The sequence below is a fragment of the Erpetoichthys calabaricus genome, chromosome 17 (assembly GCF_900747795.2).
Source record: "Erpetoichthys calabaricus chromosome 17, fErpCal1.3, whole genome shotgun sequence".
Classification (NCBI taxonomy): domain Eukaryota; kingdom Metazoa; phylum Chordata; class Cladistia; order Polypteriformes; family Polypteridae; genus Erpetoichthys; species Erpetoichthys calabaricus.
The window spans coordinates 49,551,267-49,695,445 of NC_041410.2; the positions used below are offsets into that span (position 1 = coordinate 49,551,267).

The 144,179-nt window shown below is 40.6% G+C and overlaps 3 protein-coding genes across 10 annotated transcripts in view; all 3 read left to right on the forward strand.

Moving 5' to 3' along the window:
• Positions 1-12,704: 12,704 nt before the first annotated feature.
• map2k5 (mitogen-activated protein kinase kinase 5) lies at positions 12,705-87,597 on the forward strand. 3 transcript variants are annotated; one of them, XM_028823245.2, is made up of 22 exons: positions 12,705-13,028; positions 13,891-13,939; positions 14,559-14,626; positions 39,706-39,775; positions 47,405-47,445; positions 48,054-48,121; positions 48,803-48,851; positions 52,347-52,411; positions 54,772-54,811; positions 55,476-55,544; positions 56,806-56,887; positions 57,141-57,202; positions 58,406-58,454; positions 58,776-58,849; positions 59,530-59,580; positions 60,085-60,156; positions 62,538-62,567; positions 72,027-72,053; positions 72,377-72,409; positions 78,088-78,149; positions 78,447-78,492; positions 87,074-87,597. In XM_028823245.2, exons 1-22 carry the CDS (start codon positions 12,720-12,722, stop codon positions 87,176-87,178), a joined length of 1,521 nt encoding a protein of 506 aa, XP_028679078.2. In that variant the 5' UTR covers positions 12,705-12,719; the 3' UTR covers positions 87,179-87,597. The 3 variants fall into 3 exon arrangements, 2 of the variants coding, with proteins under 2 accessions (XP_028679078.2, XP_028679077.2); XM_028823244.2 differs by lacking the exon at positions 72,027-72,053; XR_003718784.2 differs by lacking the exons at positions 78,447-78,492; positions 87,074-87,597 and having other exon boundaries at positions 72,329-72,409; positions 78,088-78,139.
• A 26,610-nt stretch (positions 87,598-114,207) lies between these two features.
• On the forward strand, positions 114,208-125,490 carry skor1b (SKI family transcriptional corepressor 1b). 5 transcript variants are annotated; one of them, XM_028822973.2, is made up of 9 exons: positions 114,209-115,089; positions 116,499-118,149; positions 118,807-118,906; positions 119,342-119,434; positions 119,886-119,960; positions 121,761-121,835; positions 122,058-122,132; positions 124,050-124,115; positions 124,884-125,490. In XM_028822973.2, exons 2-9 carry the CDS (start codon positions 116,509-116,511, stop codon positions 124,976-124,978), a joined length of 2,220 nt encoding a protein of 739 aa, XP_028678806.1. In that variant the 5' UTR covers positions 114,209-115,089; positions 116,499-116,508; the 3' UTR covers positions 124,979-125,490. The 5 variants fall into 5 exon arrangements, with proteins under 5 accessions (XP_028678808.1, XP_028678806.1, XP_028678807.1 ...); XM_028822972.2 differs by having other exon boundaries at positions 114,718-115,089; positions 124,881-125,490; XM_051920315.1 differs by lacking the exon at positions 114,209-115,089 and adding an exon at positions 115,855-116,042 and having other exon boundaries at positions 124,881-125,490.
• A 15,147-nt stretch (positions 125,491-140,637) lies between these two features.
• Positions 140,638-144,179, forward strand: part of pias1b (protein inhibitor of activated STAT, 1b) — a 127,337-nt gene continuing 123,795 nt past the window's right edge. The window contains exon 1 of one of the 2 annotated variants that reach the window (XM_051920319.1): positions 140,638-140,707. Coding sequence is in view for 1 of the 2 variants with exons in the window: in XM_051920320.1 (XP_051776280.1) it covers positions 140,684-140,707 (24 nt within the window). In the remaining variant the exon portion in view is untranslated. The remainder of the gene's footprint in view (positions 140,708-144,179) is intronic. The other variant, XM_051920320.1, reaches the window with a different exon arrangement.

Below are 144,179 nucleotides of genomic sequence, written 5' to 3' on the forward strand. Positions count from 1 at the left end.
AGAAGAAGGCAGGCCACAATTACATCTACACCAGAGGGGATGCTGTTGGGAGGGTGGGCACCTTTAAATTTCTTGGTGTGACTATCACTGATGAACTACAGTGAGCACAACACATTTTGACATTTCTGGTCAAAACGGCACACCAGCACATCTGCTTCCTCAAACATCTGAGGACAGATAGCATTTTTCCATTTGTTCTCACAAACTTCTACTGGTGCACAGTGTTCATCCTCACTGGCAGCATAACATTGTGGCGTGGCCCCTACTCAGCTCAGGATTGTAAAGCACTACGGATGTTGGTGAAGGTGGTACAGAATATTACTAACACCCAACGTCCTTCTCTTCAGGACACAAACAACATTCACTGCCTTAGATAGAAAAACAGGACAAGTAAAGACCTTGGCCATCCTGCACAGCTACTTTCTCACTACTGCCCTTTGTCATTTTGTGCATCGTATCATCGTCTTTGGTGGTCATTTTTGGTCAAAAAAAAAAGTTTGTTATACTGAAGTTTACATGTCGTTAACACGAAATACGTTTAACATGATGTTGTTGTGACGATGCAGGTTCGACTCCATGCTCCCATCTGCTTTTCGGGAGCCCTTGAACCCGTCACCGTCGGTAATGCTACCGATGAGCTAAGCAGTGAGGCAACAACATAGCAAGGGGATGGTGAAAAAGTGTCAAGTGCTTTTATTAAAAAGAACAACAAAACAGTGTTCAAATAAATAAAGTGCAGTGTCTCCAAAATAGTCTTCAATAAATAAATAATCCATTAAAAGCGAGTGAAATACGTGGAGATTAAAAACAATAGAAAAAACAATCCTTTAAAAACGAGGTTAAAACAACGCAGGAAGCAGTACTTTAAAACAATTACAGAGCCCAGTGTCTTCTATCCTAGCGTCTCTCCTGCATCTCCCACTTGGGCCCTGCAGTAGGCTGGTCTGGAGGCCTCCCTATCCTGGCTTCGGTCACACACTCATCCCAGGCCCAAGACTTAGTTTCCTTGATGACCAGGACGCTCACATCAAGGACTTCACACCAAGACTCCCGCTGCCTTCCTGGCCTTACGCGGCCAGTTGTCCTACTTCACTGGTCACTCCTGCTACATGATCACTCAGCGGGTGCGACCACTACTACTACTCCCGGGTGTTGGCCCAACCCCCAGGCTTCCCGTACAGCTGCAATGTGAGCCTGCACTCGCTCGCTCTCCCGCACCGGCTCGCTCGCTCTCTCCCCTGCTTCGTGCTCTCCAGCAACCTCCGTCTTTCTTTCTCTATTTCCTTTCTTCTTCTTCTCCCCTTCCTAGCCGACTCGTGCTTCTATATATCGAGAGGTCATAGCAGCTGCGGCAAATTAGCAGCCCCAGGAACAATCACGGATGCGGGCAGTCTCTCACCTGTGCACTTAGGTGAGAAACGCCCACACCGCAAATCGCCCTGAGAACTGCTTCAGCCACACAACCACCACACCCCCTCGCTAAGCCACAAGCGCGGTGATTATTTATTTTAAAAACTGGCCTTTGCTGAGAGCTGTGGACCCACTATACCACAGTTGTATGAACATTTGTCCGGATCAACAAAAAGTATTTGCTATTCTGAAAATTTTATTACTTCAGTATTTGCTATAACAGGATTTAACCTGTACAAGGTATGACAATTAAATCCCCGGAATGGCCGCGTAGTGTATCGAAATCACATGAGTATTCGTGTTTGAACATTGTCACGCACAAGCGCAAGGGGAGCATCTTAAGGACCCAACGGGCACTGCAACAAACCGTGCTGGAGGACAATGGCGGGGTACTAACCTCTCTTTTCTTGTTCCTTCAGAAAGACCGAAGCACCGCTGCCATAAACAACCCCGGAAGTCTCCTGGTACCACCCACTTCCAGGGTCCTTTCTAACCTCCAGTACCCCAATGATGACTTTCCCCTTCATCATTTCATCACTTCCTGTTCCCCGTTATAAATTGTCCAACCTGATTTAATTTGATTGTCTGTTGTACTTAGTAGAAAACACTGACGTGCATCTTTTGCTTCACAGTATATGTGGCCTAAAAACCCCAAACCTTTATACGTGTGTGTGCTTTTTTATTACAGTGGCGTAGCCGGCAGGATACAACGCCCGACATGTTGGAAGGGCAGGAGCTGAACGCGGTCCTGACCACCATGGCTAACGAACTGCAGGCTCTGAAAGTGGATCAGGCTGCCAGCAAAGCAGAGTTGGCGGAGACCAAGAGACGGCTGGCTGCAGCAGAAGCCATGAAACTTGAGCCTGCCCGGCCTCCACCACCTCCCATCATACCGCTCTCAGAGGCGGATGACATCGAGTCATACATGTTGGTGTTTGAGAGGACTGCCTCTCAAAATCAATGGTCACGGGCCTCGTATTTCAAACATTTTATTGAGGAGGAGTATTACAAAGAGGGGGCAAGTCGAATTTCATATAATTTTGAATGCATATTACTGTTGATACCACTTAATATCTAGATGATAATGTCTTTCAAAAGTTCCCTTGAGAAATTAGTTTTTGTTTTGCACAAAATCACAACCGAGTTATTACACCAAAACTGTAATGAATTTGGCATATTGTTCAGGTTTGGCCCTATTTACAGTGAAGGTTGGTGGGACCAAAAAAAAAATCTCACATCACTCAAAATCGAAGGTGTTTTCTTTCGGGAAATTTTGTATTTATGTTCACTGCTTATGCAGATTAAAATATCGGATTCATGAAGTTTGAAGAATTTCATTGTGATGTAATAACTGGGTGGCCAACGCCACAAAAACCATGTGGAGTGAATGTACATAAAATTAACAAGTGGAGCTTGGTTCATCATGAAAAAGGGTTCAGTAGATGGAACAACACAAAAACCGGTAGTTTTGCCCAGTTGACATGCTGTATCAACGACAAAATAATTCAGCAAGCCATCTGATTTATTAATGTGGGATTAAACATCTATTCATGAAGCCTCAGTAAACCAGGAGATGCAGAGACGTAGTGTTCATGATTCCAACCCAGCAAAGAGGTACTGAAACTCTGGAATGCAATCATATACAAAAAAAAACTAATTCTCAACCCTTGAGAGCACACAAATTGATAGAGAGGTAGTGTAGATGATGGGGGGGGACAGCCAGCCAGATTTTGGTTTACTATGAAACTAATAAAGCTTAGGCTTCAGGGCCTGTAATCCCGGAGAGGTCCCAGACATGACTTTAGTCCACATTTCTTGTACATTTTGGGTGTCTAGTGTATGAGAAGGGGTTTTTAAAAAATTATAATTTTTATAATATATACTGCTCAAAAAAATTAAAGGAACACCTTTTAATCTTTTTAATAGCATGAAGTCAATGAAACTTCTGGGCTATTGATCTGGTAGCAGAGGGAGTTGTTAATCAGTTTCATTTGCTTTGATGTTAATGGAATTAACAACAGGTGCACTAGAGGGGCAACAATGAGATGACCCCCAAAATAGGAATAGTTTAACAGGTGGAGGCCACTGACATTTTTCCCTCCTCATCTTTTCTGACTGTTTTTTTCACTAGTTTTGCATTTGGCTATGGTCAGTGTCACTACTGGTAACATGAGGCGATACCTGGACCCTACAGAGGTTACACAGGTAGTCCAACTTCTCCAGGATGGCACATCAATACGTGCCATTGCCAGAAGGTTTGCTGTGTCTCCCAACACAGTCTCAAGGGCATGGAGGAGATTCCAGGAGACAGGCAGTTACTCAAGGAGAACTGGACAGGGCCATAAAAGATCCTTAATCCATCAGCAGGACCAGTATCTGCTCCTTTGGACAAGGAGAAACAGGATGAGCACTGCCAGAGCCCTACAAAATGACCTCCAGCAGGCCACTGGTGTGAATGTCTGACCAAACAATCAGAAAGAAACTTCATGAGGTTGGCCCGAGGGCCTGACATCCTCCAGTGGGCCCTGTGCTCACTGCCCGGCACCGTGGAGCTCAATTGGCATGTTCCATAGAATACCAGAATTGGCAGGTTCACCACTGGCGCCCTGTGCTTTTCACAGATGAGAGCAGGTTCACCCTGAGCAGATGTGACAGGCGTGAAAGGGTCTGAAGAAGCCGTTGTGAACGTTATGCTGCCTGTAACACCGTTCAGCATGACCGGTTTGGTGGTGGGTCAGTGATGGTCTAGGGAGGCATATCCAAGGAGGGACAAACAGACCTCTACAGGCTAGACAATGGCACCTTGACTGCCATTAGGTATCGAGATGAAATCCTTGGACCCATTGTCAGACCCTATACTGGTGCAGTGGGTCCTGGGATCCTCCTGGTGCACGACAATGTCCGGCCTCATGTGGCGAGAGTATGCACGCAGTTCCTGGAGGATGAGGGAATTAATACCATTGACTGGCCCCCACACTCGCATGACCTAAATCTAACAGAACACCTCTGGGACATTATGTGTTGGTCCATGTGTTGGTGTTTAAGCAGTTTAGTATAATTCAATACAAAATAATAGTTACAATAAAAATGAAAAGGTTATTAAAGTATACAATAGCTGTAAATGAAAAAAGTTCAAATTATTATTATTTTTGTTTGTTTTTGTAAAATCTGCATCATGTAGTATGGATTCTAGGTGTCTAAAATAAAAGATTACATTGACTGTGGTTTTTTCTATGTTTTACTTTATCATTCTATGATGCATCATGCCTGTATTTAACATTTCCCTAATTTTCATTCCTCCAGTAACTCCAAAATGATAAGGCATAGGAAAGTTGTATTCACACCAGTGACTTTGACATACTGTGTAAGATAATTGAGTACAGCAATTTTAATTGAACTCTTGAGATATCATGAATACATTTTTAAAAAATTTGTGGTGGTCTGTCTTAGAACAAACCCATTGAAAATGATAACAGTGGTTACCCAGAGCTCACTGCTGGATGCAAAGGGACCCCCATAACAGTTCAAACTTCAGGGCCCCAAAAATGTAGATCTGCCACTGCAGTCAGATTACAAAAGGATCAACATTTTTAAAACACATTAAATTTTAACACATTAATACTTCCTTCCTTACCTTAACCTGTTATACCAATATACCTGGGCAATGCTAGTACTTTGGCTGGTCTTACCATACATTACCTCAAATAAACGTGTAGGTGTAGGGTGCACCTGAGGATCAATGGGATAGACTTGAAGGAATAACAGATCTCCTTATTAGAAAGGTAAGGCAAAAATAAAAGTTAAAACAACTGAAAAAAACACAGAGCACAAAAAGAAATCCCAAAGAGTAAAAGTGTCATCTATTAGTGAGTGGCAAAGATTGTAAAGGTCTTTCTACAAGGGTGCAAAGGAACATTAAAGATACAGAAGTGGTTTTTCACATGTCAAAAAAATACTGAAATTCAAACACAGAAACAGACTCTAGAACCCGATATTATCTTATTAAACTATTATTCTTTTGTCTGATCTCCTCTCCCTCTTTGTAGCCAGAATTCACGCAACTTATTGTCCTTCTAACTTTGCTTTATAGTTGAGCTGAGCCACCAGCTCATTATGTTACCAAGCACCAAACACGTCTTACTCCATAAAATGAAAGTATCCACAAGGAAACGGTGAAAAATCAAAACAGCAAGAAATACAAATTAAAAACACACCAGAATGAAACATCAGCGTTTAAATACTAGGGCGTTCCTGACCCTGATGCAGTAACAAATAACAACCACAAAAAAAATTAATAAAACCACTCAACCACGCATTCCTGACACGCTGCTGTGTAACCATTGAGTTAACCGCAAGGGCTGTGAACACCTCAAAGCACCAGAAATGCAATAACACAGCTAGAGGGCAAAAATGGCAATAATGGAAGTCTAATGGATTGTTTTAGTGCATCTAAGTTAAGAGAATGGTCACATAGGATATGAAGTGTATTATGAATAAGAAGAGGGGAGTAAAATACAGCACTTTGGGAGAGTCGGTATGGTCTTATCTGATCTGGAAGATCAAATGATCATGAAGTCCTGGAAGATACACCAAGAAAGCTCATGGAGCAGGTGCAACAACTATTGGTGAATAGACCAATGGCTTTCACTGAAGCACACAAGCCTTGGCAGCAGTCATCACCAGGGTTTTTCTGCAGCATATTATGAGGAAGGACTTCCATAATTTTTGTGAAAGTTAAGTTAAATTTTAATGTAATCTTAAAAACATTATTTCACTTGAAAGCTAAGCATGCCACAAACTATAACATGATGAAAGTCATGTACACGTCACGGGGTCACTCTCTGGGCTCATCTAAGGTACAAAATACCATCCCGGGCTGAGAGGGGCACTGGCACTAATCATGTTCTCTTCCCTTCCCTCCACAGTGCTGAGAAGATGTCCAGTGAAGGCAGCTGACTTCACACCTTCTGGTCTGCTGCCTGTAAATTTTGAGGCCAAACTTCTTCTATAAATAAGTCCCTCACACTGGGGCGCACTTGTAAATTGAAGACTGGCCTTTCCCCTAATTCACTGGTCTTGTTTTCAATTATTGACTCCTGTATCAATCTCAATGCAGCAGGTAAAAAATGGAGGGATTTTTTGGATAGACATCCTCAGACATGTATATAACATTTAGAAGATGAAGGCAAAGTCTTCATTCTATTACTGGGGCTATGTATGCTATGTATAAAAGCTATTAATGTTGGTATCATTTCTAACTTCTTTAACACATTAAAATTCAACTGTGTGACATTATAAGTTAAAATGATTGCAGCTCACGGCTGACTGGTCACATCATCATGCTCTCAAAACATGCATATGTTTGTAAGTCTGAGGTCACACCATAAGGACATGAAATTTGTAGTAATGAGAGCTTTATTTGCCTTGAAAGAGCAGCAGCATTTTCTCTTTAAGTTAAACCATGCCGGATTTTTAAACTAGAGGTTCGATTCCCACAATCCAGTCCTGAAATTCGGAGTGGTGGCTCTGAGACTAGGGATCTGCACTGGCAATCGGAAGATTGCCGGTTCGAATCCCATAAAATGCCAAAAGGGACTCTGCTCTGTTGGGCCCTTGAGCAAGGCCCTTAACCTTCAATTGCTAAGTGCTTTGAGTAGTGAGAAAAGCACTATATAAATGCAAAGAATTATTATTAAGGTCTTTTCTGACAAACACACATAATAATAATAATAATTTTAATAATAATTTTTTGCATTTATATAGCGCTTTTCTCACTACTCAAAGTGCTCAGCAATTGCAGGTTAAGGGCCTTGCTTAAGGGCCCAACAGAGCAGAGTCCCTATTGGCATTGACGGGATTCGAACCGGCAACCTTCCGATTGCCAGTGCAGATCTCTAGCCTCAGAGCCACCACTCCGCCCTTAACAGGTTAAATAGCAATTACCTAGGCTGCCAAACTCTTACTGTGCTGAAGGTTTTGAATCACACTATATCATTTAAAGCAGTGGTCCCCAACCTTTTTGACAGCAAGGACCACTTTATTAGATGCAAATTTTTCCACGGACCGGTTAGGTGGGCGGGGGGTAGTTTTATACACAATTTACATAACATTTCTATTATTATCAAGTTATTAAGTAGTTTGCATACGTTTACAACCCGAGATTTTTCTTCTTTTTTTGCATATAACAAAGACATATGCTTTGCATTTGCCATTCCAACAGATTGCACATCACAAACATTAACACTGTTATCGTTTTTTTCGTGTCTGCCGTTTCTATAGGAGGGTGACAATGAGTTAAATTCCAATGGATGTTTTTCAAATGTTGACAAGCAATAAGCAAAAGGTATCACTGAAAACCACAGAAAACAAAAACATCAAAAAAAAAAAAAAAACAGTACGAGGAAAGTTCGAAGAAAGAATTTTTTTTTACATTGTTTCTGTTTGGGGATCGTTGTGCAAATGTGTACAACTGAGCTGCGACCACAGATCTAATTGCTCTGTGGATGATTCATTCAAGCATTTCAAGGTCACTTCGTTGTAATGAAAGCATCTGCTGAATGTTCTTTGTAGTAACGAGATTTCTATAGTCTCGTGTCATATGGGGAAACTGTCGGGACTGTAAAAATACTTTGTTGTAATACTCTCTCACCTCGGTCTCTCTCCTCTCTCTGTGCCGCTGCAAAGCCCCGCCCGCCAAGCGTTCTGAAAAGTCTGAGTGATTCGCCATTGCCGGCAGTTCTCTCGCGGCCCGGCTGTCAGACGGCTGCGGCCCGGTAGTGGGTCGCGGACCGGGGGTTGGAGACCCCTGATTTACAGAACAATATATCTTTTAAAAACATGTATTTCAAATGTTGGTAAAATGCAAAACCATTGTATGAGGGTAAATCAAAAAGTAAAGGCAATTTGAAAATGATGTGGTAACCACAACAGATAGAAGCTGACGCAATACTTACCTTTGCAGTGGCTTATGGGTAGTTTAAACACATACATCGCTGTGCTCTTCCATTAGTCTAGCTGAAGCCAAGACCAAATGAACAAGGACAGTCCACTGCAGGATTGCACCCTTGTTGAACAGTGCACCATAGTGAGATGTCTTTTTGACAGAGGAAGTGAAACCTGCTGAACTTCGAAAATTCTCAACAAAAGAAAAGGAATACTGCATATGAAAACTTCCAGAAATTCCTATACAGAAAGTAATAAGTTTGAGAGGTATAAGTTAGTAGAATCGTATCTAAAGCAGAAGTGTCTCTCTGTAACTCAAGGGTGAATCTGACAACAGGGAGACCTGGGTGATATGCACACTGGGGCCCACATCACCAAGGGACCTTGACATATGCAAGACAAAAGCAATTCTGGTGCTTTTCTGTTTTTACCACGCACTTGTCCACACAACACAAGTATGTGGTTACTTAAATTTGATTTGTCATACTATATTTCAGTCTAAATACAGTATAAATATAAAATAAGTGCTTTTACAGGTCTGTAACAGTTTGTCGGATGGATGCAGAATTCATTTTTTAATATTACTCACCATACTAAGTCCTTTAAACTTGCTCACAAGGTGATCTATATAGTACACAACTCTGTTCCCCCCTCCTTCCCCGACTCCAAAAAACACACTGCAAGTGCACTTAGTCTTTGTCTTAGTACACTATTACTCTGCAGCTCTGGGGCACACTGTAACAGTGTTGAACCTGAAAGTTAGTCTTTTTACCATCAACAAGTACTGAGACCTGAGGTCTCAGTTATAAAGCTTTATGTGGATTTGAGCGTGAAACTACATGAGTTCCTAAAAACAGGAGCATGTGTACACCACAAAATATCAAATTTATAAAATCTAGTGCATGCACATCTCTATGCAATTTACCTTTGTGACTCACAATTATCTTGTACATGTGATTATGTGAACGCACCTCGAACCCTTCTAGGTTACCACCCTGAAGCAACCAAATATGGACCTTGTTAATCAACCTCATACATATGATGCAGCAAGACACCGCCACCTTCATCTATGGTGCTCTAAGAACAGCATTGGAGCATGGCATCAGTGAAAGACAAGGGTGCCAGCGTCTGAGTGGGTAGCCAGGATCACCTGAAAGATGAAATGACATGATTGCTATTGCACCTTACCAATGAGCCAGCCATCACATATGGCAGCATTGTCAGCAAATCATCTACAAAAGCTACTTTGCCTCAAAATGAATGAATCATGGGCTTACCCTCAACCACCGAGCCACAAAGTTTTTCAGTCTCATCCTGGCATTGCAGATGATTTGTGTGTTAATGGAATATCACTGCTTGTGTTAACAAAAGCAGCATCATTCTCACTAGGTGCCCCTTTTGCAATAAGTGCTGTTAATTGCCCTAATTAATTTAGGAAAATAGAATGGCTCTTTGGTATCAAAATCAACTCATAAGCCACCCATCATCATGGGAAAAAAAGTCCTGCCAGACTCTGAAAGTTCATTCCTTTTGTATGTGGCCATTTGCATAGATTTCTAGGAACACCAAACAAGCCTTGTTTTCTCAAACCCTTAGGCTATGAATAGGCTGTGGGACATGAGATTTAGACCTTTGTGTGTTTTTACTGCACTTTCGATAACCTGTATAAACTGACAAAAACAATTAAGCTCTTCAATGCCAGTACATAATATTGGCTCTCTTAAAACAAAACTAAAATAAGAGTCTGTACATCATTTTCATCACTTCTGAGGTTTAATATTTTTGTCACATCAACCCACATCATAATAATGGCTCAGTGATATGAATTACACAAGTCAATCGCAGTTTAGCTGATTGAGCTGCATTTCACTGGCCTACTTTTTCAACTGTGTCCTCACTTCATCATCTCCCCGAAATGTTGTGTACGAATGGGTCAAAGCTGCTATAAAAATACACAAATTCTTCTTCTTCTATTCTGAGTTGTGGCAGATGGCAGACCAGTTTTAATGTGCTTTACTACCACCTACTGAAGTACAGTTTGAAGAGGAGATAGTGAAAGTACCCTATCCTCTGTACTTCTAATCCTACATTATATAATATAAACCTTTTAATTTTAAATATCCACAGACAATCTTATGATATTCCGTATACTCTTGTCCACATCCTAATAAAGTACTCATTGTTTTTCACACGCTCCACATTTCAGCAATATGTGTTCTACTGTTCCCCAATAATAACAATGTCTGCGCATCCCAGTATTATGTTTTCCAATTTTAAGTAAAGTATAATTGAATCCAGTATGACCAATCCTTAGCCTTGACATTATAACCTCTTCCTTACGCCCAATTAGATGTAACTTTCTTTTGAATGCCATAGACATGTCTTTCAATTCTTTATCTTTTTCTTGCCAGATTGCAAATATGGCCTGTTTGATAAATGTTTGCCTACCCTTACTTACTGGTATATTTAAATCAATATTTTGCCTTTTCAATGATTGTCTGGTGAGTTTGTCTACAATTTCATTTCCTTCAACACTGATATGTGCTGAAATCCACAAGAACTGCATCACAATTCCCAAGTTTTTCAGTTGTTACAAACTCTGTCTGATTACTAGCATAATATTTTGCCAGCATGCAGATACTCCAACCTTTAAGCTGATCAATACAGACAATAAATCTAAACAGATCTCAACATTTCAAGGTTGTACCTACCATAGTGCTAGTAAAATTGCAAAATTGCCACCATTTCTAGAGTGTATACTTATAACTTGTCAGATAATCTGACCAAAAATTGAAATTATGGGTTGAAGTACAGTATACTACCTCTGCACAGACAGTATTAGGGTTTTTTGATCCATCCATGAATATTTTAGTCATGCCATAACTTTGACATTGTACATGTTTCATTGATGTTCTCCACTGATTGTTATGTCCCATGTTCTGATATTCTCCTCTGTGGAGTGATATCTACCTTTGGTAGAGGTATTAACCATGGAGGGGTTACTGATAATGCCACACTTGCAGCATACATGGCTTTAGTAAGATTCATGTCTTCAACTTGTTTATTACTAATCCATCCAAAACTATTAATCCTGCTGTTAAGATGTTCCCAGCAATCTGTAAATATATTCTTTGTTGGATGTTCATCTTCATGACGATAAAGATGAACCCAATATGTCATTGCTAACTGAAGCCTGTTTAAATGTAAAGGCATCTGGTCCCCTTCCACCTATACTGCGGAGACAGGAGAACATGTAAATGCTCCACAAAAAAGTAAAGCACCTGCTTATATTCCAACTAACGTTTCCAATACAGATGGAGCAATAGACCTGTAAGCAATACACACCCCCATAATAATAATTCCTTATATTTATATAGCGCTTTTCTCACCACTCAAAGCGCTCAGCAATTGCAGGTTAAGGGCCCAACAGAGCAGAGTCCCTTTTGGCATTTACGGGATTCGAACCGTCAACCTCCCGATTGCCAGTGCAGATCCCTAGCCTCAGAGCCACCACTCCGATTGCTTTTCTTATTAATGCACAGTATAGTGTATTGGAAGGCTTTCTATCTGCCCCACAATCATAACCCACTACACATCTAAGGACACCAAGTAAAACCTTTCACTTTCCTATTATTTTGTAAGTGTGATGTTTCCGAGTAACTCTCATATCCATCCACATTCCCAAGAATTTCACCACTGACACCTGTTCCATAGATTGTCCATATAATGTAAGATCAACTGTCGGCTTAGATGTTATTTTACTAAAACAAACAACCAGAGACTTTGGCACAGAGAATCTAAATCTCCATTATGCTCCCCACTCCTCCACCAACTGTGAAGTTAAGATTTCTGTCTCTTTTCTACGCAGCCCCCATCATCAGCATATAATGACTTACATACCCCAATATCAAGAGTATTGAAAATATCGTTATATTTAATAATATCACATATTCACGTTCTCCCGTTAAGTTTTCTCTTATAAATCCCGACTTTTGCGAGGAAAGGTACGCACATTTCAAGCCTGTTTTTTTAAGTTTTTTAAGCTGACGATAACGCACTGCAACTGACCACTGAATCCCTGCTTTGAACAAGATGGTGGGAGTATGAGAGAGCGCCCCAGCTGTCAACTGCTTTAAAAAGTAGGTATATCTGTATGAGCCCTAGCTGCATTTAGGGTTGTTTAAAAATAATTCTGACAGCACGTTAAGGCCTAAAGTTTTAAATGAAGTATCTCGCTCGATCGCACTAAACGTTCGAGATCAAAAAAGTACACCATTTCGTTTTTCTTACTTTTTATGCGTTTAAAACACGGGCAATTGTTTTTGGGATACCTTTGATCCAAAAAATAAGGAACTCGACTCTCTGCCATGAATCCGTACGCCCCTCATAAAGATGGCGGACTCAACGTCTCCGAAAGGTCACAGCATAGTTTTGCTTCCGGTTGTCTCAAGCCTGTTCTTCTCGGAGAAGCAGGCCGTGCTCGGTGCGCAGTTCCGGAGTGGCGCGGTGCGGCGCTGCTGGGACCATGTCAGCGGGTTGGTATGCTTCTGCTGTTTTGTAATTCTGTCGGCGATATGGACAACCAGGTATTAGTCATTCGTATTAAAGTTCCCGACGGGGTGGACGTTGACTGGACTGTGCATTCGGCTTCACCTCTTCACTTCAGAGATGTGCTGGTAAGTGGGGCTGGGCTACCGAGATTTAATGGGGGGTGTTGACTCGTTTACACCACTTAGAGTCCTACCCAAAGTGAAAGATGAATTTTATTGGGTGGTATGTATATCGGGAACCGTCGCCCCACTGTTATATTTTAGTGATGCTAGAAAATTTAGTTGTGCGCTGAACCGTGACAGTGGCAAAGCTGGAACAAGAACTTCAAAATATGTGGAGAGTTCAACATTTTACTAGATTATGGGGGCTCATAGGAACCATTGGCAATAGGGGAGAATCCAAGTGTACCGGAGGTGCACAAGTATGTTGCCTCAAAGAGATGCAGCAAGTTTGAATTTGGTGTCCTCAGTCGACAGAGCCATCAATACCTGGTTCATGCAGTCTTCTCTTATGCAGTTATATTGTAACAGGTGCGTGGCCTGGGAACAACGTGCACAAGTCTTCAAATTGGTGGCCTTCTGATATGAAAACATTTTCAGATGTTCACTAGTCCTCTTGGGTTTTGGGGCACAGTGACTGCTCAATTGCACCACGCCGTCTGCCTTCTTGTGCCACTCTTGGGTGCAATGAATGTTGGTTGTAAAAGTAGTGGAAGATTTGGGAGAAGTGACAAACCCACGATGCACACTTAACTCTTTGCTTTCCAGTGGATTTAAAGGGGTGAGGCAAACTGACCAAGATTAATGGTGATTGAGATGGAATAGATAAAGGCATTATGTTTTCAGTCCATTCTGGCAATTTAAAAAAAAAAAAAAAAGTTAATGATGGAGTTCTGGTAACTTCAACAAGTTCATGGTTGAACAGTGAACTCAAATTAAGTATCCATTGTGTGATTTTTGTGTATTTTTTTTTTTTTTTTACTTTTAGGATGTGATTAGTCAAGTCCTGCCTGATGCAACAACTACAGCTTTTGAATGTAAGTTCCCCCTCCTCGGTTTTTGTTTGTTGCTAATTAACTGAGCCTCTAATGTTCACACACCTCTATACACTGAAGTACAAGACAAAATCAAAAATCAAATGGGCTTCACTTGCAAGTTGGCATTCAGCTATATATAAGTATGAACAGTTGGTTGACTTGCAATGTTCAGATCATAACTGTGGAATCCAGCCAGTGGGCTGGTGTTCTTCTGATTTGCATGAATAGTAACCCTGAATCCTAGAAGACAGAGTTAGTGTGGTATAGTGGATATAACTTTGGACTTCAGAACCCGGGGCAATGGGTTCAAATCCCGCTGCTGATACTTTGAGACCATGAGTGAGTCATGTCATTTGCCTGTGCTCCAGTTGGAATAACAAGGGAGACGTAACCAATTATATCTCAAAGTAGTGTAAGTAGCCATGGTGATAGGTAATACTTTTGTCACAGTGATTGTTGAAACCCTCCTTACCCCTTCCTCCTCATGCAGTCTGTGACATAAACAACTTCTTGTATCCTGTATTTTACGGCAGGGTAGCAGTGTTTTTCTGTTCCTGATACTAAAACTTAAAATTGTATTTTGTAAAGGGTAAGTCCTTGCTTTACCTCTCTCTTGCAGATGAAGATGAGGATGGTGACCGGATAACCGTCAGAAGTGATGAGGAAATGAAGGCTATGTTATCATATGTAAGTAACGGCGTCTGTTTTTTTTCTTTATTATTCTCTCCCCAAAGCACCCCAAACACACCGTCATAGGCAACCTAAGGGCAGTGCACCTGGCATATTCCTTGTTTATTTTGCTTTTTAGAGGTTAGTACCAGCCCCCCCACCCCCAAATTGCTTATGCTTGCCTGCAGGTGGACATGGGCAGCTAAGCGAGACGCTTCCTGCAGCAGCATCTGCCTTCTTTGACACTCTCTTTGGTCTGTGTGTTTGGACCAATGTTTGGGATGGGGCTGGCCCGCTGAGTGCTGCCTAAGGCAGCAGTTTGCACAGCTGCTGTAGCTGTTTATTGATGTGCCCCAACGGCTTGGGTGCGCGTGGGCTCTAATTTCCAGCACCACTGAGGAGCAGGTCACATACCCCTTATTTTTATTTTATTTTTTAAACATAACTACTCTCATACTTAATGCTCACATCAGAGACATTAAGAGTAATAGATTTTAATGGTTTTTCCATTAGGTGCAGTGTAGGCTAAATGAACTATCAATTTTTATTATTTATTATGCAGTACTTAAAGTTACGGCTCATTAAAAATTTACCCCTGGGCTCAAAAATTTTTCAAAATCTACTTTCAGCTGTAGATGTCTTTAACCCCCTATCTGACTTGAATGGTATCTTAGCCACAGGCTTAGTCTGAACTGATTTGGAGATGCACACTTTCTTTCATCTTATTTATTTCTTGAAACTTGCTTGTCCTTTTTTTAAATATATGACGGGTGCAGCACTTTTGGTATATCCACAAGTGATATTATACAGGTATCTGCTGTCTTAAGATGACACATTTACTCTGACCAGGTTGCAGTACATCAGCTTGTCTCTAAAGATTGCCTGAGGTAGCTTCTGACTAGATCAAATTCTAGGTATGGTCATCTAAATCTCTTTCAGTTGTCGCCTTGTGCAGCACCTTTTCAAAGCAGTTGTTTTGCCACTGTCACCGCTGGCAGGACTGTCATTTGGTGAAGGGTGCAGTGAGCTGTCACTGTGGGCTCCAGATTATCCACTGGTGCTGCTGTGTCAAGATGCTGCCTGTGTGAGTTTCCAAGGTGCACATTTATACCCTAGTCTACAATAACCTGCTGTGAAAGTCTGCAGGCTGTCTTTCGTGTTGCTGGGTATAATAACATGTCACTCCAGCTCTAATGCTAATATGTGTATTTGTCAATCAAGTCTCCTGATGTCCTTTAATGTTTGGCATAATACTCTGTTAAAGGGAGGTTGCAGGGCACAGTAACCTGTCAGTGTGGGGTGCTTCAGTAAAATAAGCAGGCATTGTGAGTCTCCCAGGCTGCCCTCTTATATTGCTAGGGATATAATCTCAGTTTAGATTTTTTAGAATGTCTCGTGTTATCAGTGAAGTCTTAATGTGCTCTCAGTTGCTGGGTGTGCTGTATTTTGATGTTGCTGAACTCTTTGTGGCAATTAATATTTCTTTTTGGGCCAGACAAGTTCTGACTTCAATATAGAGGGTTTCCAGAATCGTGTTAGTTGTTGTCTGGTAGTAAGCAAGTCCTCAGACTTCCTCGATTTGCATGGTGATACAGTGCACACTGATAAGGATTAGCTGTCCCAAGGGACATTTGTGCTTGCAGGAAGGGGGCTCATTAAGGAAACTGCATTAGCAATATAGGGTCCTGCTTCTCCGCCCACATCTGAGATGCCTAATCTCCAGTCTTTCAGTAAATGAGCTGCCGTTCTTTTTAATAGTTTTTTTACTCCTTGAGGGATAACTGTGCAAAACATGCTGATTAAAGAAAAAAAGCCTAATACAGGTGCAAAGTGGAAGCAGTGGGGTCTTATGCAAGGGTTATGCATTTAGCAATTATTATATTCATATTCAAAGCATGGCGATTTCGCTCATGTGGCTGTTTACGTTCCACTGAGACGGAAGATTGTGCTGCGGCACGGCTAATTCCAGATGACTGGATACCTATTATGTGAAATGAATAGAAATTTAAGGGGCTGATATGAAAAAGTTAAGCAAGCAATTCATTCTACACTTGACCTTTGCCATTAGAATTCAATTTATTGAAAATGTGTGACTGGAGACAGAAGTCTGGTGACAGTGCAGGCCTATCTATGATTAAATTGCTACCGCCCCTTCTCTGACCTATTGGTTACTTTCACACAAAGTGAAACATACAATCATTAGCTTATTTGTTTGTTGTCATCACAAGCTTATTTTAGAAACTTGGGGTTTCCAAAATAATACCTTGTTTGACCAGGGTGCTTCTGCAGTGGCCCGTTGCATCCAGTGCCTTGCTTGTTTTACCCTTTACACCCAACCCCCTCCCAAAGTTTAGCTCTTTATCTGTGCAGGTGACGTTTTTAATGCACTGCAGTCGATTAGATGTTAATTGCTGCCTTAATCAATGAAATGGGCAATTGTTAAGTGAATTGATTGGGTAAGCCCCGTAGTAAGTGCTAGGCCACAGGAGCTTACCTAAGTTAAAGTGGGAAGGGCACACTTTGTCAGAGGTACAAACCTAAAGTTATTCTCTTTTTAAGAAGGAGTTCTGATGAGGAGGGTTGAATGCAATGCCAGATTAGTAGCAGGCATAGTTGGGAAAGGCCTCAATGAACTAATGATACACTCTCTAAAAATTCTAATGCTACTTCTGAAAGCTTTTTTTTTTTTTTTTTCTTTTTGTAAATTCCAGCAAATAGTAAACTACAGCAATGTACAAAGTTGAACTAAATGTTTTATATAAATAATGGTTTAGATATTTAAAAATGAGTAAGTGTGAACTAAATTTAAAACTATTCAACATATATATATAAACAGAAAGGCTAAGTATAACCTTTAATCGTTAGCGTGAAAGTAAATAGTAGACTTACACAAACAAGTAACTTTCATATCCTCCAGATTAATATAAATAGTTGTGAAGTAGAACATAACCTGTTAAACGAGCCTTTCACTTTAAATTTAGTGCAGGAAAATGAGAGTGTACACTTAGTGCAGATCAATTTTTTGTCCAGCACTGATTTTGAAAACAGTCACTTTTTCTTGTCTAATGTAATGTGGCAAATGAAGCCAGCTGATGTATGACATTGTTTTATGTTCATATCCACCAATGTGATCTGCTGTTACAGACTTTGAATATATTGGTTAGAGTACCTTTCTAGAGAAATTTGCATTGCTTCCGATTTACACTAGCATTCAAATGTTTAGAACTGCACAGAAATGTTCATGTTTTCAACAGAAATTGATACTTTTTATCAAGGTGCTATTACATTGATTTACAACCATAGCAATACTAATGTTTCAAATGATTATTACTTCTTGAAATGACTGATTTATAATTATTCACATATGACTGCAAAGCTCCATGTTCAGCAGCCATTAAATCAGTGTCCTAATGGTAAACTCTCTTAGATTACTCATAATTAGTTATATTTAAATGCTAATTGGTTATTAGAGAAGCCTTTGTAATTGTTTACGCACACTTCAAACCCATTATTATGGTTAATAAAGCAAGTTCATTTGCTTTTGTTGGGTTGCAAGGAATTTAAATTCCTGAAGTTTCTCAAGAAAGGTGTCTGTGTATTTTTGTTTTGCGAAATGATCTTTATTCCATGCGATTGCCAAGAAACCAAACATTTCATAAAGATGTCTTTGGTACAGCCTTGAGAAAAGAAGACAAACTGGATCTAACCAGGATAATAGTAATAATTCTTTACATTTATATAGTGCTTTTCTTACTACTGAAAGCACTCACACAGGGAGGACCCAGGATGTGAACCCATGATCTCTTTACTGTGAGGCAGCAGTGCTACCAGTGGATAGAAAAAGAAGGGAAAAGCCCAGATGCACAGCTGCACAAGATAACTAAATCAGAGTCTAAAGTTTGAGAAACGGGCGCTTTACAGATCCTTGGTTGGCTACTTAAATACACACCAAATATCCGTTATCTGCAACAGTGCAAAGGCAGCCTTTTTAGAGTTACAAAAATAAAGCTATATATGAAACTGACAAATTAGTTTGGAATCGCCTAAAAATTCACCTCCCAATATCTCTCATCCTTTACACATTTTTACCTTTTCACTGTTGCAGATGACACTGGCATTTTGTTTAATGGGATGTTGATGACATACCAAATTCCTTGAACACATTGTGTTTTCAAAACATTCGCTGCACAAGTGAAAGAATAAACAGTTAATTTGCTTTTTTGATATCACTTACATGGTGTTGAAAATTATTGTTTTTCATTAACTGTCCTCACTAGTTCTTCACTCGTGGTTATGTTCCAAGATCCCCAACAACAAAGTAAAATCTGTGCATATTGGACGCTACTTAAAAGTCCAAAAGCCACTCCATAAAGTGCAACCAACATATTACTTAATACTTTATTATGCATTCTGGCACAGTGGTTAACATACTTAATAAAATTTGTAAGACTCCAAAAAAAAAATTATTCCCCCATTTTACACGTAATCTACCCAAGGCATCATGGTTTCAATGCCAGGCCATTTTTCTCTGTTGAATTTGAATGTTCTCATTGTGTCTATGTATGTTTCCTCTGGGAACTCCAGTTTCCTCCACATCCTAAACAAGTGCACTTTAGCTGAACTTGCAATTCCAAACTAGCTCTTAGTGCGCATTCCCTTTGATGGAGGGCTGTTTTTAGTTTTTTGTCTTAATGTTATTGGGACAGGCTCAGGCTCCTAGTAACAGAATTCAGTATTAAGCAGGTTTTAGAAAAGGAGCTGTGAAATTGGATTCATGTTAGTTTGCAGCTGATTCGTTTTCTTGTCAAATCTTTAGTCTAAATGTTGAAAAATGTCTAAAACTTGAAGCTTGAACTTACAACTGACAAAATAATAATGTTTAAATGAACAATGTAAAAAAATGAAAAACATTTACATAATAATAAATAATAATAATAATAATAGTAGTAATCTATCCATTTATCCATTTTTTAAATCTGCTTTATCCTGAGCAGGGTTACAGAGAAGCTAGAACCTGACCCACCAAGCATAGGGTGCAAGGCAGGTGGACATAAATATTTAAAATTCCCATTATTTAATACTGATAACCTGTTTCAATTCAAAATAATAGTTTCCTGGAAATATGTATTTTTCAAATTGATCGTCAACAAAAGCCAAAGTCAGTCACGAGGAAAAACGGGAATGGGTACTTTTCTATTATCGTGACACAGACTGGCCTACACAAACTACAAATAGAGCATAGTTCTCTATTGGTCCCTAATGTTAATGTCCCCTTTGGGTGCCTAATCATAAGTTGTCCGTCTTGCGTCACGATAATACAATTTTCGTCACGATAATAGAAAAGTACCAGGGAATGTTTCACTTATGGGCAATTGTATGTAGCATTTTCAAAAGTATGGTGCTCCAGTGAACTAAAGTAATATTAGCTCCTTTTTTTTTTTTTTTAAATCTGCAAATATTGTACACAAAAAGTATCTATTGTATGCAAAAAATAGTTTATAGTATATAGACACTTAACTGAGGTTGTTTATTTATTTAGTTAGTTATTAATGTATGTATTTTTGTCCTTTAGTGTGTCAGTTGAAAAGATCAAATGACATGTTAAAGAAATTTTTGTAATTTGTTAAAAAATTAAAATGAAGTAATTGGCCTCTTTTCAAATAATAATTACTTTGTAGTGCAATTTAAACAAGTATAACAAACAGGTGCTAATGGTCAACGATATAATGAGCTGATTGAAACAAACTGAGTACAGGCAGTCCCCTGCTTACGTACAAGATAGGGACTGTAGGTTTGTTCTTAAGTTGAATTTCTATGTAAGTCGGAACAGGTACATTATTTTAATAAATGCTATTTTTGACCGACTGTAACCAAGTGCTCTGCCAATGAATGATGGAGTTTCACCTCTCTCTGACCTTTTTATTATTTCTACTTTATTTTCAATGGTGATGGTTTTTCTTTTCTTTACTGTATCACCACCACTTGCATCAGATTTGTGTTTCAGAGACATTGTTGAAGGGTGAAGACAAAAGGTTAAGATGAGTCTGGTGTACTGACGAGAGACAACTTCCTGCTATGTACGTAACAGTACAAGCAGGCTTGCAGTCACCTCCACTTGCATACTGTATGCTGCCTGCAGCGTCAGCCCACCGAGAGCGAACAAGGTATGGCCAAAGGCAGGTAGTGAATCGCCCACCTCCGCCCCCATTCAACAGACAGCCACTCGAGGCACACTACAATGCTGCCCCCGCCGCCCCATTCACCTTCAATGACCTCCGTTCAGCCACAACCGGGTCACTGCTTGTGGCATCATCAGCCGCCCACTGAGAACGAACGGTGGCGGTTGTTCGAGGGACACTGCAAGGCTGTGTGCTGGGCGGGCAGTGAAATGCCCCCCCCTGCCCCATCCAGCCTCTGTCCAGTCAGGAGCAGTAGCTGCGGCGGCGTGGTGGGCGTGCAGTGAACCGCCCCATCAAGCCTCCGTCCTGCACACGAGCGCTTTCTGTGCATGCAGCTCCCCAGTGAGAATGAATCAACCGGAGCCACCTGAGGGACACTATACTGTGTGAGCAGCGAAACCACTCCCCTCCAGCCTCCGTCAAGCCACCGCTTGCAGCGTCCCCAGGCTGGAGATGACGGAGCGCAGTTACTGAGGAGCCTGTGTCGCATCCCCAAGACAGATAAAGGAGCAGTCGCGGCCCCCGTTCGTAAGTCGTATGTCAGATGTCCATAACTCGGGGACTACCTGTACCTGAAAAAGAAACTTGGCGAATGAAACAAACTGGGAGAAGGACAACCAAAAGAAAAGGCAGATTTGACAGTTTATCGTTCCAATCATTAATTCTTACAAAGGGGGCATAGCATGAAGAACATTGTCGATTTCAATAGATGGTATGGTCTACACAGGCCCCTGATCTCAACATCGTTAATGGTGTCTGGGATTACCTGGAGAGACAGAAGCAGTCAGTCTGCAGAAGAACTGAGGCAAATTCTCCAAAATGCTTGGAATAAACTACCAGTTGACATATTCAGGGTTAAAGATAATGGTCATTTCAAATATTGATTTGATTTTGTGTTTTACTGCTTACTGCATTTTTATAATAAACTCTTTAGGTGCTTTATTTTTAAACGTTTCTTTTCAACATTTATTTTGAAAGTGCTTTAGTTTGCACAGTGCTCTGTATGTATATAAATGATTGTTACACACCCTTTCACAATGCAGTCCAAAAAAGATTAAAAAAAAAACAACCAACCCAGGAAGTTGTTGACTTTTTCAACATATTTAAACAGAGAAACATTAGGCCTTCATCCAGATAAAGGTGATATATGTAAACAAATGACACATAAAATTGACATGATGTAGTCCTTTTCCTAATCTAAATTAACAAAAATTCAGGTTTGTCATATGGAATAACAGAGGCATCTGATTAGAATCAGGTGTTCAAGATTCGGTCCCAATGATTAGAACCTCCTTAGGGAGTCTTCAGGTGGACCCTGTTTTATTTAAACCACAGATAATGAGGTTCTGCTTTTTTCTTTGCTATTTACAAGTATGGTGCCATTATACCATTATTAAAAGAGCTCACTAAGGCCCTCAGAAAGAAGGTTGTAGATGCCTGTGAGTCTGGAAATGGATTTTAAATGATAACCAAAATTATTCAAAATCAGTCATTCCACGGTAAGGAAAACCATTTACAAGTGGCATAGATTTGAAATGACTGCTTATTTGTCCAGGCTGGGCTGGCTCAGGAAATTCAGCCCAAAAGATGGCCATTTGGTACTTGCAGAATTCATTGTGGGGTCTGCAGGTAACTCTGGCAACAGTTGATGTTAATGTGCATGTATCTACAATCAGAAAGAGATTGCACACATTTGGTCTGATAATGGTGTTTCCTAGGAAAAAGCATTTGTCCAAAAAGAACATTAGTGCAAGACTACAATTTGCCGTTAAACATCTAGGCAGAGACTAGCCCTCCTGGAACAATGTGCTCTGAATAGATGGATCAAAGATAGTGTTGTTTGGTGCAAACTGAAGACATCATTTCACAAGAAGAACCTCATGCCAACTTTGAAACAGGCGGTGGGAATATTCTGGTTTGGGGTTGCTTTGCTGCCTCAGGGCCTGGGCAGCTTGCAGTCATTGAATCCGCTATGAATTCAGCACCATATCAAAGTGTGCTTGAGGAGCATGTGAGGCCATCTGTCTGAAAGCTGAACCAGAAATTGACTTTTTCAACATGATAGTGATCTAAAGCATGCTAGTAAATTTACCAAGGGATGGCTCAAAAAGAAGAAATGGAGGGTTATCAACTGGCTTAGTCAATGCCTTGATTTGAATCCCACTGACATATTGTGGGGGGATTTGAAACTGCCTGTACTTGCAAGAAAACCCACATGTATCTTGCATGTGAAGGAATTTTGCATTGAGGAGCAGTCAAAAATTTCGAAGAGTCAATGTCCTACAAAGTTTGCATAATTTCCCTTCGGTCTCTAAGAAGCAATTTCTGCTAAAGGTGACCATACCAACTTCTGAGTCCAAGGGAGTGCTTGCTTTTTTCCCCCCAGTAGATCATTACATCTGTTGATATTTTGTTGAAGAAATGATTGAAACCGCACATTTTCCTTGTTTTTATTCAGTTATATTAACTTTATCTGTAGGCACTGTTTACATGAAGATCTACTGTTTGCCTGTTCAGATATGTTGAAAACCTGCAACAGTCTTCATTGGGTATACTTACTTTTTCACATAACCATATAAGCCATTGAAACATTAGATTCTTAAATGACAACCATTTCCAAGTATTTGTCCTCTCCCTACTTGGTCAAACACCCTCTCGCAACAATTAGTTTTTGGTCAAGTCTTTTTGTTTTTCACAAAGTGAATGAGCAATGCTCATACTTTTCTCCCTTCAAACTTGATGAAGCTGTATAAGGTTAGATGGAGAGGCCAGTGAACAACAATTTTTAGGTCTGCCGCAGTTGTTCGATGGCCTTTAGGTCAGGAATCAGACTAGGCCATTTAAGATCATTATTTTTCTTCTTTTTGTTTTCACTCCATTATTGTTCTTGACATGTGCTTTAAGTCATTGTCCTGTTGAATGCCTTCTGGCAGTGGTCAGTAGGTATTCCTCCAGCTTCTGCTTGCACTGTGCAACATTCATCTTCCCATTATTCCTCACCAGATTTGCAGTATCTGCCAGGTGATTCCAGCAAGGGCTTCATCCTTCCACAAACATCCTTTATGTGCAATGCCTTGGTGTTGAGCTGTGATCTTTCTCTCCAGTGACAATTTGTGTCAAGAGTAGTCTTTCTGAAAAGTGCCAAGTGCAGTGGCCTAACTCAAGACAGTATGGCTGTAGAGTCCAATTTTTGTCCACTTTGAACTCCAAGGTATGTTCAGTTCCTTTTGAGGTGGTCTTCAACCTTGTCGCATATCTCTGCTTTTGTACCATTAAGATATGAATACATGGACATTTCATTTCATTTTGTTTGCACAGATTTGTTTACATGTGTTAGCATGTTATTTACCAGTGTTTAGCAGACCGATTAATTTTTTTTGTGTCCTTTGAGACCCCTACCACCAAAACAATTTCATCTGACATAGCAAACCAACTAGTTTATTGCTCATTCGTATTTGGACACCTCTAGCCCTAAAGGAAAAGTAGCCATAAGTTCTTTGAAAGCAGCCTATTAATTTCATCATAAAGCACCGAACTTAAAAACATTTTAATGTGTAGGAGATTCTGTTTGCTGTTTTTTGTTACGTGTCCACTAAATTAATTTCCTGTACACTTCTCCACAGTAACTGGCTGAGATACAGTAGTAAGCGAAGCCCACTAGCTGCACACATTGGTATTGCATGCTTTTGTCAGTGCAACATAGGTAGATATATTTATTCATCTGTATCTATGTGTTAGTCTATCAATTTACATAGTCTGTCATTGCTTATGTCATAATATCGTAATATTGCAAAATCTCATTATGTTTGAAATTACACCAGTGTTATCATGAACATATTGTCCCCAACTACTCCTAAGTGCACATAACTGTAAGTGTGTGTGCTGAGCCTTGTGATAATTCAGGCACAGAAAGCAAATGTTATGGTGAGAACACTTTATGACGGATGCCCAGGGATATTTTATGACCATAGAGAGCCAGGACCTCGATTTTACGTCTAATATGAAAGATGACACCATTTTTACAGCACAGTGTCCCATATCACTGCCCTGGGGCATTGGAATCCACATTCAGACCACTGGTGAATAGCCCCCTGCTGGTCTCTCCAATATGTCTTCCAGCAACAACCTAAGATTTTCTTAGATGGTCTCCCATCCAAGTGCTAGCTGGGCCAGAACATGCTTAGCTTCAGGTGGGTGACCTGTTCTGAAGAGCATGTAGTTTTTGAAAAACAAATCTTAAGAGGAGATGATAGAGAAGTATTCAAAATAGTGAATGGACTTAGTACATTGGATTTTGCCTGTTACCTTACAAATGAGTTCATGAACAAAAACACAGGAGTACAGATAGAAACTGATTAAGGCAAATGTTAGCACAAATGTTAGAAATGTTCATTCTCAGGTGATGGAACTATAACTTCTTGCTTGAGCAGTCATTCCACAGTCAGTGTTGCTCAGACCACACATCTTGTTGATTCTTGTCAGTTCACCTAAACCTCTTGGCAATGTCTGCATGTTTTGAGTTATTGCAGCCGCGACTGGCTGTTGGCAAAGTGGGATTTTTGCTTTAAAGAGAAGGTGGACTTAATGCTGTGTGTCTTAGATATACAGTATATGTGTGTGTATATAATATATAAATATGTTTAGATGCACGGTCATCTAATATTGTGGTACAATCGCCCAAGTATTAGGACCGTTTCCTTGTGGATCCAGCATCCTTTGGGTCCAAATCTTGTGCCCTGTTGCAGTCTGTGTGCATCTTGCATGGTCTCCATGTGTCTGATTTTTCACCAGCTGGTGCTACGTGCAAGGCTGATTATTTCCTTTTGTTTGCTTTTTTAATGGGATAGACTGTGGCTTACCATATTCTTGAATTGAATTGCACATGTTTGAATAATGTGGCTATGTCATACATGTGCACACAGACATGCACATCTTGTAACAACTTAATACATACCGTAGACATGCACATGTGGAGAGGCCACCATATGGTTTTGTTTCTCCGTTTACATTCAGACAACCAGACGTTCATCTTGTCATGTGCTCAACCATCTATCAAAAGTTTAACAAAGCAGTGCTCTCTGACCAGTGCCATCTTTGGTATGTTCTGAAGGTTTTAACAGATAAGCTTGTTACATCTTGTCCCACAGATGTTCAATTCAAATGATGTCGAATGATTGTCTGACCACTGACAACTGCGTTAAGCTCGCTTATTTGCCATACAGCATGGAGCAACATCCTTCTGATAATGACAATTTGCCATTAAATGACATGCCTGTATTATTGAAACCAGACTAGATGAGTCCCTGGGCTTGCTACATTATTTTTTAAGAAGTAACTGCAATTTCTAAGGACAGAAAATAATTTTCCCTATTTCAGCTTTCATAAAGTTAATGCAAACATACCTTCTTGTTTTATTTCTGACATGTAAAACTTGTTTGGGTCAGCTGTTGTCATAGCCTATAACGAGTTATGCATTTTAGTATGCTTTTCTCTTGGTACCACCACTGTAATTGTATGTTAACTGCACAACATATATTCTTCTCCATCTGCGCTTTCAACAGATACCCGTTCTGAACCACTCTGCATATCTCTGGGGCTTGTTCACGAGTTGTACTGGTTGGTGATGGCAAGGAGAGAGCCAAGCCAAAAGGCAAAGTTCTCAGTTTACCAGTCCATCTACGTTCCTACCCTCATCTATGGCCGTGAGCTTGGAGTAGTGACCAAAAGAACTAAACTGTTGTATACAAAAGGCAGAAATTAGCTTCCTTCACAGTGTCTGGGCTCAGCCTTAGAGATAAGGTAAGGAGTGCAGACATTTACGAGGAGCTCAAAGTTGAGCTGCTGCTTCTCTGCATTGAAAGGGGCGAGTTGAGGTGGTTCGAGCATCTGATTAAGGTGATTCCTGGATGCCTTCTTGTGGAGATGTTTCAGCACATCCAACCTGGAGAAGACTTTGAGGCAGACATAGGACACACTGGGGAGAATACTTCTTGCAGCTGACCTGGAAACACCTCTGTAATCCCCAAATACCAACCTCCATACCCAAAAGATGTTGGAGAAGATGGCAGGGTAAGGGGACATCTGTGCGTGTTTCCTTGCACTGTTGCCCCTTGACCCGGAAAAGATAAGCAGTAGAAAAAATAATGGATGGACCACGGGACCATCTTTGAATGTATGTTTTTGTATGGAAATGCATTATCAATAATCCATGACTCTAATTTTCAGTTCAGTAGTAGGGATGCTGTTCTTGATACATTGGTGGATATGTTGTGTTGAGTTTAAAAACATTTATACTTAGTCTTTCTTGTTGTCCATTTGAACTGCACTCACCTGTTTACTTGCTTTACTCACTGGTTACTTCTGATTGGCAGCTGTATCTAATATGGTGTCTGCTTAATGTACATTTGATGCACAGATACATGGAGGTGGTCTTGGAACCAAAACCAGCCAGTATGAACTATAAAGAGGCCAAAGTATACAATAATGTGTTTTTGGGGCATAGTGTAGTAAAGAACATAGGAGAGGGAACAATAAAAGTAGTGGCACAAGTACAAAAGAAATAAGTGGTGGGATGTCAACACAACAGACACCAGGCACAAGTTCAATCACAACACTTTTTTATTTTCACCGGGGAAACCCTTTTCCTTCATTCCCCCTATAGCAAGCACAGTATCAAAGCACCAGTACAATCTAGCATACACCAGTTTATCTCTTCTCTATCTTCAGTCTTTTCCGTCTCAACTCCTCCTCAGGCAAGTTTCATCCTCTTCCTCCCGACTCTGGCTCTCTGAAGTGAAGCGGCTCCAATTGTAGAACACCCAGATGTTCTCCAGGTGTCCCGTGATCGACTTCCACCAACACTTCCGGGTGTGTTGGCATTCAGCCCAACAGGGCTGAGCTTCCCAGCTTCAAACACGGGGCACTGTCCTAAGCCAGGGTGACTGCCCTCTGCTTCCAGTGGAGGTCATGCCCCACGCAAGCTCTCTCCCCCGGTTTTTCCTTAGAAGCCCCGGATGTCTGTTACAGCCTGAAATGACAAAACTATGCAAAGCTGTCATTTTTTTTAACTTATGCATCTCCTTCACTGATTCTGTCTTCTATTCCTACTTCCATTTGAGTTTTTGCAGTGACCTAAGGAGTTTTTAAGGTACACTCCAAAATAACTTCTGGGTAACCTTTTTATAATCCCTTCTAGTTTTATGAATGCTTACTAGAACAGCTTTTTGGGATTCTCCTTCTTTTAGCTATAGTTATTCCTGCGGCCACCTTTTTCTAGGTCTGTGCCTAGGAATAAATAATTGGGCTGCTCATTCAGCACATGGTTTACCACCATCTTGTGGCCCTCCTTTCACCTGTCTGGGTAAACAGCATGCATTGTTAGTATCAGACCTTCACTTAATGTTCAGCTGTGACCCATTTTACCTGCATATGTACTGTAAATCCATCCATTTTCCTATTCTGACTTTATCATTACAGTGGCACAGGTTAGCAGCATTGTACTTAGCACTACACAACCAAGCTACTCTTTTGTATATTTATGTATTCATACATACATATATACACGTGTATATATATATATATATATGTATGTGTGTGTGTGTGTATATATATATATTATATGTGTGTATATATATTATGTGTATATATATATATATATATATATATATATATATAATATGTGTGTATATATATTGTGTGTATATATATATATATATATATATATATATATATATATATATATAATATATATGTGTGTATATATATATTATATGTGTATATATATATTATATGTGTATATATATATATACAGTGGTGTGAAAAACTATTTGCCCCCTTCCTGATTTCTTATTCTTTTGCATGTTTGTCACACAAAATGTTTCTGATCATCAAACACATTTAACCATTAGTCAAATATAACACAAGTAAACACAAAATGCAGTTTGTAAATGGTGGTTTTTATTATTTAGGGAGAAAAAAAAATCCAAACCTACATGGCCCTGTGTGAAAAAGTAATTGCCCCCTGAACCTAATAACTGGTTGGGCCACCCTTAGCAGCAATAACTGCAATCAAGCGTTTGCGATAACTTGCAATGAGTCTTTTACAGCGCTCTGGAGGAATTTTGGCCCACTCATCTTTGCAAAATTGTTGTAATTCAGCTTTATTTGAGGGTTTTCTAGCATGAACCGCCTTTTTAAGGTCATGCCATAGCATCTCGGTTGGATTCAGGTCAGGACTTTGACTAGGCCACTCCAAAGTCTTCATTTTGTTTTTCTTCAGCCATTCAGAGGTGGATTTGCTGGTGTGTTTTGGGTCATTGTCCTGTTGCAGCACCCAAGATAGCTTCAGCTTGAGTTGACGAACAGATGGCCGGACATTCTCCTTCAGGATTTTTTGGTAGACAGTAGAATTCATGGTTCCATCTATCACAGCAAGCCTTCCAGGTCCTGAAGCAGCAAAACAACCCCAGACCATCACACTACCACCACCATATTTTACTGTTGGTATGATGTTCTTTTTCTGAAATGCTGTGTTCCTTTTACGCCAGATGTAACGGGACATTTGCCTTCCAAAAAGTTCAACTTTTGTCTCATCAGTCCACAAGGTATTTTCCCAAAAGTCTTGGCAATCATTGAGATGTTTCTTAGCAAAATTGAGACGAGCCCTAATGTTCTTTTTGCTTAACAGTGGTTTGCGTCTTGGAAATCTGCCATGCAGGCCGTTTTTGCCAAGTCTCTTTCTTATGGTGGAGTCGTGAACACTGACCTTAATTGAGGCAAGTGAGGCCTGCAGTTCTTTAGACGTTGTCCTGGGTCTTTTGTGACCTCTCGGATGAGTCGTCTCTGCGCTCTTGGGGTAATTTTGGTCGGCCGGCCACTCCTGGGAAGGTTCACCACTGTTCCATGTTTTTGCCATTTGTGGATAATGGCTCTCACGGTGGTTCGCTGGAGTCCCAAAGCTTTAGAAATGGCTTTATAACCTTTACCAGACTGATAGATCTCAATTACTTCTGTTCTCATTTGTTCCTGAATTTCTTTGGATCTTGGCATGATGTCTAGCTTTTGAGGTGCTTTTGGTCTACTTCTCTGTGTCAGGCAGCTCCTATTTAAGTGATTTCTTGATTGAAACAGGTGTGGCAGTAATCAGGCCTGGGGGTGGCTACGGAAATTGAACTCAGGTGTGATATACCACAGTTAGGTTATTTTTTAACAAGGGGGCAATTACTTTTTCACACAGGGCCATGTATGTTTGGATTTTTTTTCTCCCTAAATAATAAAAACCATCATTTAAAAACTGCATTTTGTGTTTACTTGTGTTATATTTGACTAATGGTTAAATGTGTTTGATGATCAGAAACATTTTGTGTGACAAACATGCAAAAGAATAAGAAATCAGGAAGGGGGCAAATAGTTTTTCACACCACTGTATATGTGTGTGTATATATATATTATATGTATATATATATATACATATAATATGTGTATATATATATATATGTGTGTATATATATATTATGTGTATATATATATATGTGTGTGTGTATATATATATATATATATATATATATATATATATATATATATATATATATAATATAGCAAAATACCCGCGCTTCGCAGCGGAGAAGTAGTGTGTTAAAGAGGTTATGAAAAAGTAAAGGAAACATTTTAAAAATAACGTAACATGATTGTCAATGTAATTGTGTTGTCATTGTTATGAGTGTTGCTGTCATATATATATACACATATACACATATATTATATATATATATATATATATATATATATATATATATATATATATATATATATATACACATACACACATATATTTTTTATATATATATATATATATATATATATACACACACATATACACATATATTATATATATACACACACATATATTATATATACACACACACATATACAGATATATCATATATACACATATACAGATATATCATATATATACATATACACATATATTTTTTATATATATATATATATACAGTATATATATATATATATATATATATATATATACACACACACACACATATACACACATACATGCACTTACAATAACATAGAAATCAATATAAACAACATTAACATCATTATCATATGAGAATATGAAGTAATATATAAGAAGCACATTTCATATAAATATAAATTATTAAACAGTAAAATCTTCTTCTATAATTTGCTACCGTGGCTATTCGTTTGTCTGTCCAGGATTTTAAATCACCTGTAGCTCGCAAACCGTTTCACCTATTGACTTGAAATCTGGTACACATATAGTACGTCACGTCTGCTATCCGCTTTATGGGTGATGCTTGTATTACTCTTTTTATCTTTATTTTATTTTATTGTAGAATCAACTCCTATCTGCGCACACCAGGGCGGCCGTGGGCAGATGCGTATGGTGTATTCACTCTATGTTATCGTGCATTGCGCTGTCACTGGTATTTTGATAAAAGAATTTGAACAACATATAAGAAGCGTATAAATTATTAAACAGTAAAACATTAACATTTAAGAAGTAAAGTTACATTGAGTACTACTGCAGTGCCTTCGGGTATACCTCATTTTTTCTTTGCCCATTACATGCTTAAATGTATACATTTTTTTGGTGTACCTACCCGAGAACACGCGACATATAACCGACCGTGGGAGAAGCATGGATTTTAAACACGCGTTGAGTTCATCTGCTGGTCTCCCTCGTGGAATAACTGGTAATGTTTGACTAAAATCTACAGCGAGTAAAACGACATTACCTCCTTTTTTTTTTTTTTTTACGATCTCTGAGATCTTGCTTTTTTCGGTTCAAGGCTTCATAAGCTCTTTTATGTTCCATGGTGTACTTATCCCAAACCATCATCTTTGAATGTTTAAAGACTTTCGCCTTGTATGTAGATCGGGGTAATTACATTCATTGCATTCCTAGTCTGAATCACAATCTGATTGTATGGGTGGTTACCTGGCAGGTAACGCTTATGCATGGTCATCAAGTCGTCTAACATCCGCTACGTGCCCTCTTTTAATTGCGAGAAGCAGATATATATAGCCAAATTCTCGCGCTTCGTTGCGGCGAAGTACTGCTTTTAATTTTTTATTAGGAAGAAAAGAAAACCTTTTTAAACGGATCGAAAATATACCAATAACAATTTGTTAAGGATCTGTTTTTTTGTGAAGCTCCCTTTTCACAGCTGTCGCGCTACGGCGTGTGTTTCGTTTATTTGACAGTATGTAGATCGTGGTAATTACATTCATGGCATTCGTTTTCTGAATCACAATCTGATTGTATGGGTGGTTACCTGCCAGGTCACGCTTATGGTTTGTCAGCAAGTCGCCTTACGTCCGCCACGTGCCCTCTTTCTATTCCCAGAAGCAGATCATAGAATGGTTTTAATAGTTTACTTTCAAATAATGCAAAGAGTATGCAACATGTGTTTCTCCCTAATTCTGGGCTCATCAGGCGTACACACTCACTGCATCCCCTCTCCGGAATCGAATCTCTATCGTCCCCGCCAGAGGTGAAGCCCCTAACGTTGCGCTACGGCGTGTGGTTCGTTTATACCTCGTGTCTTCTCATTAAACTTTTATCTCGCGAATATGTTATTGCAGTCCGCAGCAGGAGCGTTTCTATAAACTTAATTTAAACTTACGTTTTACACCGTGCTTTTTTCCCTTATGAAGATGCTTATATGCTTCATTCTCTCGCTTCTTATTGTTTCGCTCCCTTCTGAATTGTTTAATGAATTTTTTGTTCTTCGCTGTTTGCGGCGCCAGAGTTGAAGCCCCTAACGTTGCGGTCAGCAAGTTGGCTAACATCCGCCATGTGCCGTCTTTCAGTTGCAAGAAGCAGATCATAGAATGGTTTTAATAGTTTACATTGAAATAATGCAAAGAGTATGCGACACGTGTTTCTCCCTAATTCTGGACTCATCAGGCGTACACACTCACTGCATCCGCTCTCGGGATTCGAATCTCGAACGTCAGCGCCAGAGGTGAAGCCCCTAACGTTGCGCTACGGCGTGTGGTTCGTTTATACCTCGTGTCTTCTCATTAAACTTTTATCTCGCGAATATGTTATTGCAATCCGCAGCGGGAGCGTTTCTATAAACTTAATTTAAACTTACGTTTTACACCGTGCTTTGTTTCCCTTATGAAGATGCTTCTATGCTTTACTCGCTCGCTTCTTATTGTTTCGCTCCCTTCTCAATTGTTTAATGAATTTTTTGTTCTTCGCTGTTTGCGGCTCCTCCTTCATTTCTCCCTACTGCGTTCACAGTCTTTTCACGTGATTACGTGGGAGGCGTGATGACGTGACACTCAACTCCTCTTCTCACGGCCATCGAGCTGCCGTCCATTACAGTATATTGTGAAAAAAGAGGTTCCAGTTATGACCATTACGCGTTGAATTTCGAAATGAAACCTGCCTAACTTTTGTAAGTAAGCTGTAAGGAATCAGCCTGCCAAATTTCAGCCTTCCACCTACACGGGAAGTTGCAGAATTAGTGATGAATCAGTCAGTCAGTCAGTGAGTCAGTGAGGGCTTTGCCTTTTATTAATTAGTATAGATGTATATATATATATATATGTGTGTATATATATATAATGTGTGTGTGTGTATATATATATATATATATATATATATATATATATATATATATATATATATATATATATATATATATATATATATATAAATAATATAAATAATATATGTGTGTGTGTGTGTGTAAATATATGTGTATATATACAGTGGGGCAAAAAAGTATTTAGTCAGCCACCAATTGTGCAAGTTCTCCTACTTAAAAAGATGAATTTATTTGCAAATTATGGTGGAAAATAAGTATTTGGTCAACTACAAACAAGCAAGATTTCTGGCTCTCACAGACCTGTAACTTCTTCTGTAAGAGGCTCCTCTGTCCTCCACTCGTTACCTGTATTAATGGCGCCTGTTTGAACTCGTTATCAATATAAAAGACACCTGTCCACAACCTCAAACAGTCACACTCCAAACTCCACTATGGCCAAGACCAAAGAGCTGTCAAAGGACACCAGAAACAAAATTATAGACCTGCACCAGGCTGGGAAGACTGAATCTGCAATAGGTAAGCAGCTTGGTGTGAAGAAATCAACTGTGGAAGCAATTATTAGAAAATGGAAGACATACAAGACCACTGATAATCTCCCTCGATCTGGGGCTCAAAGCAAGATCTCGCCCCGTGGGGTCAAAATGATCACAAGAACGGTGAGCAAAAATCCCAGAACCACACGGGGGGACCTAGTGAATGACCTGCAGAGAGCTGGGACCAAAGTAACAAAGGCTACCATCAGTAACACACTACGCCACCAGGGACTCAAATCCTGCAGTGCCAGACGTGTCCCCATGCTTAAGCCAGTACATGTGCAGGCCCGTCTGAAGTTTGCTAGAGAGCATTTGGATGATCCAGAAGAGGATTGGGAGAATGTCATATGGTCAGATGAAACCAAAATAGAACTTTTTGGTAAAAACTCTACTCGTCGTGTTTGGAGGAGAAAGAATGCTGAGTTGCATCCAAAAAATACCATACCTACTGTAAAACATGGGGGTGGAAACATCATGCTTTGGGGCTGTTTTTCTGCAAAGGGACCAGGACAACTGATCCATGTAAAGGAAAGAATGAATGGGGCCATGCATCGTCAGATTTTGAGTGAAAACCTCCTTCCATCAGCAAGGGCATTGAAGATGAAACGTGGCTGGGTCTTTCAGTATGACAATGATCCCAAACACGCTGCCCGGGTAACAAAGGAGTGACTTCGTAAGAAGCATTTCAAGGTCCTGGAATGGCCTAGCCAGTCTCCAGATCTCAACCCCATAGAAAACGTTTGGAGGGAGTTGAAAGTCCTTGTTGCCCAGCGACAGCCCCAAAACATCACTGCTGTAGAGGAAATCTGCATGGAAGAATGGGCCAAAATACCAGCAACAGTGTGTGAAAACCTTGTGAAGACTTACAGAAAACGTTTGACCTCTGTCATTGCCAACAAAGGGTATATAACAAAGTATTGAGATGAACTTTTGTTATTGACCAAATACTTTTTTTCCCACCATAATTTGCAAATAAATTCTTCAAAAATCAGACAATGTGATTTTTCTGGATTTTTTTTTCTCATTTTGTCTCATAGTTGAGGTATACCTATGATGAACAGGCCTCTCTCATCTTTTTCAGTGGGAGAACTTGCACAATTGGTGGCTGACTAAATAACTTTTTTGCCCCACTGTGTATATAGATATAGATATATATATATAGATGTGTGTGTGTGTGTGTGTGTGTGTGTAAATATATTTGTGTGTATATGTATATGTATATATATGTGTGTGTGTATATGTATATATATGTGTATGTATGTGTATGACACAGACTTCGAATGCCGTGAATGTAATTACCCCGATCTACATGCTGTCAAATAAACGAACCACACGCCGTGGCGCAACGTTAGGGGCATCGCCTCTGGCGCTGACGTCCGAGGTTCGATTCCCGAGAGGGAGTGCAGTGGAGTGTGTACACCTGATGAGCCCAGAATGAGGGCGAAACACGTGTCGTGTACTCTTTGCATTTATTTGACAGTAAACTATTTCAACCATATATATATATAATATACACACATACAGTTAGGTCTATAAATATGTGGACAGAGACAACTTTTTTCTAATTTTGGTTCTCTACATTACCACAATGAATTTTAAATGAAACAACTCAAATGCAGTTGAAGTGCAGACTTTCAGCTTTAATTCAGTGGGGTGAACAAAACGATTGCATAAAAATGTGAGGCAACTAAAGCATTTTTTTAACACAATCCCTTCATTTCAGGGGCCCAAAAGTAATTGCACAATTGACTCAAAGGCTATTTCATGGGCAGGTGTGGGCAAGTCCGTCGTTATGTCATTATCAATTAAGCAGATAAAAGGCCTGGAGTTGATTTGAGGCTGTTTGCATGTGGAAGATTTTCCTGTGAACAGACACCATGCGGTCAAAGGAGCTCTCCGTGCAGGTGAAAGAAGCCATCCTTAAGCTGCGAAAACAGAAAAAACCTATCTGAGAAATTGCTACAATATTACGAGTGGCAAAATCTACAGTTTAGTACTTCCTGAGAAAGAAAGCAAGCACTGGTGAACTCAGCAATGCAAAAAGACCTGGGGCCTCATGTATAACGCCGTGCGTAGAACTCACACTATAACATGGCGTAAGCACAAAAGCGTGATTGTGCGTATGCACAGAAAAATCCAGATGCAGGAATCTGTACGCACGCATACTTTCACGTTCTTCCACTACATAAATCCCGATCAGCGTGAAAAGTAACGCACGTGCACGCGCCTTCTTTCCCGCCCCAACTCCTCCCAGAATTACGCCTCTTTGAATATGCAAATCAATATAAATAGCCTTCTGTGAAAAGACAATGGGAAAAGCACAGGGGAAAATATAAGAATTTCAGCGAATACCAAGTGGAGGCAAAGGAAAAACGTACTATTTGTTGGTTTAAACAGTGGTATAATCAACAAAAGAAAGTTGATCGAGTGACAGAGTGTTGGAAAAACTCGAACGATCAAATTCACAAAGTCGCACAGTGCCCGAAATAAAAAAGAAATCATATATCAAAGTCGCCGTGAAAAGGCAAGTCGTAGCCCACCGTCTGAGTGTCATATGAAAGCGTATTAGGGTACAAACAAAAAACATAGGCACACAGTGGGGAAAAAAGCACGAAATGTCAACTTTAATCTCGAAATTTCCACTTTAATCACATAGTTTATTTTGCCATTAAAGTAGAACATCATAAACTTCATCTTAAAATCGTTTATTTTACTAGTTTCTCAAGTAGCATGTTAAATGCTTTGTTTGGTGTTTGATCTTCTATGTGTGTGAATCACTACGTGCTTCCGTTCTTTCTCTTTCTCCGACAGGACACAGAATGCATTACATTCGAGATATTACAGCTCTCTGAATAATTAAAATACTGAGATGTATACGTGATATCATTTTCATGATGATAGGAATGAAAGCATGTTATTAAACATGGGAACACGGTGGCGCAGTGCTTGTTCATATCTCACGCAAGAGGCTTGCTGCACCATGTGTGACCTTCGATGAAATAATTTTTTTACAGAAGTACTGTCTCTTTCAAACGTACTAACCTCCAATTCCTGTCCATACTTTTCTTTCTCCAATCGCCACACAATCAGCTCTGTAATAGACGTTAAGCCATTTGTAAGCTTAGAACGCCGATTCTTCAAAACTTTTAAGGAACATTGAAATATCTTCGTAGTACATGTTTCATTATTCTATTCGTCTATCCTTCCAGTGTCGCATCAGCACCAGCAAGAATACAGCGCAAGGCAGGAGCTATCCTTGAACTAGCTATACGCTGCGGCACCGTGTCCTCACATGTTTAATTATTAACAATACAGATTATTTTAAATGAAGTTAAAGTTTTATCTGTATACTATAAGCAACATATTTTGCTGCATTTCATCTTAAAAATGATTTTGTCATCATACGCGCTTTATAAAGTAGCGCAGGTTGTGCAATATTATAACTGTAGTGTAAGTTTACAGTGAGGTGATTGTACTTATAAGTACAAACAGTTCTACAAGGAGCACTTGATGGACTGATTGAGTGCGTTTATAGTTCTTGGGATGAAACTGTTTCTGAAACGCGAGGTCCGTACAGGAAAGGCTTTGACGCTTTTTGCTGTGGTTGTGTACTTGAAACTGTATACCGATAATTCTCTTTCCGATCATCTGCTGCTGTGATTCACACTCAGATACAGTGATATAAATACTCCGAGTGGTGCAGTGAGAGTAATATGGAAAAAGATGATCCGCAGTGGCAACCCTTAACGGGAGCAGCAAAAAGAAGAACAAGATGCAGTGAGAGTAACAACGCTAAAGCAGTTATGGTATTTGGAATACTATGGCTATTCCCTGGCCCATTACATTGCTACAGGTTAATTACGCTCAGATGCATTACACTAATAAACAATATGCAGTTAATTTCAGTGTATTTATTAAGCCGCGTCAGGAATGTGGGTCTAATAAAGAAAGGGTGATCACACAAGAACAGTAGCACTGCTTTGACGCTGGGTGCCGCCAGTCTGCAAAACCGAGCAGAGAAATTGCGTACGCCAAGGTATGAGTTACCGTGGAAATGTGCGTGGCTTTACGCCAAGTTTAGGTTTTATACATCGCGATTTGAGCGTGGAAACATTCGTACGCAACATTTCTGTGCCCCTGGACATCCACGGAATTCAACAGTGGTGGATGATCGCAGAATCATTTCCATGGTGAAGAGAAACCCCTTCACAACAGCCAACCAAGTGAACATGTATGTATGTATGTATGTATGTATGTATGTATGTATGTATGTATGTATGTATGTATGTATATATATATATATATATATATATATATATATATATATATATATATATATATATATATATATATACAGTATATGAATATGTATGTATGTATATATAAGTATGTATATGTATGTATATATATATATATATATATATATATATATATATATGTGTATATATTCCTTTACACAGTGCAGCTCACACATCACTGTTTCTTATGTATATTATTAAAGTCTTGTGAGCCTAAAAGCTAGTTCACATTAGATGGTTTTTCCAGCTATTTATCAGTTGTAGCCTTCATTTATATAATTTTAGCGAGACAGAAGCAATACATAGTCTTATGTTTTACATACCATTTTAGTATGGGAAAAAGAAAAAAAAGGAGAAATTGTGACAGAACTTGCCATACCTGTTAACCATTCATACAGCGCCGGCAGCTTCAGGCAGCACGCTGTTGGCTGTCACAAAAAGGAGCGCATACAACTTTGGTAGAAGGTCAACACGCAGTCGCAAAATTTGACATGCCTAGCAATTTTCAGTCATGTAAATTGCCATAGTCCAGCAAGTGTGACATATACAACGACTAGAAGTTGTGTACTGTGACATTGGCATAAGATATTAACATTTGTTCTATTTTAAAGTGCTCATGTGATCACACTCTTAATAACATGCATTACATGCATATTTGTGTGTATGTATGATGTATACTGTGTATGTGCATATATGTATTTTTAATTATATATGTGTCGGTTTGTATATGTGTATACATGCTTATCCTTTCAAGAGGTTCTGTCTTTCTCCATTGCCAATGTGTCTATAAAACCAAGCATTTCACATTTGTGCTTGCTTATACTCACTCTAGACACACACTTGCAGTCCAGGTTCTTCTGTGGTGCCTAAGGAGTGCTCATGCTATGACTGCAGAGTGTAATTAAGAGCAGCAGGATGGCTAGAGCAACTTGCTTGCCCACTCTGTATGTCACATCAGTACAAAGAGCGCTCTTGTGTTTTTGACAGCCGGTGATTGGAAAGCTGCTGGCAGGCGTTACAAGTGGCAGATCAATAGCTGGCAAATTTTCCATTAAAGAAAGATTAGCTGGACTCTGCTCCAAATAGCCGGTGGCATCTTAATTTGCTGTGGAGTCTCCAAGCCCCATGTAGCTCTGTTTAGGAACAGTTTCTTTTCCAGGCTGCTTGTTAACAATTACTATTTCTCAAAATTGCTGAGGTAGTACAGTAAAGGGACAGAACAGGTGGTTTCATTATTGTTGGAGTCCCTATCCTGGACACAATGGCCTCCAAGCTGATCATTACCTCTGATGTATGGTGGATTTTCTACAGCAAAGCAAGAGTGTCAAGTCCTATAGGTCGCATGTGTTGTCGTTTTATGTTTGTTACATGTGGATGAGAAAAAACATTTCTGGTGCCACGTGACCTAAATGTTATGCAATATGTCAGTCTCTTTGGTTTTTGTAAACGTGTTCCATGTTTGAATTTTTTTTTTTTTTGCAGTACACCAATGCTGTGGTGGAGCAGCAGATGAATGGCCAGCTCACAGAACCACTTCAGATATTTCCAAGAGGTAATTGGCATGCCAAACACTAAGCATGAATATAGCGGTTTCCAGGAGGACAACCCCTTGTGTGTGTGTGTGTGTGTGTGTGTGTTTGTTTATTTTTTTAATTCAATATTTTGTTTGCTTGATACGTTACCTTTTTTTGAAAATTTATACATTTGAGTCTGGGCATAGTATTCCCAGATTGTTTTTTTTTTTCAGGTTGTCCCCACAATTAAGGCAGCTTTGTTCCAGGTCAGCTGATAACTGTGATCACTGCTGCATAGACATTTTCATGTGACAATTGCAAATGTGTGTTTGAGTCCCTTGTACTTTCTCTCCATGTACAGTATCATATGGGGATGCAAATACTTACTATGTGTATCTGTGTATATGTTTACATGTGGGAAGTATTGAGACCATTTTTGCTTCATTTTCTCAATATGTTTACATGATTTAGTCATAATTTAACCACTTTTGGGTTGGTATGTGTATGTCCATATAATCCCTTGGACACAACAACTAAACAATTAATCTCTGAATCTGAAAGAAACCTGGCACTGTTGTAAGCATTTTAAAATGCTTGAAGCCTCTTGATTTTTGCATGAAATTGGTCCAGTAGATTTTGCAATACAGATGTAATGATTTTGCATTTTTGTGCACATTTCTGTAGCATATCTGGAGAAGGAGAAATATAGATATAGATATAGATATATATATAGATATATAGATATATATATAGATATATAGATATATATATAGATATAGATATATATATATATATATACACGTGTATATATATATATATATATATATATATATATATATATATATATATATATATATATAGATATATATATATATATATATATAGATATATATACACTAACATTCAAAAGTTTGGAATCATCCGGAAATGTTCATGTTTTTTGGTACTTTTTTATGAAGGTACTTTGGAATATATTTCACACTAGCAAAATACCCGCGCTTCGCAGCAGAGAAGTAGTGTGTTAAAGAGGTTATGAAAAAGTAAAGGAAACATTTTAAAAATAACGTAACATGATTGTCAATGTAATTGTGTTGTCATTGTTATGAGTGTTGCTGTCATATATATATACATATACACACACATATACACACATATACAGATATATTATATATACATATACAGTAATCCCTCCTCCATCGCGGGGGTTGCGTTCCAGAGCCACCCGCGAAATAGGAAAATCCGCGAAGTAGAAACCATATGTTTATATGGTTATTTTTAGAATGTCATGCTTGGGTCACAGATTTGCGCAGAAACACAGGAGGTTGTAGAGAGGCAGGAACGTTATTCAAACACTGCAAACAAACATTTGTCTCTTTTTCAAAAGTTTAAACTGTGCTCCATGACAAGACAGAGATGACAGTTCTGTCTCACAATTAAAAGAATGCAAACATATCTTCCTTTTCAAAGGAGTGCAAAGCAAGCAGTCAAAAAAAAAATCAATAGGGCTTTTTGGCTTTTAAGTATGCGAAGCACCGCCGGTACAAAGCTGTTGAAGGCGGCAGCTCACACCCCCTCTGTCAGGAGCAGAGAGAGAGAGAGAGAGAGATAGAGAGAGAGATAAAAAATCAATACGTGCCCTTTGAGCTTTTAAGTATGCGAAGCTCCGTGCAGCATGTCCTTCAGGAAGCAGCTGCACACAGCCCCCCTGCTCACACCCCCCTACGTCAGCGCGAGAGAGAGAGAGAGAGAGAGAGAGAAAGTAAGTTGGGTAGCTTCTCAGCCATCTGCCAATAGCGTCCCTTGTATGAAATCAACTGGGCAAACCAACTGAGGAAGCATGTACCAGAAATTAAAAGACCCATTGTCCGCAGAAACCCGCGAAGCAGCGAAAAATCCGCGATATATATTTAAATATGCTTACATATAAAATCCGCGATGGAGTGAAGCCGCGAAAGGCGAAGCGCGATATAGCGAGGGATCACTGTACACATATATTTTTTATATATATATATATATATATATATATACACATACATACATACATACATACATACATATACACACATAGATGCACTTACAATAACATAGAAATCAATATAAACATTAACATCATTATCATATGAGAATATGAAGTAATATATAAGAAGCACATTTCATATAAATAGAAATTATTAAACAGTAAAATCTTCTTCAATAATTTGCTACCGTGGCTTTTCGTTGGTCTGTCCAGGATTTTAAATCACATGTAGCTTGCAAACCGTTTCACGTATTGACTTGAAATGTGGTACACATATAATACGTCACGTCTGCTATCCGCTTTATGGGTGATGAATGTATTACTCTTTTTATGTTTATTTTATTTTAGAATCAACTCCTATCTGCGCACACCAGGCGGCCGTGGGCAGATGCGTATGGTGTATTCACTCCATGTTATCGTGCATTGCGCTGTCACTGGTATTTTCATAAAAGAATTTGAACAATATATAAGAAGCGTATAAATTATTAAACAGTAAAACATTAACATTTAAGAAGTAAAGTTACATTGAGTACTACTGCAGTGCCTTCGGGTATACCTCATTTTTCTTTGCCCATTACATGCTTAAATGTATACATTTTTTGGTGTACCTACCCGAGAACACGCGACATATAACCGACCGTGGGAGAAGCATGGATTTTAAAACACGCGTTGAGTTCATGTGCTGGTCTCCCTCGTGGAATAACTGGTAATGTTTGAGTAAAATCTACAGCGAGTAAAACGACATTACCTCCTTTTTTTTTTTACGATCTCTGAGATCTTGCTTTTTTCTGTTCAAGGCTTCATAAGCTCTTTTATGTTCAATGTTGTACTTAATAAGTACTAATTATCCCAACCCATCATCTTTGAATGTTGCAAGACTTTCGCCTTGTATGTAGATCGGGGTAATTACATTCATTGCATTCCTAGTCTGAATCACAATCTGATTGTATGGGTGGTTACCTGGCACTGTAGGGTTGCCACCAGTCCTTTAAAATACGGAATCGTGCCGCGTTTGAGAATGAAATTGCGCGTCCCGTTTTGAATCAATACTGGACGGGATTTATCCCGTATTTTTTTTATCATTTTTTTTTTAAAGCAGCGTCTCATGCAAATCATCCCACACGCATTTTATGAAGATGCCTCCTTTCCTACTTTTGATTGGGTAATACTTGATGTCATCGTTAGTTTGATTGGTGTTTTTAACTGTCCAGTGAGGAGGGCGTGTCTTTTAAGTACAGTCTGCAAAGTGTTGGCACTGAGATATGGCGAAGCCCCTAACGTTGCGGTCAGCAAGTCGGCTAACATCCGCCATGTGCCGTCTTTCAGTTGCGAGAAGCAGATCATAGAATGGTTGAAACTGTTGCCCCTAACGTTGCGCCACGGCGTGTGCTTCGTTTATACCTCGTGTCTTCTCATTAAACTTTTATCTCGCGAATATGTTATTGCAATCCGCAGCGGGAGCGTTTCTATTACCTTAATTTAAACTTACGTTTTACACCGTGCTTTGTTTCCCTTATGAACCTGCTTGTATGCTTAACTCGCTCCGTTCTCAATTGTTTAATTAATTTTTTGCTCTTCGCTGTTTGCGGCTGTTCCTCCATTTCCCCCTACTTCGTTCTTTTATCTCGCGAATATGTTATTGCAATCCTTAACGGGAGCGTTTCAATAAACTGATTGAAAATAGTTTTGCATTTACCTTTTTAGTAAAAGGCGAGCTTTTAAGCCTGAGAAATCACCCCGTAAATGCACACGTTTAATTGGACATGTGTTAATATGTATGGTTACACAGTATTAAAAGACAGTGAACAACGTCAGTTACCTTTCTTCCCGCGTTTGATAAAAGGTGAGCTTTTAAGCCTGAGAAATCACCCCGTAAATGCACACGTTTAATTGCACATGTGTTAATATGTATGCTCACACAGTATTAAAAGACAGTCAAAACTTAACGTAATTTACCTTCGTTCCCGCGTGTGACTCGTGCTGTAAATGTCTTCCTTGTTTTTAGTTCACGTGATTACGTAGGAGGCGTGATGACGCGATACGTGACTCCGCCTCCTCCATTACAGTGTATGGACAAAAAATATGTTCCAGTTATGACCATTACGCTTTGAATTTCGAAATGAAACCTGCCTAACTTTTGTAAGTAAGCTGTAAGGAATGAGCCTGCCAAATTTCAGCCTTCCACCTACACGGGAAGTTGGAGAATTAGTGATGAGTCAGTCAGTGAGTGAGTGAGTGAGTGAGTCAGTCAGTGAGGACTTTGCCTTTTATTATTATAGATACAGCAAAAACTTTACTAATATTGCAAGTGGCTATTACTGCTTGAAATGACTGAATTATAATTATAATGGCAAAGTCCCATTTTCTGTAGCCATTAACCCAGTGACCTAATGGTAAACTCTTTTAGTATTTTCTATCAAAAACAGCCATTTCTGTTTTACTGAATTACTTTGTCATTTTGCAAAAGTATTGCCTTTCTTCATAAACACATTGCCTTCTGCTGTCGGTCTAACATTGTGCACATGTTGTGTTACGACTGTCTGGTAGCAGCTGGTGATGGAGAGATTAAGCATGTGAATAGCATGCAATCAAGTGAAAGGAGCTGAACAGACATCATAGGTATACATTTAATCCTGAATGTGCTGAGAGGTAAATTTAATTGGCCCAGTTAAGGATCACATATTGCCAGTGCACCACTGGGTGTAAGACAAAAAGCAAATATGGTGGACAGTATGCTGGTCCTCTGCCAACTTGGTAATCAAAACCTATCAATAAAGTACTTGTTTAGTATTAATCCAGTTATTTGCAATAGATATTTTGTAATTGTTTCTTCGGGTGGCACTGTGGTCAGTGTTCATACCACAAATTTTTAGGGGCTTGGGTTGGTGAAGGAGAAAATTGGATGAATTTTATTTACTTTACAGCACATGAAGGACTAAATATATTTATTAAACACAAGAAAAATATCAAATTTGACTGTTTCTCTGATCAGTTTCATGAAGATTCTTATATGCACTTAGGGTTTAATAACTAATAAGAAATTTTGGTCAGTGAAATGTGCAGTTTTTCATACAAAAAAGGAAAATGCAAAAGTAACATGCTATTTGTACATATAACTAATTAATTGCATAAATGTAAGTAATCATATCTAAAATATTAAAACATGTAATTATAAAATTAATACATAAATCATAAAGTAAATACACACTGAATCACAAACTTAATGTAGAATCAATTAACACAAAGGAATAAAAAAAAATAATAATAATGGCATAGTTTCAACTTAACAACCTGCATTTGAATGCCTTCCTAAAAGGCAAGTTGAAAAGAAGGCAGTAAGAGAACAAGGCCAATGTATGGGCATACATAAAACTTTTGTGAACTATCGCCAATTGTTCATCACCATCAACGATTGAAAATTATCCTGTACACAAGTGCTATGTCTGCAAACATCAATCTCCAAGCTGCTTTTTTCATTACTGCCTGTCTCACCCCTTTAGACAGTTTCACGTCTAAGAGATTTAATATTTTTGTGGTTGGTAGAATTGTGGTGTACCTTTTGAATTTTTGGGTTACAAAAAGTGTGCTCCTCAGAAAAATGGTTGGAAAGCACTGCTGTACCTACACCTTTACTCCTGACGTGCTTAAAATAGGTCTCTGTTGCTACTCCCTCGCTTAAAAACTGACACCATGCATTACTTGGATGGTTATATTGCATTCTTTGCATAAATTATCAAAGATACTGCAAACTGGAATGATAGGTAGGGATAATCATTATAGTTCTGTTTCTTAGAATTTTGTGATTATATTAGGGCAGTCAGCACTGTACTCTGGCTGGAAGATCAGAGAGTTAAATATAGTGGTACTGGAGACTTATTTTGATTTTAGTGCCACACAAATATAACTTATTTCACACTTCTGTGATATGACATTGAATCAGTCTTCTTATAGAAACATGAAATGAAATAAAGAGCATAATTTTTACCTTTGCAATTTTTTTTTTTATCTGTTTTAAATTATTAAAAAAAAAAAAAAATACATGAAAATGCTGCCCTGACCAAAGCACTACCTGAGGCGTTAACCTTGTGGCCAGCCCTGGAAGCGACAATATTTTTTAAAGCATTAAACAGGCCACATTAATCACAAAAAGTAATGTGTTAACTTTCCCAGGCCTAATGAATATGTATGTATGTATGTATGTATGTATGTATGTATAATATAAAATAATGTGTGTAAATATATGTGTATAATATTTATTATGTGTGTGTGTATTTATATATGTTTATCCAAAACATATAATTCTTCTGTTTTGTTCTAAATTGTTAAATAATGATCAGTAATATACTACTGCAAATGTGACAGCTTTATGTATAGAAAGTCATGCAATGGGTACATCAGATTTTTTTTTTTCTTCCACTCCGACACCCCATGTATCTCTGACCTGTTTCTATAGAAAAGCCTCTATGGATTGCTGTTATAGCTTTACCCACATTTATTGTTGCCCTTGATTTCTCTTAAGTGCAATCCTGACCAAAAGCGGTGTCCCATCAGTAGCTGTCTTCTGCTCAGAGAGGTGTTCCGCTGTATCTCTGAATTTTGTCTTGACCAGTGAAACCCTGCAGCTGTGTACTTGCCAGAAAACGATTAAGTTTTTGAGGGAGTCATGTCCTTTCTAGAGAGTTTTTTTTTTCTCAAAAATCATTGGATTTTAAGATTTTTGGAAGTATTATAGCAGAGTGGTGTTTTTGAATCTGTCAAGTTGTTGTCTATCCAAGAAAAGTGATTTCCAAGTTCCCATTCAATTTGTTTTATACAGCGAGGCTCCCCAGAGAGATTTTTCTGGGTCCCAGTCAGAACAGACTTTATGTTGCTTTTTTTCTGTTGGAATGTGACCGCGCTGGGCCAGAATAAAACTTCACAAGCTGTCCAGACTGCTGTCTTGTAGATGTTGTGCCATCCAGCGTCAAGGTGAAGGTGAAGGTGGAGTAGTGGGGGGAATATACACGTGCATCAAGAAAGGAAATCACATTCTTTACTCCAAGACAATCAATCAAAATTGACGGCTCCTTTAACATACAATTTGCTGGATGTTGTACTTTGGAAATGAGTACAGACTGTAACATGCATTTGCCATCTTTTTATTTGTGGCACGTCTCGCACTGCGGCGTTCTGGAGCAGAAGGCCGCCTGATCATGAGCTTTCCCACTTGCAGCCACTTGTGAGCTCATAATGATTGCTCATCCTGAAGGGAAAAAAGTAAATTAAAAGAATCACCATTAAAAGTGAGGATTGAGTTCTTTGGTATGAGTCAGTTTCGTTTGTGGGTCAGTGCCTGCCATTAACCCTCATATTCCCACCTTCTGACAGAAGACAGTTTACTTGATTAACAAGTGTCGGTGCTGATGCTGTCCACTCCACAGAATGCAGGACACTGCTGGGTTTAATGAAGAAGAGTGCTCCTTTGCATCTGTAGTTTCTGCATGTAGAAATCCTCATCTCGTCATTCCAGGCAGAGGTCTCTGGAGTCAGATCTCAATCATTTCTGCTGCTAATTTCAATGTCGCCCTCATTTCTTTTTAAACGATTCATTTTGTTACAAATTTCTAAACGGCCCTGATGTGTTCTACAATTTAGTCAATTACCGTTTCAGCCTGCAAGCCTCCCGGGAAGAGGAACATTCACGGCCTGAAGGTACGGAGCTTAATAATTGTTTCAGGAATGTTGGGAGTGGCATGGAAACACTATTCTAGCATTGTTAGACTCCAGAATACACCTCTCTCACTCAGTACACTGGTCGTACCAAATTTAACAGTTCATGGTGTTGTAGTAGGCAGGATTAACAGTATGTTAGACTCTGATCTTCTGGTCAGCGTGCAGGTCATATATTATCCGAGTCTCTTATTTGACGTTCATTGGGCAGGGTTAATGCCTTTTGTGCTAAGGTCAGGTAATCAGCCTGCAATATAAACTCCTCCTATGCCTCTGATCACTTTGTGATTAACAGTCAGGGTTAATGTACATTAAAATTCAGTTTTTAGCTGATACATTAATACAGAGCAACTGACAAGTGTTAAGTGCAATAAATAATTGTTTCTTTATCATTGGATTTGGTGCTAGGCCAGATTTAAGTGACTTGGTCAGGGTTACATAGTGAGTTGATGGTAGAAGCTGAGATGGTAGCCTTATAGTTTAAACAAATCCCTTTAGCCATTTGACTATACTTAATCAAAAATTTTATTTTGTTTTGCTGTTTGTTTACTGAAGTTCTGATCCAGTTAATAATGTCATTGTTCCTATAGGTGAACACACGTGCTGGCACCACTCATAACAGCAGCTCCATTGCATCCGATACTTTGCCTAACAATAGGTAAGAAAGTCCACCATGCCAAAAATCAATTGTTTTGTAGGGAAGTGGATCAAAAATGAAAAACATTGTAGACTAAGGGGCAGCTCTGAAATATTCTGAGTTTATATCCAGATATTTGTCTGCTTGGGTTGCCATAATTTATGGTGTTAAATAAACCTGGGTGTGGTCAACAGAGTATTGCTGAAAAGTTAAGAGTCCTAATGTGCTGCTGTTATTGTCCATTGAAGCAAAATGCATTTTAAGGGGCATCCCTATACGTCAACAACTTGGAGCTTTTCTCCCAGACTAATGTATGTCGGACCCAAGTTGGAAAACATAGAGGCGTGTTTCCAGTTAGAGACACGTGCTACTTGTAATTAATTAGCATCCCTTGGCTGCCAGTGTTGACGGCGCATTGCTCATTCTCAGCAATTTGTACTTTAATTACAAAGAGCAGTTAGAAGGCCATTTTTGGAATAGCTGAATTAATTGTACAATTAATTAGTGTAATGACAGAGCAGTTGAATGGTTCTTTTTTACATTTCTTTCTTATTTGTTCCACGGGGTATCATCATTGTCCCAGCAATTGATTTTTTTTTGCTTCTGACATAGTCAACCTTGTGCTGGGACATTTGCAGATCTTGCATAGTTCATTGGCCTTGGGGGGGGCCCATTCATTATTCCTTGTTGTTCCTTTCTTAGTTTGAAGAAGTCATCAGCAGAGCTCAAGAAGATCTTGGCCAATGGACAGGTACACAGTTATGGCTTACTCTGCCTACCGCTTAAAGCCCCTCAATATCTGCCATCCCTTAATTCCAATTTTCTACCCAGGCGTATATCCTTTTTCATCCAACGGTGTTGCCCTGCTTAGACTTAAGTTTCTCTGCTTGTTTGCTTTTTCAGTACTGTTGGCTTTCTTTCTTTATCACACCTTTTACACTTGGTCCCACATAAAATGTCTGTTTCTACATTTGTCCATCCATTACCAAGCTCCCCTTATACAGTTCACTAATACCGAGAGCTGGGGCCCATCTTGGCAACATAAGGTGATATGGCACCAGACAATCACAGGGTGCACATACACTCACCGGCTACTTTATTAAGTACACCTGTTCAACTGCTTGTTAATGCAAATATCTAATCAGCCAATCACATGGCAACAACTCAATGTATTTATGCATATAGGCATTGTCAAGACGGCCTGCTAAAGTTCAAACCGAGCATCAGAATGGGGAAGAAAGGTGATTTAAGTGACTTTGAATGTAGCATGGTTTTTGCTGCCGGATGGGCTGCTCTCCATATTTCAAAAACAGCTGATCTACTGGATTTTCATGCACAACCATCTCTAGGGTTTAATGATGGTCCAGAAAGGGAAAATATCCGGTAAGTGGCAGTTTTCTGAGTGAAAATGCCTTGTTGATGCCAGAGGTGAGAGAAGAATGGCCAGACTGGTCGGAGCTGATAGAAAGACAACAGTAACTCAAATAATCACTCATTACAACAGAGGTATGCAGAAGAGCAACTCTGAACACACAACATGTCGAGCCTTGAAGCAAATGGGCCATAGCAGCAGGAGACCACACTGGGTGCTAATTGTGTTCGCTAAGAGCAACCGATTGAGGCTACAATTCACACAGGCTCACCAAAATTGGACAATAGAAGAATGGAAAAATGTTGCCTGGTCTTTTCAGTCTCGATTTCTGGTGTGACATTCGGAAAGTAGTGTCAGAATTTGGCGTCAACAACATGAAATCATGCATCCATCCTGCCCTGCATCAATGATTCAGGCTGGTGGTGGTGTAATGCTGTGGGGGATATTTTATTTGCACACTTTGGGCCCCTTAGTACCAACTGAGCATCATTTACACACTACAGCCTACCTGAGTATTGTTACTGACCATGTCCATCCCTTTATGACTGAAATGTGCCCATCTTATGATGGCTACTTCCAGCAGGATAACACACCATATCATCAAGCGCAAATCATTTCAAATTGGTTTCTTACACCTGGCAATGAGTTCACTGTACTCAAATGGCCTCCACAGTCGCCAGATCTCAGTCCAATAGAGTACTTGTTTGATGTGGTGGAACTGGAGATTCTCATCATGGATATGCAGCCAACAAATCTGCAGCAACTGCGTGATGCTATCATGTCAATATGGACCAAAATCCCTGAGGAATGTTTCCAACATCTTGTTGAAACTGTGACATGAAGAATTATGGCAGTTCTGAAGGCAAAAGGGTGTCTAACTCGGTACTAGCAAGGTGTTCCTAATAAAGTTGCTGGTGAGTGTACACCTACACACACTGATATGGGGTCAGTTTAGCATTGCTAGTCAAATAACATACATACAGTATATTTGTGATTTTGGGAGATGGTGACCTGGCTGGGATTTGTACCTAGGACCCTCTGAGGCAGCAGAATACCTTTTTGTTTTCAATGCCACTGCATATATTAAATGTTTTATTTTATTGCCGTTTTCATGAATGTAGCTCAATCACTGCTTCTCCATTTCACTCCCATTTCCTGCCTGTTTTACCTGCTATTTCCTAATTGATCTTTCACATGTTTTACCCAGACTCTCCTTTGCTCAGATATTCCCAAACTGACCTTTGTTTGGTGTTTTACAAAAATTACTTGACGCCATCTCCTTGGTGTTTCCCCCATATCAGTTCTCTGATTTATCTATCTTGCAATCTGCCTTCCAGTTTTCATTGTTTTCTCTTGTGCTGTCCACATTGACATTTGTACACTTGACCAGTTCTGTGTTTTGCTTCATCAAACTAACCAGTTTTACAACCACACTCCTCTACATATATCCCTTCATTGCAGTCCTTGTCATCTTCCTTCCTATTCCCTTGCACTTACACCTCATAACATGGTGTAGACCCTTGCACCCTTACCCCTCTTCTGGTGTCTTGCATCATCTGCCCATCCCAGCTGCTTTCACTATTTTGTTCATTCTTGTGTGTGTTAGTCCTGTACCCTCTGTTGCCCCTTCAGGTATTTTTAAACTCTTCTTCTAACAAGTCTTTAACTAATTGCTCTCATCGTACCCCTTACAGTCTATCATATTTTCATTCCATTGTACCTACTGCCCACTCTTCCCCTTACCTGCCCTCTTGTCCCAAATACTTTTATACTGACCACCATGAAAAGAAGGGATAGTTGGACTTCTCCTTCCCGCTGGCTGTCTGCAGCACCCATGTGTTTGGGTAGCTCCAATTGTCCGTGACGTGTGTGTCTTTCCGAATGAGAGGCTCTTATTGATTTTATTAAGCACCACTCACTTTCCCTTCACGCTTCTCAGGGTGAGATCTTTATTGTCCGCCACGTATATTCATTGTGTGTCTGTCGGCACTTCTCTGAGCCTCATTGGTGTTTCATGAATCAAGTGGCTGGAGTAGAGAAGACAATTAACGCCCCCCACCCCCTCTACACACCCCTGCAGCAGCCTAATGGAGCTGCGTCCCATGACACTTCAGACTCTTGCTGTGACCCAATCAATCGGGTACAGTGTGCTAACATGCCCAGCCCGCCACTAATTTAGTGAGAATTATCCCTGACAGTGGAGTATTGACTTCATATTAGTCTTCTGAGAAAACTTCAGATTTATGATCGTTTGAGAAAATCAGATATTGACAGCTCCAAAATAGCTTTCTGCTAGGCTTTATTGATACAGGTTATGTAACATAAATATTTATTTAATATCTGTCACTCACACTAAACGGAAACAGCTGGCTGTCAGGGATGCTGCGTACATGGCCGGCATCCTGCTGCTATTGATGTGCCCGTCACAAAATTTCCTTCCTTGCATTAGTGAAATCAGGCCACTACAAGGGTCTGAGAATTTACCATGTATGCAAGTGAGGAAGAATTCCTGCCCTGCAGACAAAGAAAAAAAAATGATTTGGGTCCTGCCTGGTTACCACCGTCCTGACCAGTCCTCTAAGACTAGAGGTTTCTGTGATGTCACTTTTGCCTCTTCATTATGTCATTTCATTTCTGGCACCTTTTATCAAATTTTAATGAAACGAGCTGGGCAAGCAAATTGTCATTAAACTTTCCATCACTGTGTCCCCTGGTATTGTCTCTTATAAATTGGACAGCAAATGTTGTATTGATCTTTCCTGACTCGCGGCTGAACTTGGGATGACCTGGGTGGCTCGTTGTTTACTGCCCCCGTTCCTTTTCCTTGACAGTTCTATCCGACTCTTGACATCTCTTTTCTTTTTATTTCTGCAGATGAATGAGCAAGACATTCGAAATCGGGATATCCTGGGTCATGGGAATGGTGGCACAGTATACAAGTGAGGGGGTTTTGCTGAAGAAGTTTGCTCTTTGGGAACCTGGGACATAAGTGTACTGGTGGGGCAAATTGCATTTACTGTATGTGTAAATAAGTAGTATGTGTGCTTGTATGACAAAGGTATGTACAGCTCTTTACACAAGCATTTAGTGTAAAAAGATTTGTTTGGTTGCTTCTGTTTAAATATGAATATGCATGTATGTGCTAATATGTCATTTAGGCTTTATATAGCAAATTACTCTCACAAAACAAGTACAATTCTAGTGCTGATGCCTCACTTGGTGTATGAGAATGTATATTTATGGTTACTTCGTGGTTCTTAACTCTAATTGTGTGGCCGAGCTGCATTGCGCTACTGATATATTGTAGCGCGTATGCCAGCATGACAGGATGTCACAGGTCGCAGAGTCGCTGCCACTGCTTTATTGAAATGGAAGTATTGATCACTCCTAAGGCAGCCTTGGCCAAGCGTCTCGGGGCGATGCTAAATTCATTCAAAAATGACCTGCTTTTATTTAGTTTTTTTTACTGCTCTGCTGACCGACTGCCACATGCCCGCTTTTTTATGACGGAATAATTCGAGAAGGGCACCTGTCAGCTCCATGCCGATAGTGCTGCACAGACAACTTTGCAGTCAATTGAGTTCAGAAAAATCAATGCACTTCTCTCCCCCAAGCTGCCTGCATGCCGGGATGAGCAGTGTGGTGTGGGATGCATTATAGGCTTTCATAAGTACAGATATTTCTGTCCTTTTGTATGTGGTTAATATTTTGGGGTCACTGCTGTTTCTCTCCTGATTTTATGATGTGGGTTTGTCATAGAACAGGATAAATGTCCCCTACATTGACATGATTGGATCTCTAGATGTTTCCACTGCCACATTGTTTAAGGCACAGGTTTGTTGCAGTGCCAGCTAGTGCATCAGGTATTCTGAAAGGACCTTCTTGCACGTGAAGGTGAGTGGTTCACTCCCAGTCAGCGTGGCCAGCTCTTGGGAATGTGATATGCTCTGCGTTACCTGAAGAGCGTAACTTTATCTTTTAAACTTTGTAACCATGATTATCAATTTTAAAAGATGGGCATCAATAATGCAAACGGAGCTTTTATTTCCCAGCTGCAGTGTAAATAAGATACAGGTGATGAAGTGGGTGTGTGGGAGGTTGCTGGGGGGTAGACTGCTGACCTTCCAGCTGAACTGCTTTTCCTTTTAGAGCCTGGGGGAACTGTAACTTCTGCTGTTGGTAGTCTGTGTCTTGGCGCATCAGATGGCTTATTACAGCACGGATGCTGGATGGAGCCATGCAATGATGATGATAATAAAATGTAATAATCAATGTGAAAATAATTGTGATGCTGAGAGCTGCACGGCAATAATAATAAAGTGCTAAATGCTAAGGTGATGGCCCCTGAAGATGAGTGGCGCCACTCCAGGTTGTAAAGTCCTGTCTGAATTGTTGCTGAAATGTAATTATCAGAGCAGTAAGCAAAATATTCGCTTGCTCTGTGTCAAATGGGCAATTAGCGGGCCGGGCGCTGGAAGGTGTTAGCTGTTAATTAAAGCTTCTCAGAGGTTTAGGATTGTCTTCATCTGTAATGGTATCCCCTCTCCAAACCTTATTATTCACCTTGCTGGGATCTGTGGTTGGGTCAGGACAGCTGAGAGGCAAGCGATCGTCCGTGCTGGGGGAGGCCCTGTTGCACTTCACAGATGTCTTTCGTAATTAAATGTTACTTTTGTCTTGTCTCCATTCCTTAAATGCACCCACCCTGACAAGAAACCTAATCTCCGCAGACTAATTAACGTTCATCATTGCTTAATTATTAAATGTGCATTCATTTTTTTTTATTTGACTGCAATTTGAAACTGGTTCTTGTGAAAACTGACTGGACTACTTAAGTGACAAAAATAACCCATAAGTTACAGGCTGGATCTGGGACTTAAGTTCCGCAATTCACGTGTGCTCAGCTTCCTTGGATCTGATCTCCACTCGGGTTGCTGCCCCTTTTATTCCTGGGGGTTTGTACTGGAAACTGTGTTTTTAACAGTTTTTCCCTGTTGCTTTAACATGCATCTTGACCTACCTAGTACTGTACATGCTACCATACCCTGCTTTTTCTTGGCCCTTTTATATTTCTTTACTTCAAGGGATGATCCTTCTCTTCTGAAGAGTTTTTTAAAAAACTTTAACATTCTCTTTCTTACTGCTAACTTATCTATCTTCTTTTCTTTCGCATTGTGTAAAATTCCCAAAATCCAGCAGTCCACATAGAGTTACCAATTGGGGTTATCTAAGAGTAAATATATGTGCTATAGTTCCCCAAACGCGTACTAATGGGAATTTTCTACTTTTGTCCTCACAGAGCACATCATGTCCCAAGCGGGAAAATTCTAGCTGTTAAGGTCTGTTGATTTATTTTTTATCTATTTTATTTATTCCTGTTTTAGAATTCCTGCATCCACTTAATTTTTTAAAAAAAAAAAGAAAACTTTTTAATACATGTTTCATGCAAGCCCACTGGTAGCACATTCTTCTTGGTTTCACTACAGAAAATAGCCAATTTGCAGTGTTTTTAACCTCTTAAGTTCAGGCCTTCCTTTCATTGTGGCTCTCAGTAGTCTTAGTACTTCTAGTCCTAGCACAATGCCATTTGTACTAACTCTCCATTTACCTGCTGCTGCTCTTAAAGACGAGTCAGAGCAGACTATCAAATTAACACAGGCCTCTTTGGGAAACGGATGGCTGGGGACTTTCCTAATGGTGATAGAAGAGTTTACCCAGCAAAAATGCACAATCATTCTGCTCCTGTTTGTCAATATGTAGCCCATCCTCTTGCATGTCAAGCTAGCATATTAGACAGCACTGGCCAAAAAAAAAATTCTTGATATTGACAGAAGTAAATAAGAGGAAATATGGCTCTTTCCTGGACATCAGAAGGGGTGCCCCCTCTTGGTTTTAGTTCTTCATCAGCATTAAGCTGTCTCTTTGAGATTCTTTAGAAAAGGGGAATAAAACCTTTGTCTGTGATGTTGGGTACAATGTGCAATTTCACTTTATATTTCTCAGGTTATTCCCTTGGACATCACTGCTGAATTACAGAAGCAAATCATGTCAGAGTTAGAAATTCTTTATAAGGTACTTTTATCTAATTTTGTCTGTGCATGCCATGAATTATATGTAGAGAGAGAGTTTTATAGCTATCTACCTATCTATCGTGTGTAATAAAAGTTGAATTATTTGTAATTTTATTTCTGCAATAATTACTCATAAAATGTAGATGTCAGCTTGCTACAACAGTAGACAAACGATCTACATAACCTGATAACTGTACAAAAAGTAATTGGACTCCGCTGTCCCAATGAATGAGATGTTATTGAAGTTATGGGTTGGAGGTGCCTTCCTCATTGGATAGGACATACTGAGTTTGGATCTAGACACAGATTTATTTGTGTGAACTGTGCCCCGATCTAAATAAATTTCAGAACACATTTGAAGAAGAATTATAGAGATATATAAAGGCTACAAAACCATTTCTAAAGAACTAGTTGTTCATTATTCCACAGTAAGACAAATAATCTGTAAATGGAAAAAAATCAGTTGCTACTCTCAACGTAAGTTGGCATCCATTGAAGATCATAACTAGAATAGTGTGTAATGCTTAATGAGGTGGAAAAAAAACTTTGGGTAACAGCAAATAACCTGCGGAAATCTCTTCAGCTTACGTGTCTCTCTGTTCATGTGCCTGCTGTAAGAAAAATGCTAAATATGAACAGCGTTCCTGGAAAAAACACGGGAGGAAACTGATTCTTTCCAAAAGAAACATTGTTGCATGTCTCATTTTGCAAATGACCACTGGGGCAGTCTTCTGTGAACATATGCGATAAAAGGTCTTGAAGTCTTAAAGAAAAGTGCAAAGCTTTGTTTGGAGAGGGAAAAAGGCACTGCACACAGACATCAAAACCTGTACCCAACTGTGAAGGTTGGTGGAAGAACATCATGGTCTGGGCCTGCTTTGCTGCGTGAGGACCTCAACAGTTTGCTGCCGTAGTGAGGGATCACGGATTCTAAGTTGTATAAAGAAATGTTACAGGATAACATTTGGGTATTGTCTGCCACCTAAAGCTTAATTGAGGTTGAGTGATGATAGACGATAATGACCTGAAACACAGGAGTAAATCAAAAACAGAATGGCTTGAACAGAAGAAGATGCATGTTCTGGAATCTTAAATTATGTAATTAACTGATGAGGTAGGTATTTAATTAAATGCTTGATTAATATATTTGTTTGTTTCTACTTTTACCAATTTTTTTCTTTCCATCTGTCGTTGTATTGTAAACCCTTGGAAACACCTTACTACAAGCACAGCTATGTTCCTTGTCTCTCCTCATTTTTCAGTGTGACTCATCCTACATCATTGGCTTTTATGGGGCTTTTTTTGTGGAAAACCGAATCTCCATCTGCACAGAGTTTATGGATGGTAAGATTCACATTGCAATATGAATTTCCAAAGTTTTTAACAGGTTAGCTTAATTTACTGTAACATAAACCCATATCCCCAATGAAGTTCTCTTTAATTATATGTGTGTATAACTATCAGGTAAGGCGGGAATGTCTAGGAGTGACAGATGTTACTTGGGAAGCAGGTACTAAAAAAATTGGCACTCACCCCTAATAGTGGAGACATGGCGTTTGTTCAACTTTATGTGACAGAACATCATTTTTGTCCTCAGGGGGCTCTTTGGATGTATACCGGCGGATCCCAGAACATGTCCTCGGGAGGATAGCAGTGGCTGTAAGTTTACCAGATTACATTGGGCTTAGTGGTGCAAGTGCGGGACCTCTCTTGGTGGACTGGGAAGGAAGAATTATTGTTATGTATAAACACCTGACAGGTTCTTAGCCACAACCTTTCTTCCTTGGTTGTGTTTTTTAGCTTAACTCTGTTAGTCCACCCTCTTGAATTCCTCCTAACAAAGCCAATGCTGTGTATTTGTGTTTTTGTTTTGTTTTGTCCAGTTTAAGATAGCCATTATGATTTTCAGGATAGAAAGAAGGAATATCAGAAGCATGAAAGTGCACATCTTGGACCTCCGAGCAATTGGGTTTGATTAGCCCTAGTTGTGCCATCAGTGAAAGTAGAATGGATGTCGAACTTCTTATTTTAAGGGAATAGTCAGGGTTTTATTAGTGTATCTTATTTTACCCATTCATTGTCAAAACTGCCTTTTTCAATGTGTGGTAGCAGGGAGATGAAGTATGTCTTGACTTTTAGCCCAATGCAGGAAAACTATTGCCTTACAGCTGCAGAAGTCTGGGTTGATATTCTGGTCTAGTCACTGTCTTTGTACAATCTGCATATTTCCGAATCTCTATGAGGATTTTTCTGTGGTTACTATGATTTTCTTCCCACACCCCAAAGATGTGTGTATGTCTGCTAGATTATTTTGCAACTTCAGATACTTAGTGTGGGTTGTGTTTGAGTGTGCCTTGCAGTGGTCATTATACAGAGTGATACTAAATATATTTGTGTTTCCATTGCAGCAAAGTGATGAAGTCATTTTTGTCTTTATAAATGTTTCAAACTCACTGAAAGATTTTTGCAACTAACTTACAATTTGTGTTGCATGACAGGTCAATTTGCTATCTTTCCACCATTGCATACCATCACTTCTTAGCTTATCTAGTAAAGTACTGGCAACTCCCGGATGTTGTTTGCTGCCAGAGTTAATGTTTTTATTGTGTCTTGATTGGCAGTGTCATGTTGCCCATCTTCCTTCATGAAAACGTAACCTTGGTCAGTAGTTTGTAATGCCGTGGATTCAAAGGTACTGCATAGTTTCTGTAGATTAATTTCTCTTCTGACATGAGGAAATGCATCTGTGACACGGTATTGGGGCAGGTAACTGTTGCTGCACTTTGTCTACGACAGTTGGAATCCTCACTCTTGGTGATCATTTGGCGTTCATTCCATGTACTGTACCTCTTTGTCTTTTAGGTGGTTAAAGGACTCACCTATCTGTGGAGCCTGAAGATTTTACACAGAGGTGAGTGCTCTAGTCTCTTATTTCTAGTCAAAGCTAATGGTCCAGAACCTGTCCTTTGCACAAGCTGCCCAGTCGGTAAATCAAGTGGTCCACCTCTTGATTTCCTAGCAACAGTGAATCACAGTTAATGTAATGACTTCATTAACAGGTGTATGCCTTCCTTGTTCTGTGAGTTCTTGCAGTATGCCTGATGAAAATGCATGACCATCATATACACTTAATGTGTGCAGCTTCCCCAAAATTGTACTATTTGTCATTTAACAACACTCTGAAACCACTGCCCGAAGCTCTCCCTACCCTCCATGTTTCTCTGTTTTTTAGATGTCAAGCCATCTAACATGCTGGTGAACACGCGGGGTCAGGTGAAGCTGTGTGACTTTGGAGTCAGCACTCAGGTAAGCTGGGGCTCCTCTGGCTTTGCTACCCTCCCCCCACTTTTGTTGGTTCCTGGCAGCAAGTCAAAATCTCTCCGATTGCTTGTAATGCTCAGGGAGGCCCTCTATTCAGAGTTCTTTTTTCTTGTGCGAATATGATTGTTGATTGTTTAATGACAGGAGAAATTGCTGATATTGTAATTACTCGTCCCCGATAGTGCAGCTCATTGACATGCAGCTGCAGCACAGAGCAGTTTTTGGGTAGACAATAGATGGGGCAGAGTGGGAGCTGTGCTGAGGGAGCTAAACAGGCCTGCAAGAAAAAATTAAAGTGGAGTGTGACAATAGCAGCGGGCATTGACGGCGTGCAGCACAAATTTTAATTAATTTCCATTTTGCGGCCCCTCGAGAGTCCTGCCAGTGGTGACCTGCGCATTTGCAGCGGTGTTCATTTGAATTGCCATCACCTCTCTTCCCTGCCAAGCAGTGAGAAGAAACGGGAGGTCAGACGCCTATTAGATGTTGTCAAACTCTCTTGTTGTGTTTCAACCACCTGCCTTGTGTTTTGGGCATTCCACTTATTTAAAACTGCAGGATTTTTCCCTTACTCTTTTGCATATAACAGGCTGCTTCATTCCTTTACTGGGACGGGGTGCTGATCACACAAACTCATGGCTTTTTTTTTTTTTTTATTCTTTCAGCTGGTCAACTCCATTGCCAAAACCTATGTGGGAACCAATGCATATATGGCAGTAAGTAAGGCAGCCAAACAGGAGAGGAGGGCAGTTGGGGGTCTTACTCGATCTACATCTCATTTAATTCAGTTGAATTCTGTAGAGATGAAATGGACTGCTGCACTTCAAACAGTCTGCGCTTCAGCTTGTCAGAAAGCACTGGGATTAAATTAAATTTTTTTCCTTTTGAAAATGTTTTAGCTGCGATTACCTAGAACCCTCCCCTGTGTGCATTAAACAGATTACCCTTTGGAAGCCCCTACACCCCCCACCCACCCCAGTCTGCATGAGATCTCCTCTCCTGTTAACAGAGAGCCTCCGGATTAATTTCGACTCTTACTCTACCTACCTTGCCTGCACCTGCTATTTTTTTTTACTTGCATTAGTTTAATATGCCAAAACCCTCTCTTTTCCTGCATTTGCCCAAAAGATGGTCTTGTTACCTCAGCTCTTTAATTTTTCTACCCTCTCTTGCTCCCCTTCTGGATCGATCCCTGACTTGGTGCGTTTCTTATGTTTCAGCCAGAGAGGATATCAGGGGAGCAGTATGGCATCCATTCAGACATGTGGAGTTTGGGAATTTCTTTCATGGAGGTAACTGTCTGCTCATTGTACTGTGATTGAACTCTGATATATTTGAAAAAGTTTTGTCAAGACTTTTGTTTTAATTAAAGTGTTTCCCTTTTGGAGATAAAGTCTTTTCTTGGAGCAAAAATACAACATTTTCTGAAATGAGAAAAATATGTTTTGTTTTGTTTTTTTGTGGAATTGATGCAAACCATTTCCATTTTGTTTTAGACCCTTTGTCCAACAATAGTAGTGAGGGATTGCAGTTTGCCAAACACACAAAGTATCGTTAGGACAATGCCTGATCAGAGTACCTTTGAAATACATTAATTCAAAGCTTAGGTCACAGCTACACAAAGGCCACATTAATCAGTTTTATGTGCTGTGTTCCATAATGCCTTGCATTTTACTAGAAGCAAGGGGGGTGTGCTATTGGTGTGCAGCAAGCAGGCATATATTGTGGCAGTGTTGCCAGACACTATGGATTAGGCAGCTCCACTGTGTGTTGATTACATGCTAGGTTTCAACAGAGTGGAAGAATAGATGATTTCCAATGCTTGGTCACCATTAAGAGACCACAGTAGATGAGGATTGACACTTCAAACTGGTCTGTCAGAGTGACCATTTCAGATTCATTCTAGTGCTAAAACTGCTATCAGATGCAATGCCCGTATCAGTGATACTAGAGTGAGGGTCAGAGTCGATGCTGCTGGCCATAGAGCAAGGAGTCAAGTCAGTGGCCCTGTGCTCACTACTACTACACGACCTGAGCTACAGTAGGACATTGCCAGGTTATACACAGATGCTATATTCACAGCCTCCTGAAGAATTATTGCTGATATTCAGGTGCTGCATTGACCTTTATTCTGACCATAAAGCAACTTTGGGAAGTAATGGATCATAGAATCTGGAGAAGTGGCCTTCTGCCTACCAATGGGCAGTAATTTCGTCAGTCCCTTGGACTTAACATCCCAAAACTGTATATTCAGACTCATTTTTGCTCAGTGTCACATAGGTGACAAGAGTGGTGGTTGCAAGAGGTGATCACACAAGATACAAAAGGACTGTATGCCAACTGTTATTGTTTCCTGGGTGTTTTTCCTCCTGTTCTCATTTTCTTGTTATTTTAGCACTGATCTTTGAAATTTCAGTTTCATTTTCCATCATTATAATGTGTGCACAGAAAGCCACTTCCTGTCTAATAGATTACCTTGCAGTGGCATATTCTTTCCACTACACCAGTGGCTGAATGGAAATCCGAGGCATAACTTTCTCACAGGCACATTTACAAAGTAAAACTTCTCTGTATCACCATAATTTACTGTAGTTCTCAACTGGATGTTGGAGCTCTGTGTCTTGCTCTGAATTTGATAAAACAGTATTGGCTATTTGATAAGACGTACTCTGATTTTTTTAATACTTGTTTTTTTAAATAAAAATGTTGGTTGTGAGCTGTGGTCCTTTAAATAGAAGACACACATTTTGAGTGAGTAGGTGATGCCTTTGGATTCAGGAAAGATGCGCCATATCCAAATATGTCCTCCCAGCAATTCACAACAGTTATATTCTTTCCTGTTATGTGTTGGTTTGGTCATTAACTGAAGGTGTTTGGTTTTGACTTGGTGCAGATGTCAGGCCTCATGTGAAGCTCTTATCCAGTAACCTTTCTCCACCTGATGTTTTGGTTTTGCTGGTCATTGTGCTTATCTTTGCAAAATACAAGGTAAAGTCAACAGTTATAGTGCTAAGGTAAAGTGTACATCAGAAAGACAGATGTAGCCAACTATGATGGGTTGGCTATATCAGACTTCCACAGTTCCATGATTCAGGCGCTCCTCTGAACAGCTAATTGGATTGCACGTTTATGTTGCGTGGTTTTACACAAATCAGTCATACTACATAACACCAACTGCAATACACATCTACTCAACAGTCATCTTTATTCAGGAATCAGGTAACCTTCTCACAACCCTAATCTTAGCCATTATTTAAAGATGCTCAATTTCAATGAAGTGATGGTACCCTCTTAAAATGTGTGTGCGTGTGTGTGCATAGAAAGATTCAAGTGACCATTCATATTGTATCACATCACTAACTTACATTGCCAAGAACAGTAAACGTCATCATTCTGCAACAGAGCCCAGGTCTGGAGCTAAACTCTATTGGCTGAGGTCTTACCAATCCTTCCTTGTTAACTGACTAAGACTCGAGTTGTTCAAAAAACGTGAAAAGGTTTCTTTAAATGTAAGACACTCATCTCATCCCTATCCTCGCTCAATGTCTTTGATGTATACAGGAAGTCCCTTCTACTGCCACAGCATGTTGTGTATCCTATTAGTTATCTCCTCTCTCTATATGCATGAATGTCTAATATACAATCCTAAAGATATACTGGTTTACTTTTGCAGCTTGCCCTGGGGAGATTTCCTTACCCTCAGGTAAGTTTGCTGCCATTCTTTTATATGCATGAAGGTGGAGGGTGCAACAAAGCTGTGAAGGTCTAGCAATTGGCAGGGCTAAGTCGAGGAATTGGGGATGTGGGTAGTCTGGAAAGTTATGGAATTGTATTTGTTTCTGTGAGGTACAGGAGATGGGAGTTTGTTATAAAAATGTAAAAAAAAAAAAAATCAAGAGCTGTTGTTTGGTTTTACACTAATGCACTTTTCTAAATCTGTTTACATTTGTTTGTTAAGACATAAAGTAAACCTTCAAAACATTGTGTTTGTTTTCAAATTGCATCTGTTTTGGAGCTTGGAATCAGGAATGAAACAAAAAGTAAGGATCAGTAGGCCTTCCCAGCAAGTATAGGAGTATAAATATGTGCACGTTACGTGTCTGTCTTTCTGTCTGTTTCTAGCTGTCATGTTTTCTGCTCCTGTGTGATTGGTCTGTGATACTCTTCTGGCCTATTTTACCCTGCGGTCCTTTGCTTGTTTTCCTTAGGCTGCCCTGCCCAGCGCCTAGCCATATGTCATAGGCCTATCCACAATTCAGGTGTCTTACTAGCAGGCTCCTTGTACTTTGTCTGATTGGCATCCCCACTGCCTGCGGGCATCACTAGCTGGCCTCCCTGCCACACATTTTGTTAATGATCTCTCCTCTGCCTGCAGGTATCTCCACCTGGCCTCCCTTCTGCACCATTTGCAGCTAACCTCTCCATTTATAATTAACCTCCTTTCTGTGTGTGTGCCTGTTTGGCTCCCTTTCCTACCTGACATTAGTTGCTAGACTGGCCAGTGCTTGGGCTTTTCCCTGACTCTCTTCTCCACCATCCATTCCTCTCATGTTGGCCTGCCTGTTATCCTCACCTTGCATATGTCTGCTGCCTGCATGTCTCTCTTTCTTGCCTGTACATAGTTCTCTGCTGTCTGTCTTTGTGTCCCTGATTGGACACTCTACTTGCATCCTTCTATCTTTCCCACAACCTAATGTATTTCCCATGCTTTTATCCTTGCTTCCCACTTCTGTCACTTGCTTCCTAACCTCCTGTGTGGTTTGGATGCCTCCTGGCTTTGCCCAGCGCTAACAGAGGCTTTTAATGCAGTTTTCCCACTGAGGAAGAGTCCTGAGGCCAAGCACTGTGAATGACTCGGCCTTGGCAGTTTTGAGACACAATTAGAAGTATTTCTCTGGGGCTTTCCTCTGATTGTGTGAGTGTGTAAAGCAACAGAACAAGAGGAATAATCGGAGAGTCTTTATTGCAGCTCTTCCCAGCTGCACGCGTCGACCTGCCCGGGGGCTGCTGGATTTCAAAAGTGCTCTGGCCTGCGCTCTTTAGGCGGCTATTAACTTGCCATTCTCATGCAAATCTGGTTTGTGTGCATGACCTAATATATGCACGCTTGTGATTGTGCGCTGGAGACTCGCGCAGCCTTTGAATAAACGAAGGGGTTTCTTCAGCGTATCACTGTTCAGTTCCCCTGACAGTGAGCCTGGCCTCCATTTCTTTTGGTGTGCACTGGAACCCAGGTGGGTCAGCACCTCCATCTTTACTCCAGCTGGTGACTGATGATGCCTAAAGGTGTGAAATGGTGAATAAGTGAATGCTCTGAAACAGGAAGTTTGTATTATCATAAATGGAAGGAGATGATTAAAGATGGGGCCTGTTGAAGTCTTAAGGCTTTCTGTTTCAACACAAGTAATTATGTGTACGTACTTTGCCTACTTTTAAAGGCTTTTCCTTGTATTTGCCACATATTGCCATAATGAACCCTTCTAATAACTTAAGCCCAAATTTTTCTTAGCTTGTAAAACATTAACAGCAAGACTCTATACAAGAATCGAACAGCACAGCGTATTAAATGATGAAAATTGGTAATATTAGGAGAGAGAAATGAAACATGGTGGCCCCATTCAAGCTAGTAATTTGGTTGTACATGGGGGACATTAAAAATTTGTTTCGTGAAGTTACCCTTAATAGAGTACTCCACCCAAAAATTATACATTTTTTATGTTACTTGTATAAACCATGTAGTTTGTAGTGATGACTGAGAAAAATTGTTGCTCCGATGTTTTTGTGTAATCCACATATCCATTGTCTAAGTGTTTGCCCAAAATGCATAATAAATTTTTTTGCTAAAATGGTATTTCTGGAAAAATCTGCGTACATCATAATCAGGTGATTACATTACCATAATACTGTGTTTTTGAATTAAGATCTGCCTGTTCCCTCTCATTCAAGAGTCCTGCCTTCAATTGAAAACTGCAGTATTATGGGAATACATTTTTGTTACAATATATACACTGATTTTTCTGGAAGTAACTAATAATAAAACTCTAGCAAAAAATGCATGCGTTTTGCACATTTTGAGCATACAGGTGGATAGCAAACACATGGATTAAACGACACAAATAATGTGAGAAGTTTTCTTTTCCGTGAACGTTTTTGACATATGCAGTACAGTACTGATACCACTGGTTTTTATTATCATAAACTTTTTTTTTCTGGCATTCTGCTTGAAAACATGAGATTAAATTTATTTTCAGCCATCACTACAAACTACATGTGGTAAGTTACATATATTAAAAAACAGATATATAAAGTTTTTGGGTGGAATATTACTTAAAGTGCCAAAAAAGTCTTGGTTTTAACCCGGATACATTTCCATTCTTGTAAATTTCCTAATGTCTGTGATTGTCAGTCTTTTGAGTCTTGAAAAATGAAAAGATTTCTAAAAAGAAAAAAAATAACATATTTTATGTATATAGCACAATTCCCATGCTCAAGGTTAAAATATGTAAGGAGTAAATTCTTTTGTGAACAGACTGATTCATATTTAGTCTGATGCGACTCTAAAATGGTCGCATTTCCACATTGATGATAATTTGAAATGATAAAACAGGATTCCCAGTCCTGAGGGGCACTGGGTGTAACTGAGAAAGATGAGGTCATTTATATGACCAGAATCAGAGAAGATCACACTGTAATTTGACTGTGATGTTACAGGATTTCTGATCTCATGCGAGTGATGAGATTCTTAGTCAGTGTAGCACTTTATGGTGGAACAGTAGTCTGGAAGAAGGGGCTTAAAGCCTAGGTGGTTTACAGTCTTGATTATAATTTAATTCTGAATATAGTGCATGCCATATCTGTTATGACTCTTTACGTGTGTCTTTTGCAATTTGAACATTAAGGAAAGATGAGATTGTAAACAGATTTCTGTTTAGACGATACAAAGGACTATGCACTGTAAAGATCAGATTATTCTGAGATTGAAACCAGGGATTAAACAAACAAACTTTTTTAAGCAATTAGACAAGAAGAACTAATGTCAAAACAGTTAATTTCAACCTGACAAGACTGAAGAAATTTTTATATGGAATAATGAATACATTGTTTTTCAAACAGGACAGAAAGCTAATATGAGTAAAGATCCTAAACTTGACATTTTTAAATGTCTCATAGATAGATACTATATTCTTTCCCTCGTGGAAATTCATGTGTCCAGTAGCTCAAGCACATCAGTAAAAATTGTTACAAATTATTTAAAAAGGTAAAGAGTACAAAACATTAATAAATAGTAAAAAAGTACAACTGGTCAGTTGTTACAGTATCGGAAGGTAGAGCAGTGACCAGGTCATGAATCACTTGTATTGACGACAGAGTTATAAAATCTCACAGCAGTAGAAACAAGTGATCTTCTAAAGCATTCTGTTCTACAGTGCAGTGAGAGAAGACGACTGCTACATTTACTTTTCTGACCCGCCAAGTTGTTGTGGAGAAGGGTGACTGCTATTGTCAAGGATGGCCTGTACCTTTTCCCCCATACACCTTTCCACCACTGTTCCCACGGAGTCCACAGTTCTACTTAGCACTAAGCCAGCCTTCTTCACTAGCTTGTCCAGCCTCTTCGTGTTTTTATGTGTCATACTGCCTCCCCAACACATGGCATCAAAGAGGTCACTGGCAAAAACTGTCTGATAGAACATAGACATTCCATGATTTCTAGTCTTACACAACTGAAATAATTAAATTCTGGAAAGCAAACGTTTCTGCGTTCACTTCTGGAATGCACTTAATCTAATTAAGGGATGGTGTGTTCTAAAGCCTATTCTGGGAGCATTGGATGTAAGGCAGAAACAGATTGTAGACGGGTTTTTGGTCTGTTACAGAGAATACATCTAATTCAGTCTATGGGTGAGTTTTGTTTTTTTTTTCTTCCTCAGTTTCCCAACTTTAGGATTTTGGTGGGAAAACTGTAGTAAACACCACATGGACACTGGGACATTGTACAGACCCCACAAAGATATTCATCTGGCAAAGATTCAAAGTAAGGTTCTTAGAGCTGTGAGACAGTATCACTAACAACAGGGCCACCATGTCACCCAAGAGAACATTCCCTCCAGCTAAATTCTGAAAGGATCAAATACCAAATCTGATGAGACACTTAAGAATGTCATTTGTAATTTGATACAAAAAAGTCAAGTCTGTGAAAAGATGAGATATCCCTGTAGGACAAAATGCAAAGGAGCATACACTAAGAAGATCAGTTTTCCAATTAAATGAGAGTCATAAGACATAAGACGTTAAGATCTTGAAAGGATAGGCTATAATCTCGCTGAACTTTCGTCATACTTCAGATCTGGACAAACAAATTCCTAATGTGACACAATTCTGAAATGTGATTTCCATTCTGATGAGACACACCAATGGCACAGGATTTCCAATCCTGTTCAGATCTTTACTTAGTGTTTTGTTAATTATATTGGTGGGTCAGAGGCTATTCTAGCAGCACTGAACCCAAAGCAGGAAACAGCCCTGGACAGTGCAATCTCCCGTATTTCAATTCTGATTGTTTCTGAATTTACCTCTTTCAGTCCTATCATATTTATAATCTGGCTAAACTCTGAATGGATAACAAGCAAATAATTTACAATAGTATGAGGAATAAAGAAATTTTACATGCAGTGACTCAGAAAGATGAGGTGTACAAAATAGAATTTTTTTTGAATGGATCAAATTTACAGTCCTCAATTTTGGTTAACATTTCTATATTGCCAGCACACTAAGAAGGTAAGTACATTTTCTTAAGACAGTCGTCTCATCCCAGCATAACTTGTCTTGCTCTGTTCATCTTCCACTTCCAAAAATATTCAGACAAGATCTGGAGTTTCTTAAGGTGTTAATTTCTGCCTGAGTGGGCAAGGATTTGCTGAGGACATAATTAGTAAAGCAGCACTGTAGACAGGACTAAATGTTCAATACACCGGTCCACCATTTATCAGCCCTACAAAAAAGTTCATATGCTCTATTTGATCCGTTTCGGATAGCACAAAAGTTCTACTCTGCCAAGACTTGATATTGTGACCATTCAGATATCCACATTTCCATTAGTGGCTAAAAGTGGGGGCCCCAGTTGTCTTTGTTTTCACATGGCATCCGCTTCTTTTCCTATCCATTTTGGCACTGCTGGTATGGAATGGGCTCTCAGTACCATATTTAAATAATAACAAATCAAACCGTAGCAGAATAGAAGCTTGTGACTGAGCCATGTGGGACAGCGTGGTCCAGAATAAACTCGAGCGTCACCAATGTTTCACTGTGTAGCCTATGTAAGCTGAGCTTTGGTTAATAAATTATACCAAAATGACCTGAAGTAAAAAATAACTTTCTGTGCAAATAGTGCCCCTGGTATTGTAAAGCTTTGAATGTTTTCACACCCCATTAATTTATTACTTCTCTGGCTTCATCTTTAAATTTCATTTTTAAGAAGAAATTCAGACTCCCCGCTGCCGCCGTGATTTTCATCTTCTTGTTAATTTTCCGCGCTCCATATGGAGCTCCAGACATTTCACCTGGAGGCTGTACTAGATTTTGCTGTAGTGATCGTACTTCCGGAGGCCAAAACTGTCATTTAAGGTTCTCAGTGCATCTGTCTGCGACAGGCTTTTCGCTGGCACGAGCACGGGCGAATAACAAATTGGATGCACCTGAGATTCGGATGATTAGTGTGTTTTGTGAGTCTGTCGGCTTGTAAGCAGATCGTTTTGGGTGGGGGGGGGGGGATAGTTGAGGGGCTGGGGGGGGTGTGGAAGAAGGAGCTGAGTCCGTGCACTCACCTTTTCCGTATGTGTGTGTTTATGTCCGCATGAGATCCACTGGCGGCATGTTTGCCGACAAGCGAGTCAAGAATGGGATGGGAAGGAAGCTGGGCGCTTTCATCCTGCCTTGTCATTGATTAGAAGCGAGGCTTTAATTTCATCTCACCCCATGTTGTGATTAATTTGCATTCTTTGTCAGGAGTTAATGGACTTTTTTACGGTTCGCTCTAAAAATCCTTGAAGACACCAGGCTTGATCTGATGTTTATACAGCCGCCAGCCGAATGTCTCTTGATTGATTGTTGGGTTTTTTGTGGGTTTCTTCCCTTTCTTTCTTTTCTTTCTAAAGGCACACAAGTGCCATGGATTAAAGGGAACTCTGAGCTGTTATCGAACCTTTTATTGGTTTAAGCAGGAAGCCTGAATTAAAAAGATTGTAATTGCTTTATGACAGGTCTCTAGACTGCCCATCCCCATCTCCCTGCTAAAACAAACTACTGAGCTCCTGTGTTGGAGACAATGTAGAAGTTGTCTGTCCAGTGCATGCGGCCTGGGTGTGGGCATTACAGGCGAGCAACTCAAGATGTGAACCCAGCAAGACATGGGAGATTTGGATGAGGAAGGTGGAGAATTGATAGAAAAAAGGGTGAGATATAGGTGAAATACTTTATTAAATAGGTCAAGTCGGAGGTATGGAATAATATAGTATGAGGAGACATGAAAAGGGATAGGTACTTCTGTACTGTGGATGGGTCCTTCTCATGTACTGGTGCAGAGGCTGGACATATGGGGAAGAGGGGAACTCCTTTGGAGAAGATTATTATGGTTAAAGGCTAGCATATAGTTGCATGGGCGCTTGTTGTGCTGCAGGCTTGTACAGATTTGTTGCTGGGTGTAGTCTCACATGGCTCATCTCGGCATGGTTAGTGGGTTGTCGGTATGGAATACTGAAGATGGTACAAGTTGGAAGCTGATACACAGTAGCAAGAGTATGGCTGGTGAGACCAGTGCAGAATTGGTTGGCTGTAATAATAAAGAGCAGAACGGCAGGGTAAGAGATGGGCGGGAGGGGGGTCTAGTGCAGAGCAGCAGGGGGGCACATGTTCTTGGTGAATCTCATTACCTTTCATTGCTGCTGCGTCATTGCTGAACTTAATGAGATTTCCTGTAGCTGCTGAATGCTAATAGGATGGGGTGGGGTGGGGGGGTCCTTATTGCTTGGGTCATAAGTGCATGGTTATTCAATGTAGCGATTTGTACTGACCGTAGGATGGGTGTTAAAAAATAATAATAATAATAATATTAATAATGTGAAGGGCATTCTAAGCAGTCTGAGGAATTGGGCAAAAAGTTTAGGTGAATGGGTAGCTGCCTCCTCTAACTCAATCTGTGTCTGGTCTGTGGTATGTTTGCTAACTACATTAGCGCAGTTGCCATTTTTTATTGTTTCATGAATAGCCAAGGAATTTATAAGGGCCCTCACCCGATTCAGGCAAATGTGGACTGTTTAGCAGTGTCATTGTGTGTTGGTTGGGCAAGGTGTCTGACAGGTACTCCATTTGTTTCACGCACTTTTTGCTCTGGGATGTTTATGCAGTTGTGGGTTTAAGGTCACACGTTAGAATTCAGTAACCACAACACAGTATTTATTTCTTTGGCACATTGAGCTACATTCCTTGTATGGAAAAAGTGCTTTACAAGATGTCAAAGAAAACGATGCAAGAAAAGAAAAACAAATTAGAAATAAATAAGGATATAAATTAACAAATGAGATACCAAAATTAGTAAATAAGAATAAAAATTAAAAAGAAATTCAGCATTGAGGAACGGCCCCAATTCTTCTTCAGTAACTTTATTAATCGCTTATTAGTGGTACATGTGTTATGAACGCACCTGTGACATATGTTTGTAGGTAGCAAGATTTTATCTATCAGGAGACAAAAATTTTTGAAAATAAATGAGTCACTGGAATATTCTGTCAAATCCAACAATACATTATCTGTGTGTGTGGTACATTATCCTTATGCATGGCACCTTGTTATGTTTTTCTGCCATATCTTCAGAGTGTGTGTGTCTGTGTTCATCTTCTTGTAAATGTCTTGTCTGTGTTGTATGTGGTGTGCCTGGACAATTGGCTTGGTGGTGCACCAGATAGTGCTAGCCCTTGTTTAAGGATTTCCATCTCTAGAGGTAAATATACCACAATTTCCATATCTGCCAATTGCTTATGGCCTGAAGGGAATTGGAGCACTCTGGCCTGCTTCTCTGCAGAATCACTTTTGTTTTTCTGTTGTAATCTGTGCTCTTGCTTTAATCCAAGGGGTCTTGAGGTAAGATTGTTCACTGAGTTAATATACTGACACTGCACTGTGCTGCTTGTGGTTTGCTTCTGCTGCCAGTATTTAGTGTGGCTTCCACTCTTCTTTGTCCTGGTGAGTGTGTCACTGCCCTCTCTATGCTCATTTGACTGGCTGGTATGGCTCTGCCCCTCTGTATAATGTCTAGTCAGTCAATAAGCATTTATTAGTGGGCAGTGTGACTCTTCCCTTCTTGTTAACAGTCTTGACTGGTATGGGCTCCCCTCCAGTCTGTGTAAAACACTGAAAGCCTCTGTGTATCCACACCTGTGGATTAGTTGCTGTGCTGCAAGAAAAATTGTGTGGTGTGGTCCTGCCCCATCTGCACAGGTTTTCTGTGGGTGATGTGGTCTAGAGATCACAAAATTGTGAAATTCCTTGCCCTTCTATACAAATATGCATTGAATGGGGTGAACCAACCCCATTAAGCCCAAATGGCCACAAAACAAAGCAGGTCTTCCTCTAGTTTCCCGCTTGTGGATTTGAACAGAATGATGACACGGAAAGAAATGAGACATTGGAAGTTCATAATTAAGAATGTTGGACAAAATAAGAGGCAGTAAGCAGACTCTGGCAGCTCTCCAAAAATGCTAATTTGTGCCTATTGTTTAATTCAGAATTCAAATCAATGGGCTTTTAATTTGAACAAGAGCAACGTGGCAGTACGCCGATTGCAGCCTTCGACCTGCCAGCTCCAGTGCAGCCGCCCAAAAGCCATATTTACACGGCAGTCCGTAAGCAGCACTTGGAGATGGATTTTATATTTCTCAACACAACCTGGAGGGGAGTTGAGAGGCTTCTGTGAAATTAGCATTCTGCTGACTTCCGCCTATAAATGAGACGCAAGCTATTAACATTTGTGTATTTTCATTATGGAAATGCTGTTAACACATGCCCACAAATTGCCACCAGCAATGCAATAATTTTCTCTCAGTGATCATAATGTGTCCAAGTGAGGCGTTTTGATTATGACATGCTAATTACATATTGCCTTTTTCAGATTCAGAAAAACCAGGGATCTTTAATGGTAAGCTTTATGAGTTTGAGCAAAAAAAAAAAAAAAAAAATCACTTTCCGCGTTCCTGACGGCTGCCCGCTCCGCACGCTCCGATGCTCCACTTTAAACTTAGCAAATTGCATTTTGCAGAAAAAACAAGCCTTTAAGTGCCACTATTAGATTAGGTACCATTAGAAATAATAGAACATGGGGAGCGTCGATGTTTTCCTAAGAGTTTGATGCTTTTGATTAATCTCGCTGCATTTTATTGCATTAATGATTTTTCTTTCCACTCTACTGTACAGATATTGCATACAGGCTAATGCTCTTTCTGTCTCTCCCTGCTCCTCAAGCCTCTTCAGCTGCTGCAGTGCATTGTTGATGAGGTGAGTCCCGTCTTATGTGCTTTCGCTCCCAAACTCGTTCCTAATGGCCTGGAAAGTGTCCTAATGACGCTCGCTGCCACAGCCGAGAGCCATGGGGGACAGAGCAGGGGCCGCATGCAAGAGCGCCCGGGGGCGAGGACAAGAGAGTGCAAGAGAGAAAGAGAGCGCAAACATACAAGTAGCCATGTGCCCAGGGGTGAAAGCAAAGTCTAATAGCCACAAGACTAACCAAAGGAGAGGGCAAAGTGAGAGAGAAAAAGAAGAGACAGTCCAACAGATCACCTAGGGGATGACACCAAAGACTGATAGCCATAAGACCATCAAGGGACGATGGTATACAGTAAAGAGCAAATGAACAAATGCACATTGCACTAACTGGCAGTCATTAGCACAAGTATCTTTGGTGAGGGCAAAGTCTGGCAGCTACAGCACGTTGAGTTGAGGGCCATAAGGAGAAAGAGAAGGCAAAGTAACACAGAAGGAGTGGTGCCTCAAGACACTCTTTAGATGGCAAAGGAGAACCTGGGTTGAGTGCTAAGACCCTTGTGTTCAGGGCAAATGCTTAGTGCAATGTAATCAAGCAAGTAGTCAGTGGTTATGGGTATATACAGACTGAGAGCTATTAGTCTACCTAGTGTGAGGACTAAAAGGTGTTGGCAGCAAAGACTGCCTAAAAATGAAATGAACTTACGATTATAGGTAGTGGGCAAGTAGAGAGTGAGTGAGCCAGAAGGTGAGTGCATGTTAGTGACAGGAGGAACATGATATCATGTAACTAGTTGTATGGAGGTACATGGAATAGCAGCCATGACCAATGCCTGGCTTAAAGGCAGTAAACAAATCTGTTTTCTGGAGCTGACAGCAAAGACTGGTAATCATAAGACCAGTTTTGTGTAACAACAAAGAAAATGGTAATACCTCTTGTGTTTGCAGACAACAAGGAGCAAAGGCAGTTGTCTTCAGCTGGGAAATAAATGGGCAGGCTGTTGTGACAAAAAAAAAGAGTTGGCTGTTGCCTAGAGGTAACAAGAAAGATGGAAAGACTTCCAGATTATAGTGGCTGAGACTTGCAGCCATATGAACCCAACTGTGTGATAAGGGGACACAGCAAAGCTTTTCAGTCCAGGCCTAAGAGTTACAGACATGAGGTTAAAGACAAAGAGAGCAAGGATAGTATTATCTATGATGGTCATGGGATTTTCTGCCCTCATCTTTAGGAACTGTCAAGAATAAGATCTTTAAATGAGAAAAAGTGATAGCCATTGGGATTCTTGGGGCAGAAAGCATGGAGAGTGTGCTTAGAAAATACAAGGGGACATCCTCCAATTTATATGTCTCCTCTCCATCATTTTCTTTGCAGCCCCCCCCGCCCTAATATATTTCAGTATAACAGAGCAGTTCAACCCCCTCCGAAACTTAAATGATACCCCCTGAAAAGTACATGCATCATGCATCATTTGTTGATGCATCATCAACAACACCCCTAACCCCCAACCCCCCCCCCCCACACACACACACACACACACACACACTCTTTCCAACAAAGCACTCTATAGGTGCTTGTGGTGACCTCCTCACATGGAAACACCACAGACCTCTGGCCCACAGCTGCTGAGTAATTGCCTTAGACCACCCTGGGCAGTGGCCTTCCCATGAGGCCGATGCCTTTATTGGCTTCTGTAGCTCAATCTGGACCCAGTCAATGTTTTCTTACCGGGAAAGCAGGGGGCTCACTGTACATTGCGTCTAGTCTTTTTTCCCCCCAATAACCCCCCCGATCCCCTGATGCTGTGCCTTTGACTAGGGACTTCACTGGTTTTTAGGTAACCATGTACTTTTCAGGGAGCTATAATTTGGTACTTTCCAGATATTAACATGAGTCAAACTGCAGCATGGCTGGTCTGGGCTCTCAGACATTAAGCATACTGGACGTGTCCCTTCACCATGGATTGTGCGCAATTAATAATTAAGGAGCTGCACTTGTAATGGGTTGACCTCCTTGAACCACTCATTATTCACAAGGCAGAGGCATCACTCACAGCGCTTTTTCTCTTCGTCCTTGTCGTAGCCTCCACTGCTTGCCCGCTCTGCGGCCGCCGCTGCACACATTTAAGCTGACCAAGTAGTTAATAAAAGTGCAGTAAATTAAAGCTGCTAAGCAGACGGCCATGACATACAAGTCTGCAGAGGTGTGTGGGGGGGGGGGGGGGGGTGTTTTGGCTGTTTGGGGTACTTTAGCAGCGCAATGGATGTTGCGAAATAGTGTAGCAGGCAATGCTCTATTAGAGACAACTGAAACAAAGAGCATGCACCCTAATCGGAGCTTTGCTATAGGTTCACTTGCTAGGCAGTGTAGCATAGTGGTTAAGGCTTTGGACATCAGTCCCATAGGTTGTGCATTTAATTCCCACCAGTGGCACAGTGTGACCAGGACCAAGTTACTTCATCTGCCTAGGTTCCTGTAACAAACTGTGTCTTTTTAAATGTTGTAAAATACCTTGGAAGAGTAAATAATATAATAGATAATTGCACTTGCTCACGTTCTTTGGACCATTTTGACCTTCTCTAAAAGGTACCACCAACAGGCCTTGAACTAACCTGGCAGGCAGTGTACCCACTTATCCTTCCAAAAAGTGAAGTCCGGTCTATCTGGTTCATGTACTTCTGTGAGGGGATGATTACTTTGTATGTTCACTTCCCCGAAATACAAACACACAAACCTTTTCTTGGTGGTGACGGGGGCAAAAACATACCTGCCTCAGGCCTTGCTATGTATATACTGGAAACTTTGTAGTTTACTAATCCTGACTTTGCCAAGCTGGCGAGAGGTACTTGTGTGATCTTTGCACGCCAACCTCTATAACCTCCATGTCATGCCTTGTAAGTACTGAAGGCTCAGTTGTCCAAAGATCTTAAATGATCGTCCAAGGCCCGGCCTTGCAGGTTCCAAAAAGTAATTACTAGTCTAATTTTTCTGATAATTGGCCTTGCCAATTACATGTATATTTACTAATCAGTGAAGGCAGCGACGGGCAGGCGGGTGGAGGCACGCTGCAGAGGTGCTTTCATCACTGTCTGTCTCTCTCGGGCACATCAAGCACTTGCATGTATTTGACACAGTCGTGTGCCGGGAAATTGTTTGGCTCCTCGGAACGCGGCCCGCTGAGCCCGTAGCCCGCAGCGCTTGAGGCTTGTGTGTAATGATATATTGCTCATCCAAGCGGCCGCGGCGGCGAGATTAAAATAAGTCATTCCTTTGTTAATTTAAATAGGTGCATGCATCATACTTTGCGAGCCACTTTGAGCGGGAATGTCAGCGAGGAAAAGCTGCCGAAAGGTATTTTTAATAGCAAATGAGAATAGATTGAGGATTGAGTCATTTGCGGTGCGCTGCCTTATTTTCCACGGCTTGTGGCCGCTTCCCTTGTAAATGTAATGAGATGTCTGTTAACGCGCCTCTTTAATTTCATTATCTCTCTTGGCCTTTTTTTTTTTTTTTTTTTTTTTTTGGTGGGTTTAAACGCACACTTATTTGGGAAGTGTAGTGCCTGTGCCTTAACTGGATTAAATTAATACCTCCCAGCCCAAACGAAGTCTCCCCCCCCCCCCCCCCCCACCCCAAAAAAAAAAAGCAGCGGGCCATACATCTGAAAGGCACTACATGAATCTCTTCCGCTGACTTGGGGGTCAGGCCAACAGCTGCTGTTGCAGTTGGACTCGTTTCCAGTGAAATGGCAAGTGCTTTATCCAAAATGGAGAATTAGAGGGAGAGCAGGGGTCATGTCTGGACCAAATTGAGGTCTCGCTCTGCTGCGTCTGCCTACCTGCAGCGCAGTGGCTGCCTCGGGTCGTTTGTTTTCTTTTCCCAGTCTATTATTTACACTCCTGCCTTGGTTGTCGTTCCCTTGAAATTCTATAGCAGGCAGCTCCAGTGCTTGAATGAGTATGCCTAGCTGTGTGGTGTTAGCTGTGCCTGCATACTGGTGTATATGTAGACTTGTTTCTAATTGTCTTGAGGCACCTAAGTATATACATATTGTAAGGAGTGAGACAGCACATACATGTTTTGTTATCTGTATTAGGTGTACTTTTGCCTGCATTGGCTGCATGCTTGTGATGAAAGGAGTATTGTCAGCAGTGGGTTTGCCTAGAGTGTGAATGTCTTTGAATAGGGGTAGTAAATGTGTGTGTGTAAGGCTGCAGATGTGTGTTCCAATATTAAGAGAAGTGTAGTTTGCTAGTATGTGTGTGTAAACATGTATGCCAGGATGGTAGCTAACGTTTGAATTTGTGTATGTGCAAGGCTATGTACAGATTTTGTTCCATTGTGATGGATGAAGGATGTTTGCAATCCTTGTGTACTTGTGTGTCACTGCATTTTCAGTGGAATATGTGAATGCCAGTGTAGTGCAGTGGTTAAGGCTTTAAACTTCAAATCCTGTTACTGACGTGACCAAACACATCACTTCACCTGCCTAAGCTCCAACTGGAAAACAAAAGAAATGTAACCATATACATCTCTCAAAGTCATCTTGGATAAACGCATCAGCCAAATAATAAGTAATAATGTGATGTGCAAATAGTAAAACAAACAGTAACAACATAAAGTGTTAACAAAATGAAATTTAGACAGTGTGGTGTAGTGGCTTAGACATCAAATCCCGAAGTTGTGGGTTCAGATTCCACTGCTGACACCGTGTGACCATCAGCAAATCACTTCAACTGCCTGTGCTCCAGTTGGCAAAACAAAAGAAATATAACCAATTGTGTCTCAAATGTTAGAAGTCGCCTTGGATAAAGGTGTCAGCCAAATAATATTGGCAAGGCCAGCAGGGGGAGCTTACCCTGAGGTCTGAATGTGAATCCCAATACTACAGTGCAGTGATGAGAATACTACTGTAAAAGTGGTGCCATCAAGGTCCTGACTGTATGTGGTCATTAAAGATTCCTGGGCTTTCTTCGTAAAGGGTAGGGTGTATCCCAAGTTCCTGGCTAAATTGCCCACCACGGCCTAGTCATTCTGGCCCCTACATTCCCTGTCACTAATTGGCTAACTATCTCTCACCCTTTACCACCTAACAGTTATTGTGTGGTTTACATTCACTGTGTAAAGCAAATTGAGTAACTATTAAAGAGCTGTGTAAATGCAAAGAATTATTATTACATTTAAGAGTATGCCATGTGATATATAGCCACGCCAATTAGGACTGGTTTCAGTCTTAAGGTCTGCTGCTTTGATAGGCGCTGCACCAGTGTGACCATAAAATTGGGTTAATCAGTAAATAAAGACAAAATGGACGGATGGTTTATATTCCTGTATTGGTAGGTGATGAGTTTGCGTGATTGCAAATGAGTGTGTAAGGCTAGTGGTTATAGGTAAAAGTTGTTTGTGTACATACCATAAAGTGTTGTGTTTTTATGTGGTGGTGTGCCTTTGTGAAGAGGTGTCTCTGTTCATTTTGTGTTTGTGTGTGTGTGTTTTTTTTTTTTCTTTCCGATGGTGTATGTGTGCACGCAAGTGTTAGTAGGGTATGTGTATGTATGGATGTTTGTGCCTGAGGTTGTGTGCCAGTAAATATAAGAATGTGTATGAGAGTTGGTCAGGTACCTGTGCTTGAGTTTCTCTCAAGACCTGACCTTCTCTTCTGTAAATGCTTCTCTGTTCCTCTCATTTCCAGGACCCTCCAGTCCTTCCAGCTGGGGATTTCTCAGAGTCGTTTGTACACCTCATCACTCAATGGTAAGCCAGTCTGCAAACATGCCGCGCCTCTGTGTAAATGATACATCCCATTAACTCCAGCAGACCTCACGGCCGCTGCCGCTACTCCCATGCGGTGGGGGGATGAAATTCCAGCAGTCTTGTTTACACAAACAGGAGGAAGCAGAGGGTCGAGGAGCGTACACCATGGGGGCTTTGGACAGATTCTCTCACTTATTGTTTTTTAAGGCAGGTGGGGGTGGCAGTTTTCAACATCATGTAAGCTTCTGCCCCCCGTCCCTGCAACTAAGACTGACTGTCCCCACTGTGTTGTTGCAGCATGAGGAAGTCACCCAAGGAGAGGCCAGCTCCTGAGGACCTGATGGTATGTAGAGTATCCACTGCCTTTCACAATTTTCAGCTGATTTTGCTGTACAAGATGGTATCAGAAAGATAGTGCTTGTTCTGTTGGCACTTCTCCTTGCAGAGGTGGAATGATATGGATATCGGTAATAAATCTCACTGCTCTGAGAAGAGCAGATAAGCCCCCCTTAGCTTCCAGTTAGGGACTGATGGGACCCTTTGGACTATCCAGGATGGATATGAGGACCTGTGTTGTATGCATCGACACAAAAAGACTGAGGAAAAGCTAGGTGCTGGGTGGGCATATCATTGTTAAGTTGCTACTGCCCATGTGTTAACTGATGGTAAGTCAAAATGGCTGCAACAATCTGAGTTGATCCACCTACAGATTTCTTTGTATTCCAAATGGGGGTCTGGGGGGGGAATGCATGCCGTTACTGAGTTCATATTTGGGAGACACCTGTTTTTTTTTCACTCACCTAAATTGAGACAATGTATCAAATATATATTTTTGTATTTACTGAACAAGATGCTAGTGAAAATGTAAGAAAAAAAATAACAAATCCAAGAGCCAGCCTTCCAATCCTTTGACCACCAGTAACTTTTTAGGCTAAATGTTTTTTTTGTTTGTTTGATTGTCACAATGAAACTCATAACCCATTCTCGTTTTTCTCCCACCTCCCCATTATCCTTGAATGTGAGAAAGTACTATGGGCATACTGTACTAGGCTCCCTGGGATAGACATTGTTTTAGAGTCTGCTGTGAGCGGTTGTGAAGAGCCCAGGCGTCCAAGCATGTGAGCCTCCTGCAATTTGCACTTTCCCTGCCTTTGAAAGCTGTCATGTGAGCCACAGGTCCGCAGAGTACCCGCCTCACTGGCTGGAGTGTAAATGGTTGTGACAGAGTGCTGCTTGTTCTCACTTTCTCACTCCTGTGATCCAAGGAGCTGCTTTCCATTATTTAGGTTGACCATTTACTTGGTTTTAATAGGCCCGAGGGAGAGCTGCTAGGAGGTGGGACACTGTATCCTTCAGGAAACTCCCACTCCCCCTTTTGCCCTGACTTTTTCCATGTAGTATGTCTAAGGCAGTGCTTGAACATAACCTTTTGCCCCAGTTACCAGCTTAAGTTTGCCATTATATTTATATATAAATCATTTTTGTCCCAATGTACAGTTCCAGGTGCCTGGGAGTGGACAACTAGTAGTGCAGGTGCCTTTTTGGGAGGTATTAAGACGACGAGTCAGACAGGATACTTTTAGGTTCGGTGTCCGTTGATATCATATGGCAAAGCCTCCTGCTGCTCACCTCCATTAAATGAAATGTATGCGGGTCAAAGGCGATCTGCGCCCCCTGCTTAGGGCGCGTGTGGCCGCTAATACCTCATCTGGGCCTGTTGATTACGTACCGTGGATCCTATTGCTGCTTGGCGCCGTGCTGCCCTCACATACATATTAAAAACATATACCCATCCTATCTGTATGTAAATGCGCCAGGCACAGCTGGATATTGCCAAGGAGTATGATTTACTAATAGTTATTATCTGTTCTACTTGTTCAGCGGCGCGCCGGTGCACAAATTGCATCTTTATGATAATGGTGGCGCGCCAACCTGCACTTGTATTTTCTTTGTACAGGGCTTGTTTCTGCCAAATCCTTGTGGGCGTTTAATCGCTAAGAACAAACGTGGCTGGATCTCTGGGAGCAGTGAGGTGTGTCACTGTCCGTAGTGAACAGTAGGCATTGCTGCCTACTCCGTTGTCTCCAGCAAGGAATCTGTATATAAATACTATGGTGCCACTTTGTGAAGTATAACTGGGTGCTGCTCTATAGTCAGATGCCAGTGTCCCAATGATGAGTAGGCATAGAAGTGTCGCTGTAGCACAATACTTAATAATGTCTGACCTGTTGCCAGTGTTGTGCTGCTTTCCCTAGAGAGAATGGGGTACCAGTTTATAGTTTCTGTTCTCTCCAGCAAATTGCACACCATACTTCATACCTTAGTGCCAGTGTTGGGAGTGATAACTGGGTATTACTGTAATCGGATGGCATCCTCTCCAGTGATGAGTGGACACTTGTGTCTAGTCAGGGCACAGTATCTGCATTAATAAATAGGCACTCCTACCTTACCCCACAGAATGCCATGATGCTACTTAATCTAGTGGTAGTGTCTATTATGGTGAATAACTGCTTCTGTCTAATTGGTGTCCGTACACATTCAGTGCAAATGTGTATTTATGTTATATTTATGTTTTTTATGAATAATGGTGGCTCCTGCCTATTTGGGTGCTAGTATCACAGACTTGAGTACCTTTCCAGTTGCACAAGCAAATACTTAATAGTGTTGACTGTGTGATGGGTCAATGTCTACAGTGATTTATTGGCTGTGCACCTTAGACAGGTGCCATTGTCTCTAGTGAATTATATCATGCCCACATTGTTTTGGTGTTTTTATAAAGTGCCACTGCTGCTTCTTGCTTTGATTCCAATAAGTGGTGCTGCTGACCATTTGGATGGTACCTGAAAATAATAGTTCAAGCAGCCTGTGAGAGATTGTTATTAAGTAACTGGTACTGCTGCCTAGTGAAGAGCTGGCACCATTGTCTAAATCATAAGCATTGCAGCTCTTGTGTGAATTGGAGACCAGTTGTGGGCATTGGCAGTGAGCTCTTCACAGACACATGGGGGTGCCACACTACTGCTGCGTTTCTTTCCGTAAGCACAAGGATCCTAGCATTTGTGGCCATGCTTGATTGACATATTTTACCCCATCCCACCCCCATTCAGACCCCCTGTGCAGTTTTCCAATTAAGTGAAGGACTAGAAAGAGTGAAACCATTGAAATGCAAAGCAGAGGCCATGAGGCTCTGGGGGCTACGCTGCCGTGGACGTTTGTGGTGGGGTCTTTTGGCGCGTGGCAGGCCCCCCTATCCCCCCCCCCCCTTCAGCCCATAGGCATTGTGCAAGAGCCTCTTAGCACCTTTGTTGTGCTGGGGCCCCAGCTGCTCGCACAAAGAGGCCTGCAATCATTTTAAGAGCCCCTGAAACCTGTTGAGGATTCCAAGTAACTGGAGATGTGAAATGAGTGCTAAGTGTTGGCAGCCGGGGGCCAGACCCCTGGGATGTAAGATATAAACAACTGCAATTAAGGCAAATCTGCCCAAGTAAACAGAATCCCACGCAGGCACAAGCCGACATCATTTTGGGGGAGAGATTATTGGGCACAGATAAGTCTGAATTTTGTCTTGATTACATGTGGCAGATTTTCTCACCACGGTTTCTGCCAGGAGACATATCTCCTTCTTGAGGGGGAGCTTCAGCCTGACCAAAGTGCCTGGCTGCCAATCTCCTACTTTCTAGCCACTACCACCACCCTCACCCCCATTTAAAAAAAAAAAAAAAAAAAAAAAGCATCCTTTTTGACGGTCAGCTTGTGGAGAGCTGGGTGGGGGGGGCGGTGTTGCTGCCTGCCGGCTTCAGATCTGGACAGCCTAATGAGGTGCTGACCAGACACACATTTTAATTGCTTTAGACTTCTTTCAATTTTCAAGCTTATTAATCATAAGTAGAGTTATTTAAAATTGCATAAATGAAGCTCAGATTAAAAGCCTATCAAAACAATTAAGAATAAGGTAGAATTTCCCAAGGGGAGGCGCTATTCTTTTAATATTGTGTTCAGGTGATTATTCCCACTTTGATGCAACACAGTAATTAACATATTCAGGACTTCATTTTTTTTTGCCTTTTAAAGGTAAATTAAAAATTGACCTGATATGTTTTATTCTGTGCAGCCTCCTTCAGTGACAGCCTGATTTTAATAAGAAATTATAATTAACCTCTTTGTTTAGCACAAGTATTGTGTTGGCTCTACTGGTCATACTGGTCAACAGAATGATGTGCCACACCCTCCTTCCCCTATTCTGCTCCCATTGTACCGTGTCATTCTTTGTAACTGTGCTTTCCTGTATGGCGCTGGCCATTGACAGTCTGTTTTTTAAAAGTGTGTTATGTCTCGAAAGTTTTATGCTACAGTCTCCTCTGGTCATGAAGTGCCAGTTTGATGTGCTTGAATGGTACAGTTCTGTTCTTTTCAAGCAATGCTACTTTCTCCCTAGCCATAGCTATGTGGGGCGACTTTCCTTCACCCTGCTGTTCTACGTAGTGGAACAACAGCATGTTGGCATTGCTAGAGAACACCATGTCTTGCTTCTCTTCTGCCTAAATAATGCCTGGCAGTGCAGCTTGTCAACATACACTCATGTGAAAAAGTAAGTACAACCAATGGAAATTGTTGAGTTTTCCATCATTTTCAAACAAGCAAAAAGTGCTTACAGATGAAGGTACTTAAATATAAACATGAGCCTTTTCAATCACTTATTCAACAAAAATGTCAATAGACTGGACAACAAGTTAAGTCCTCTCTTGGCCTCAGAAGCTGATATTGCCACCTTTTATCAGAAATGAGCAGACTTCTTGTAGTAAAATGCCCACTAGTTTCTCTGATCAACTTGGTGTAATTTTTGACCCACTCCTCCAAGCAAAATTCCTTCAGCTGCAAGATGCTTTTTTTGTTTTCTTGTATGTACTGCCTGTTTCAAATCCCCCCAACATCATTTTAAAGGGAAATCAAATCAGGGCTTTGACTAGGCCAGTCTGTAACCTTCCATTTCTTTTATTTGAGCCATACCTTGGTGGATTTGCTAGTGTGCTTCAGATCATTATCATGTTGAAAGGTCCACTGCTGGTTCAACTTCATCTTTCAGGCAGATGGCCTCGCATTCTCCTCAAGCACACTTTGATGTGGTGTGAATTCATAGCTAACTTGATGACTGTGAGCTGCCCAGGCCCTGAGGCAGCAAAGCAGCCGCAAACTGTAACACTTTCACCACCATGCTTCACAGTTAGTATGAGGTTCTTCTCCTGAAATGCTGACTTTGGTTTGTGTCAAACATGTCCACTCTGTCTATGGCCAATCAGCTCTACCTTTGACTCATCTGTCCAGAGTGCATTGCTCCAGGAGAGCTGGTCTTTGCCTAGATGTTCAATGTCAAATTCTAGTCTTGCTCTAATGTCCTTTTTTGTCGCATGCAGGTCACGTTTGTGCAATCTCTTTTTTGATTGTAGATGACACTTACACCAACTTTTACAAGAGTGGCAGATTCTAAAATGAAATTTTTGGGGACTTGGAGACTTCTTTTAGTATCAAACAGTCCGCTCTTGGTCTGAATTTGCTGGGCCGGCCAGTTCTGGACAAATTAGAAGTCGTCTGAAATAGTCGATTTCAAATTTGGCAGTCTTTTTGAAGCCATTGACAAACTCTTTTCTGAGGGCCTCAGAGAGCAGATTTGATTTTGGCATGATGGCATCATTCATGTCAGTAGCAAAGAGGACACCAAAGACCCTTAATATCTGCAGTTTAAATAAGACATGGTCTACCTGCACACTCCCTAAGGAGGTTCTAATCATTTGCACCATATCTAGAACACATGATTCTGTTTTTAGGGATCTGAAGTGGTGACAAATGTAGGAGTTTACTTAGAAATCTGCATATTTGCTCATTTAGATTATGAGAATGAATACACCATGTCAATTTTATGTGACATTTGTTCAAGTTTGTCACCTTTATTTTAAGCACTGTTTGCATGAAGTCTAATGTTTACCTGTTTAAATATGTTGAAAAGTTTCCATGGGGTGTACTTACTTTACAGCACATTGCCACTCTTTGCAATCCTTTACTTTTCAACACCATTCAGTGGTTTATCGTACATTTATGCCACACCCTTACCCTCCCACTTTGCTATTTCTGCTCTGGGCATGCAGTGCCACACTATTCTTCATCCTTTTTTTTTTTTTTTTGCTACACTTTCATTTGCCCAGGTAATGCTGCAATCTTTTACAAGTTTGTTTGTGTGATGTAATATTGTTGTGCCACATTTCTTCCCCCATTGGCCATTATGCTGTAAAACAGCACTCACAGATTTGTTAAATCCAGTTCGGGGTCCTGTGGGACTGGAACCTGTCAATGCTTATCATTGGGTACAAATCAAGAAGCATCCCTGGACTAGAGTTGTGCAGTATAGTAGTATATGTTTTTAACGGTACCATACCAACATTATGCTAAACTTGGTACAGGCATTTGATGGTTGTGTACCAGCACCTTGTGTTCCTATTCCCAAAACCTCCTTCTCTTCAAAGCAATTTTTGTATATTAACAAACTCAAAACTCCAAGGGGGACTCGCCCATCCCTGTGTTATAAAATGCATTTATCAGCGTGCTCCAAACTCCAAGGGGGACCTGCTCCCTGTTATAATATGCATATATCAGCACATTCAAAACTCCGAGAGGGAAAGCTCAATTAAGATATTGAGTCTCGGAAGGACCCTGGCAGAGCAACTCGGGGATAGGGTCGCAGTTGGGTTGCTGCTGACCCCGGGTGGCACAAGTGTGTGCTGGCTGGGGAGTTGATGCAGCTGGGAGCCAGAGGAATGGGGGTTATCTGTTATTTGTTTTGGTACCAGTACCGAAATCAAAATTTTAGCTTCGATGTAACAATGCACTAGTCAACTGCAGGGTCCATTTTCAAACACACAACACGGCCAGCTCTGAATTCCCACTTAACCAGGCACAGATTTCTTTGGGATGTGGCACAAAGATGGGAGTACCCAGAGAAAAATTCAGACCCCACACAAAATGCAACTGGGCCAAGGGGTTTGAATACAGGAAGCTGAACTTTTAGGACAACAGTGCTAACTGGTTCACCATTGTGTTGGCCCCCTCCACATTACACCCATGCTTACATATTGCTGCTTTTCTTTTTTTGTGCTATAAGTGAAAATCTTTCACTTCTTGTATGGTACCAATTAGCTGCCTGAGCACAATCGCTCTTTATTGTCTGGCACCGTTTCGAAATGACTCTGCACATTGCCCACTTCATTTACTTCACCTCCTATTCTATACCTCTTAGTCCTGCCCTTGATATCTGAGCCATGATGTACCGTGTCTTTTACACCTGCGTAGAACCATATTGCCATTTCCTCTACCCTGTGTAGTCCCCCCACCCCCCCTTGGCCTCCCTACCACATTTATTGCTGTGAGCTTGAGCCTTGGGCAGGACAAAGCCACAGGGTCAGGGTTGTGTCGGGACAGTTTAAGGTGGATATTAAAGTAATTAATCTCAGCCTTTCCCTTCTGGCCAATGATTGATGTGGTTTGTGCCCTTGTGAGTGCCTGTCACAGTGTGGGCCTATGGAGGGCCGCTTTACTCTGCTCAGTCTACTGCAGTAATTAACCTGGTCTGCCAAGCTCCCTTGGCCCTACTGACTCTATTGAATGGTGTAGTGGCAGAGGCTTTAGGTGGAAAGGAGGCATGGGAAGGGCTCGGCTCACAGTTGAGAAAACTCAAGCCGGGGGTTACCTTTTGGAATGATGTTGGGTGGCGACTGTGATCTCGGCCACACTGTTTTAGTGCTCCGATATGTATTTCTACAGAGGTAACTGTACATGGCAGCAGTGTGTATAGAACCGGTACTGTATTGATGAATCGTCTGCTGTAATATGTGATATGGCATGTAAGTATGTAGAGGAATTCACTCAAATGGTTTCATAAACATGTTTACAAGAGACACCTTTATAGTGTTAAATGTGTGCACGCAGATATCGTGGGCCCCTCTCCAGGGTTGGTTTCAGTATTGCACACAGCAATGCCCGTGACCATAAAATTTTTGGAATAGCTAGAGTTTTGTAGCATTTAGGATTGGCTGGTTGTTGAGGGAAAGGTTGGGTAGGATTAGATCAATAGTACCACATGAAGTGAGTGAGACGGTGACTGCAGTGAAATGGTTGCAGTACAGTGGGGAACCCCCTCCCCATCCCGATTTTCACACGCTAGCCACTTCTCTTGACCGGCCCTCATTAAAAATGCATTCAATGGTTAGCACTAAGCTTGTCACAGAAACCAGGAGTGACAAGTTGATTTAGGAAGCCTGGTTTGTCATTGTTTATCTTATTTTAGAGCTTGACACACTGCATTAGTGTAACTGACAGTCTTTGGACACCTGTCCCAACCCTGACCTTTACCCCTTGCCCTGTCCCTGTTCTGTCTCTGCTGCAATTTTGAACTATTATTATTAATATTAATTTCGTACATTTACCTGACGTTTTGCTTAGGTTCACACTGTGAGGTTAGAGGCAGTAATTCATCCAGCAGCAATGGAGTTTAAAGTCCAGTGCCTTAGCCACTACACCACACTGGCCCAACCTGCTGTGGCACCTTTCAGAAATGGCCTATGCACAGGCAGACGTTTTATCTACTTAAATTCTGTAACTGCTTTGGATATCTAGCTCTTTTTTGCCTTTGCAGAGCTGGTGTTTTCAGAAGTATACAGCTCTGGAGAGTGTTTTCAAATGTCTCTGTTTTAGGGGGTTAAAAACCTTAGGGTAGTGTGGATGAAAGGTGAAAATGGAGACTAATGGAACTAAGCCTGAGAGCCCCTGTCTTATCTCCATTACTTGTGTGCATACATAGCGCTTATCATCATGGATTGGCTGACCCTCCAAAGCCTAATGGCAGTACCTCATTTCTCTCTCTGTTTCATCTTCCCTAGGGTCACCCCTTCATTTTGTTATACAATGATGGCAATACTGAGGTGGTCTCCATGTGGGTCTGCCGAACCCTTGAAGAGCGGCGGTCACAACAGAACTGCCAGTGATTACTTACACAGCATGGCGAGAGGACTGTGCCTTTGTTCCTGCACCACAAGACGACTCCTTCAAGCCTTTCAGACAGTTCTTAAATGGCACTGGGGAAATCCAGTGGCTTTCATGCTACTATCCTTTGCCCTCTTCTCTTCTGGTGTCTTAGTGGAGTTGCCAAACTGAGACCTAGGCTTGGACCAGAAAGGAATGGAGTCTTGTGATTTTACATCAGGTGGTTTGCGCTGGTGTGCAGAACATGTGTTGTGGTGAGCTGAAGTGGTGCCCAGTTTGGGATAGGGGAACAACCTGGATTATTAAATTATGAGCAAATTCATTACATCCCATGGCTTGGGAAAACTCAGAACTATGACTATATTTTGCAATATTTTGTTGTAAAAAGCTGCATTTGTGCAATAAATCTTTCTTTCCGAAACTGTGTACACCCAACACTTAGTACTTCTGGGAATCCAGCTGTAGCACTCTAAAATTGAGTCAAAATTTAAACCAAATTCATTATATAATGCCATATCCCTGAGTTTCTTGCAATGTGAGCGTGGCTGCCACCCATAAGATGATTGAACTTCCCACTGCCTCCCACTTGGAGTGCCTAAATGTGCTTCTGCTTAATCGGAAGTGAACAAATGCAGATGGTAGTTTTGATGAGGCTTGAACCAGGAAACACAGGTTGTGCTCAAAGTGTTAAGCAGGGCCCCTTGTGGCCCAATAAAGTGCCTGATGCTAAGGTGGGTAAATGTTAATACTTGGGTTTGGGGGTTCTCTGTTGTTCTTCATGAATGTCCTATTTGGAGGGTGCTGCTGTCTCTGCTGGCAGTGGGTTTGGACAGGACACTCTTCTGGATTTCTTAGGAACAACACAGCAGTTAAGAGAGTGTGGCTGCCAGTAACGCATCCCATTGATGGGGAAAGAGTTGGTAGAATCAAAATCCATATTGGCCCAGGATTGGTGAGTCAATCATAATATGGTGCCTTTGTGTCCCAGGTGCAATATACATGTCCGCTGGTGCTAGGAAGCATCTACCAGGTGGTAGTACTGGTGATTAAAAAAAAAATATTTCTTTAGTTAAAATTGGTAGGTTGGTTAGTGCTGCTACAGCGTAGTTCAACTGTCAGGAGTTTGCTCATTTTTCCAGCATCCAAACCCATGCATATTGAATTGACTGACAACTCCAAATTAGCTGTGTGTTTAGTGAGTGTACATGCCCTGCAGTGAGCTGGGGTCTCCTGAATCTTGGAGTTTCAGATCAATGTGGCCGACGCAGGCTCCTAGCAACATCCAAGTGAAAATTAATGAAATAACACATTCTTGCTTATTAAAGTCTAACAACATGGGCACCAGAAGAACATCTGGAGCAATTACTACTTTGTTCTTTGTTGTGTATTGTACACAGTAGATGGCATTCCTGTAGCCCCAGGAGACTGGCTTTACGTGTCGGTGTATAATTTGCATGTTCTCTCCGTGTCTTGTGGACTTTACTCCAACATGCTAAAGACATGCACTTTAGGTTAACTGGAGACTATAAGATCAGTGTGAGCAAATGTGGTGGACTTGTACCTTGACCAGGAATGGCAGGTACCAGCCACCTGGGCTGAACCCCGTAGTCACCAAAGGGATGTGGCTTGATATCCACAGAGGAGTCTTACAAGGAATTAGGCCATTTTTCCCAAGTTCCAAGGTAAAATTTCACATTTCCCCTTGGTGCCATAAGCAGCTGTTGTTTTTTGTAGACTGAAGGTTTCCCTTTTTCTGAACTGGGATGTTTGGATCAATTAACGCCCCCTAACTTTGCTTTATGATGAGCTTGCAGAATTCTGAGTGAAGAGAAATGATGGGTTGGTTGCCAAGGAAGATGCCAGGCAACAGTCTTGCCATTTCTCAGGTAACTGGCAACCAACTGAGAGGCTGGATTTTGTGCTGGTTTTAGTGGATGTGTTATCTTGTTTCTTTCAAATTGTGCCATTCTAATCAATAGAAGCCCCCCTCGCCACATCCACCCATCCATTGATCGGCTCGTCTCATTTAGCAGGCCCACTTACTGACAAGCTGCAGCACTAGTGGACACAAATTAGGCAGATTTAGTGGTCAGCAGGAGCAGATTAAATGACATAATTAGAGGGAGACGCCAGTGTGGCGGACGCTGTGGTTCTTAATTTGTCCGCACTGGCGTAGTCTGCCTGTAGATATTTGTGCTGGTTTTACATTCTAAATTAAGGAATCTCATAATATGATCAAACAACATCGGAACACTTGCATTCTGGGGTCCAGGCTCTGGTGCGTTAAAGTTAAGATAGCTGAGGCCCTCTTTAAACAGCAATAAAGATTGACGTCAGTAGAATCCACAGTGGGGGTCTTCCCATGTACAGGCTGACTTGATTAGCCAAGGATAAAGGTATAGAAAGTAATCAAAGGCTGCATTGGGTGATCTCTGCTCTCCAAATCATTGTGTGTGTGACTTTTTGGTGTCCTACCTTGGTGTGTATCCATAATTGAATTAACGTGTCACCATGGGTGTATTTGATTGTGTACCACTCTTCACGCCTCTGTCGCACAGTTTCAATTATTTAAATGTTTGTGTTAATATTTGAATGTGCCCTTTTTAATGGGGGGTCCCCTCCACAGGGCTGTGTACAAAGTGCACAAAATACAATTCAAGACAAAAGAGGTTTGGTGTTGTCTGAGGATGTTAGTTTTTAAAAGAGGCCACTCGTTGTTCGCGTGCTACACACTCCTATGGACTGAGCTCCCATCCAGGCCTGAATGAAGCCTGTTGTGGCTGTTTTGACTCCCCAAGTAAGACAAAGTAAAAGATACAGTTAGGTCCATAAATATTTGAACAGAGACAACTTTTTTCTCATTTTGGTTCTGTACATTACCACAATGAATTTTAAATGAAACAACTCAGATGCAGTTGAAGTGCAGACTTTCAGCTTTAATTCAGTGGGGTGAACAAAACGATTGCATAAAAATGTGAGGCAACTAAAGCATTTTTTTAACACAATCCCTTCATTTCTGGGGCTCAAAAGCAATTGGACAAATTAAATAACTGGAAATGTTCATTTCTAATACTTGGTTGAAAACCCTTTGCTGGCAATGACAGCCTGAAGTCTTGAACTCCTGGACATCACCAGATGCTGGGTTTCCTCCTTTTTAATGCTCTGCCAGGCCTTTACTGCAGTGGCTTTCAGTTGCTGTTTGTTTGTGGGCCTTTCTGTCTGAAGTTTAGTCTTCAACAAGTGAAATGCATGCTCAATTGGGTTAAGATCAGGTGACTGACTTGGCCATTCCAGAATTTTCCACTTCTTTGCGTTAATAAACTCCTGGGTTGCTTTGGCTGTTTGTTTTGGGTCATTGTCCATCTGTATCATGAATCAATTTGACTGCATTTAGCTGGATCTGAGCAGACAGTATGTCTCTGAACACCTCAGAATTAATTCGGCTGCTGCTGTCCTGTGTCACATCATCAATAAACACTAGTGTCCCAGTGCCACTGGCAGCCATGCACGCCCAAGCCATCACACTGCCTCCACCGTGTTTTACAGATGATGTGGTATGCTTTGGATAATGAGCTGTTCCACGCCTTCTCCATATTTTTTCTTGCCATCATTCTGGTAGAGGTTGATCTTGGTTTCATCTGTCCAAAGAATGTTTTTTCCAGAACTGTACTGGCTTTTTTAGATGTTCTTTAGCAAAGTCCAATCTAGCCTTTCTATTCTTGAGGCTTATGTGGCTTGCACCCTCTGTATTTACTTTCATGCAGTCTTCTCTTTATGGTAGACTTGGATATCGATACGCCTTTCCCCCTGGAGAGTGTTGTTCACTTGGTTGGCTGTTGTGAAGGGGTTTCTCTTCATCACGGAAATGATTCTGCGATCATCCACCACCGTTGTCTTCGGTGGACGTCCAGGTCTTTTTGCGTTGCTGAGTTCACCAGTGCTTGCTTTCTTTCTCAGGATGTACCAAACTGTAGATTTTGCCACTCGTAATATTGTAGCAATTTCTCGGATGGGTTTTTTCTCTTTTCACAGCTTAAGGATGGCTTCTTTCACCTGCATGGAGAGCTCCTTTGACCACATGTTGTCTGTTCACAGCAAAATCTTCCACATACAAGCACCACACCTCAAATCAACTCCAGAGCCTTTTATCTGCTTAATTGATAATGACGTAACGACGGACTTGCCCACACCTGCCCATGAAATAGCCTTTGAGTCAATTGTCCAATTACTTTTGAGCCCCAGAAATGTAGGGATTGTGTTAAAAAAATGCTTTAGTTGCATCACATATTTATGCAATTGTTTTGTTCACCCCACTGAATTAAAGCTGAAAGTCTGCACTTCAACTGCATCTGAGTTGTTTCATTTAAAATTCATTGTGGTAACGTACAGAACCAAAATTAGAAAAAAGTTGTGTCTGTTCAAATATTTATGGACCTAATTGTATGTTTGGCTTCTCAGATTGTGTAGAAATTCTGGGTGCTCATGTTGCACCTACAAGAATACAGGAGTAAATAAAAAACAATTCTGAAAGGGCATCGACAGAGTTGATCCAGCTTAAATTCTTGCAACTAAATGGCAAATCACATATGGAAGGACACCAGTGGAAAGGAAATCAGGAGAGACTTCTTTACTCAAATACCTGTGGGATTCTGAGCCATCATATTGTTGAAGAAGAAACCTGGACAACCTTTAAGAAGTAGCTGGGTGAGATACAGTAAATAAACAAGCTGATGGACTGAATGGTCTCCTCTGGTTTGTCACATTTTTTATGTTCTTAATAACTGCCATCTATATCTTTTGATCAAGTTGGAGCCCTTGCTCTGTTTATATCTGCATCCGTGTGCCTTTTTGACTTCTTAATGTTCCTGTATATTCTTTTGTGTCCTTCTGCGCGTTTCCACTTGTGTTCCTCTGTTTGTATCTTTCTTGTGTGTCTACGGGGCCTTGACTAGACAAGCTGACGTTTAATTCTGCAACTTGTTCCTGCCTGCCACACTCTTAATGTTTCTGCACTTGCATGGCTGTGTATGTTCAGTGTGATAACACAAGCCTGTATGTCTTCATGAAAGCTTGCATGTTCCTCTATTTGAACCTTTGTCTGCCAAACTCTTCTGTGTCTGTCTGATTTGGCATGTGATTGTGAAAGTGCTTTCATGTTCTTATTTGTTTGAGTGCATGTTACTCTGTGCGTGTGTGTGCTTAGCTTCATATCTGATCGTGTGTCTGTATTTTTGAATGTGTGCACACGTCTGTCTGTGATACTCTATGGATGTGAAGCCAAAGGAGACCAATGTACTGTTTATAATAAAAAAGGTGGGCTTATTGTAGCAACTAAAGTGTAGAAGAGTGTGCACAATTGGAAACTTCAGTTTAATAAAAGTGGAAGAATACGACGCATGCACTTGGCTGGACCGTCCCATATGGAGTTTTCAACGCTGTCTCACTTCCTCTTTCCAGGCACAGGGCTTACTTACACCAATCCTCCCTATGCCAGGCTCGCCTGTCTTGTGATTACAAGTGGCTTATACAGTGCATCCGGAAAGTATTCACAGCACATCACTTTTTCCACATTTTCTTATGTTACAGCCTTATTCCAAAATGGATTAAATTCATTTTTTTCCTCAGAATTCTACACACAACACCCCATAATGACAACGTGAAAAAAGTTTACTTGAGATTTTTGCAAATTTATTAAAAATAAAAAATGGAGAAAGCACATGTACATAAGTATTCACAGCCTTTGCCATGAAGCTCAAAATTGAGCTCAGGTGCATCCTGTTTCCCCTGATCATCCTTGAGATGTTTCTGCAGCTTAATTGGAGTCCACCTGTGGTAAATTCAGTTGATTGGACATGATTTAGAAAGGCACACAGCTGTCTATATAAGGTCCCACAGTTGACAGTTCATGTCAGAGCACAAACCAAGCATGAAGTCACAGGAATTGTCTGTAGAACTCTGAGACAGGATTGTCTCGAGGCACAAATCTGGGGAAGCCAACAGAAAAATTCTTGCTGCTTTGAAGGTCCCAATGGGCACAGTGGCCTCCATCATCCATAAGTGGAAGAAGTTCAAAACCACCAGGACTCTTCCTAGAGCTGGCCGGCCATCTAAACTGAGCGATCGGGGGAGAAGGGCCTTAGTCAGGGAGGTGACCAAGAACCCGATGGTCACTCTGTCAGAGCTCCAGAGATCCTCTGTGGAGAGAGGAGAACCTTCCAGAAGGACAACCATCTCTGCAGCAATCCACCAATCAGGCCTGTATGGTAGAGTGGCCAGACGGAAGCCACTCCTTAGTAAAAGGCACATGGCAGCCCGCCTGGAGTTTGCCAAAAGGCACCTGAAGAACACTCAGACCGTGAGAGAGAAAATCCTCTGGGCTGATGAGACAAAGATTGAACTCTTTGGTATGAATGCCAGGCGTCACGTTTGGAGGAAACCAGGCACCGCTCATCACCAGGCCAATACCATCCCTACAGTGAAGTATGGTGGTGGCAGCATCATGCTGTGGGGATGTTTTTCAGCGGCAGGGACAGGGAGACTAGTCAGGATAAAGGGAAAGATGACTGCAGCAATGTACAGAGACATCCTGGATGAAAACCTGCTCCAGAGCGCTCTTGACCTCAGATTGGGGTGACGGTTCATCTTTCAGCAGGACAACGACCCTAAGCACACAGCCAAGATATCAAAGGAGTGGCTTCAGGACAACTCTGTGAATGTCCTTGAGTGGCCCAGCCAGAGCCCAGACTTGAATCCGATTGAACATCTCCGGAGAGATCTTAAAATGGCTGTGCACCGACGCTTCCCATCCAACCTGATGGAGCTTGAGAGGTGCTGCAAAGAGGAATGGGCGAAACTAGCCAAGGGTAGGTGTGCCAAGTTTGTGGCATCATATTCAAAAAGACTTGAGGCTGTAATTGCTGCCAAAGGTGCATCGACAAAGTATTGAGCAAAGGCTGTGAATACTTATGTACATGGGATTTTTATTTTTAATAAATTTGCAAAAACCTCAAGTAAACTTTTTTCACGTTGTCATTATGGGGTGTTGTGTGTAGAATTCTGAGGAAAAAAATGAATTTAATCCATTTTGGAATAAGGCTGTAACATAACAAAATGTGGAAAAAGTGATGTGCTGTGAATACTTTCTGGATGCACTGTATGTATGTATGTACCGTTATATTTTGTTAAAGTCTGCGTGTTATCTTGCAAAGCTTTAGCTGAATACTGTAATGAGAAAATCCGGTGTATGTTAACATTATTTTTATTAAATTCACGCGCAGGTTTATACAGTCTACACATACCGGTAACAGCGTCTGATGTGGGGTTGCTCAGCCATGAGCCCCGCACACCCCTAAGGCCGCCTCTGAATATAACGGTCCAATGCTATATTCAGATGTCCAGGGAGGGCAGAAGAACAAAAAGTTCAGCAGACAAGATGCTCAAGAATATACAGTAAATCAAGAGGGGTTCCAAGGCCAAGAGACCACCCAGCCTCGACTGGGCAACTGCAGTGCATGCCTGTCCGTGTCTCTAATGTTCTGAAGTGTATTTAAGTGCATTTGAGCAAATGTTCTTGTTCGGTTGACACAGAGTTTGTCTATGGATGGTGGTGCAGGGGGCAGTGCCACTCTCTCACCATTCTAGTTTTAAATCCTGGCACTATATGCCCCCCCCCCCCCCCCCCCCCATAGTCTGCATTGATTATTCCGTGTGTGATTCCGTTCTCTTCTAACATCCTGCAGGAAATGTGCTGTTACTAAAGGCACTGGACTTGAAACCCGTAGGCTGCCAGTTCCTTTCCTACCTCAGACATACTGTGTGACTTCAGGAAAATCACATAACCCAGCTATGCTCCAACTGTAAAATAAATCGACGTAAACCATTCTTATGGATCCTGAATTTGTAGGTGGCCTTGAATAAAGGCATCAACCAAATGTAAAGACATGGTGGTTGGTTTAAATAGTGACACTTAATTTGCACTGAGTAAGTTTGTAAGCCCTGTGATGGACTGGCACCCCTGTCTGTCATGTGTTGGTGCCAGGATAGACCACAGACCACCTGACCTGTGCACCTCTGTATAAGTGAGCATCATTGTCTATAAATGTTCCTGTATGTGTCTGAAATATAATAATAATCTGCACATGTATATGAAAAAGGTGCAAGCACAATCATTTCTGTACTTTATTGAATTCATATGGTCCTATTTGTGACTGTTGTGTGTGTGTGTGAATGCCTGTGCGTTTCTGCACCTCTGTGTTAGCTGGTGGGACTGGCATTTGTAAGTAGATTGGCATGTCCTTTTATGTATGGTGCCATGCCTAACTGTACGTGTGCCTGTGTGTTTCTGTACGCACGTGTGTTCCTGTGTGGGTATTTTAAACGGCATGCCTGTTTATTTAGCTAGCTAGACAGAAAGAATGTCATTGTTCACAAGGAGAATAATGAGCTTTTTACAGAACAAACAACAACCCTCCTCAAACTTGTGCCTTGGCTAAAGCTAAGAGAGCAGTCAGAGTGAGGCGTTGTAAAGGTGACCTCTTTTCAGGGCGCTATGTTGGCTCCCTGTAGCGGCCAAATCCATGATGCTGCCTACAGGGCACTCGGAATGTCAGCCCCCATGTATTCAGGTGGGGGGCATTTGGGAGGCCCTAGGCTCCTTCACATCCACTCAGGTCTGCCAGTGAATGGCGTCTGATGATACCACTTGGGCGTGCCATCGACTCTCTGTCCAGCCTTTTGTCACATGTAGCTCCAAACTGGTGGAACGAGCTGCCCACCTCCGTGTGAAGTGCGGACTCCCTCGCCGTGTGTACAAAGCGTTTGAGGACTTTCTTCTTTGTTGAATTTCTGTCTGACTGATAGTAGCTGTTAGAGGTTTTGTAACCTAGGAATTGTAACGAGCTTGTGTTTCGTTCTGAGCTCCTCACTTCCCTTGTGATGATCAATGTTGTAACCAAAGACGGTGAGAATCTGAGCGTCTTTTCAGCTGCTACGTTGAAGCACTTGTTTCAAAACAAACTGATGCTGACTCAGTGATGCTGAACTCTTTCGCAAGTTGCTTTGGATCAAAACAAGTAAGTGTAAATATATTTCCGTAGGTATGAAGGAGCCCCAGTAGCAAGTCCTGACATAATCTCGCCAACTATGGATAAACCTCGTATGTCACAGCTTTCAAGTTTTCTGCAAATTGAGACAATGATGTCGCCCCTATAATTAACAATCTCTAGATTTCATTTTTCCTGAGCTTCACATACACAAAATTGTTTTTTTTTTTTCACAAATTAACACCACCTGCCATTTAAATCATGTGATCGTAATCTGATGTTTTCATTGGTAGGCGGCCTTTCCTCGTTGGTCAGTGGAGTTGCTAGGTTTTTGTCTTGCAGTTTGTGAAATTCTGTGTTCATATGAGCTTCTTCCATCGTGCTATGACCGGAATGAAGACATTTTTGGCCATCACCACTACCTTATAACATCAGGAAAGATCTAGTAACTCCAAAAACTCAATTGTTATAGGTTTTTTCATTGCATGTGAGCACTTCTGTTGAGTAATTTGTATGTCAGAGCAAGGATGTGGCGCATGGGTCATCGTCTCCTTCAGTTCTTTCTTCATTATTCATGAGGTTCACTATATTTCCAGGAGTACGTGGGCATCCCTCCAAATGGTTATTTTGAGGTGTTTGAGCTGCGTCTATTGTTAACAGGTGGAAAAAAAAATCCACCTCATGCTCCATTGTCATTAGACTGAAGAGTACGGTGACTACAATGTGACACTGCCATAGAATGACACCTTTGCTACAAATCATACTGCTCATTCTGCCCAGGTCAACAGTAAGTGTTAGTATCGTGAAGTGGAAGCAGTGAGGAGCAACAGCAGCTCAGCCGTGAAGTGGTAGACCACCCAAACCCACAGAGCGGGGCTGCTGTAGGCTGAAGCACATAGCATGTAAATAGTTGCCTATCCTCTGGTGTATCCACTCAAACTGGCTCTAGAAGCAATGAACTGTGTGTCAGAAACTTCATGAAACAGGTGTCCATGGTCAAGCATCTGCTCACAAGCCTAAGCTCACTACAGTATGTGCAATACCAAGCAGCAGCAGGCGTGGTGTAAGCACACTGCCATTGAACGCTGTAGCTGCAGATACAGTCATATGAAAAAGTTTGGGAACCCCTCTCAGCCTGCATAATAATGTACTCTCCTTTCAACAAAAAAGATAACAGTGGTATGTCTTTCATTTCCTAGGAACATCTGAGTTACTGGGGTGTTTTCCGAACAAAGATTTTTAGTGAAGCAGTATTTAGTTGTATGAAATTAAATCAAATGTGAAAAACTGGCTGTGTAAAAATTTGGGTCCCCTTGTAATTTTGCCGATTTGAATGCATGTAACTGCTCAATACTGATTACTTGAAACACCATATTGGTTGGATTAGCTCGTTAAGCCTTGAACTTCATAGACAGGTGTGTCCAATCATGAGAAAAGGTATTTAAGGTGGTCAATTGCAAGTTGTGCTTCCCTTTGACTCTCCGCTGAAGAGTGACAGCATGGGATCCTCAAAGCAACTCTCAAAAGATCTGAAACACATATTATTCAGTCTCATGGTTTAGGGGAAGGCTACAAGAAGCTATCTCAAAGGTTTAAACTGTCAGTTTCAACTGTAAGGAATGTAATCAGGAAATGGAAGGCCACAGGCACAGTTGCGGTTAAACCCAGCAGGTCTGGCAGGCCAAGAAAAATATAGGAGCGGCATATGTGCAGGATTGTGAGAATGGTTACAGACAACCCACAGATCACCTCCAAAGACCTGCAAGAACATCTTGCTGCAGATGGTGTATCTGTACATCGTTCTACAATTCAGTGCAATTTGCACAAAGAACATCTGTATGGCTGGGTGATGAGAAAGAAGCCCTTTCTGCACTCATGCCACTAACAGAGTCACTTGTTGTATGCAAATGCTCATTTAGACAAGCCAGATTCATTTTGGAACAAAGTGCTTTGGACTGATGAGACAAAACTTGAGTTATTTGGTCATTACAAAAAGCGCTTTGCATGGCGGAAGAAGAACACCGCATTCCAAGAAAAACACCTGCTACCTACTGTCAAATTTGGCAGAGGTTCCATCATGCTGTGGGGCCGTGTGGCTAGTTCAGGGACTGGGGCCCTTGTTAAAGTCGAGGGTCAGATGAATTCAACCCGATATCAACAAATTCTTCAGGATAATGTTGAAGCATCAGTCACAAAGTTGAAGTTATGCAAGGGTTGGATATTCCAATAAGACAATGACCCAAAACACAGTTGGAAATCTACAAAGACATTCATGCAGAGGGAGAAGACCAATGTTCTGGAATGGCCGTCACAGTCCCCTGACTTGAATATCATCGAAAATCTTTTGAATGATTTGAAGCAGGCTGTCCATGCTCGGCAGCCATTAAATTTAAGTGAACTGGAGAGATTTTGTATGGAAGAATGGTCAAAAATACCTCCATCCAGAATCCAGACACTCCTCAAAGGCTATAAGAGGCGTCTAGAAGCTGTTATATTTACAAAAGGAGGCTCAACTAAGTATTAATGTAATATCTCTGTTGGGGTGCCCAAATTTATGCACCTGTCTGGTTTTGTTATGATGCATATTGCATATTTTCTGTTAATCCAATAAACTTAATGTCACTGCTGAAATACTACTGTTTCCATAAGTCATGTCATATATTAAAAGGAAGTTGCTACTTTGAAAGCTCAGCCAATGATAAACAAAAATCCAAAGAATTAAGAGGGGTTCCCAAACTTTTTCATATGACTATATGTGTTTTCATTGGAGTGGTGATGCACACTTCAATAGCTGGCGGTCTGAAGGACTAATCTGGGTTTAGGGGCCAGGACAAGGCCACCTTCAGGACTGCAGAGCACCGAGTGTAGAGTCTGGTAGGGGAGAGATAATGAGCTGGAGCTGTTTTTCCTGGTTTGGGCTCGGCCCATTAGTTCTAGTGAAGGCTCTTGTTCATGCTACAGCATGCAAAGCTATTTTAGACAATTGTGGACATCCAACTGTGTGCGGAAGACTCCTCTCAGTTCCAGTATGACTGTGACCCTGTGTACAAAGCCAGGTCCCTAAAGACAGGGAGGAACTTGAGTGGTCTACACAGTGGTTCCTACACTGAGCTCAACCTTATCAAACATCTTTGGATAGCATTGGAATGCCAAGTGTGAGCTGGGACTTCTCACCTCACGTCAACACTTGACCTCACAAATGCTTTTTTGGCTGAATGGGCACAAATTCCCGCAGCCACCCTCCAAAAAAGCCATCCCAGAAGAAGGAATGCTGTTATAGCTGCAAAGCGGGGGACAGCTCCATATTAACGCTCATGGATTTGAAAGAGGATATCTAAACCAGCTCATGTCAGTGTGACTGGCCATATTGTGTAGGAGTCTGTTTACATATTCTACTATGTGATGAATAGGGGGCTCTGTGGAAGTGAGACATAGCTATCAAATGAAGCACATTTGGAACAAACAGAGGGGAAAATGATCAGCTGGATGTGTGGCTGGTGACATAGTGACCACAAGATGAATGCCAAGTTTAGAGGAAAATTTGGTCTGGAAACAAACTAAAGTGGAGAGAAAGGCGGAGGATGGCTAAGTGAAGGGGTACACCAAGATGGAGGTGTAGGGGACGAGACCTAAGAAGAAGTGATTGGACATGGCGTCAAGATGACATGAAAACCAAAGGGTCTTCACTCAAAGGATGCCCAGACCAGCAGGGAGTGATGGGAAAAGGATTTGGGAGCAAATGGCTAACCTGAGTAAACCTGTTAGACCAGGATACCAATGATGACCACGAGGATTGCCCTGTCAATGTATGCCTCCATCTCTGTGGTTGTGAGCATGTAACATACAGTATGTGGCCGTCTCTATGTGTTTGTTTTCTAATAATAATAATTGTGTCGCTGCCCGTGTAAGTCTGCACTTTTCCATGTCAAGCTCTGTTAGGGTGCATGAGCCTCTGTGGGGGGTCTGGGCAATATGGCTGTACACTCTTAAATCAAAAACCCGGTTCTTTAATGGCACTTTACTAGATGGCTTGACGAAGAATCACTTTATTCTGAGGAGAGCTCCTTGCATATACATTTGGTTCTTTGGGCTTTGAAAAGGTTTCTGATAGAAGGACAAACCAGACGTCCTTAACGTGCACACTCCTAAAAATGCTGGTTCTTTAATGGTTGTGTGGTTTCTAACAGAACCGTTTAATTCTTGGAATTTTTTTTTCCCTTATGTAACTTTTTTTTTGGGGGTGGGGGGGCTTTGAAAATAATAATATGTGGACAAAACCGAAATCTTTGAAGTATAGGGGGCTGCCAACAGGATATGACAGATCAAGAAAAACTGAACTTGACCAGAGTTGGCATAGGCAGCATGTGTCCTTTAAGAATCTGGAGCCCCTTGGTATATAATATTATCACAAATCTGTTTTCATGTATTTATGGCTATTCATGGAATCTTTTACAAATTTAAATAAAGGGTTCTTTCTGGAATCTTCATGTGGATGGTCTCTTTGGGGACAAAAATGGTTACCCTGTGGCAGTGCTCTGGCACCTTTAAACTACTCGATGGGAGACTGACAGGCCTCAGCAAGAGATCTTCAGCAATCACAAACCCTACGCAATTCATAAATCTGTTATTCCCTAACCCTAACCCTAATTCATGGTTATTTTTGGAACCTGCTCTGGATCTAAATAAAGGTTCATGTTGATAGGTAGCACTTTTGGGAACGAGTAATGATTCCCTAATTTGATTGCTCTTAAGAGCCACCTTTATTTTGAAGAGTTTATGTTATTATTATTACTACTATGTACTGTTTGACTGATGCCTTTCTCCAGTTATAATTGCTTCCCTTTCTTTTGTTTATCCAATTGCACCAGAGACAGGTGAAGTAACACGCCGTGTCAACTGCAGGGTTTGAGGTCCAAAGCCTTCACCACTACGCCACACTGCCTGTCTGGGTAGAGCCCTGTGTGATTTTTGCATGTAAAAGAGTAACTCTCTGCATGTGAGTCCACTTCTGTCTCTTTGGATTTGTTTCTGTGACTTTTTGCATATCATTGTCTAGATGTGTTCTTGATTCTCTAGACTTCTATGATCATGTTCGTCATTTCCACGGTGTTCTCTTTGGTTTGTGCGTGAATCGCTGTTCGTTCTTCAATTTGTCTCCTTGGTGTCTTCTTGTGACTTTTCTGTCTCTGTGATCAGCTACGTGTGTCTCTGTGCTCTTGTAAGGGCGACGCACTTGAGTCTCTCTGAATTTCGGAGCGTGTGGATCAGCTTATTAAGACCTCTTTGTTCAAGTGCGTGGGACTCTGCCAATGCTGTATTCGGCTTTGTGTTGCTTTGTATGTTCCCGTGCCTTTTCGTGTATATGCAGGTGAGTACGTGTGCAGGCGAGCCTTATTGTTCTCTGTTGTAGCAAAGTACCCCCCCCCCCCCCCCCCCCCTTGTCTTACACCCCCCTTATAGGGTCTCGCTGACCTCTGCCAACACGTCCAACTCGATTAGTCCATCAGGTCAGTCAGAGCGGGTCAGCCCCGTACACGGGATTCTTTTATCAATGTCCGGTAATTAAAATGTCACCATTTAATTTTCTGGCCACGCTGATCCTCTCGGCGCAATCTTTTCCCAATAAAGCGTCTAATCGAAAGGCTATTTCATCCGCAGAATGGCTCGGCAAAGCGCTACGAATGCGTGGCGCGGCGTGGATCAATAGGAGGGGAGGGGATTGATCTGCCTCTAAAATTAAATTTATTGGGGTCATGCTTTTATATGGTGCTGATACAACTGTTAAATGGAGAACATTCATTTTCAATAGGAGCGTTTATTAAACTTCCACGGAATTAGACTCGTGTGATTTATGGAGCAATCTGCGCGCGCCCTGCAGGGGGGACGCTCCGCGTAGCGCGACACGGCGCCGTGACTTTTAACCGAAAAAATGATCCGGCCGCCCGATGCCAACTAATCGACCTGACAAAGAGACACTGGACCTTTGTCGGGCTGTCCGTCTCTGAAATGTGCCCACATTCCTTAAGGAAGCCCATAAATCCCGAAATCCGGGCTTTCGGTTTTCTAGCGAGTCTTTAACCTAAAGAATCCATCCATTTTCAATACCACTTTTGGGTAATGGATGCAAGTGTTTATTTTAACAGGGTCCAGAAAGCAGCCCTGCACGGGACTCCGCGGCATCACTGGACCCACGTGTCCGCCAAACCCAAAGGACTTACTTTAAGGATGTGGGCGGAGCACTGGAGTACCCGGATAGAAACCCGTGCTGCCAATGGGAAAAAAAGCGCTCGACATTTCAGCGTCGTGCTGCCCAAATTCTTAATACTCTTATTGTGAACAGACTATTATAATTATTACTTGGATGACGCTTTTACCCAAGGCCACTTACAACATTTAAGAAAGCTTAAATTTCTTTTTTGTTTTTTCCAATTGGAGTACAGGCTTATTGTCACACCGTGTCAGTAGTGGAATTTGAACGCTTTGTTTGAAGTCCGAAGCCTTAACCATTATGCCGCACTGCCTGCCTAAAAATTGTTATTTGTCTGACATCTTTATCCAGGGCGATTTGTACCATTTGAGAGATACAATTGGTTGAGATTCTTTACTTGCTTATAGTCGCACACTGTCAGTAGAGGGACTTGAACCCAGAGTCTCAGGGTTTGCAGTCCAGAGTCTTCAAGCTAGACTAGCTAAACATGAGAAGTGATTAACCTTTCGTTTATTTCGACGCCTTGTTTTGATTTTAAAACACACGATAACTCCTGTCGCCGTTTTCCAGTCCGCATCACTTGCTCAGTTTCCGAAATTATAAAAAGGTGATTTTGCGCCATGGAAATAGCGGTTACTGAATCCAGGATTTGTTTTCAAAATTACTTGGAAGTGTTGGGAAAATCCTGTTTAACTTTTTGTCCCTTTTTATAACTGATCACATATTAAGAATTATGAACAGAAGCCAAGCCTCCGGCTATTTCATCTTGAGATGGGAGATAAGCTGACGGAACCCTTGTTGGCCAGCTGAGGTGCCCGGATCTCAGTTGGTCTCCAGTTCTCATTCTCGAGGAAGTCCAAAGCTGACCAGGATACCTCTACACGGCGCGCGTTGCTTCTGTTCATCCTGCTTCCTTAACGTTTTATTTTATTGGGAGAGGGTCTTCTTTTAAAAATAACGGTTCTGAAATGGCACTTTACTAGGTTGTGTGGTTCCTTGTATAACCATTGCTTGACAAAGAACTATTTCATTCTAAGATGGGTTCTTTACATTTCACGTTTTCATTGTGCTGTGAAAACGTTCCTAATATGTGGATGAACCAAAAATTAATTGGCTGACGCCTTTACCAAAGGCGACTTGCACTTGAGAGATTCAATTCTTTACGTTTCTTTGTTTTTCCAGTTGGAGCACAGGCAGGTCAAGTGACGTGCTGAGGGTCACACAGGAGATGAACCTGCAACCTTGGGATCTGCGGTCCAAAGTCTTAGCCACTGCACCACTAATCGGCAGGACTCGACTAGGTGTAGCAAACACGGGCTGAGCCGGTGTTACTCGATGCAACAAGAGTTCTTTAAAAATCGCAGGCACTTTGGAATTTCGCAAATCGGTTAACAGCTATTTATGGAGAATGTTACAGATCTACATAAATTAATGTTGTTAATGTTATTACTTTTGGAAACCAAAAATGAGTCCCCCATGTCGTTGCTCCGAGAACCCTTTTGGCTAATTCTGGGCCGAGCTATACTACAAAGTTCCCAGTCCTTTTGGATTGACTGAATGTCAAAAACGATCTAGGAAATTTGGTTTAGTAACTGCATGCGGCAAACAATTCTTATCATGATGATGGGGAAGACGTTGCTGTCCAGCAAATACGCCGACAGAAGTTCTGAAACGTCCCTCCAATTTCTCCACTTCTGACTTTGCTTTGAGTGTAGCTGTGTGTGAGCGAGCAGTAGAAGACATTTAATGGAGTTCACTTATATTTACCACTGACCTCTTTGTTTGGCTCTTCCAGCCATTTTGGTAAGAATTTTCTCAGTAGCTTACCAGCTTGCTTTTCATGACACAGAATATGAATTAGGACACGTTTGTGACATTGCAATGAAAAGTGCTATAAAAAGTCACTTAATGCTCGTCACGCAGCGATGAAGACGAGTTCAAGTAACTGAGTGCTTCCTGCGTGCAGTTTGCATGTTCTCCTCCTGCTTGTTCTCAGTTTCTCAGAGACATTCTGGTGAGGTACATGGGCAATGCTACACTCCTATAAGTAAGGGTGCCAGAGCAGTTCTTCAGAGTAGTGCCACAGGGGAACCGTTTTGGGGTCCCCAAATAGCCATCCACACGAAGGTTCCAGAAAGAACTTTTTATTTAGATGAATAAAGGGCTCCATGAATAGACGGTAACAGATTTGTGAAATAAGGTGACTGGTGGTTCTTGTCCCGTGTGTTCCCTCTGTGGAGTTCGAATGTTCTCCCCGTTTTTGTGTTGGTGCACTCCAGGGGCTCCGGTTTCCTCCTACAGTATAAAGAGTTAGACGGACAGGAATTGGCAAATTGTCCCCCGGTGTGTGTGTCTGTGTGTGTTCGCCCTGTCCATGTGTCGCTCATGCCCAATGATTGCTGGGATATTCTCCAGCTGGCCTGTCCTGGATAAGCAGATGGATAAATGGACCAAGAGGTTCATGAGACCGAAAGGTTACGTTTGTGTTTTGTTGATCTATTTGTATCCTGCTAGGCAGCCTAATATACATTAAAGATTTCTGTTTTGTCCACATGTCCGGAATGCTTTCAAAGCCTAAAGAACCCATTTCATATAAAAGAACCATTCCCAGAATGCAACAGTTCCATCCATCCATCCATTATCTAACCCGCTGAATCCGAACACAGGGTCACGGGGGTCTGCTGTAGCCAATCCCAGCCAACACAGGGCACAAGGCAGGAACCAATCCCGGGCAGGGCGCCAACCCACCGCAGATGCAACAGTTCTTTGTCAAGAAATGGTTCTACAAGGACCACCCAAACCAGTAAAGTTCAATTAAGGAACCATTAATGTTATGGAGTGTAAACTGGCCCTCGCTTTAAGGAGACCATGGGGTTCATATCCCGGGTCTCTTCTCCCCATGCAGTTTGCATGTTCTCCCCGTGTGCGAGTGGGGTTTTGTATAGGTGCTCTGGTTTCCTCCCACTGTCCAAAGACATGCAGGTTATGTGAACTGGCAAAGCTAAACTGGCCCTAGAGTGTGGTGTGTGTGTGTATGTGTGTGTGTGTGTGTGTGTGTGTGTTCGTCATCATTCGCATTGGGTTTGTTCCTGCCACGTTCCCTGTTCTAGCTGATAGGCCCTGGCACCCCCTAAAAAAAACGACCTTGGTCTGAATTAACAGGGCTAGACAATGACATGACAAAGTGGCCCTTGATATGTGTGTGTGTTTATTCCAGCCTTGTTCCCGATGACTGCAAGAACTGGCTCCAGCTGCCTTCCGACCCTGTTCTGGATACGCGGGATTAGAAAACGGATGTGTGTTTTACTTCACCTTGTTAATTACGCGCAAGATCCTAAACCATCCTTCTATACTGAAAGGTCGAACAGCAGCACAGGGCGCAGCGTCGCGCCTTCATGAAAATAAAATAAAAATGGCGAGTTGGGTTTGAACCCCGAGCTCGGTCGTTGTGCGTGTGTGTGAAGTCTGCGCGTTCTCCTGACTTTTTCTCCAGCTACGCGCTTTTCAAAATAAAGGTGCCAAAGTGGATCTTCAAAACGGTGACGTGGAGGAATCATTTTCGATTCCCAAAAGAACCATTCTCATGAAGGTTCCAGAAAGAACTTTTATTTATTAAGATGCGTAACAGGTCCAATAAATAACGGCGAAGAGATTTGTGAAATCCCACCGGGTTCCTAATTTTAACAGTAGGCCTATACTCTCGCTGTACACAGGCTCAGTTCAGGTTCTCTTGACCTGTAGTATCCTGCGGTCGCCACTTAGACATTAAACACTTCTGCTTTGTCCACATATTGGGAAGCTTATCAACACCCAAGAAACCAAATTCATGTACAAAGAACCCTTCCTAAGAATGCTTTTTTTTGTGTCAAGTACCATTGAAGCCAGCAAAGCGCCATTGAAGAAGCGTCATTGTTAACATTGCGTGTTTTCCGCTAACATTGTCAAAGACATGCAGGTCCTTGTGGGTGAGTGGGCTCTGCGATGGACTGCGGCACCCCGCGATCCTGCTGCTCTGAGAATGTCTGTATGTACTAAAAAAAAGCTTGCAGTAATAATTTGCACTATTGACGACCACTATTTGAATGGAGGTTCACGATGACGAAATTCAATAACTTGTATGTTTGTCGGAGTTGACCTGATCCCCCCCTACACCCATGTTTTTGCACAGTAGGCGCGATATGTTTATCCATTTATCTATTGACAAACAAATTAATTAGTTATTAAAAGTCTCGATTTAAAATAAAGATTACTTGCAGCGCTTTAAAGTATTGATCGCCGGTTGTTTCACAGGATACACAGGAGTTATTTTATAAATCATTTTTCAGTGGTTTTGCTGCCGAATACTACGGATCCTATCTGCACAATGCAAGTCCCTCTTCCCTCCGTATCTGTTTTTAAATTCCGTTCTTGGTTTCTTCTTATTATTATTATTTATTTATTTATTTACTTACTTCTTTTTTTAGCTTTTCATATACTCTTTGGACATTAAAACCTGAGGTTGTTTGCTCAAATGCCAATGCTGGCACATGTGTGACCTTGAGCAAGTCACTTCACCTGTCCGTGGTCCAGTTGGAAACAACACAAGAACTGTAACCGATTGTATCTCAAATGATACAAGTCGCCTTGGATAACGGCGTCAGTCGAATATTAAGTAATCTATGCAATGGGACCCTTTTACAGGTATTGTGCCAATACGAAAATCACATTATAGTGTCCAACAGAGTTTTATTGACATTGCATCTCGAAATGTAATTATAAAGTGAACTCTGTCCCGTCAAGACTGCACCCAGTTTGTGCGCCATTTGTGTGTGTGCGTTTACATGAAGCGCGCGTGTGTTTCTTATGTGTGTAATTGCTTTCTGCTGCGGACCAGATTGCGAGAGACTCGCATTCCTTCATCGGAGATTATTAATTAAACGTGTAATTGTAATAATAAAAACACGGTTAAAGAGCCAGCGTGTCCTAATTGCGTTTGCTTTGTTAACAGAGAGTGTTGTGATTCGCATCATGTAGGTGGTGATAATGAAAATACCCCCTCTGTGGTTATCTTGCCCCTTATTCGTCATTCTGACCCTACTGCTTTCGAGCACATCCTCCATGAAGATAAGGATTCGAATTATTATTATTATTATTATTATTGAGCCTACGATAGACGGGCGCCCAATTCACAATCATTTCCTACCTTGTGCCCAATGCTGCCAAGATAGTCTCCGACCTCCCGGCGACATTCAGCGGCTTAAAATGTGTGTTTTGTTATAATAAAAAATGCGAACTACATGTTGCTTATTCCATCCATCCATTCATTATCCAACCCGCTATATCCTAACTACAGGGTCACGGGGTCTGCTGGAGCCAATCCCAGCCAACACAGGGCGCAAGGCAGGAAACAAATCCCGGGCAAGGTGTCAGCCCACCGCAGGGCACGCACACACACACACCCACACACCAAGCACACACTAGGGACAATTTAGAATCGCCAATGCACCTAACCTGCGTGTCTTTGGACCCGGGGAGAACATGCAAACTCCACGCAGGGAGGACCCGGGTCACCTAACTGCGAGGCAGCAGCGCTATCCACTGTGTCACCGTGCCTCCCTTGCTCATTCCAAATACAAAAAAGTACCTACTCCTTCAAAGCGAGTTCCTTGTGGTATCAAAACGCCCGCAACAAGTTTGGATATTAGACCAAAGCTCCCGAAGTAAAGTTTGCAAGCTCTTTAAATGACTTGAGGTAATTACAGAACTAAATAACTCGGCCTGACATCAGGTTCCACTCAGTCTGCGCATTTTAAATTCAGTTTTAGGCGGGCCAGCCTTTACCGGTAAGCTTGCATTTATTAACTTATTTCAGTACAAGGTGACGCGCCAATAAAAAAAACAGTAACAACTGTCTAAGCTTCTCTTTGAGCGACATCAGCGCCGATCACCTGCCACTGTCAACCGAAAGGGAAGGTCACCGGGAAAAAAAAGTCGGCTGTCATTCTACAACTGCATTTTTCGAAGATTATAATAAATTATAGTCTTCTTCATCATTAATGTTATTATAGTACTGATCGCAATGTTAGAAACTTATTTGTTGTTTCGGGGATTGAGCTGTCACATGCATCCGTGGAGAAATTCAGCAATATTGCAGGTGTAGGCAAGAATGGTTATTAAAATCTTTTGCATGAAATTGAAATGACCTGTTTAGAAATTTCCGATACAGTAAGCACGTTTGGGGTGTTGGCAGGTGAAACTGTAATTTATCCATATGAACATCTGACAGGTTCTGATCGTGTGGAGTAGCAGAGCACATGAACAAACAGCCGCGTCTGCTGCAGCCTGTGTCGGAGAACTGCACGGAGTCGGCGGTGCGCTCTTCTCACTCCTGCCTGCCGCGGCTCTTTCCAGTTGTCCGGAATTCTTGGACTGGGCGGGAGACGTCGGCGGCCTCACTTTCTGCACTCTTAGATATGTTGGTTCTTTAATGGGCTGCGTGGTTCCTTGAAGACCCATTGCTCGACAAAGGGTTCTTGGAATATAATAGATTGGGTATTTGGGCTTTAGAAAGGGTCCTAATATGTGGATTAAATAGAAATCTTTAAAGTATAGTGGGATACCTATAGTAGCGTACTGACAGATCAAGAATAACTGAACTTACAAAGTGTCATTGCAGGCTGCAGGCGTCCTTTTAAAATCAGGAACTTGTTGGTATTGTATATATCTCTTACCACCATCTGTTCATTGCTATTTATGGGGCTTGCTATGGATCTAAATAAAAGTTCTTTCCGGATTCTTCATGTGGATGGGAGTTTTGGAAATCGAGAATGGTTGCCCTACGACATCGTTCTGCCACTTTGCCACCTTTATTTTTAAGAGTATGGCTCACAAGCTTGGCAGGTCGGTAGTTCTTTGAAGGTTTTACAATAAACTAAACCAAAATATGAAGAATCTTCCTATATACATAATTACATTTCTACATTATGTGCAATAATTCCAGAACCAAAAAGTTCATTTTCAAATGTAAAAAATAAGAAGCAGAATTCTCAGTTCTGGAGGAGTCTATCCTGACAGCACCAGAACGGACCCTGAACGAGGCGCTAATCCATCTCGACATCCACTCTGGGCCAATTTAGAATCGCCAGAGGACCGAACTCAAGCACACACTTGGAGAACGTGCACACTTTATACACACACACAGCAGCCTGACGTGGAAGGCGAACCCGGAATGCTGAATCCGCCCATTAAAGGTGGGTTGAATTTCTACAGCGCACCTGAAGTGCAGATCCCAGACAGTGACGTCTCTTAAAACTAACAGTACTTTAATAACACTTTACTGGGTTGTGTGTTTCCTTATAAAAATGATTATTAGACAAAAACATTAATATGAAACTGGTTCTTTGGAATTTGAAAAGGTTCCTAATATGTTGAGAAAACAGAAATCGTTGACAGGCCATACCTAGGAAAGGACAGAAAAACCTGAACTTACCCGCATGTTATTCAGCAAGAGTCCTTTTAAATTTAGGAACGCACTGGTGTTTCACACGTCGGTTATCATCTATTCGTGGTTATTTTTCGAACCTTTCACGGATCAAATAAAAGGTTATTTCTAGAATATTCGTGTGGATGGTTCATTAGGAAACCAATAAATGTTCCCATCACCGAAGAACCACTGGAACCTTTATTTTTAAAGGGAAACGTTGTGTATATATAAGCTCTATTTGGTAACAAAAAATCCACCCACCCATTTGCAATCCAGTTCAATCCAATCGCTTATCTGGGTAATATCTGGAACCAGGAGGGGTGGCGGTTCATCACAGGACATACTTATCCCTAAACCCACGCTCGTTCATTGAACTCTATAAAGATGTGTTAACAAACGTATTCGGGTTTGAGAATGCCTTAGGTGAATAAGACATCTTTAAAATGAACCCTACAATCTTAATTGACTTGCACCTATTTATTTCCATGTTATTGAGTGGTTAGCGAAAAGCTTGTAAGATCAGGCAAATTATAGTAGGAATAGAGAAAAGACACTGCACGACGGCGCAGCGGTTAACTGTGCCTTGAGTTCGGGCTGTAGTCGTTTTTCCCCCAATTCCTCTCTCTCTTCTTTCGGATCAGATTTTCTCCAAAACTATTCTGGCTAAGTGTGTGAATATACCAGGCCGTGGACAGGACTGGGATGCAAGATGATCCCGGCTTCTCAATGCGCATGAAATGAAATGCGCTTAGACGAATAGATGAATGCATACACAGACACCTTTGCAGCAAGCGCGTTACAATTTAGATGTGACGGGCGAGTTTGCCCAGCATCGCAGCCTGGACGTTCTTACCGTCTTTGGCAGTGGATGAAAAAAATTATTTTAGTGACATCTGGAATATAACAATACCCGTAATCGTCTACAGAAGTTTGCTCATCTGCTAGTATAGCCTGTATAAATGCTGTGCATCGCTCGTCTGTGCGTATAGAGGAAAAGCGAGTCGGGGGAATGAGTAATTTGTATTGATTTCCTAACTTGTGTGTGTTACGTTTTCTCATTTCTGTCTAATCAATACTCTGCCCCTCTGCGCCGAGTGTCGAGTGAGTTTTCATCCGTTGTAAGCACCAGGGCGTGTAACAAATGTGTAACGCTTTGCTTTATTTTGTACTTAATCTGAGCCCCAAACGAAAGTTTCCGGTGAACGCGAGTTGTTGCAGGAGACTGCGAGTGGAGGCGCGCTCCCGATGCCCGCTCCATTCTCCGCGGCGCGGTGGTCATACAGGAGCTCTGGGGACCCCGGGGGAGACTTGACAAAGCAGGACTCTGTCACTGACTTTCACAATAAATGTAGATTTTGTTCTGTTCAGGGCAGGTAGGCAAATGCCACTTTAGCCTCTTGCGGCCCAGGGTTCAGGCGAACTCCTGGAGCTTTGTGCAGCTTCTGTGCTTTTCAGTAAGTGCAAGAGGGCCCTCAAACAAGGCTCATAGGGTGTGTAGGTATCACGCAATTTGTTATTATGTATTTAAACAGAAGCTGTGCTGTGGGTCGTACTTGAAATGAAACATTTAAATCGTGAGGTAGACTAAAGATTACCCTTGTTCGCGTGATAACGTTTATTTTGCCTGGCTATTCCTATTAAAATGTGAAATTACGTCAGCAATGTATACAAATTAGTAATAATGATGCATTTGTGGTGTGAACATTTGGTACGAATTGCATATTAATAGGTAACACACACTACATCGAAACAATATTTCAGATTATTTATATTTTAAACATTTTTCGACCATTTGAAAAAAAAAAGTTCAAATTAAATAATGGTAATTATTCGAGAATGTGACTATGGGGAAAATCTGATCATGTAATCTTGTAAATCATAAGTCAGTGAAAATGCAAACTATGCAACATTAACTGTATTATTATTGTTATTACTATTATTAATTGCGCTTCCTTCGTGCAGAAATGGATCGCGGCATTAAGTATACAGTGACACGCACAGAATGGGAACAAAGTTCTTCATCAAATGGGCTTTCAGTGGTGGCGACGATGTAAACTGCAAAGACATGATTACAGCATTAATTAAAATAATTTACCATGTTTATGAAGTTTCCAAATGCTTTATAAATATTTAAACACGCATTCGTTTAAATAATTCTCCATGCGCAGTGCAGCACTAAGCGACGCTCCTCGGCACCGGCCGACCGTCCAGTTGCCAGTCCGTCTTGGGCTCGCCCGTCCGCTGCGTATTCGGGATACTAAATGCACCATTCCATTCTGCCTCTTCGCTAAATAATTAACAAGAAGAGAATAATTACAGTATAAAATTGTAATTATTGGAGGGGGGAGGATCTTGAAAGGTGAAGCGGAATGCCGGGTCGGGTTTCATCCATTCTTTGACCTAATAAATTTTGCATTTGCTCTCAGCTCTTTGGGTGACACTTAATACGAGCAAGAGCTTTGGGGAGTGCGGACACGAAAAGACAAATATTGCCCCCCATCTTTTAAACAGTAGATTATATATGACTTCAATTACGCTGCCCACACATTTACAGCGTGTATTATATGTGAATATACTGTACATTTGTTTTTTATATACTCTGTGTTTAATTATTATGCGTGTAATTAAGCTGGCGTAATTGTGCATAAGAAGAATAAGAGCACAGTACATAATCAGAGCATTTAGCTAATAATATTTTGCGTGTTGTACATTCCATCTTAAAATTGAATTTAATTTAGTATCTATATACAGAAAACACCCATACGCAATCATCAAGCGCTAAAATAGTACTCAGCTGTGTTTAATATGTAATTATTTCTAAAATAGACAGCGGGCGCTGAAGGTTTTATGAGAACAAATATATCTAAAGGCACATTAAATCCCAAACAGACATTATCATTTTAATAACAATGCTTGTTTTATTTTGTAACACATGTGCAGGTTGAGGGCGAAAGCTGTTCTCGTTCAATAGAGGTCTGCTTAGCAAAAGTGATCGCTCGGGGCGTTTTGCGGACGCTATTAACTGCTGTTTGATTAGTGTAATTGTTCAAATTTGGACCGAGACAGTATGATTAATTACAGTTTAATTAACGTTTCCATTAAGGACAGTTAATGCTGCGGTTTTCTGTAAAGAGACCCAAATATATGCTGAAGCATTTTCAGATCCACAAGAAATGTTTTAATATACTGTATTGCTGATTCTATTTCTATTTAATTTTTAATTCAACAGCATGTCTCGTGTCTGTCTGTATATGGCACGTAAGGCCGATATGTTAGGTGGCGGTTTATCAAATAATTCTCTTATTTTAGTAAGGGATATTACTTATCATCCACGCGGTATAGTTTTTTTTCTTACAAAAACGTTACTTTGTTTAAACTACGCAATTTATTCTCCTCTATTCTGTGATCCTGGATACGCTCCCATAAAGTACCCGAGAGGCGCTATATAAAATATAAACTGAATGCTTGCTTTGCGGATCTTGTTTGTGGGGACAGCGCAGTCACAATGAAACTTCATTTGATCGAGAGAGACCCAGCTCAGCAGAATGATGGTTATCGATCGGAGTATAAATAGTTAATATGGTCAGCACTGCGTTCCGGTACTCAAGGTCCGTCCTGCACGGAGCTACCGGAGTGTGCGTACGGACTGGTGTGATGACTGGGCTGCGCCACAATGCCCACGGCGGACTCGCAATGAAAACTTTAAGAAACAATCACCGTTTTCTGTTTACTGCTGTTTCTAATTATACGGCCTGCAAAGATCATTAGCAATAGCCCACAATGACTTTCCGTCGAGTTTCATGGCGTCTCTACTTGAAAACATGAATTGATTAGTCTCCCAGCGAGCGCGCCTCTTCGATGGCCCCATAACACGATAAATAATAAATTCCTTTATTTTCTCGCCATTGATTTTCTGAACGGTTTGTTACAGCTGTGGGTATTGCCGAACGAGGAGCTGCGGCAGTTCCGATGTCTTTGCAGTTTGAGAGCTGAGTAAATAGTTTGTTAGCTCTGTTCGTGCGGTGACTGACAGGCGGCTTCTAGAACATTTTTAATTAAGAAAGCGAATACAGTTAGATTTTTTACTCCGTTTCCTTATTTAAAAGGACGAGCCTGACTCCATGAAAATCGATAATATTTAATTAATCGTAGGCAAATGAAAACTCTTCTCATTGTATAAAACTGAAAGGTTATTGAAACGTTAAAGATACTTCCAATAGCTAATGAGCCAATAAAATGAAAGGCCCTAGCAGCTAAATGAAGATACGGGTAATTCTGTTTTTAAGATATATTCGTTTGAGCTCGTTTGTTTCAAATTTGGTTGGATTTCACACGTTCAAATTGTATTTACATACAACAAGTAGTACACTTTTAGCTGTTTTTTATTTTATTTAAGTATATGTTTTAATATAAAGCAAATCAATTGCTTGCCAATGGCCAAAAAGTATATTCGGTTGGTGAGACCCTGTAAATAAGTTCGCTTTTTGCTTAACGTCATTAGGTCACTGGGTGTCCACTCACGCGGGGTATGCGCCTGCCGGCCAAAGCTGCTAGCATTTTCGGTTATTTCTGCTTCGTGAACGCAAAATTGTCTATAGATTTACATTCATGTGTCACCCCACCATTTCTCGTTTTCGTTTTTTTTTTCTTCTATCACAGATCGCTTTACCGTAATTTGTTTTGCTAAACTTACCCTTAAATAACAGCTTTATCAAATATCTTACCTCTATCGCTCTCGCAGAAAGATGTGTAACATCTTTCTTTAGTGTGAACAAACCTCCTTTTCTCTCCTTTTGCTTTCTTTCTTTTTTAAAGGACCCAGGCGGAATTGTAATTGACTCGATGACAATGATGATTGGCGTGCCAGCGGGTCCCGAAGGTAAACAGTTAATGTAAATGGTGGCGCTAAGTGGGAGTGCCTTCTATTATTTTAACTGTCACTTGATCAATGTACAACGTCTTCAACTAAGGATCAGAGCAGCCTTCCCCGGACTTGCCATGTGGTCAGTCACACAGAGCAGGACAGTCGTGGAGAATGGAAGTCCAAGGTCTTTCCTGAGAGATATCCCGCCTTCATCCCACATCCCAAACCAGGCTTGCTGATAGCATCGCCTTGGCTCGGCTGAGAAGCTTCCGACTGGACCCCGCTGTCGGTATCCTTTGCACAGAGAAAGGTGCTGTCCAAGGTACTCATTAAAGAAGGTAGGGTCCGTGAGCTCAGTGGATTGTGTGTTCTAGTTTAGGAATACCATTGCATGACAAATTGTGCACCTGTTCTGTCTCCTTGGGCGCAACCGAACGACAATTTGTAACCCAATTAATAATAACAACAAGAATCAGATGAGAATGATGATATTGCTGTTCTTTATATATCCCGTTGACTAGAAAGCTTGTATTTTTCGATACGTTGCGAATTTAAAAAACACTACAATATGACCCCCTTCTCCGTGTCCTGTTAATTGCAGATATGCATATTGTATGCTTTTGGATATTTTAATTACGTAGTCCTACATTTAAAACTTTTGGTTTGATTTTGCGATCTCCTTGAATTTTACATGTGTAATATGTAGTTAACATGCTTGATGCCGACCTATTTATTATTTATGTGTAGCACAGTGCTTTCTGTTGCCGACTTTAATTACTGGCAGGGAGTTTTATTAACATTAAGGAACCACAATAAGGGCTATTTATGTAATTACAACTAAAGCAGCTTAATGCTGCGATTCCTCTCTGGTAATCTCATCCGAGTCTCTCAAAGTATCTTTTCCTTCTGGTCTTTTACGTGTTACCGTATGTAATGCCATGCTAAGTAATTGTCCTCGGCTAGAGATTTAAAAGATGGGCCTCGGCTCGTCAGAAATAATCCGACATTCAAATGACACCAAATCAGAACATTTCGCATGAACCTTTAATTCGGAAAATTCCGGTGTAATTTTGTCACCTCCAATTTTTAAGTAGGAATTAGGTTGCCGATTTTACTGAAAAAAATGTGTAGACTTTAAGACAGATAACTCAGGTATTTTCTTTGGGATTAAGTATTCCTGGCACAAAATCAAAAACGGATTGCTGATAAGCCGAAAAGCTACCGAGTTTATTTAAAACTGACTTACCCGAAAAACTGCACAGAACATTCACGCCGAAAAGAAGTGAACACGGTAACTATATGTTTTTCAGTCTTAATCAATAAGCAATACAGAGTAAAAGTAATTCAATATTATAATACCGCTGAATTAATAGTAAAAACGGTTTGTAAAAATAATTTTGAATGAAAAAGTGAATCGAACACATTTTTGTCGTTTTAAATGTATTTTGCACTTTATTTTATTTTACCATCTCATTGCATTCTTGTTTGCATTTCGCTTGTCACTATTACATTGGTGAATTTTTATCGTGAAACTCGGATATGTTTACCGAACTTAGAATATTATGCGAAATGACTATTTGTCTTTTATGGTATAGTAATTTAATTTCAAGGTTGTGTCTATCAGCGTTTATGTTTTTGCACGGCATCATCAAGCCACGCCCCTCCAAGGATTTTACATATTACTGTTTTAAAGATGGTATAGTTGTATTTTTTAATATCATCTATATTTTATTTTGCCTTACTCCAGAGTTCCAGGAATGGAGACGATTTCCAGTCAACTGGCAGGGGGACTTGATACCAGTTCTTCTCCCAATTCGCAGCAGGAGCTGCAACCTTACACGGGGTCCAGTTCTCTGAAACCTAACCAAGTCAGCGAGACCATCCTTTACGGAGTACCTATTGTGTCCCTGGTGATCGATGGTCAAGAGAGGCTTTGTTTAGCTCAGATTTCCAACACTCTTTTGAAAAACTACAGCTACAACGAAATCCACAACCGGAGGGTGGCTCTGGGCATCACCTGTGTGCAGTGCACGCCGGTGCAACTGGAGATACTGCGACGCGCGGGCGCGATGCCCATCTCCTCCAGGCGCTGCGGAATGATTACAAAACGAGAGGCCGAAAGACTATGTAAATCTTTTCTGGGCGCACATAGCCCACCGAAGCTACCCGAGAATTTTGCTTTCGACGTTTCGCACCAATGTGCCTGGGGCAGCCGGGGGAACTTTATTCCAGCGCGATATAACAGCTCCAGGGCAAAGTGCATCAAGTGCAGTTATTGCAATATGTACTTCTCCCCAAACAAATTCATCTTCCATTCGCACCGCACGCCCGAGGCCAAATACACCCAACCGGACGCAGCCAATTTCAATTCCTGGAGGCGCCACTTGAAACTGACGGACAAAAATAGTTCTGACGATCTGGCTCACGCTTGGGAAGATGTGAAAGCAATGTTCAATGGGGGCAGTCGTAAAAGGACCCTTCCGATCGGCGGCTCTGAGGGGTCTTCGTCATTGAAGCAACAGGCCTCCAGCAGCCTCCCGCGACGCTCCCCAGAAGTCCCCCATAAAAGCATGAGGTGCGAGGAGGAAGGGGCCAGTCTCAGCATCAGCAACGGGGTGCGGAGCTACCCTGTCATTCCAGTTCCCAGTAAGGGCTTTGGGGTTCTACAGAAAATTCCTCCGCCACTTTTCCCTCACCCTTACGGCTTCCCTGCCTTCGGATTGTGTCAAAAGAAGGATGACACCGTGGGGGTTGGAGAGCAGAGCAAAAACAACGGTCTACAGGGAGTGTTCTGGCCGGGCGCAAAGGATACCGTGTACCCGTCATTCCCTATGTTTTGGCCAGCGGCGGGCAGCTTGCCCGTCCCTCCCTACCCACAGAATCAAGCCAAACTGGCAACAGAACTCCCCAGCGCCCGACAGAGTGACATGGACTTGTCCGAGCAGAGTGATCGCAGCACCAACACTCCTAAGGACAGTTTGGCGGACAGTGAACGGTGCTCCAGTACTCAGTCCACCAGGAACGAGGAGGACAAATCGGGAGACGAGGGCATGGCCCTCACCCCGCGTAAAATGAGCTACATCTCTGCTTTCAGGCCCGTCGTCAAGGACGCCGAAAGCATCGCTAAGCTCTACGGCAATAGAGAGGCCTATAGCGGGGTGCGCTCTGGCTACCTTTCGCCGGACTTCATGAGCGAGAGCTCCAGTTACCGGTCTGCTTCTCCGGAGGTGGACAGTGGGGATGAAGCAGAGGTAGATGTGGAGTCCAACAGGTTTCCCGAGGATGAAGAATCATCATCGGAGCGGCTTGGTCAAGAGAGTCCAGCTCGTAGTCTAGGAAAGCAGGGCACGCAGGATCCAGAGGAGCGCGACCCGGAGCCTGAGGATTCCGAGATCCAAGTAAGAGACAGATTAGGGGAGAAGAGAACACGCACTTCACGCAACATTTGAGGAGAGAGTGGTTGTCCACGACCTTCTGTTTCCGTATGATGCTGTTATTATTATTATTATTATTATATTATTAGTATTATGAAATAGTAATAGTATTAAACTCATACCCAGATCGCGTGGGGTCGGGCGAATGCATTCACGTGTTTTTAATAGCACGATTGGCACAAAAACAATGATTAAAATAGAAAAAAAAAACTTAATATTTCATGCAGATGAAAATGATGCAAAAGGAAGCATGCTGCGGTACGGGGTACAGAAGCTTTGAAAGGCTCTTGTTATTTGCCACTGAATTTTAATTTGGGTAATTTTCTTTGGAGAGCTCGTAATTACGTTTAATATAACCGCTGTACTGTACCAAATAGATTTTTAATTCCGATCAGACTCGGAAGGCCGTGCGTCACAATCGCAGAGCAATTTGCTATAGGCCGCCGTCAATTATTTGCATAGTAGTTTTATATTATTATTTTAGAAAAACAAATGTGTATAAGGGGTCTGCCGTGAGCTTGCGAACACGACACGAGGGTGAAAGGGGTGGGGGTGGAGGGTAAGTAATCTCTAACAACAATATCGCGCGTAATTACATATAATTGTCTGATAATGTTGCAGGTGTGCTCAAATGAAAGACAAGAGCAAGGACAGAGTTTGAAGAATCCCACCGCTTTTGGAGTCGGGTCCAATTATCTGAGCAGTCCGTCTGAAGCCAACGGTAAGAGAAACGCCGGGTACTCTTTGGGTATGCACGCTCGCTTGCTCAAGACCTAACAGTGAACGCTGCATTTAGCAAAAGCAATCTCACTAGCATTAGTGGGTCTTGCTTTCTAATAATAATAATGATGGCAGAGGAGGCCATCTCTTTGTTCTGGACTCTCCTCTGGTTGGCTGCTTCCAGATTTGTTACCCTCTCCTTGCCTACAGCAATGACATCTTCATTAAAAAATGTGCAGTTCTCTGTCATGCAGATATTCAAACAGACGTATGCGCACAGCTGCCATGAACTTTTTTTTGGGGAGGGGGTGGTAATTGACGGGGCAATAAAAAATGAGCGCAGTATCCTGTCACAGTGAAGAACGACTGCATAATATATATGTTGGTTTAATGTTGTGTCCTTTCTACTCTAATATTCTTATTTTGTTTGGTTAAGACCAACAACCAGAAAGTGCAGAGGAGGACCCTGGGAAGACGTACCACGATTCCGCAAACTTCACCCAAAAGAGCCCAGCCGAAGTGGACAGAGGTGGGTGCAGTTTCGGCCATTAAATGTCCTTAATAGAAGGCAAAACGATTAAAGCAAGGTGCTGAACCTTCACTGTCCCACCTATCCTGTTTGCTCGAGACTATTGTAAAGATTGTTACTGTATTATAAAGCGTTTTGTACGTACAGTATGTGATACAAAATACGATAATCAAAATAAAGTAATATTGTTGGAATACCGGTTCTTGTCAATCCGTTTGTTTTGCTCTACTACACTGATGAAAATAACTGTTACCCCCCCACACCCCACCCCCACCCCCATACTAAGTTTAATCAGCAAATAACAAGTATGGATCACATTGTTGTCTTCCAAGCATTTCTGGATCAGTGTGCTTTGTTTTTAACGCTTGTCAAGTGGTTGTATGGCTTCACTGTTCAAGTAGGCACAGTTACTCAGGCCCTACTTCTCTTGATGAATGCGCTTATACTGCAGGAGAGGACGTGGCTGCGAACGACATCGGCAGAGGACAGCAATTAATTGAGAAGGATATCGAAAATATGGCGAAAGGTGAGTTCAAAATAATAATCATTCAGTATCTATTTTTACATATGGTTAGCATTCAAAAACAAGATTAGTATACAATACGTTAATTTGTATATCAATCAATAAATGATTATGCACAATTATTATGCCTAACTGGTGTTATGACGATAGCAAGTATGTCGCCCTACAATACTTATTTGAGAAACAATAATTTATTACACATACTAAATATACTAAGATAACACTATCAACAATGTTATCATTTTTTTTCAAAAACCCAATGCGGTTGTGTAAATCATCAAAATTATTTTATTAGAAATTACGTGCTTGCAATTATTATGTGTATTGTAATAGAATATTATGTCGTGCTGTGATAAACATGAACGAAAATATCAACAATAATACTTTAGAATGTTAATACTTTGTAGATTGCACATTAATTAATAATCAAAATAAGAGGGATTTCATATCATGTGTATAAGAAAATAATTATGTATATTAGTAGACATAATCCCTAAAAGCATTAGCATTATAGAGAAGTTGCAAATCAGATAATATAACCATCATTATTATCATAAAGAGCAATAATATTGATAATACTAAACCGTTCATTAACTGAAGCAGACTGTCAAAATTAAATAATTTATTAATAATAACTGATAAAGTTAACAATCCTAATCGTAAACACATAAATTCATGTATCTGTCAATTCGCCACCCTGGCTTAACCAGCCCTTTGACAGGAGCCTACCCTGTCAACATTGGGCATAAAGCAGGACTCAGTCTCGAACCTGGCGCCAGCGTATCGCTTGGCACACTCAGTTACACACATCTCCATGTTCACTCAGAAAGTCAATATAATGCGGATAATTAACCCGAGACATCCGTACAACAGGGAGAGCATGCGAACGCCTATCAGCGACTGCCCCGGGATATCCTGTCACCTCAAATCCCTTTTTTAGGCTGGAAAATAAAGTAGATGTCTTTGTTCCTATATTGGTTTCGCTTCTTTACATATTTAGAGGAATATTTGAGACGTGAATTCAAAAATGATAAAACTTTGTTTCGTTTAATAGTGATTCAATTATCACTGACAATGTATTTAAAATTACCCACAGTAGGAGGGGAAAAAAGCTCCAGGTTCTGAACGCAGGGAACTTTTGTGAAATTGCAACTTTGTCTTTTCAGTAAAATACTAGAAAATGCCCCACGCAGTCAGACTTGGTGGAGAGCTACTGTTCTCTACTCTCTGTAGATCGTTGATTTTCAATGTACATTTTGTGTTGTAAACATTTCATCAAGGGCTTCTTGCAAGTCAGTAATTTTGTCCGACTTACTTGCAATACTGAACATTATTGAATAAAAACTAATTCTCGGTACGGCGGACTGGCTTCCCATCCGAGCCCAGTTCTCGCCTATTACCCTACCGCGTTATTCTCAAGTCACGCACACAGAAACAGTGACATACAGTTTATAAATAAGATAACATTTACAGTAGAATGAGCTCGAGAGATTAAATGTAAGACAACACATACGCTGTAATAAATACCGGCTTTCAATACAATGCCATGTCTAATAACCAATTCACTAAAATCGTCGATGAAACTCATTTTAGCTCTGATTCTCCTGTTCTGTAAGACGTTCTACTGAGGATTGATCCTGAGAATAAGCAGAAGTTAAACGACACTTAAATATAGACAATTAGCTGATGAATGACCCAGTCCTGAAAAATACAGACTGTCAAAGTACATTTAAAAATGTACGTTATTATTAGGTCGTGTGTTTGGAGTATGTCGTATTGAGTGTTCATTGTGTGTCTTTGTAGATGAGTTGCAAAAACAGCTTGTGGAACAGATGGAGTTAAGAAAAAAGTTGGAACGCGAGTTCCAGAGCCTCAAAGGTACACCTTTTTTGGGTTTGTAGTATGTCTTTTTTGTCTTTTATTTATTTTGATTATATTACTGTATATGTATGCGTACGAAAGATTGGATCCAACCAAGGCAAAAGTTAGAAGTTTAGTTTTAACCTTTTGAATTGCAGTTCTATCAAGGAAATGAGCAAAAAAGTTTAGAAGTTTAGTTGAATGTAACCGTGAGCCTCTCCATGTATGATTTGTTCCCAGATAACTTTCAGGACCAAATGAAAAGGGAACTGTCTTACAGAGAGGAAATGGTCCAGCAGCTGCAGATTGTCCGAGGTGAGTGATTTGGTCATCCTGGTCGAGGACATTTTCGGAAGTCGAGACAGCTTTTAAAAGACAATTCCTCTCACCTTTTATGTAGCTTATGCATTTTAATGGTGTGAGAAGGCGGCTTGGCTCCACATTCAGATTTACAAAGTGCTCCGGGGCATCATTTTCGAGAAATAATTGAACATCTCACTAGGATAATTCTTTGTTGTCTAAATTAAAATCCGAGGCGGAAAATTACCTGTGAAGTAGTGCCTGACTTTATTTTGACCGTTAACTATTATCCAGACGGCCTAGTAGCATATCCTTGTCTAGGTATTTAGTTTCTTGTGGTTTATCAAAATAATTAGACATACCGTCGATTGTCAACATTATTAATGTTGTTATTAAAAATCATTATTGTTCACTTATGTTTAGTTACTTATTTTAATTAACAGTAACGTCAATGACATTACTAGTAGCAGAAGTAACGGTCTTATTTTAACGGTATGACTTTTGCCATTAACCGAGTGGAAATACAACTACATTTAATATTTAGATGTTCAAAAGTTATTTATGCCTAGTATATTAAATAGAAACAATAAAAGAAAGTTACTACTACCGTTATTGTTAGATGCAATAACATATATTAAGTAATATTATATACATACATTTTTGAACTTGCTTCATCCAGTCAGAATCGCAAGGACAGATAGTACAGGCGTACCGCAGAAAATCATGGGTGGCATTCCAAATGTGACAAGTAAATGGAGCAAAATATTATCTGTAATAATTAATTGTTAATAGCAGCAGCCCACATACACTATTATAAACTGTAGTAAAAAATATATTACGTGTGTTCAGTAAATAAAGCAGTAAATATGTATAGAATATTCAGTTATTATTATTGTGACGGTACGTGTAATAATAATAGTAGCAACAGAATTATTATCAGCATATTTACTAATTAATAGTAGCAGAAATTAACATTAAGTTTTAGATACAGTGAAAATTAATAAATATGTAATAGCAGATGAAATATTGTTGCTATGAGAAATACGGTACAATAGCCTTGGTTGAAGAAGAAATATTTACATTTTTGGAACGATTAATATTGATGTGTGTAATACATATTGTCAGTATAGTTAAAACAGAATTAATACAATAACAAGAGATCGGTATACTGAACTGCATTGCATTGTGTGATATAAAATTAGTGCAAATATTGAAGCGGAAATGGTGCTCAGCGTCATTTTTATAGCAAAGTTCGCAAAGTATATAAATGTAATGATTTATTATTAGTAGTATTATTATTAAAGTGGAAGCGTACATATTAATAAAGGGCTTTATGTCTACAATCTTACATCAATCACTTATTAAATTAAGTAGTATGAGTATTTTTGATAGTGGGTGCTAAAAAGATTAAGCAGCCGTATAACTGAATTATTATATTAACGATTTGCTAATAAGAGAAACATGTTTATTATTATCACCAATATGCAGAATATAAATTGATCATGAATAATAGTGTCAACTATACGATTTAGCGTAATTAAAATTAGAAAGCGGTTAATATCATGAATGTTGTTGGTATTAAATGTCACTGTATGATTCCTATTGATAGAAACAATTATTAGTTTTATCATTTTTGCAAAAGATGTTGATCATCCATCCATTTTCAATACCATTTGTTAATTATGTAAAGTTAGATCACCCTTTATTTTAATAGATGTTATTAAGAGCAGTGAAACTGGTTGACGCATTAAATATTGCTGGAGGTAGGAATATCATTAATAGATCTGGTTACTAAATATTACTGTATATTATTCCTTTTAGTATCGATATTAGATTTGAAATCAGTCCGTTTCATTACAAGCACAACTCGGCATATTTCTTCCAAACAAGTTTTATACCTGACCTCATTTTTTTGTTTTTTCGTGTGTCCAGACACCCTGTGCAATGAACTGGACCAGGAGCGGAAGGCGCGATATGCCATTCAACAAAAGCTGAAAGGTAATTGATCATCTCAGAACGATGCCACTGAACAGGGACAACAAGACTATATAGAAGTGCGCTATGCATGATTACACGGGGCAGCAAAAAGGAGAATATCAACATCATAAAATGTCATCTGTAAGACATTTGGGAAATCAGATGATCGATCCTTAGAAAAATCCGATAGCCGCTTTTGAATAAGCTGCTTCATCTCCAATTATAAATGTAATTTGTATGATTTGAGTGGGCGTGATCAGAAGCCGAAAACATTAAGGATATTTCCGAATGGAGATCTCAATTTATTTGTTTTAAAAGTATAAAATTAATATGTGGCCAATAAGTTAGTGCTGCCTGTCCTAAACTACTGGGTCATCTAAGCACAATGCTTTGCCAACTGAGGCTTACAGGTGCATTATACTGTTTATTTCAATATTTTCCTATTAGGAAGGAACCAGTCAACGTACCTTTCTAGTCCATTCGCCTTAGTGGTGCCATCGGCAGTTTGCATGTTCTCCGGGGACTATTTGTTCTTTGCACAGCTTCAAGTCGTGTCATCAGCCTAACTGGTGGCACAGAACTGACTAGATTTTTGAAAAGTTAGTGTGTCCTTTAATGGATGACACCCTATTCCGATTCCTACTGTTTAATCTGTACACGCACTTGTTACTGTATACTAGTTAAAGAAGGGTCAGAAAATGGATGGATAGTATTAACTCATATGGATCAGCTTTGTTCTGGGGCGCATGTTCCGACGGACCTTTAACCCTTTCCGTTTTTTCCCAGAAGCTCACGACGCTCTGCACCATTTCTCCTGTAAGATGCTGACTCCTCGGCACTGCACCGGGAACTGCTCCTTCAAGCCACCCCTACTGCCTCAGTGACCAACTCGAAGCGGCTGTACGATACCAAGGACTGCGACTGGATTCAGCACACCTGCCTCAGTGACTCGACCAGGAGCCGGACTCGGACTGTGTCAAGACCAGAGACCCGGATCCGCGCTCAATAAGCCATTTGTGACCGTGTATGTAGATATGAAGCGGATCAGGGCCAAAGGCCTGGGGTCCATTGTATGCACTGTATGTAGATTGTTAATATAAAACTGTCGAGAGACTCCGGAGAGGGATGCAGTATGGTTAGAGCCATATGTGTCCCCACCGCCGCCTCTTCTATATTATTGATATCAAATGTGGCTACGTGCAATGGATATACCTGTCCTGTGATTTTGTTAGTAAACAGTATTTGCTGGATTATTTATTACTCTATTTATTTAAATTATGATATTTTATTTATTTGCTTTGCCCATCTGAAGAGATAAACTTTGTAATATATTGATGTAAAGCACTTTAAACAAAGAGATTCTCTTGACGTGACAATAAAAGCGTTCTGTTTGGAATCATCTGCAATCGTGTTTGTGTTGGCCAAGTATTCTTAAATTTACTTTTACAGAGAATGGGATAATCCAAAGAACTCACTGGTCTCATTGCCTTCAGCAGCGCGTTGGGTCATCTGCGCCTGCGCAAACGAAGGCATACAGCGCTTGTCTGGATTTATTCCAGCAGAAGGACGCTGCAGCCCACATAGCAAACACCTCCATTCCTATGTTACAGCCGTTTCTCACCTAATTTGGTTTATTTATGACTACTCTTAAATTGCGTTTTTTTTGATAGATTTATGTTTAACATACTGAAGTAAAATACGTCAGTTTTTTTTCTTTCTTTAAGCGTCAATAAAACAAATAGGCTAAATATGTTTGTGGTAATCAGGTATCGTATATTTCTCACGTTCAGTTTTTTTTTTTGCCCCACGACCTCCTAAAACGACGTTCCTCATTTGCGAGTATATAAAACCAGATCCAAAAGTTATCCTTCTACTATTACGCTCTGTTCTGTGAGTAATGCCCAAAAAGTTAGGTTCGTCGTTCCCAACAATCCTGTGCAGACGTTATACTGTTATGTTCTGGGTTCAACGCGAAGCCAAAAACTACCCGAAACGTGTATTGGCAATTTTACTACTACTTGGGGTGTGGGTGATGATACGGAGACTGAGGTTCCCCTTCGTTTCTTTTTTACCTTATAATGTGGTGCCTGTAAATGATCTTGAAAATGATTTGTTAATGATGAATTGACATGATGCATCAATAACATAATTATCGACCATAATGGTCACGCTATTTGATGGAATGCGATTGTATTTACGTACTGGCAGTGTATATTAACTTTCTGGTAGCAGAGTATAGATTTTGGAATACATCAAAATTAGCATGATGGACGCCACTGAAGACACCGGAGTCACTGCGTCTGGCCTATCTCATTTATCACAGAAGCGTTGGTGATAGTTGTACGGATTAGACTGTACTGTATGATTGGCTTTACTAAAAAAAGACTACTCGTTCACCCCATGTGGAATGCACCTGACCTTTCACCATCCTTGAGCTTAACCAGCCTATGACATATAGTACTGATCTCTTAGGACCACTTCAAACAATTCAGACGGATAACCCCACTGCTCAGATCGACCCAAACTGGGGTTGGAAATTCTTGAATGGTGTGAAGCGTTATTTTAGTATTAAGTCACAAATAATGGATGACTATGGTAAATCAGAAGTGAATGGATATATGGTGTGTGATATCCTTCGAAATGCACAAAAATACTTTATAAAAGTCAAAAAGCAAACAAAGTTTGTAATAGACAACAGCCTGTAGAAATTAAAATAAACGAAATATGAACGCATTTATTCATTTCACCTCAGATAAGTCAGGACATATGTTGCGCGCAGGTATTTGAGGCGGACGAAAGGGACATGATTGTTACTGTATAAAACTGATTTTTTTTTGTTTATATTTGGTCGCGAATACTTTTAATATTTTAATAGTGCGCACTCAACTAAAAGTCCTAAGCATTAAAGGACGGACGGGGAAAAAAACATTCTCATTATCTAAATTGGTTATGCTTCTTGCTAATCGTCCACCTGAGACACAGCACAGCAACCTACCAGAGGACTTTACGGTCAGCTTATATATATCACCATATGTTTACCAAAAATAACTCGCCTCTCTTATTTAGATTGTACCTGGAAGGCAGTTGATTCGAAAGGTTCGAAACACAACGGAATCCTTTGTGCGTAGCTCTATCATTTAAACAGCTTCTCCCCTTATCTCCCATTGTCCCGCCCAACAAAGTTTTTTGGTCCTTCTGTCTTGTAGTAAACCGTCAGCTGGCGACACAAATATGTGTGTATTTTTAAAGAGCGAAAATCCCTGGTGTCTGATACAGTTGGACAACGACCACCCTCTGGGTACGTCTCGGGTATGGTCAGGAAGATACATCTGGCTCTTGTGTACAATACAAACATCTGTTTCAGTATCACTTACAGATTGTTGCTGTTCCTCCGGCTGTGTTTGGTGATTAGATACGAACTAAGCACAGGTCGTAACTGAAAAGTCCCGTGTAAATTTGATTTTCGCTTGTATTGCGACGCCCCCTAGAGGGCTTCCTTTAGACGATTAGTTGTTTTGTTTAGGACTGAAAAGAATGTAAAGTTGAAAGAGGAAAGTGTGTACCAGACAGGCGCGCAAATGTCTTGTTCCCGGAACACAACATGCGATAATAAGAACGTCTTTGGATCCCACACGGTTCTTCAGTCATATTGAGTTCATAAAGATAACTGCAAGTACAAGTTAAATCGCTAAATTTGCATAGAGACCAAAGATTACATCTTGCCTGAAGAAGGGGCCTGAGTTGCCTCGAAAGCTTGCATATTGTAATCTTTTTAGTTAGCCAATAAAAGGTGTCATTTTGCTTGGCTTTTCTCTACATTCATAATGGCTAACACGGTACAACACCCTAGTACCATAGAGACCAAACAACGGATTCTTAAGACTCCTGCCCTTCTTCTTCTTCTTTCGGCTTCTCCCGTTAGGGGTCGCCACAACGGATCATCTTCTTCCATATCTTTCTGTCCTCTGCACCTTGTTCTGTTACACCCATCAACTGCATGTCCTCTCTCACCACATCCATAAACCTTCTCTTAGACCTTCCTCTTGCCTGGCAGCTCTATCCTTAGCATTATTCTCCCAATATACTCAGCATCTCTCCTCTGCACTGAAAAAAGTATAACATTGATGTTCATTCAACGTAAATTTTCGCTTTCAAGCAACTTAAGATTAGTCATTTGAAATATTTGGTTTCAGATCTCAATCGAAGTAAAAAAATTGTTTGTACCAAAGTAAGTTATGGTGGAGGGAATAAACATAAAAATCCTATTTCAGTTAAACTAATATTTTAGGTTGTTCGTGTGCTGTGTGGGAGGGGCCGTTTGTATATTCTTCCAGTCAAACTTTCCAGCGTGCTGGGTTTCCAAATGGCAAAAAAGAAGAACACTTTTCCTGAGTGGAGTGGACGTGGCTATACAGGTCTGGGCATTTTCAGCAGCAGACTTTTATAACGGAGGATTTCTGGTAAGTTACCCTGTTTCTCAACTGTTAATTTAAGTATAAGAACTCATAATAAAACATACTTTCAAGAAAGCTGTAGAAACGTTTAATAATATTTTGTTGTATATTTAAGATTTACACTGCAAAATGCTTGTGTATTTGCACTAGATTTTTAAATAAATGTAAAAAGTACAGCACTGGAATGTGTTATGTTCATAATATTTCTAACAGTATAAAAACAGGTTACGACCAATAAACCATTTTAAATTGTAACAACTTAAAAAATAGATTTACTTCAGTATAAAACAAGTGAATTACACCCAATCACTCTAAATGACTTAAAAATTGTGGGTTCAATAAGATAAAAAGAATTATATTGGTTCAGATTGAAAATATTAAGTGTGAATCATTACCTTAATTATTTTAAGTTGAATGGAGGTTATACTTTTTCAGTGCACGTGTTCAAATCAACGCAATCTCGCCTCTCTGACTTTGTCTCCCAACCGTCCAACTTAAGCTGACCCTCTAATGTCCTCATTTCTAAAACTGTCCATCCTCAACACACCCAATGCAAATCTTAGCATCTTTAACTCTGCTACCTCCAGCTCCGTCTCCTGCTTTCTGGTCAGTGCCGCCGTCTCCAACCCATATAACACAGCTGGTCTCACTACCGTCCTGTAGACCTTCCCTTTCACTCTTGCTGATATCTGTCTGTCACAAATCACTCTCGTGCCGGTCCCTAGCCCGGATAAATGGGGAAGGTTACGTCAGGAAGGGCACCCGGTGTAAAATTTTGCCAAATCAATATGCGGACAACAATACAAATTTAAGACTCCTGCCCTAACCCTCTTTAAACATTTTACTATATAGCCCACTGTGGAAGTGAGATATTTTGAAACCATGGAAACAATGGTCAAGTTATGATCTGAACTGGGAGACAATGGGCAACGCTGCCTCTAATGGATGCACACAATTGTGTGCATTTGAAAACACGCACAAAATCAATAGTAATTAAACTAAAACTTATTTTTGGGTCTTTCCCCAAAACACGGTGTGATTAAGTATATTAATATAAAAGGGTCTCTTTTCTCTCTACAGCTTAATTGTACAATCCGATATTTAATGTGAGCATTTAGAAAGGATTCTCTTAATAAAGTCAAACGTGACGGCTAACGAACATCTCTCATTCACTTCATGATCAACGAGAAGCCTGATGTGATTAATAGTAGAAAGTAAACGAGCCGCGAATTAATCAGCTTTCACTTGGGGACGCACCTGAGTTTAATTGAGTAACTCCAGTTTATACTATCGAGCACCTGGCAAAGATTTCCAAAAAGAAACCCAAACGCCTGATTTAACTTCTAGATTACCGAATCACCGCCGAGCGGGATTTGTCTCGTCACCCAACATGTAGCCCTCCATCGCCATCTGGTGGACAGGCACAATGCAAAACGGTTGGATTTCGATTTTTACTTTTAGTATTTTGGGCAGTGGTGGTTGAAGCAGCCGTTTTTAAATTAGGTATGCGGATAATTGTTCTGCTGTGTCAGAAATTCCTCTCAGCCTGTTTTTGACGTTTACGGAAAATACAATGAACGCAGAAGCATCAGAATCCCTTAATCCTTCAACTTTTTTTGTTTTGTTTTACAAAATATTTTATCAAGCGAAACTTCTTATTGATGAACAGAACTTAAACCATTTTTTGATTAGCTGTTGTATACTGCGCTATTTGTGACTTTTGGCATTTCCCTTTTGGTTAATAAAAAGGAAAAGTAAATCACTTAAAATTCCTGAAAAGGAAGTGAAAAAATGTGTCAAAAGGTCAAAAATTTAATAGAACCGTGTGCATTTAAAGGCAAAACAGAAGTACGTCTTTCAGAATATCAAAGAGAAGTTAATTATTTTTAGGAAGACAGACAGTCAACTGTATGGAGCCATCTGATTACACAAGAAGCTCAACTGACAACAAAACTGGCATTGCTAAGCACTTTGAGTAGTGAGAAAGGTGCTATATAAATGCAAAGAATTATTATTATTATTATTATTAAATTAAGAAACGTGTTGGGGCACATACTTGTAGCCAATGTGACCCTCCTGGCCGTACCCGATCTAGAGCTTCTAGAAACCTCAGATTAGACTTGCAGATTATAGTTTTCGTGCTTGTTAATTCAGCTGGACTAACCCCTGCAGGCTTTAATTATCTAACTTGGTGGGTGGCCAAATAAAAGGACAATGCCTGATGTGTGACTTATTGTATATTTTGTTTAAAAAAATAATAATAAAGCCTTCACTTGTGTTTGTTCACATAACCATAGAACAGTAAACTTCATTTTCCTGTAGTTCAAAAATTTGCGATTCAATGCAGTAATTTTCTCCTGAACTGAATTTAAGTTATTCACCAAGACTGGTCAGAGCAACAAAGCTACAAAGAATTAGGTTCGATCAGCAGTGGGAACTAAGTGGAACAAGGACCACGTGCAAAAGTGAATACTAAGTACCCTATTGGCCTAACAAAAAACACAAATAAGTGTGTATATCCCACCCAGCAGTCAGAATTACTTTTCTGTCATTTTGATGCTAGTTTCTTCTCCTACTGCAGCAGCAGCTTAGAATGGTCAAAAAGGCCTATCCCGATGATAAAGAGAATAATGAAATGAAAAACTGAATAGGCCAAGGCTTCAGTATACTACAATTTTTATTTTTTAATGACCTGTCCTCCCTGCATAGAAAAATGGGTCTTGACATCAAGAAGCAAGCACAAGAAGAAAAACAGAAAAAAAGCACAGTTGGGACATATTTAAGCATCATCAGCTTGTTTTGTGTAATATGCAAGTAAATTAATGCTACAAACACGGTATGAAGTTTAATGTTTCAATGTAAATAAATTCTTCTCTCTTGAAAGATTTAACTTCTCTGCAAGTGCTGTTCCTTACAGACTCATCTGCAACTGTTTGGGTCAGGGGAACGCAAGAATAAGTTTGATTCAAATTTGCTCGGTCCAATTGTTCAACATGTCATATAACTCAATTAGGGATCAGGTGCCTCTGGACAATTTTGGCCCAAAAATTGATGTGTTCATTGACAGCACATCTGTATAGAATAAGCAGAAATATCTTTATGCATACACACTTAATTTTTTGCAAGTGTAATAACATTATTCTCTTTAACTCAGCGTTTCTCAACCTTTAAGTATTTGCGACCCGCGTTTTCATAACAGTTTTAAATACAGATAGATAGATAGATAGATAGATAGATAGATAGATAGATAGATAGATAGATAGATAGATAGATAGATAGATAGATAGATAGATAGATAGATACTTTATTAATCCCAAGGGGAAATTCACATACTCCAGCAGCAGCATACTGATACAAAAAAACAATATTAAATTAAAGATTGATAATAATGCAGGTGAAAACAGACAATAACTTTGTATGATGTTAATGTTTACCCTCCTGGGTGGAATTGAAGAGTCACATAGTTTGGGGGAGGAACAATCTCCTCAGTCTGTCAGTGGAGCAGGACATTGACAGCAGTCTGTCGCTGAAGCTACTCTTGTCTGGAGATGACACTGTTTAGTGGATGCAGTGGAATCTCCATAATTGATAGGAGCCTGCTTAGCGCCCGTCGCTCTGCCACAGATGTCAAACTGTCCAGCTTCATGCCAACAATAGAGCCTGCCTTCCTCACCAGTTTGTCCAGGCGTGAGGCGTCTTTCTTCTTAATGCTGCCTCCCCAGCACACCACCGCATAGAAGAGGGCGCTCACCACAACCGTCTGATAGAACATCTGCAGCATCTTATCTTAATCGCGCCCCCTAACGTTTTTTTGAAACCCTTATAAAATGTATTCCTATATTTTTTGCTGCCGATACACTGCTACAAGTTTAAAATTTCCCTACAAATAGCGAAATTATGCCACATATGGCAACATTCACGCCACCTTTTTTGTTACCCCAAAGATTGAGAACTGCTGCTTTAACTGCTTCTTCCACTAAAAGTTGTCATGCAGAGTGCCCAACTGTACTGCTGACAGAACTACAAGTAACAATGTAATGAACTAACTGTTATTCTTCAATTTTTTATTGTAACTTATATATAAAAAATGCCTTCTACTTGTTCACCACTGCCTTGGCCTCCACCTTGATCATGCTCCATGACCACCGAGTGTGTTGAGAGAAGCAAAATTAGCACTCGTATTTGCCATTTATGAATATCTTGTATATCCTCAAAATCTGCCATCCCATTCTTTTAGGAAGCAGCAGGAAGAGTTTATTCCAACAGTATTGAATGCACAGTCACAAATAAACTATCACAAGATGCCAGGCTACTGCACAATTCACTCAACAGCACATCTGAACTTAGTCAAACAGTGTTGACAATTCACATAATTATCTACATGTTTGGAGTATCAAAGAAACTCAAAACTTAGAGATAAGTAGAACATGCAAACACCACACAGAGAGTGAATGGTCTGTGAACTGAGAATCAGAAATGCTAACCACTGCACCACCTTGCTGTATTGTGTGCTGGGATGTAAAAGAAAATAAAGAGTGGAGAGAGGCAACAGAAATGTCCATATAAATAAGGCAGGGTCAGACTTTCAAACAGCTTCAGTCCTAGGAGACAATGTAGTAAAGTGGGACAACCTCTGGGTCTTTACCCAGCACTAATACGCAAATAATAATATTAAAATCTTTTATAGGTCCCTCTCCAATTAAAATGTAACTCCTTCAAATGAATAGGCAATGATAAGGATTGCACAAATTAACTGTATTCCTTCTGCTGTATTTGAACTGAGGTTTTTGCAGATGACATTGCAGCAAGTCACCTCAGAATTGTGTGCAATCTATTAATTGAAGCATCTATCATATATACAGTGCATCCGGAAAGTATTCACAGCACATCACATTTTGTTATGTTACAGCCTTATTCCAAAATGGAACATATGGCAACATGTGATTCACATGTGAATGTACATGTGATTTCTCAGATTTTTTATTTTTAATAAATTTGCAAAAACCTCAAGTAAACTTTTTTCACGTTGTCATTATGGGGTGTTGTGTGTAGAATTCTGAGGAAAAAAATGAATTTAATCCATTTTGGAATAAGGCTGTAACATAACAAAATGTGGAAAAAGTGATGCGCTGTGAATACTTTCCGGATGCACTGTATATATACTGTATATATAGTATCATTAAAATCTTTAACAGAACATCAGATTTTAAGCACAAGTGTATCTAAGCTGTCATATGCAAGCATCTTTAAAGATGAATATAGACAATATCTACATGAATTTTAGCAGGTGCCAAAGTAAGAGGAGGACTAAAACATGAATTATCAGAAAGAAAGTCCTCCAATTTGCTTATAAGTTATTATATAAAATATAAAGACCCGCCAGTTACTTTAGATAGTTACATTGCTTTTCACTCTATTAGTTGGTTTCCAGTTGATATCTTAATTAGATATACACAGATGTCTTGGATTTACTGGGACAGGTCAAGTTTCAAGCAGCATGTCCTGATAATTGTTTAGAAAATGCAGTAATGTTCTGGTTTTCACCATTTCTTGTGACAAATAAAGCAAAATTTACAAACTTTGATCCAGGATGCCACAAATGGCTACAAATTTCAGTCCAGCTGACATTTACCTAAAAGCCCCCATTTTAAGAAATGTATCTGCATTTAAACATCACCAATAACAAATTCAGGAGACAGTTACACCCAATCAAGAATAACAGAGTATCAGTAGAATCTGTTACCTGCTTCCATGAGTTACAGGATGCTCAGAAACTGGTTAGGAAAAACAAAACTGAGACAAAAAGACACAACAGTATCTTCGCTTTCTGAGAAATACTTCTAAGCGGATACTTCTAATTATTAATTGGCAATGCTAAAGAAAGTGTCCTAACTATCAGGGCAAAACCCATTCTCACCTTTATAGCGTGGCAAAATGGAATATGTCATGAATATGTTAAAGCACATTCATTGATGGACTGATTCATTAATTTTAATATGTAGCACTCTACAGTGCACTCTAAAATGTTCTGTATATGTCCAATACTTTAGGGGATATGATACAGATCTACTGTATGCTGTAACTTTTCCATTCATTGTAGCTTTCTCCTGCTTTCACGTTTTTACTCAGAGAGCAAAAACTTTAAAAGTACAAGTCTGGTACAATGCTGCAGTGATTAGAAGTTAGAGAGTTCTCAAATTCTGGGTTTGAATCTAGGCATGAGCAATGACTGTGTATATATTACACATTCTCCACATGTCTGCTTCAGTTTTTCTCTCACATCCCAAACACATGCATGCTAGATTAACTGGCAAGTCTAACTGGGCTCATTGAGTAAGGGTGTATGTGAATGTGACCTATGATGGACTATCAGCCCCATCCAGGCGTAGTTTCGAGCCCTGTTTTTATACAATGCTGCTGGGATAGGCTCATTGTCATCTACAGTAGAACTGGATAAGCAGGTTAGAGGATGGATGCATTTTTAAAACTGTGACTGCATGTGTGGTATGTAGCATTGCCTGAAATCTGTTTCAAGCTACAAGGCATGCTCCATGGAACATAAATGTTCTTATCATGTATTCTGTAGGTTTCCTCTATGAACTTGGACCATAAACAAACAGCTTACAGTAGTGAATTGCTGACTCTGATATTTAAACTGTGTAGAAGAATCAAAAGACAGGTATAATGCTTGTTCTTCTGACTCTGTAACTCCAACAAATGAGTACATTTTGGTTTCAGCTAGAGTGCTACAGCTGCCACCAAGCTTCACAGTAGCTATGCTGTTAGACAGGTGATGAGCAGTGCCTGGTCCTCACAAGACAAAGTGCTTGCAGTGCTGCCCAAACACCTTAATTTTGTCAGATCAAACCACATCATTTTTTTTTCTTATGCTCTTAGAATCCAAGTGGGCTGTCACATACCTTTAGCTCAAGTGTGGCTTCCTTCTAGCCATTTTGTCATGAATCTCTAAATGATAGAGTGCTGTTGAAATGATTATCCTTTCAACAGGTTCTCACATCTAAGCAGTGGACTTCTGAAGCTCTAGAGTGACCTTTAAGGGTACTGGTCACCCTTGAGACCATGACTTTTTTTCACCGGTTACTCTGTTTGGCCAGATGGAGAACTCTATAAAGGGTTTTGGTAGTTCCAAACGGCTTCCATTTCACAATTATTGAGGCCATTGAGCTCCTGGGAACACTCAAAGTTTCTGAAATTGTTTTATAATGTTGCACTGATCTACAGTATGCTTCGCCACAATTGGATCATGGAGGTCTACAAAAAATTTCTTGAACTTTGTGGCTTGGTTTTTGCCATGACATTAACTTTGAATTGTGGGACCTTATATACACAGGCATGTGTATTTCTAAACTATATCGAATCAATTTAATTTTCTACAGGTGAAATTCTAGATACATGACAAGGAAAATTAATGCAAACAAAATGCACCTGACAACAATTTGGAGTGCCACAGCAAAGACTTTGTATACTTACATTGTATAATTGAGAGTTTTCAGGTTTGATTTTTAATAAATTTGCAAACCTTTTTGAAAACATATTTATACTTAGTCATCAAGTGTTATTGAGTTTAGATTGATGGGTAAAAACATCACATTTATCAATTTAAAATTAAATTTACAACACAATAACATGTTCAGAAAGTGAAAGAGTTGAAAAACTCTTAAACCCAGAGAATATGTCCTCCTCCAAGGAGGCAGTTCAAGGAGCTTTGGCTGGGGTTGAGTTCATCTCTGCGATGGGTGTCACTGTGATTATTAAAAAGCTTAATAGTGAGAAGGCAAAGGGGATGAATCAGGTCCAACCAGAAGTGTTGAAATCACTGGGTATTGTGAGAGTATTTTGGATAATGTATCCCTTCAGCATTGCATTGTAAGTGGGGACTTTACCTTGGGACTGTTAATCCTGGGTGGTGGTTCCCATTGTCCACTTAAAGAAAACTTACATTTTTTGGCTGCACTGGAAAAGACTTTGCTGGGGTACTGAAATGGGGGCTAACATTCAGAACTCATTCATGACTCTATCCCAGCTATGAAACAACAGAGCATGGATAATAAAAGGATCATAAAAATTTGCCAATACTGTCTACATGTCTCTCTATTTGCTGAGTCAATGTTATGTTGACATAATTGGTATTTAGTGTTGATTGCTCATTGTGGCATTAGTCTACCAAAAGTGTGTGTGGTCATAGCCAAGGTTTGGAGAGTATCCAGTCTGGGACCCTAAAGGCTGTCATCTTGACCTCAACAGACTTACTTCCAGTAGACATTAGAATAGTTGAAATTTAAGTGTAATGTGTTTAGAGCTGCAGTGGGCTGGCGCCCTGCCCAGGGTTTGTTTCCTGCCTTGCGCCCTGTGTTAGCTGGGATTGGCTCCAGCAGACCCCCGTGACCCTCTAGTTCGGATATAGCGGGTTGGATAATGGATGGATGGATGTGTTTAGAGTATGAATTAGCACCTCCAAATATGAATTCATGGGCCTCTCCTGAAAAACAGGGGCATATTCCCTGAAGGTAAGGGGTACACTGCTGCCTCAATTGGATAAGTTGAATTTTTTCAGTAACTTGTTCATGAGTAAGGGTAAAAATGATACTAAAATTGACAAGTAGAACTGTACAGCTGAGTGGGTTTTAATAACAATTTATCACACTGTGGTGGTGAAACAGAAGACAAGTACATAGACGATTTATCAGTCAGTCTTACATTCTCATTCTCACTTATGGTAATGAGCTAGAGGTAGTGACTATAAGAATAAGATTAGAAGAATAGACAAAATTACATTCCTGGACAAATTTTTGGGCTAGTGAACAGGTTGTAAAGCACATCAATTCAAGTAAAACAAAAGGTTTGTGAAGTGCCAGTTGCGGTGGACCAGACATCTTGTTAGGATAGACCCTGGGTGTATCTCACTTAGAGAAGGTCAAGGTATAAAGGGCACAGAAAAAAAATGGATTGTTGTAGAAGAACTGGATTTTTAATGGAAAAACAGTAGTGTGGTTTGATATGGAATAAAAAAAAAAGCCTAAAATTTCATAATTTTAATTTACAAAAAATTACACTTTTACATATGAATTCAGATCAAAAGAATTATTCACAGATTACATACTACTTGAGGTCAAAAAGCAAAATAACTTAAAGTCAATGTGAAGACCCAGTCTGCTTCCTGGCTAAACAATCCTGTTTTTTAAGGGGCACTATTTTCCGAATTGTTTTTTGATGTGTGTTACATCACGTATCACCTGAGAGGTGCTCGTGTATCACACAGCTTGCAACCCGCAGCTGTAGTCAATAACCACATTGATAAAGGGCTATTTTAAAGCAACACTGGAATAACATTTTGAGTTATACCTATATAAAAACTATGTGAAACAATTTAAAGACAATCGTTACAATTCAGCTTCATTTTTTAAAAAACGTCAGCCTTGGCAGGGCTGTTGCAGACCACCAAGTGCAGCATGGCAGTTCCCAGTTTGAAAATCAATGCTGCAACTGATGCAATGTCTTCATTCAGGTAGTAACAAAGTAATGTTAAAGATATGGGAGTTGACAAACCAAAGGGGGGAGAGAAAAAGAAAGTCGGACATGCAACATTCAACAGTAATTAGGCAGAAGCCAACGTTCAAAGGACAAGGCAAACCTATAGCAATATAGTATGCCAAAGAACAGAAATACTAATTTGATAGAAAGTACAAATTAACTAGAACTAACATAGCAAAAACCTAATGCTAACCTACAGTATATATTTCATATTTTAACTATCAATGCATTTGTAACAGTAAGCTCAATGAACAGTACCCAAGTTAATAATATAGTATAAAATATATTTATGTACAGTATGTGTTCAATTAAACTCACAGGCCTTAATGGATTATTTGCTATTTCACTGCTGGAGTGCAACGTCCTTGATGAGTGATCATTTTCTTGGTGATGGACTTCTTGTGTGCCTTTTTATTTTAAACTGTTCTTTAATACAACCTACAAAAAAAATACCAAATTTAAAAAAATGCAAGCAGACAACTGAGGAATCCAACTGATGCATAAGCATTGTAACTTCCAGATGACAGAGAAGCATCCAAAAATATGGACATCATTAAAAAGAATACATTCAATCTATGACTCCATTAATAAAATATAGATGAATACGATTAAAGACTAAACATTAGACAAAAAAGGAGCTCTTGCTGGAGACTGGAAAGTAAAGTTTGTTATTGGAGTGCTCTGCTCAGCCTGATAACCTTGCAGGTAAACAAATGGCAATTATTCCTACACCAGGAGCCTTCGATCAATCTGCATAAAAATACAAAGTACAAAAATTTAAAAGCAATGTTGTATTTATTAAAGCGTAATACCAGTAGAATAAAGAATAATAGAAAATATAAACAGAAACATCTGGATGTATATAATTGTAGGAAACATACTGAAAATCAGCAGTGTCGAAGGTGGAAGTTGTTTTGGGCGGCTTTTTGATTCAGCAATCAATGTGATGCTTGAGTGGTTATTCAACGTTCAATTGAGATGGTTGCTCCCTCATTCTGACATGTCTCGGTCTGTGGTGTTGCTTTGTCGTTACTCTCTGTTCCCTTAGACAAGCCATTATTTATGTTAAAAATACATGTGGGCTTCCAGATCATGTGATATTACACACATGATTGTCTAGCTATCCTGTTGATGGATGGCTCTACCCAAAAGCTTTAATCCGTGATTGTATCTGTGCAATCTCTTTCTGTTTCCCTTTCTTTTACTATTAGGTTGTAAACTGCCTTACCATTTTAAATTAAAAGCACCATAAATGCCTTGGACAACAAGACACGTGCATTAAAGTTATAAACGATTGGACAAGAAAGAACAAATGTAAATGCATTTGGGTCATTGTTTTTTAGTCTAAAACAAATAAACAATGTAATATGTATTTAGACAAGATGCTTTCAATGAAAATTGCCATTGTACATTAGTTAAGTAAGATGCCTTCAAGGATCCTATAAATTCTTTTGTAAACGAGTTAGGGCCTTTATAGTTCATCTGAGTGAAATTCAAAAAAATAAATAGACAATAAGCAGTTTCAAAGAATGGTGATTTCATTCTCCAGGACAACTTCTATACTGAAAGAGTTATGGGTATCTGGAACAAACTACTTAGAAATGTTGTTGAAGCAGAAACCTTGACAAACTCTAAAGGAATACCCCACTCAAAAACAATATTTTCTTAAAGGTTACTTACCCCATGTGCTTTATAGCGATGGGCAAGGAAATTTTGTAATTTCATGTTTTCTTGCAGACATGAGGCAAGACAGTTTATGATTCAACCGTCACGGTAGGTGACCAACACAGGACAGCAGCAAACAATATGAAAACTTCCATGAAAAAATCCCATGTTACTCATGTTGCAGTGGTCTGCCACTGTCAAGTACAGTGTGTACGCCTGATGTAGCCCAAATAAGGGCGAAACACGTGTCGCGTACACTTTGCATTATTTGACAGTAAACTATGCAACATTCCATGATCTGCTTCTTGCAACTGAAGAGGGCCCCGTGGCGGATGTTTGCCGAATATATTACAATTTGTTTAACAAAGCCAAACAGACACGCATATAGTCCGTGGTGACAACTTCTTTTTTAAAACTCCTGAGACACCTGTGTAAGTCCCAAATCCGTACGTCCCACAGTCAGATAAAACATGCTGTATAGTTTCTGGCTCATTACAATTTCTTTAGTAACCTGTATCGTGTTTATTAACTTTAATTAATATGTTTTTTAATCCAGACTGTCTAACTCGAAATGCAACCTACTTACTCAGTTGAGGTAAACAGGCGTTACTTGATCCTGCATTGCTGCTAATGCTTGCATCGTTTATCCACGAGATGATTGAGTACACGTACGTTAAAGCACTGAAAAATAAAGTCATTCCCGGAAACAATGATCTCATACTTCAGAGGTAATTTATTGTAATAGCGTTGCCTTCGTTTTTAGAAAGCTTACTCTACATTTCTGCTGCTTGGAAACGACTGTGGTTCATAAAAGGCGCCAGGATTTAAACAGATTGTGACGCACGACGTCGGCGTTGCCAAATGCGTGAGCCCACGTGCGCGGGAGGGGGTGATCACGCCTGCGCCAAGAGGAACAAGATGGCGGAGAGTGCGGAACTGAAGGTAAGGCGCAGCTTTAAAATCACCCTTGATATAGCCCGTTAATTGACGAGTAGAGGCCTGTCGGGTTGGCATTGGAGGTGCTTATTCGAAAAGATAAAGGAGCGTTGTTGCAAAGGTCGGCTATTGTGCAGAACGGGCGCTGGGGAGAGGCCGGCCAGGAGTGTTGTTGTTGAGGCGGTGAGAGACAGTAAACGAGCGGGGATGTTGTCACGGCTGCGTGGGGAGAGGGAGACAGAGAGGGTGAAGGGGAGGGGGGAATTCGGGCTCGGACTCGGACCGACTGATTCTAATGGGTGCTGTGTTGCTATCTGCCCCCTTTCTAGCTGCTGAGCATCAGTGTGTGGGTTGAGCGTTTCTCGACGAAGCTGCGCAGTACTACTCTACCTCAGTGTTGTCCGAGGCCGGAGCTGCGGCCTGAGCTGATTTCCCCCTCCCCAGTCCCTTCACACAATGGCGCTCGGACTGACAGGCGGTCCTCCGGTTGAAGCCTTGTTTTTAACAGTCATCGCCCGGCTATTAAGAGCGCACGGAAAGTGTTCTCTGTGCAGTCGTGTTATGGAAATACTGTTGCGTATAACGGATCGCTTCTCTAGGTGCTTTTCTTGTGCAGTTCAGGGGAAGGGCTAGTTTGAGAGGAGGGGGCGTGAACCGGGCTGCTGGGCAGTGGAGACGGCCACTAAACTGAGCTAACGAAGTCCTCAATAGCTGATATAATCGTGGAACTGAAAGAACCAAAACGCAGGCATTTGATGTAGCCCGGGACGAGTAGGGCAGCCTTGCAGTGTAAATATATTTGAGCAGAAGGAGGTTTAATTTATCTCAGACTTCGCGCTGCATCTGGCTCGGTCCCTTTCGTTGTTGTGTGAAGATATAGCGAACCGAAATCCAAAAGCGTTTGATACAAATGAAGCTAATGTTTAGAACTGGAAAGCCCGATCCGACTGATACGGGGAAAGGGTTAAGAATCGATGCGTCTTATAGATTAATTTGATAATGTTGTGATGTCGAGATCGTTATCTTTTACGAAACTGAAAGCGAACCGAGTCGTCGACAGATAAGTTTAACTAAGCTGAGCCGGTGAACAAGTACTGTTATATACGCGGGGAAAACGCATAATTTATTTTTTTTTATTTTAAAGTACCTTAGGTAAACTATTTTAGAGTGAAGTTTGTTTGCTGAAGGAAATACTCATTTTAAGGCATCGTTACATTGATACTAGAAAGCAAGCTTATGCACAGAAATGGAATACTAGTATTACCCTAAGTAGACGCACTCAGGATTAGTACAGAGAGGAAAATATACATTTAACAGTACACAAAATAAGTCAGAATTTAGCAATATACCTCCAAATAAGATTGTACAATGCGTGTAGCTCAATGAATAAGAGTTCTTAAATCTGTTGTTCTTTACCCTTGGTGGTAGCAGAAGTTTAGGAAAAAGGATGGCTATTGTCTAATAGAATTGACTTGACCTTCTTTCTAACCTGTTTGCAATGCAGCTCAGTAGCAGTCTGCTGCAAACCAATAATTTAACTGAATTTTTACTGTTTTAAGATTATTTAGATTCTTAAATCTGTGACTGCCAAACTAACATCTAAAAGTAAATGTAACAATAGGTTCATAAAGGACTTGATAAAAATGCTCCATTAAGGTTTTGTCCACTTTAGACCAATTGGGTTTTCTTAAAAAGGAGTCTTGTCTGCTCTTCTTACAAATTCTTTCTGTGTTGAAGTAATCCACCGAAATTTTTTTTCTCGTGACGTTACCCAATGTACTTTGAAGTTGGGGCCACAATAAAAAAAAAAAAAAAAAATAAAATGTCATGTTTTCATCCAGAATGGAGAGAAAGTAGTTTGACATAACAGAACTCGGTGGTAGCTAGTGCTGTACAATGGAGAAACAATGTGAAATATGTGCATGGGGGAAAAAAGATCTCGCATTAATTGTTGCATAATCCACATTTCTATTATCCAGTTGCTTATTTAAAATGTGCAAAATGTATTCTTTTTTTTGGCAAAAATATTGTTAATAGTTATTTCCTAAATTATCAGTGTGTACATAAACAGGAAACCCAAACACTCATGGGATTGCTTTGTTGAATTGGATCTTGATTTGTCTTTATCTGTAAAAAGAAATGACCACAACAATAAACATAACAGCAGGTAATGGCTGTCTTCCCTATCTTTTAGAAGACTTGCAATGACAAAGTCCTCTGCAAATATCAGGGTATGTCTGTCCCTTTTGTGAACTCCTGCTGTCATTTGTGTATAGGATAAACAGAAGAGGCCACAGACGGCATCCTTGAGGTATCCCCATGGATGTATTAAGGTAATCAGTGTATCAGCCAGCAACACTCGCTATTATGTTTAGTCAACAGGTCCAGAATCTGTCCCTAATTCAGTAAATTCAAAAGTGTTGCTGTGTCATCCTCCACTGCCTCCACCCTCACTCTGTTTGCAAATGGGTAAGGGTAAGATAAACATGGGTTTTGTTTAGTTGTCTCAATTAACTTCTCGAAAGATTTAATGATTTGAGAATTTAATACCGCAAGCCAGAAATCACTTCGTTCTTTTGTCCTTGATCATTTTTACTAATATTTGCATAGTTCCATAGAGTGGTCACTTGCTTTAAATCCAGAGATATCACAAATTTGAAGATGAATATTGCACAGCTGTGATCTGCAAGTGTCAGTGGACATCCACATATATTTAATATTCATAATGCTGTTTAAAATGTTACTCTGTCATATCTACATTTATTCTACAGTAGTACTTATTCAGTTGTCACCTTTACAAATCCTATTGGCACCACTGTTTTCACAGATGAGTTTAGAAACACACTTAGGGTTACACATTTCAGTTTAAGGATCAGACCTGAAACCTGATGTGTTGCAGAGGTAATGCACCATACCCCAATACATTTAGTAGTCTTATCTTAGATTTTCTTGTAACTTTTTTTTTTTTTTTGTTGATAACTGAGGTCAAGGTAGCATAGAGTAAGGTGGAATAAGTATTCAATAAGTCAACATTTTTCTCATTAAACATATTCTGCAATGCAGTTACACACGTGGAATTTCAATAACACATCGGTCTTAACGCAATAGAACAATGTCACCATTCCAATACATAGTTGCATGCAGTAAGCTGGCATGACACAGGAAAAAGGTATTAAACCAGCTGATTTCACTAACTTGTTCTAGTACCTGTGCTAAAAAGAATCTGGGTTATTTCATGTTGGTAGGGTAGTACTTTTCCATTTTGAACAATAGTTAACCATATGTGAATGTGAGTTAAAAAGTCATTTGTTACCAAACTGTTACATAAGAAACCTCTACTGATGGGTAAAGGCAAAGAGTTCTTCCAAGAATTTTGCAACAATATTGTTGAGCAACTTAGCAATGGCAGTGGTTACTGATAAATGTTCCTATAAGCACCATTGGGTCATTATCCACAGTTGGAAGGTACGTCACTCAA

Coding starts and splice junctions, on each gene's coding strand:
- map2k5 (XM_028823245.2), top strand. CDS start 12,720: ATGAATCCGTACGCCCCTCATAAAGATGGCGGACTCAACGTCTCCGAA. Junction 47,446..48,053: donor GGAACATTCACGGCCTGAAG/GTACGGAGCTTA, acceptor TTGTTCCTATAG/GTGAACACACGTGCTGGCAC. Junction 55,545..56,805: donor AGTTAGAAATTCTTTATAAG/GTACTTTTATCT, acceptor CTCATTTTTCAG/TGTGACTCATCCTACATCAT.
- skor1b (XM_028822972.2), top strand. CDS start 116,509: ATGGAGACGATTTCCAGTCAACTGGCAGGGGGACTTGATACCAGTTCT. Junction 121,836..122,057: donor CGAGTTCCAGAGCCTCAAAG/GTACACCTTTTT, acceptor ATTTGTTCCCAG/ATAACTTTCAGGACCAAATG. Junction 122,133..124,049: donor GCAGCTGCAGATTGTCCGAG/GTGAGTGATTTG, acceptor TCGTGTGTCCAG/ACACCCTGTGCAATGAACTG.